This window comes from Neophocaena asiaeorientalis, unplaced genomic scaffold (assembly GCF_003031525.2).
Source record: "Neophocaena asiaeorientalis asiaeorientalis breed wild unplaced genomic scaffold, Neophocaena_asiaeorientalis_V1.1 scaffold648, whole genome shotgun sequence".
Classification (NCBI taxonomy): Eukaryota; Metazoa; Chordata; class Mammalia; order Artiodactyla; family Phocoenidae; genus Neophocaena; species Neophocaena asiaeorientalis.
In genome coordinates this window covers 4,053,421-4,176,196 of record NW_020172781.1, presented here as the reverse complement: position 1 = coordinate 4,176,196, position 122,776 = coordinate 4,053,421, and the positions used below count along the sequence as shown (strand labels likewise).

Sequence of the window (122,776 nt, the reverse complement as noted above, 5' to 3'; positions counted from 1 at the left end):
CGAGAACAAACACCAGTTTCCCTGGCTTGCTCGCTAGCTGGCAGGTGGGGCAAGCCTGTTCCTTATGTGGGGTGAGGGTAGGGATGTGTCCAGAGGTCTAGCTGGAGGGGTGGCTTAGGTATTGTACCTCCCCCTTAGGTGGTGTTGAGTGCAGGGGGCATGCTCAGTATCCTACTTTTGCTCCCAACATGCTGTTTTTGCTCCCGGCTCTTCAGAAATGGCAGTGTTTTGGTGGGTTTTTTTTTTTTTTTTTGTCTTTTTGTATCTTTTGGGTCCAGAATTTGCCCCAACTGCCCATGCACACAGTGATTTTTAGTCGAATATAGTTTCTCTGTATTTTGTAGCTTGAGGCGAGGTGGGTCCAGGTGCAAGCTTTGCAACACTGCAGTAAAGGGTCCCAGGTCCCAGGCATGTCTCGAAAGCAGAAGGCAAGGAGCTGTGTGGTGTTGGTGATGGGCCCTAAAAATGGCCTACAGCGGTGCTTCTCAGAGTGTGGTCCCTGGACCACCAGCAGCAGCATCCCTGGGACCCTGTTAGAAACGCAGATTCTTGGGTCCCTGCCCCAGAGCTGCTGCATCAGAGATGAACAGGAGACTCTTTCACAAGCCCTCCAGGGGCTCTGATGCTGGCTCACTGGAGAACCCCTGCCCTAGGAGCTGCCTCTGGGAGTGAGCTGATGGGTCTGAACTGCGAGGTCCTCGGACGAGCTGGATCACACAGACAGGGTGCTCCGTCTTCCCCGGACTTCTCGCTTAGAAAGGCACCCGTGCTGCCCCATCCCTTCTTCCGTTTGGGAGAAGTGCCCCAAGTCACCCGTGGGGAGGACAGTCGTCGGGGACTGTGGGTATCCTTGTTAAACCCAGTGTGAATCTATCCCACAGCTCTCCCATGTGAACCTGCACAACAGCCTGGCTCTGAAAGTATAAGACTGGGCGCCTCGAGAGACCGAACTGACTTCACCACCCGATCACCTGCCCAGGAGAAGTGAGGGCGCCTGCGCTCGGCTGGCTTTCGCTGAATTTACAAAATTTAACGTGAGGAGTAAATGCATCATGATAAGATACATGGAACTGATTCCCTGATGCAGGACTTCTCGTAAGAAAGCTATCTGCTGAGCAGAGAGGAGGAAAAGGTCATCCTTTCTGAAAACGGACAAAGCCGCCCCAGGGTGAAGGCACATTTGATACCATCTCTCATGGGAAGAACTTTCTAGGAACTTAGACCTAGTATCTGGAAACATCAACTTATTGATGGGAAGCATAGAATTACCACAAAGACACTTACAGAGCCTGTTTATTGCATAACTAGCAGGCACAAATTCCAAAACGATTTTACAACGCTTAAAGGGTTGAACAATAATTACAGGAATAGAATGTACAACAAACAGGAAAAATAAGTACAGAATAATGGGTGACATGGATAAAACACATTGGAATAAAAGGCATTTCATTTTTCCTATGCAGCATTTTCTTTTGTAAAATCAAGGTGACCTTCAACCAGGACGAGGAAAGAAGGAAAACTCTCTGCTTTGGGAGCTCAGGGTGGCTGCGGAGGACACTCATGCTGGTCTCACTCTGGTTCCGCAGCTTAAACCGCTGGAGGAATTGGAGGACAGCTCCTGAGTTGTGCGTTTATAGTTCCAATTGATGAGATGCTGTATTTGGTCTTTGGGCCCGATTCATTGTTCTTTGGCAAGTAAGAACTATTTGCATGCCGAGGCAGAAGATGACTTCAGCTGAAGGAGCTCAGGGGTGGAGCCGTCTCCCCCAGCAAGTGGCAAATGCCGGTTTCCTACCTCCGACCTCTCAGCTCCGAGGGGCTTTTGAGGGGGCAGGGATTTGAGAATCAAGGGTAAGAGAATGACATTACAGAACGCAGACACTAGTGCAAGGCTGTGGAACCCATGTGCAAAAGACGGTGAACAACTGTTCAGACAAGGTGCGAGTTGTCCGCAGGCCCCGGGGACCTCTAACCCTGGCCTCTCAGGGCCGAGGAAACGGGCAGGGCACTTTGATAAGAAGGACGAGCTGTGGCCCTCCTGTCACTCCACCTGGGAACTTCCTTCCCGGGTTTTGGCACTGTGGGTTAACAGAGCAACCTCCTGTGGTGTTCTCACAACGGGAAATGCTTTGGTGGTCCCCACGTTCCTTGACTTTCTCCAGGGGCACGAAACAGCGTCCTCCACTGCAGGTCCTGAGTGTTGGAGTGAAGACACCACTTCACCCACCGCAGGCGACTCATTATGCAGAAGCCCATCCTCTCTGGGAGGCCAAGGGCACTGACTCTGAACTGCCGCTGGGCCTTTCCCGAGGAGCCCACGTAGGCCTGGCAGGAGGGCACGTGTTTGCAAGGAAGAGGAGGGACAGCCCGGTACATGCAGCATGCAGAAAAGGTTCTCAGACAGTGCTTGAACTTAAGGTAGAAGACATTCCTCGAGAAGGCGTCCCCTCAGCATCCAATAAGAGCACGGCACTTAGGTTTGTGCAGACAAGTCTTGGAGATGTGGACCCTTTCCCCACACTACTCAGTGCAGCAAAAGCCGGCGAAAGCACCCACTCACAGTGACTTAGTAAACCAAACACCATTGCGGTTCGCCTCTCCGAAAGCATTCGGTCACACTACAAAGGTGTTTGTGAATCAAACAGTTCTGTGAAAATACAGGCTTATTGAGGATGTTTTTAGGCAACTCTGATTATTTTGACTTTTTCACGTGTGTGAACGAGCGCTACGGGACAGAAAAGATGGGTGAAACAAGGACTAACAGCAACTGATCACAGGGTACGGTGGCCACGCTACAGGTAAGGTTCAGAGGCTAAACCGGGGGAGACCAGGGAAGCCAGGCCCTCACACTACACAGCAGAGCTGTGAGCTGGCAGCCTAGAGGCCGAAGCTCATCCACACGTGTGCCGTGAACACTTTTAGATGAGTTGCGAACATTTACAAGTGGAGAGACGGCACAAAAAATATCTGGTGTCTCCTGACAAATCAAAGCTCCAGCAACCCCAGGCCCACTTTTCCACGTGGCAGCCTGAGTGGAGCCAGGGAGCTGCTGTGACCACTGATGTGCCATGGGCTCCCCCACTGTCCCCTGCCCTGGGCACCTGGCTCGCTTCACTCACCAATGTCAGTACCACCTGGCCCCTCTGGTCTAGGTCAGGGTCTGAGCCACACCCACACAAAACTGCGGGAACAAGCAGGAAGGAATATGCTTTAGCTTTTAGAACAACAAAGCCCTTTTTAGTAACTTGCTCCCCAACCAGGGATCGAACCCACACCCCCTGCATTGGAAGTCCCTTGAAAGGTGATGTCTAATTGTGAAGTACCAGTGAGATAATGGAAGAGAAGCCAACTCAGGTGATTGTACACATCTTACCTCATAAGAAGTCCTTAAAGGTGGCGAGATATGCGAAGCAGATCGTGTGGGAAGGCTTTAGGCGGCTAGAGGAGTAAGGGGAGCAGATCACTGCTCCTGTCACCGTTTATGGCAGTGCTATCTGAATGGGGAGGGACAAAATTAGTTACGGCTCGTGGGACTGAGGCTCCACAGAGTGTACGTGATAACACGGCCAAGGGACACACGACAGGGAGCATGAGTGCTTATCGGATGCCATGGAGACTTGAGAATGATAGTAAAACAGAAATAGAAGATAGGATCGAAAAATCAGATGAGAGAACACCTAATATGATAGAACAGTTAAAAGAAATCGAACACTTCATTGTTTCCTTCCAAGAGAGATTGTTACACTATTTTTAGAAAGTGGCAAAGTCCTTTCTCTAACATGCCTGCTTGGAGATACCCCAAACTTAGAGATTCTGCAGTGGAGGCTGGAAAATCTGCTTATTGCACAATACTTGAGAGGGAACAGACAATGTTGACTTTTTTTTTTTTAACCCAACTCTCTCCAGAGAATGTTTCAGTAAAACTCTCTCTTATAGTTTTAGCCATAGGCAAGGAGTCTGAAGGCATGGAAAAGTTCTAAAATACTCTAAACAGTGAAGATCTGCTTTTGGATATCTATGATCATTAACTCGACGGTCACGGACAGCACAACAGCACGTCAGAAGGTAAACTGGCAAACAGGCACAAGTAAGGCAAATGGGTTAAATTAATAGTTGAAAATTTGTTAGAAAACATGCAAAAATAATACTGAGTTTTCTTTTTAAAAGTTTTAAATTTTCATTAAACGTTTGTTTCTGTAAAAATCGAAAGAGTTCCATGTCTAAATTGGAAACCGGACTTAGAAAAGCCTCAAAAACAGAAGGGCCGGGCCAGCCCTGCCATTCAGTTGTTGTTCTCTTTGGTGGTGATGGTGACCAGCTGTTTGGCGGCCTTGGCGATGTCGTACGCACACTGGATGACCTGCTGCGTGACCAGCTGGATGTCCGTGGGCGGGCCCGGGTCACCTGGGAGGGTCTTCTTGCACTCCGACTGGAGTCGGTAGGCACTGGATGTCAGTAAGCGGAGGGAAGTCCTCACCATGTCGGACCTGGGTTTCTAAACAGAAAAACATAGGCATTCGCCATGAACTGCAGGGTGGATGTATCCGAGAGCACGGACAAGCATTCCTCAGAAAACAACTCAAACTATTCCACAGTGAACAGCAGTTCTGTCCAGCACTTTTTCACTGAGGGTGCTCGGAACATTGCAAGCTTGGCAACCCACAGTGTGGCGGATGCTGAAGGGCTCTGTCTCAAAGGTCAAAGTGCGTGCAGCGTATTTAATAGTATGCATTTAGTAGTGCTATACTGAAGTGGTTTTTGAAAAATATTAATCCACTTGGGTGAAATAGTCCAGATAAAATTTCATTCTATTAATGCTTTACCTTTCAGCATTTGGCTTGTACATTCTTGTCTTATTAAACCCAAATCAATACTCATGTAGCACAAAAAGTATTTCAAAGCTCTATATGGCTATTTGCATATTCAAAACTTCCTGTGCTACAAAAAGATTAATATAATGTAAAGGTCATAAAGAAATTTCTTACGATTCATTAAAAGGGATCTGAACCAAGTTAGTAGGGAGTGACTTACTTTGGGGAATAATGCTGCCATTTCTGTAACAGCTACATGTATCCTCTCTGAGCAGGGAATATAACTGCAAGAATATTGAAGAGGTTATTCAAAGACAGTGAAAATAATTCAGAGACAGAGAATACTCGGCTAAGAATAGGTCCCATTTACATTCCCATAACAAAGGGGTTGAGGCCTTGGCCAACCTGCTGTGGATCCCACATCAACAGGAGGTGCTCTGTGATAAAGCAGGGGCCCCATCCTTTCTTGACAGTTCATTCAATCAGACAAAAACAGTCTCCAGGTATGAATGTAGGCAACGTCCACTACCAGCCAGGTGGAACCACAGAACAGTTAGTCTGTAAAGATATCTACACCTCCTCAAGGTGGTCATTCAAATTAAGACTGCCTACATTTTAATTAAATCATTGCATCTCAAGAAACTGGTTTGAATTATACCAAAATGCCTTCCAATGGGGAATTCCCAACTTTTACCTTTATGAGCAGTTAGAACCATACACCATGTAATAACAAAAACACCAATGCATAGGAGTTATTTAACTTGCAAATGTGAAGGGGCAACAACCCATCTGGTGACAAAGGCCCTCAAAAAAAGGCAATGTCCACAGCAACCACTGTATCAGCCACAAATGTTTCTTGAGCATTAACTGAGATCCACACCTAAGAGTTTTTTATGTTTTGCTGGTTATGGTTTTCATTTTGACCCAGAAATATAATTCACCCTTTCCTCCTGCTACATAGAGGAGACATTTTTCCTAAGGACATCTCTCAAAAACTCACTCATTACAACCTATTTTAGGAAGTCCTGAATAAGCCACGAAAGAAAGCACATGCAGATTAATGACAAAGTCCTCCTCCTTCTCTACCACAGGGAGTCCATGTTCACAACTTGTTATCTTTCCTTGAAAAGGCTTTTGTGCATAATATGCAGTAATCCCTGGACTGTGTAATTGTGTGTAAGAGAGAGAGACAGAAACAGAGACAGGCAGGGAGTGAGGCTGGAGGCTGAGGGGATGGGACCAGGCTGAGGGAAGGTCAGGGGCTGTGGGGAGCTTGCTCAGCCCAGGGGACCAGGACTAAGCCTGACCGTGCCTGCATGGGCTACTGGTCCACTTAGGACAAGCATAAGCAATGGATATCGAGAGGAGAAAACAAGAGAAAAAGGCATGGGTTTAATTCATATAATGCAAGATTATAAATGAAAGTGTCTTGCAGGGGACACGGGTTCGAGCCCTGGTCCGGGAAGATCCCACATGCTGTGGACCAACTAAGCCCGTGTGCCACAACTACTGAGCCTGTGCTCTAGAGCCCGTGCGCCACAACTACTGAAGCCCGTGCACTCTAGGGCCTGTGCTCCACAACAGGAGAAGCCACTGCAATGAGAGGCCCACGCACCTCAACAAAGAGTAGCCCCCGCTCGCCGCAACTAGAGAAAGCCCGCGCGCAGCAACGAAGACCCAATGCAGCCAAAAAAAAGAGAAAGTGTCTCAGATACGCAAGGAACCAGAGATTTTAAGAGAACACCGAACAATTTATAAAATATAAATTCTCTAGACCAATTCTAGTTTAAACCAAAAGAGTGAGTTGATGATTAAAAATCTCTGCACCATTCTCTCATGGTTCTTACAGAAAACAGATCATGACATATATTGAATGGATTTGTACGTCTTAAAAAAAAAAAAGAAACTTCCCAAATTGTACCAAGCACCATATATTGTGATCTTTGAAGCCAGAAACAGCTCCAGGGCAGATATTTATATTTTTGACAACCATCGAAGAGAGAAACTTAATGTAAGCATAGTTTTTGGCTGCTGTTTGAAATACGAGCAAGGCACTTCTGAGCTGGGGGAAATGAGAAGTGAAGCATGTTGTTCAATGGTGGGAGAGCCCCAAGGAAGGAGTTCACCCTGTTATCACGGTACCTTGATACATTTGAGGTGTGAAACGTTTTGCTTTATGTAATGTGGTAATGAAGTTGCCTGTTGCCAACTGTGGTGCTGAGCAGAGGAACTCCACACCTGTAGCGTGTGAGGCAGGAAGGGCGTGTGATAAAGAGGATGTGCGGGGCAGGGGGGAGATAAACAGCTACATAATTTTCGTGGAAGGAGGCTGAGAAATTATGCAGGTTCCTCTTTTTCTCTGAGGAGCCTCCAGCAGTCCATCCATGAAGACTAGCTCTGTTCCTTCAATAAACACTGACCATTCCTCTCCTACTGAGTGGGAAATAATGACACTGGGAGAAGTCTGAGCTGTACAGCAAAACGGAAGACAGTAGAAAATGGGGAGGTGAGCATGGCAGTGCGAGGGACACGGAGAATGCAAAAAACACTGGTGCATCTTTTCATGGAAGAGAACAGGAAAAAGAAGAAGCAGTACTGTGTTCCTTGAACAACTTTTGTTCGTGCAAAGGCATGGAGAGAAGTTCTTCACTGAAGCCCTAAACTTTGCTGACAATGAAAAAAATGAGATTGTTCTTGGGTTTTGATCAAATTTTGCCACTTTCATAAACTCAGTGGGATGATGTTAAACGTGTCATGATTGTGTCTGGAGCAGGCCGGCCGCGTGAGACTAGGATACCACCTGCAACAGCTAACAACTTACCAGAGGACAGAGGGGTGAGTTAGAACGAGAGCTGGACCCTTCTCTGCAGTAAGAAATAACTCCGCAAGATATGGTTCTGCCCAGAGTGAGCAGACTCTTCATTCAGGGGCAGAGAATGATTTGCGTGACAATTAGATCAACTTTTCTAAAAACCACTTGCTTCTTAGACGTGCACATGCATGAGGGAAAAAGGTAAGAAATCAGGTTCATTTCAGGATACCTTCTATGGCAGTAGATTTCTCCCCAGCTAAGGAGACCACAGACAGCAGTATGGCCGGGAGAATGTGTTGCCAGTTTTGAGGTAGCTTCTTTCACCTCAAGAACTGGGAATGTCACTACCCCAAATACGCCGCAATTCTATCTCTAGAGGCAGCTATATTCAGAGCACTTCATAAGAAGATGAAAGATTAAAAATACTACATAAAAAAAAAGACAAATTTGTTTTTAAGCCTGTTACATAAACCTGAAATTTTCAACAACTTTTTTTTTTTTTTTGCCGTACGCGGGCCTCTCACTGTTGTGGCCTCTCCCGTTGCGGAGCACAGGCTCCGGACGCGCAGGCTCAGCGGCCACGGCTCACGGGCCCAGCCGCTCTGCGGCATGTGGGATCTTCCCAGACCGGGGCACGGACCCGTGTCCCCTGCATCGGCAGGCGGACTCTCAACCATTGCGCCACCAGGGAAGCCCTTCAACAACTTTTGAAGTGAGCGTATTAAAAAAAAAATCCCCATCTATAAGGGAGCAACAGCATCTCTTCCAGAGCATGTGCACACGTCCCGCCAGGCCAGATATTCAAGCCTCCTTACCTGTCGTGTTTATTTTCTTGGGCTGCTCTTAAGAGCTCCTGTATGTTTTTAGTGATCTGTTCAGTCTTCCGGATGACGTCTTCGGTGCTGGGGAAGATGGGGCTCGGGGCCGTGTGGGGCTCTGCCGCATCTGGGCCTGAGCCATCACCTTGCCACACTGTATTTCTTTGCCTTCCCTTCCTGCTTGACCTGTGAGCGTTGAAGAAGTGGTTAAATGTGACAGGTAGTTATCAGCTGCCTCTCTGCTTCTAGGAGCCACAGCATGTGCATGTGCCGAAGGCGCGAGTGGGCTGCTTTTGTGGTTTCCTTTACCCTGTCTGGCAGGAGACTCAGGGTAAGGCTGGCTCATCAGCAGGCAGCCACAGCTCATAGGGAGGCTGTTTCACTCTACCATGGGGGTGGACATGATGACCCTAGTAGGAAGGCTAAAGATGGGGAAAAGGAGGGAACAACTGGAACAGGGAGGGTGTGTGGTTATGAAGCCACCCTAATCGAGACAATTCCTTGGGACGCAAATGCAGGCTGTAACCTAACGTTGACTGGAAAATGAAATGGAGAACTGACTTGAAGCGCATTACAGAGACTCAGAGATGAGTCTAACCTGCTGGTAAAAGAACAAAAGGCCCCTGTGGCAATAATGGGAGATGGGAAGAGGTGTGAACTATGAACTTATGCCTTAATATCTGAGGACCTTATGGGTCTGAAAACAGAGAAGCGGGTGCAGGGGGTGAAGTGTGCCTCCTGACCACGCTGCTCGGTCTCTGGTTGAAGAGCCCAGCCCCAGGGCATTCTTCCTGCACATGTACCCCAAGTCATCCGGGTCCCTGTCATTGGGAGTGTTGTCATAGTCACTTTCAGGTGTGCTGTTCTGCTTCTCCAGCCTGGATGCCTACAAGAGAAAAGGCGACCCCATTAGTTGAGAGCACCAGACACTTCTTGGGTGCCTTCTCAGGAATTGTTACCTGTCAGGCTACGTGGCCATCATGCCCCAGATCTCATCTGGGACGGGGGCCGATGCTTTATTAAAAATTTAGGAACAGGGAATTCCCTGGTGGTTCAGTGGTTAGGAGATGGTGCTTTCACTGTCCGGGGCCCGGGTTTGATCTCTGGTCAGGGAACTATGATCCTGCAAGCTGCGTGGCGTGGCCAGAAAATAAAACAAAAAATTTTTTTAAATTTAGTAACAGATGAATAGTGGATCCAGAAATGGTTTCTTTCCTTCTCTGCCCCATTTTCTTCTTTGCTTCTTAGCTGCTCCATACACAGACCCCCGGTACAAACTAACAGACGTGCAAGGCAACGCTCATGTTTAGCTCTCTGAGGAGTATGGAGTTTAACTATAATATAATGGGGCCCATTTAAGAAGCAAATGGGTCCGCACATATATCCACAGATGTCAGCACTGGGAGTTGCCTGCAGATCAGCTAGTCTAATACCAGATGAGAAAAGGAAGGGCCAAAAGAGCTGGGGCTCACCCCCAAGGCCAAAGAGTCAGCAGAAAACCTGGACTAAGAACCTGGGCTTCCTGTCTCCTGCTACCTCCAATACCCCACACACCTGGGGCCCTGAGGACCACCACTGCTCACAACACAGCTCTCCAAGAACTATCCTCAGAGACGGCTTGTGTGAGCCACACAAGGAAACCAGAAACCATTCATTCATTGCCACACGTTGTTTGTGAACCAAAACGGATTAACCTGGTGTGACACTTGGTTTCCAACCCCTTTCATCTGTCTCCCCAAACATCTATCCCTTAAAACATAAAGATATGGTGCAACAAAAATGGGACACAGGAAGCCTACAACTGTTTTGAGCAAATGGCAGCACTGCTAAGTACAGGGCCTTCTGGGGTGACAACATTTGAAGGGGACCACATTCCTTTGAAGGGGACTATGTTAGTTCTGGAGCATTTAATACAAAGGATTTCCCCTCAGTATTTATTTTACCCATAGTGCTTGGGAATTTCTTCATTTGAACAGAAATCAGTGGAAGCTGATTTAAAACCTAAATTGATTACCAATTGCAAAAGAGAAATATGAGCTATTTCTAGCTCTGTAACTTGAATTTAATCCAAGTTAATCAAAACATGTGCCTAAGGAATTTTATTGTTGCTGCAATAAAATGTGGCTAAAGATAAAGCGCCTGTAAACTCAGAGCCCCGTTTAAACACACGGAGACCCTGTAGCTCCACTCAAATGAATGGCTCCCTTAGAGTGAGTCAGTTAAGTAAGTCTCCATAAAGTTTAATTATTTGCTCCTTCCTGATAATGCTGCTTGGCCCTCTGAAGGCCCTATGCGGGCGGTTAGGCAGGTAGGCAGCCAGCCCTGAGATGGGGAAAGGCTCCTTATTCATACCACGTGTTGCTTACTATCCCCATGACCCCTCTCTGCCCTCTCCCAGGGAGAACACTCTTTCTCTGTCTGCTGAGGTCTTTCATGTTTCCCCCAAATGCTCTATTTGGTCCCAGCCACTTAACGTAAGACACTTGCACTGGGCTCCTAAAGTTCAATACGAGTTCATACTGAAACCACTCAAATACATCTGGCAAATGACTGAAAATGTTGGCCTGCAGCTATAAAGAGAGTCTGTAAAGCTAAGTTCTGTAAAAACTACTATAACATTTAAGATCCCTTTGTTTATATCTCCTACCAGCAAGCAGTTCTGCTTCACTAGCTGCTTTCGGTTTGGCTTTATGGATCAATCAGTGAGTTACTGGCTACTGGCTATCTACATGGAAGAACAAAGGCAGGCAGGGAACAGTGAAACCAGGCTCTTGCAGAGATGATCTCAAAAAACAAAACAAAACAAAAAACAAAAGACAAAACAAAACAAAAAAATCTCTTCTTACCTTTCACAGTGAATGTCTGACTAATACATTACTTTTCCTTTAGTTTTTATATATACATACACACACAGAGATGAGTGTGTGTTTGTGTGTGTACAGGCACATACACAGCATAAAATGGAATGTAAAAAATGTGTATTTAAATAATTATTCTGGGACATTTGTCCAGAGCTGCTCCGGTGGAAAAAGCTAGAAAACGGAATTAAACCCAGAAAAACCCCACCTTTTTATAATGGATCTTTTTGCCTTCCTTGATGTAAATTTGACAATTACAAATCAAATGCATTACCTCCACAATGATCAAAAGTACCAAGTTTCATTGAAACATTTTAGAAGAGTAATGATTCATATATCTAATAAAAGTACTCAGGAAATGTTTCTCAAATACAGAAAACAACGTACAACAATAACCGCCCAGGAAATCCATTACTTACATTAAATCCTTCATCGTTATCAACAAAAGCATATTTCAGGATTTCAAATTAGTCAGCATTAATTTTATGAAAATTATTGTAAACATGCAGAACTAAGGTCTACTAGATAAAGTGCTGCTCTCTCAAAGCTGTTAATAGAAAAGTTACCTTATAGCTGGTGCTGGTTCAGTTTATTTAATAGATTGGTAGTTTTCTCTGCGTACAGACATGCCATAAAAGCCTAACCTCACGATGAAGCTGTCAGGAGCAATGAGGATTACCCGTTTAAATGGCCAGTATAAAACACTGTCTCAGTAAGCAGTCCTTGCAATAATTCTCAAAACTACCAAAAAATTTTTAAAAACTTTCACAGTGGACAAAAAGAGGTTTACTTGACTCTTAGCAACAACATTTCAAATAAGATATTCATTTCTATTTAACTGCCCCTTACTTTAACTGAAATACCATAATATAAATAGTGCAGTTCAATTTCAGAACTGCTCAGAAGATAGTAGCATATGTCAAGAGGTTTTTTTTAAAAGATTACCTCAAAAGTGCAGAAAAGAACCCCCAAAGGGCCTCCACATGCCATAAGGCACTGGCAGTGGGCAAGATTCTCCATCGTTCCTGCCGATGTGGAGGGAACGGACAAAGGGCAGTGCAAATCCCCCTGGTCTGTAAAGGTGGTCCCTCACCCACACCCACCCTCCTTCCTCTCACTTTAGCCGCACTGCCCTTCCAGTAAAAAACAAAAGAGCCAGGACCTGAACGCAGGTCTGCAAAGCCTGTGCTCTGTCATGACTTTCTCAGCTTGCTGCCATGTACTCTTCATGCATGAAACTGTTTTTTAAACTGACGGTGCCTTTGGGAGCAGGGAGGTCACCTAAGTCCCCAGGACCCTTTAACTGACTTTCCAAAAGGCTGGGTGTGGACAAGGTGCTTGATAAATACTTGCTGCCTGGCTACTCTAAAAGGAGCTTACCTGTATCATGTGCTGTTACTGGGAATGTAAATTATACGTCAGCAAGCTGGACTTGACCAAAGAACAAAGTGAACAGCTTCATACTAACAGGTGCCTACACCTCCAGTGCTGCCATGTGTTGCAATCTGGATGCAGAATGCAGGGACTGCAAAACCTTGGCTTGTCAAGTAAGGTGCTGAGGTAAAATATGTCAAGAAGTAAAAAAACAATAAAAAATAAAGAGCACGATGTCTTAGTGTTTCCGTTAGTCCAAATACACTAGTTCTCTGAACAAATTTGGACAGATTTGCCCTATTATAATATTTAGCCAGCAGCCAGCTAATTTTCTGATTGTTTAAAAAGACAGAATGCTCAGAATCAGTGTTACAGGGTGAACTGCAGGCTGTGTTAAATGTCACGTGAGACTGAGCAATGTGGAGTTCGAGGAGACGGAGGCCGCCTCCTGCAGACATGCATGCGTGTGTGAGTGCTGAGAGCTGAGACACCAGGAGGGAAGCGCTGCCTCATGCAGGACAGAGAGCAGTTAGCGGAGGGAGGGAGGGCTGGGAGAAGCACAGAGCGCCAGGAGCGCTGCCCCTCCTCCAGAGAGCAGAGCATTCAGAGTGTACTTAACCCTTCGGGCGCTCTCGTCCCTCGACCAGGAAAGTGTGGAGGGGAAGGAAGGCAGAGACGAAGAGGAGGTCACAAGCGCACTCCTCCCAATCTGGAAGGGGAAAAAGAAACACACTCGGGAAAACACAAAACAAACAAAAAACCCCACCTCCTACCCTGGCTTCGGCCCAGGTTTCCCAGAAAAGAATCCTAAAAAGCGACTCACTACACACATGAGATCAGTGCTGAAACTTCCACGCTAGCCAATGACAGATCCCTAGAGATGTTTAATCCCTTAGTGAAATGCCTCTTGGAAATTACTTGGAATTTATAAGGCTACTTTTCTATGAGGGAAAGACAATACCTAGCATAATTTGTCAAATTTGCCAATGTTTCTTTTTTTTTTAATAGATAGCCTTAAACAAATATTTGTTTTTTAACCAGGACAGATGATATGAAATGAAAAACTATACAAATGATTTAAAGTCGGTATACGCTATCAATCTGATCCTTAGTACAGATATAGAACTTTTACAATAATAAGATGTTCTTACATTTTAAATGTTTCTAAAATTAAAAAGTACACTGTGAAAACTAACAAAGTGGCTTTTCCTAAATTTTGTTTTCAGTTATACAAAAATAAGATTCTTAACTTAGTTCAATGGCATTCCCATTACACCCAATGTATCAAATCAATTGCTTTAGAATGTTCAGCCCAAACAACTTAAAAAGTTGAAGTAGTAGACTCCCAATTACAATATAACAACACTGTAATTTTATCACATTAAAGCTTGACAAAATTAAACTAGGGCTTAATTTCCTAGACCATATCCTTTACTTTCTATTTACTCTGAGAATTTTTTTGGAAATTCCTATAAGAGTGGACTGAAGAATAAACTCTGACATTCAAAAAGATAAATATTACTCTTTGAGAAAACATCACATAGGTTCAAAATGCCTGCAACATTTTGTCAAAACATAGGTTTTTTAAAACAAATTAATCCCCAAGAAATATAATATTTGAAACCCTCACAACACAACAGTTATTCCACTGTAGAATAGGAGCATTAGTAGCCTGTTACAGAATACAATCTTTGGAATGTAACGCTTGTAAGGTCGATATAGAATTCTTACACCTCATTCTTATGAGGTGAAAAAGCAACACTTTCTCCATGCAGGGAGGAGGATGCAGCTAAGCAGGCACACTGACCACAGGTGCAGGGGCTGCGGAGGCCCAGAGGCTTCCAGACCTGGCCTGCATGCCCAGGCCACAGACGCCACCCGCTCCACTGGGAGGAGCAGAGGAGGTGCTCTTTGAATTCTCAGGGCTCCTGTGCGTAAGGGGGCACATGCCCATCTACCTCAAAGAAGACGGTACTTACTGCCGCCAGTAACCTTTATAATTTGCTTTTGTTTTTGGAAATAGGGAAGGAAGCTTGTTACCAAGAAAGTTCCAATAGTGGCTGGCTGGGAAAGATATTATGGATACGGGGGAGAAAAAGGGGAGAGGGGCTGAGCAAGAGCCAGAATCCCCAGGGTCGTTGGAAAACTTTCGGCCAGTGGCCCTGAGTGCTTGTGGGAACACCGCAAGCACCTGTCGACATGTTAATACAGCAAACACAAGGACGACTCTTGTAGCCCAATTTGGCAAAGCAGAGACTGGGGATCTGCAGGTTCAGAAGAGGGAAGGCAGGAGTCAGGCTGGACAGAGAGTGAAAAGCAGAAGCGCCAGTGGTGTTACTTACGTGCGCGGGGAAAGGCTGGAGTCTCGTCCTGCTCTCTTCGGGGTGGTTCACTTCTCCCATTGGGAGATAGGGTTTCTGACCTGATCCCGTCTCGTACATGGACATGGGCCTACTGCCCCGGGCAGATGGACGTCTCTTTAAAGAAGAGTGGTTGGAAGTGTCTGTGTACTCAGAATCAGTTTGCACCTGATATATATTGGTTGTGGCCTGTTTCCTGAGGTTCGAATTTTCACTCTGGAGTGTTTGAAGCTGAAAGACATGTTTGGCAGTGGGACTGTGTTTTTCTATAGCAAGCAGAAAAAGCAAACACCAAGTAAACGCATACAACTACCAGCTTTAACAATAAGAACAGTTAATAGCTCGCTGGGTTGAAAGTCAAAGGCAACTACAAACCAAAACTCTTTCTTCTAGAATAAGTGAAACGCAATCAACTCACTTTGTCACTTAAGCAAATTAAATAGCTAATTTCTGAATGGAAAAAGTTGCAGTTTGGACTTTTTAAAAGCGAACTGTCTAACCACGTAAAAATTGGTCACGGTGGGCCTGGGAAACGTTTGCAGGCAAGCTGCACTCTGGATTATTCTAAGGCTGTTTCAAGCAAGAGCTTGAGATCATTAAGACATCACTTAGGTAACTTGCTTTTCAAATGAGACCTGAGCAATTTGCAAATGCCAAAAATGTCAGCAGACACCATGGAAGCAGCACAAAGATAACCAGAGTTGCTTTGCAAAGCAAGAAAGACAGTGAAATTCAGCTTATGAAAAATCAGATGAGCTACTGCTTCCCAAAAAGCCAACAAGAAAAAATAAGATCAACAAGTTTTTATTACATAATACTCTTTAAAATTCCAAACAATTTAGCACTTTTTTAAAAAGAGAGGGAACCAGATCTTGGTTAAGTTTGCTATATTAACATATCACGAAGAAAACTGGAGACCTATTGAACTATCAACATCTTCGTCTGAACGCTCCACGTAGCGCGCGCTGCCCTCTGGTGATCGGTCATCTTTCAGCCAGGGCCGGAATACCTGGCCTCTCTCTCCTTTGGCTCTGCCGCCCAAAAATGCGACCGTGGTGGTGTCAGCTTTAAACATCTAATCTGCCTGGCACCACCCCGTTTTAGTTAGAGGCTGTCACTTGGAGACCCTGAACGCTCCTTCCATTCCTTACATGCAGGCTGCTTCATGGCGCTGGATGAATTAGAGTTAAGGGATCAGCAAGGAACCGAGTTACTCTTTAGCATCTGGCATTTTAAACACAATTAACTGAGTCCAGGCTGCACAACGTCCTTCCCCTCTGGTGCTCCTCCATCTTCCAGGACATTTTATAAGCTGGGTGTGGTGTGAGTTCAGCTGTCTACTCTTTGACAGAGATTGTAAAATGTGACCAAATTCCCCACCAGGGCCAAGGCTTAAGTCCACAAGCAACTGTGTTTGCACCAGGAGATCATTACTTTTTCAATAGCAAGCCCATTCAGTGTTAGGAGTTACTTTCAATTTCTATTTTAGAAAGCACCGATCTGTGAAAAATACACCAATAGTGGCTGCTCCTCTTCATTAATTAGCATCTTTTCCAAGCAACTGTTAAATGTGAAAGATCAGACACAAATCATGCTACTTCGTCAACTATATATATATTAAAAAACTTTACCTAACTTTGAAATAAAATCAATGCATCTTCGCTAAATAAACAAATTCCACATACTTTATATTAGTAGTGCCAAACTTTTGTGAAAGTCTGATTTACTGTCTTTGCAACAGAAATACTCTCATTCTCAGTTTTCTCAAAGCGTGATCCCTAAGAAAGGATAGATTGCTTCTACACCAGAAAGGCTTTCATGGCATAACTTGTATCTGCAACTCCCTTTCCAAAGAAAGAACAGCTGCAAAGTGACAAACAGCTACTGAAAATTCCTACATTCTAGGAAACAGACAGGCATAAAGTGCCTGTCAAAACTACTTATTAGGGAACCCATGTTCTACAATGAAATGGTCAAGGTCCAACCAGTGAGGAGCATAACCGACACATGGTCCTCAGTGTAGGACTGGGGGATCTGGTCACATGCTTGTGTGTCTATGTGAAAACCTCTTAAGAGTATTTTAGACAAGGTCTTGAAATCTTAAACTTTATCTTCACACTTTTCACTCTAAAACATCCAGCCTGGGTTTTGCTTTAATGTGCTTTGATGACCACTAGTTCCTGGTCTCAATTTTTTTAAATTTTAGTACTCTGTACTTAGCGAGATATCCTCAGATAAATCTGAATGGTGCTTATCTTAATAAGAACCAGACTACACTTTTTTTGGCTGGAAGGAGTATAACAGGACATGAAAAGTTATAGATAATAGGTTCATAAATCAAAAGCATTTCTAAGAATTGAGGAGATAATCTATGAACAATGGCAAATAATTCCACTCTGCATTTCTTAAAGAAGCTTGAGACATTTGCTTTCAGAGATTCGAGGTTATCTCTGGTGATTTCTACAAATACTAAAAGGAGAATAATAAGAATAAAAATGGTGATGCTTAGCAGACTGATTTGCAGTGGCAAAGTCAGCATGTTTCAGAAAAAGTCACCTCAAAAAAATGCATTAGTTCAATTAATGAGACAAACTGTGATTCATTAAACAAAAATATTCCAGAAAAGACAGAAAAAGTGCAAGCCCTGTATGCTATGGCAAAAAGGCACTTTGTCTGTCTTGTTCATGGCTGCACACCAGCCGGCGACAGGGCCAGGGTAGCACAGGACAAGTGTTTGATTAAAATCTGATCGATCTTCAGGCATTCTTGTCCCCTTCTATTACAGGTATTGAGGCCATCTATCTCAAAACGTCTCCAAAATCGACCTAGAACTCAAAAGAATCCTGGACCAAGCCGCAGACAAGGGTGCACTGCAGTGTTCTTCCCTGACAAGCAGAGGGGCACGGACCTCTTCTTAGATCTTCAGCCTTCCTTTAGTAAGCACCACTGAAAAGGGCCCAGCCACAAATGAGGTGCACCATGTCCTCTGTTCTTGATAATGATTCTGAAGCATCACTCTTCAAATGATAGTAGGAAGACACAGATATATACTTTGTTTTGTTTCTGTTTAAGGAAGTGTACAGAATCTCATTTTGTAGAGCACTGAATGATGGGAGCAGTACCTACAAAGTCTCGGGCAGAATTTAGAATCTTTCCACTTCTTTTTCTTAGCATTCTTATAAAGAGTTATATACGTAATCCTCTCTGAAGCATATTCCTTGCTACTATTAGCCATACTTTTTTTACAGATAGAGATTAATATATTTATATATTTCTAACTCTCTCAAAAGGCGGCAAACAAGGAAATGCCGAGCAAATGGGATTGTTTCTTACCAGCGTACAGTTCTCGCTGGTGCAAACACAAAGTTTTCTTACATTTACTGAGTACCTATTCTGTGGCTCTGAGGACATCATAAATTAGTGGTAATTACTGGTGAAAAAAAAGCAGGGCTGTGGGACTGGGCTGCCAGGGCAGGGGTGGGTAATATCTTAGACTACAGTGAACAGGGACAGTACCCCTTGTGTGGCATGGGGTTTGGAATGCGGATAAACACATACACCTGTCCTGGGCTTTCGTCTGCCCTGTCTTCATGGCGTGCTTATTCTTTAGAACAAGCAATAAATAGGAAGAATGACATCCATGGAGTGGTGTCTAGCTTCCCAGGAAGCACAGGATAGTGCAAGGGTTTCTACAACTGACACAAACACTTAATAGGCTGTAATGTTTTCCTACCTGGGAAACTTACACTGGATTTATTTCTAATCAAAGCTACTTCACTTAAAATATCCAAAATACATACTGCTTCCAAAAAGACAGCTTGGCCCAAAGATTTTTAGATCTGTGCTTCTTCCCTCTGACCACAAGCATCATGCCTGGGATTCTTCCTTATACTATGGGGTTAAAGAGCAACCGTCCTGGCATTTATTGACATGTTACCTTTTTCTGCATAATTCTCAGCTCGTCACTCAAGTTGTTATTCACCTTCATTAGCTGTTGTATCTTGGCCTCAGAAGCCACTAGAGCGTTTTTGACCTCCATAAATTCCTGCACAGTGACTGGTCCATCTGATAAATCTGAATCTAGGCTCTAAAAATAAATTGGGGAAAATGTTCACAATCTGAGACAATGATAACATTCAAGACCAACTGCTAAAGAATTTCAAATTCTGACCATGCCAGCTGGACCGCAAAGTTAATCAAACCAAATCAAAGCTTCTAAGCGTAATGCAAAAATAAAACATAAAGGTAGGGCTACGAAAGTATTTGAAAAATTTTAAAGTCAATTATTTTCTAATAGATCAGAGAGTGGGGCTACAAATCCTTTCTGACAATGACTATGCACATCTGTCTTGTCTGCCTTTCTCTTGCTCATTCATTTTTTTTATTCATTATTTCATTAATTCACTCATTCCAACTTTTCTGATGCTTTTTTACTAAGCATCAGGCAGTGTTCTAGGGGCTTGGGATACATAAGAAAAGAAAATAGATAAAGATTCCTGCTTCCATGGTGTTTACATCCCAACAGAGTGAGAAAGGGAAAAAATAAAAAACTATATAGTACGGTGAAAGGTGATAAGTGAGATGGAAAATAAATAGAATGGATCAGAGTGAGGGGCTGGGGAGCTGAAGCTGGGGTGAAGGCGGGTGCATTTTAACCTGACACGTGGGTAGGTGGGACATGAGCAACAGCCTGCAGGAGGGGAGGTCATTAGTCAGATGGCTGTCTGGAGGAAGGGTGTTACAGCCAGTGGCAGGGCTCAGCTGGAGGGAATGGGTGTGCAAGGCGGAGAGGAGGCGGAGGCCGGCCAGTCTAGGGACCCCGTCGTGTAGGGTCCTGTCATGACCCGGCTTTCACTCGAGTGAACCCAGCGCTTCTGTGGAGACCGGGCAGAGATGTTTCAGATGGAACAGGTGACTCCTGCTACCCCCTCCACATTCCCTGCATCTGCCAGTGGCACCACTGGTTCTCACAGCTGTGTAAGCTGGAAAACTCTGGACAGAACTCCAGTAAGTCTACCTTCCCACTTCAAATATCCAACTTATTGCCAAGCCCTGCCTTTTTTATCTTCCTCCTGTTCATCCATTCTCAAATGTTTGCTGGGCTCCTCTGTGGGCCAGGTCTTGGACACTCAGCAGTGGGTAGACCAGCCAGGCCCCTGCTGCCCTGTCCTCGGGCTCACACTTTGCTACAGTAACTGTTCTTCCATCCAGACCCTCCCAGCCAAGGCCCTGAGGTAAACGTGTGTAACCTCTTGTTTGGACCTCGTCAGCACCTCCTACTTGGGTTCCCTTCCTCCACTCCCTGGTCCACTGGAACAGTCCTCCCAAAACAGAGGACCCAACATGGCTGACATCACCCTCCTGCCCTGCCTAAAAGCTTCCTGGGCTCTGCACTGTTGGCCAAGGTCCAGGCTCTTTGGTCTGGCGTCATGCCCCTGCATATGGTGTGACCCCTGCCCTCTGCTGCAGCTCTGACTCCCACTCCTTTCAGGCTGACTCCACACGTGACCAGATTCCCCCGCCCCCCCACTCCGCTGTCTCACTTCCTCTCTGTCTAGCCCACCCTCCCCAGCCTCTCCACACGCCCACATCCCAGGCATTCTTTTTTTTTTTCCCAGGCATTCTTCAAGGCACACGTTAAAGCCTCCCCTGATACTCCTCCTCAGTGACAAGTTGTGTCTCTGTTGACCGCCCCACCCCTCTCTTGTGTCTGTGTTTATGACCCTGTACTGCAGTTCTCTCTCCTCCTGGGCGGGCGGTGACGGCCTCATAGAGGAAAGGGACTAGGCCTCACTCAGGAGAATATTATCCAGGGAAGTGTGGATAACTACCCAACGAAAGTAAACATTCGTTTAAAGAATAAAACCCACCAGTCCTTCCTCACAGGTTTTATAAAGTCAAAACTGCAGAAGGGCTGTGAGTCAACAATTGACTCAGGGACAACAGACCCCCTATTTTAAAACTATTTACCTCATTGACCTTTGCTTGGCCCAAGCTAGTAGAAAACCTGACTCTACTTCCAGAGCACTTTTCACAAGCCTAGCCCTCAAGTGATTTACAAAGCAGGCAAATTTCCAGAGGGAAAGATCTGAAAAGAAAACACAGTCTCTTTCTGTGTGCGGTGTGCCACCTCACCTTCTGCCTGTGTGCCTTGCTCGCAGTGGCGTCCAGATCCGTGTCTTCATCTGATGCCACACTGTCATAGTCCGGCTGGTCATTGTCCTGACTCTCACCACTGTGCTGGTTACTGATTGTTCTCAGTATGAGCTCCACATTGTCTATCAATAGAAGCAAAAAACTTTACTTCAGGCTTGCAAAAAACTTTTTTCCTAAAAAACTAGCCATTTAAAAGACTGGAAGAAAATGACAGAAATAGCAGGGTTATATTCACACCAAAAAGGGATAACAGCAAGTTATCAACTGAACAGAAAGTCTACTAAAAACTGCAGAGACAGATTTAAGCATTCCTCTGAGCGACCTGCCAAATGTGGGCAAATTAATTAGATGGTTTAGGAAAAAGCTGCTCAGATAAGGGGACAGGTTCCCAAATTTGTAATCATTCAAGGAAACAGGGTGTAGCTCGAAATCATGAAAATAAAGCTGTAACTAATGTAAGATTAACTGCAATTCGGTTATAATTGTACCTTGTTTACAAGGTAATGTCAAGTCAAAACAGAAAGGAAATTGTTAAAGTGGAGCCTAGAAACCAGGTGATCAAAGAGTAGGCACATCGGCCTTTCGTTAGCTGAATGCCAGTGAGAGAGAAAGAGGAGAATGATCCATTGGACACACGTGGGCACACCAGGAAGGTATGGTCTATAGGGAAGCAGGGATGACTCCATTGGCTCCAAGACATTTTGAATGAAAGATTTCACAAATTATCCAAGTCTCTCCACTTTCTTTCAGGCAACTCAAGCAAACCTCTAATTTCCAATATTGTTTCTGGATATTTCAATGGATAATATCTTGGTGATAAATTATGTTTACTTAAAAGGAATTTTAATTTTTAAAATTAATATTTAAAATATACATGCCGGGGCTTCCCTGGTGGTGCAGTGGTTAAGAATCCGCCTGCCAATGCAGGGGACACGGGTTTGAGCCCTGCTCCAGGAAGATCCCACAAGCCTCGGAGCAACTAAGCCTGTGCACCACAACTACTGAGCCTGTGCTCTAGATCCCGCAAGCCACAACTACTGAAGCCCATGTGCCACAACTACTGAGCCCATGCGCCTAGAGCCCGTGCTCCACAACAAGAGAAGCCACTGCAATAAGAAGCCCGCACACCACAACGAAGAGCAGCCCCTGCTCGCTGCAACCAGAGAAAGACTGTGCGCAGCAACGAAGACCCAACGCAGCCAAAAATAATTAAATAAAATAAATTAAAAATATATATATATACGTGCCATCAGATTATAGAAGTGATAAAGATTCAATATAGAAAAATTGAAACTGATAGAGTAATCATTCATAGCTATTGATACATGTGGTTCTATTTCCTTCCAGTCTTTTTCCTAAGCATATACACATACATACAGTCAATTTCATTATTTGTAGCAGTTACGGTCTATAAAGTTGCTATGAAGAACAAATTAGCAAATACTAAACCATTGTTCTGACTGGAAACACAGGGTTAGGTTCCTGCAAACCTCTGATCACATTTTTGTCAACTGATAAATATATAACCTCATTTTACATGTGATTCTGTTTAAAGACATCTTTAATATATGTTGTTGATCTATTAACATTGAACTCATGGCCAACAGCACTATAACTCACGCCTGAACGAAGCTAGTCTAACACATGTATTTTCTCCACAAGGCACAACACGACCTTCTTGCATTTAGGAATCCTACACAGCTCTTCAGCACTCTACTTGGGGACCACTTCAAATAGTGAAATCATCAACAAAAACGGTAAAAGTGTGAAAACTGTGGCACTAAATAAATCTCAAAAAGGACACCTGTTTACAGTATAAGAGTTGCAATAAGGCAGAGCATGGCCTTGTTCAATCTCAGCTGGGAACGCGCATTTTGGGTGACTCAAATTTCTCAGCATGTTGCATACAGCCACAAATTACCATCAACGTGCTGTCAGTATGATTTTGAGGCAACAAATTTTAATGAATAGGTGAACTGGCAAATACGAGATCCGTGAGTAATGGGGATTAGTGGTATATTTATATTTACATGTGATATATTCACTTGTACATATGTATATAAATGTTTTCCTTACAAAATTTGGATTATACTAAAGCTTTTTAAAAAATTAATTTATTACTTTATATTATGTCATTACATAGTCTCTGAAAAAAAGTGTGCACTATTCAAATATGTAACTAACAATTGCTCTATTATTGCTTATTTGTTTCTAATGTTTCCAGTGCTATATATAACATACATGTAACATCTCTATTTCCTCTCAATTAACACCTAGAAATGGAAACACCAAATCAAAGAATTTGTACATTTTGAGACTTTAAAGGACCCTTATCACTGCACCTTCACCAAAATTTAATAAAGTTTCTTACAACTTGTTTATGTCTGGTTGAATAAGTAAAATCAAGAAGAACAAATCGCTGTCAGTTAACGATTACTATCTCTGGGGAGTGTGATGCTGACTGAAAACTGAATCTTTACAGTATATATTTTTCCTGTTTACATGTTTTTCAATTTAAAAATGTATTATTTCTACAATTAGAAAAAAACAAAAAAGATACAGCATCAGGGCTGGGGAGGAAGTACGTTCCCAAGCATGGAGACAGGACCCTGAGCTACTGAACAAGACTCAAAGGGCACCTCGGAAATAGGTGCTTGGTGCTCTCTTCACAATTTTAAACCCCAATAACTCTTGCTGTAGACATCTAAAGTTTATAGCGACAAATTCTAATTATGGAGAACTCAGTCTTGTAGGTAAACAACAGCAGGTTAGCTGGAATTTCAGTCAAGAGGGTTTAGTTTCTTATGTCCTTTAACAAGATCTAAGTCAGACTTTTGAGTTAATTTCACAATGAAATTTTTTAGGGAAGACAGGTGACCCAAGAGGTAAAAAATCATATATAAGATAAATCTGAATCACAGTTAATAGCGCTGAAATATTTATAATTCACCAGGACTCAAAGAGAGAAACTTGTCGTCACAACATAGCACCAATAAAACTTACAGGGCTTTAACTAAGCTGTGGTGTCAATGACTGCTTTAATTATTTTTATAACTTTAACACTCGTGCGAAGTTTTAAGGCCAAAGAAGCAAACATTTAGAGGTCTGAAACAGTTACCTTTTGAACTAGAGAGAGGACTACCTTGCTGTCTCCTCTTGGCATCACTGAGAATGTCGATAACCAGAGTGGCAAACTCATGGGCGTTAAACCGAGCTAGTTTCTGTCTGCCCTGAGGGTGAGAAAATAATTGGAAAGAGTCCCAGATGTAAAAATATACACATATTCACATAAAACTAGTCAGACTACTGTTAGACTTTGGCAAAGACCTTCCAGCATGCTCAAAGTATCATCAATCACAGCCATAACTGAATCAAATTTAACATTTTCCTTGTGAACAGTTTAAAACCATTTACATAATAGAACAATATAACATTTAAGTTCTCACAATGCGTATCGATTTTTGTGAACCAAAACAAAATGGCTCTCTTAATGCTTTCTTTCTAATATCAATTCAGTTTTGAAGTAGGCCTACTAATCAAAAATTAATTTGAAGGGACAAATTTTAAAATTTCAACATAAAGTTATAGTCTAGATGCCGGGACTCATTATATCATTATATATAACCAGTAATCAATAAAAATGAAAAGAGCTTCATAATTTATTCAGTTTCACTGCTCTTGGTGGATGGTTAGGCTTTTTTCAGTGCTCTGTTATTACATACAGTGCTTCGATGAAAATGTGCATAAAGCTTTGTATTTTTAGTTTATTAGAACATATTCCCAGATGAGGAATTCCTATGTGGAAGGATGCAGTTAATCTTGAGGCCTCTGAAACCAGTTAACAGATTGCTTTTCTGAGGTCTGCAGCAATTTAAACTCTTATCTGTAGCATGAGAAAGCCCATCTTGCCACATCCTTACCAGTCTGGAGTATCCTTTAGTATGTATTGATACTTTATTAAGTTGATTGATAAAACTTGCATTAATGCCTTCAGGTTGCTTTCTTTGATTACTAATGAGATTAAACATTTCTTCACATTTGAAAGCCATTTATTATTTCTTACTTTCTTTCTTTCTTTTTTTGCCCTTGTACTTGTGGAATCTTAGTTCCCCAACCAGGGATTGAACCTGTGCCATCAGCAGTGAAAGTGCGGAGTCCTAACCACTGGACCGTGAGGGAATTCCAGCCATTTGTATTTCTTTTGTGAATTGTTTTATATTCTTTCCCAGTCATCTATTAACTTCTATTGCTTTTCTTATCAACTTGTGAGGGTGTGTGTGTAAAGGATATTAACATTTTAATCAATCAAAAAATCTTACATACCTGTCCTGGGAAAATAAAATGCCATGATATCAGCCATTCCCCAAATATCACTACTAGTGAGTTTTTGGACTTGGCCACTTGCCTGGTTCCGTGTCGATGAATACTCGGGATTGACTGGAAGGAAGGGGACGACGGTTGTCTCGGTCACCAGGGTGCTGTGATTTTGCGTGGCAAGCCAGACTAGCCAGAGGAAAGAGCCAGAGATAGAATCTCATCACCACGGGCACCACTGCTCCTCTAAGAGCCGCGGCTCTCGCATTACTAGGTAGACTAGGGACAGCACACTCCGAAGCCAGCATACACGAGAGTCATTGTTGACACACGTGTTATCAGGACAGTAAAAATTGGGCAAAACACTGAGGCTGGCAGCTTGTTGCTGCCTACTGATAACAGAAGCTTAGTAGATAAAGCCACATGTTAAGTCACCTGCATCAGTCTCTCGCCTGTCAACTTCATCGTACACATCCATGGCAAGTTCTTCAAACAAATGATTACTTAGCTGAAAGTAAAAAAATATCAGGAACACAAGGGACAAGGATTAACACTAGGAAGATGAGTGGGGACTGCGACTTATTCACCCTTCTACCTCCAACGTCTTATCCAAAGCCAGTGCTTACTTAGTAAATGCCCACCATTATTAAACAGACAGTAACATTTCCAAAATAGTACAGATCCTCTAGAAATACCTGCCACCCACAGCAGCCTCCCTCCTGATATGCAGATAGGGCTGTGCCATAAGGGAAGCAAGAGGCATCTAAAGTGCCTATCTCAAAGGCAGGGTCCAGTTCTCCGCTCTTCGTGTGACATCACCTTTTTAAAGTCTCTTCTGCTCTTTTGAGAATGTTTGCCAGTACCCGCTCTGCCCCCAGTATAGGGGATCTGAAACCCTTGGTAGGATAAAGAAGTCAAAACACACCATTTCGAGAGGATAAAAAGTGCCACTGAAGGAAAATACCACCCAGACCTCGGTTAAGTCTCTCTGCTGTCTTCCTCAGTAGAGGTCCCCCAAACCCCTACAAAACTACCTAAGCGTCCCTACCAAGGACAGCCCGTCTAATCAGTACATTGTGCAGTGTCCCAACAAAACAATCCCCACAGACTGGGGTGACCTCCTGGCAGCAACTGGGTCTTCCTCAACCCAGAGGAGGCTAAGCCCCTACCAGGCTGGCTCTAGCTCTTTCTGCACTTTTTGCCTCATGAAACCCTGCCGCTCGGTGGCTGTTACTTCTGAGTTGACTGCTCCCCCACTCTGTGAGGGAAGATGCTGAATTTGTTCCATCCTCTACTGTTCCCTACATCCCCACACAGTACCCAGCACCAAGATGGGACCCAGTAAATATCCATTCATACACTGACCAGAAGGTACTTCATGCAGAATTTAAAGCTGGCTGCACACACCTCACTGAACTCGTTAAAATGGGTACAATACATTGTTAGGTGACAAAAGCAGGATATAAAATTCTATAATTATGCTTCAGTTAAAAAAAAAAAAAGGTAGGCATCGGAAACAAGAATGAGAAAAAATATACCAAAATATTGAGCGTGAACCCATTAAGAATATAGTAAATGAGGATGATTCCCCTTCTCTATTTTCCAAATTTTATCTAGTGTGGTTACATTACATTTATATTTAAAAATAAACTCTGAGAGCCTTTTGCTGGATAAGGTGATGAAGGATTGGGAAACTGAACTTGTACCATAAACACCCAATCTGTTTCCTCTAAGGGGCTACAAGCTAATGTTATTATTACTAATAACTACAGCAGCAACACTGTTGCGGGCTTACATCCCAGGAGCCTTGCTAATACCATCATCATTGTAAATACAACACCTCTCTGAAGACAGGAACTACTATTATACCACTTTACAGAGAAGGATATCAAGGCACAGAAGTTAGCTTACCTAAAGTCACAAAGCCAAGAAGTGATGGACCTGGGATGCAAGTTTCTCTTAAAATGTTAATATTTACTTTACTAATTCAAGGAATACATTAGTGGTCTTATATTTCTCCCAGCTTTTCACTAGGGAGGGAGGAAGGAAAGAGGGAGGGAGGGAGGGAGGGAGAGAGGGAGATATTGTGGGATAAACACTGAATTGGCACTGATAGGAGGCGGAGACCACAGCGTGGGGGCAGCTCACACTCACTGGGCAGCTCTGACTTGCTGCCTCTGCTGGATCACCATCTCCCTTTCTAGGAGAGGACACCGAGGTACACAGAGGTGAAGGAGCTCGTCAGAGCCGAGATCCACACCTGACCAGTCTGACCCACAGCCCAAGTTCTTGAGAACTATGCTCAACTTTGTCCCAGATGTTTATCTAGTGCCTGCCACACGCTAGAGATATTACAGACATAACCCCAGCTTTCAGCCTAGCAAATGTAGAATAGGATAGTCAAGGGGAGCTTGGATTTTATCCATGTTTGAATTATTTAAAATAAAAATTGGCTTACATACTGTTAAGTAATTAAAAGGAAATCACAGAATATTCACTGCTGACTCCAAAGCTTATCATCCTAATCATCTTACTATATGACCTCCTTAATTTAAGAAAGGCAATAAAAACACATACACACAAAACTGCAGATAGAGAACACAGAGACACCAAATTGCATAAAATACATTTATTTCATATTACAGTTAAATGCTAGTAATGAGAAATTCATTTAATATAATATTTAGTACTTAATATTATATGAAATTCTAGTAAAGAGTCTTCTATGAAAAGGGGAATGAAGAGTAAGACATAAATTAGGGGAGTTGCAAGTTCAGAGTTAGGCTTTGGGAAAACTCCTACCTACACTGTGAAGGGGGTCAGATTTCAGCTACTTGAATGATGAAAGGGAGGGTAGCTGGGAAAGCACAGCAGGCAAAAGAGGATTCCTGAAAGAGGACTTGAAGGTGGCCTCCGAGGGTGCTAACCCTTAAAGAAATATTTAAACGCACGCACCCACCCACACCCACACCCACACCCACACCCATACCCACACCGTGGGAACCAGTTGGGAAGCAGGGCAAGAACTGAAGGGTGAGAGTGGGATGACGCCCATAAAGGCTACGAAAAGAAGTTAAGAATCTTGGTTCTGATCTTGAGAGCAATGAGAACAGCTGAGGCGGGTAATCTGGTGGTTAGAACGGCTGGGGAAGCACTGGGCGAGGCTTCATTAGTGGGGACTAAACAGAGAGAAACTGTTCTCAGAGGAGTAGATTTCTCAGGGTCCTGACTAAGGCTGAAATGGGCAGGCTGAAGAGAAACACAGAGACTAAAGTGAGCTTGTGACCTGCAGAACTGGGCAAACTTTGAGCACATAGTTGAGGGAGAACCAGCAGTTAGAAGCCTACATTTACAAAACTCTGATGAATGGCGTGGGACACGCACGACAGTTATCGGTGGCTGGATCCCAAATAGCAGCTAGTCAATCTACAGTACTCACCATTCCAGTTTCAGCTCTTATCATTCTCTAGCATCCTATGAGGCTACAGGAAGTAATCCCAAGAAGTGTGTCCCATTTATTCATGTACATTGAGAGAAACTAGGGAACTCTTACGGGGAGAAACAACTTCCTAATGTCAAAGGCACAGTCTTCACTTTTAAAATGACAGAGAAAAATGCCATTATTTGAAGCCAAGCCAATAAACTGGATATACTAAACTTACTAGTACTTTCATTCTTCTTTGCTACATACTCGATGGTCTGCTTCTGATTTAACATCTGAGAGCATGAAACAAAGTCATTTGATGTACTAGGTAATGGGCTAAGAACAGGTATTAGCAGGACACATGGTTTTCCATACAGGAGTTCACTAGGAAAGAGAGATACTCACAGACTGAAGTTTCTTCTTAGCAGCTTTTGCCAATTCAGACAAATCCAGGCTGCTAAGAAAGTGTACAAAACTAATAAGCAAATAAATAAAACCATTTTCATGAGCTCTGTAGAAGATTAAGATAGCCAAGGGATTAAGATATTAATTACAGTTCATGGACAAGGTCAGAGGCCAAAATTCTACAGCCCAATCGTCAGTGAGGAAACTGAACAGAACTTAGTGAAAGTATCTCCTAGAAATACCATAATCATGCAAAGTGGTAAACCGAAAAATAATCACCTACTAGCCAAAAGGCAAAATTATTGCCAGGTTAGTCCCCAGGCCCTTTATGTGAGAAGTCATAATTTTTAAAGTGTTAAAAAAAGCATGCAGAGGAAAATACAAAAAGGGCAGAATGTTAAAAAACAGAATGGTAAGATTACATATGGAATAGCAATTAACCATTTCATAAACTCTTGCCAGTACTTATGCAAAGTTTATTGGCTAAATCAGGGTTTAAAGTTCATTTCTGCAGCCGTGAACTCATCTGACCTTATAGACCAGGGGCAACAGATTATAACCCACATTTTGTTCGGCCTATGAGCTAAGCATAGTTTTTACATTTTTAAGTGGTTGGAAAAAAAACCCCAACAAATGATACTTCATAATATGTGAAAATTATATGAAATTCAAATTTTAGTAACCAGAAATAAAATTTTATTGGAACAGACATGCCCTTCATTTACATAGTGTCCATGGATGCTTTCATTTACAACTGGTAAAGTTGAGTAGTTGTGGCAGAGGCTGTATGGCCCAAAAAGCCTAAAATACTTACTATCTAGCCCTTAAGAACAACAAAATTTGCTGATCCCTGTCATAGACAAAGGCTACACTCTTATAACATAGAAATATTCTGTGATATATCCAGAGACACAATATACTGTCACAACTAGCTAAAACTGTGACAGTATCTCTAACTCCAATTGGATTAGCAAATTTCTTACTTGTGCTTTTTCAAACTTAAGTTTTATATGGTGGTTTACTTACAGCCATCTTATTTCCAAATTGCATAGCCATAAAAGAGAAAAATGTATGGGCTTTGTTAAACACAAAATATAATACACTTAAACACTATACAACCAAGGAAATACTAGTGACAGATAATATTGATTGGTATTTCAATGGCCTTACCTGTCTGCCATTTGAGGTATTATAAAGTGCTGTCCATTTTTGTGATCTGAAACAGAAACCAAGTCAAAGTTTTGTTCATATAAATATTGATAAGATCTGTAAAGGAATACCATCATTATTTTCTCAATTTATGTTTTGCAATTAGTATCTTCCCATAATTATGATCTATGTGGGAGAAACAGAAGTTGCCAGATTGACTACAACTTCTCAAAATCTGGCCAGTAGCAAGGATCATTTCCTTATTTTCTTCTGGTACAAAGGTCCCAACGTCATTAAGTGGAAAGCCAATGCTCACCCTAATCCTTACGCTGTCTGTCCCCAGTATAACTAATGATCTTCAGCCATGGAAAGGACATTTAGGGAGCTGAAGTAGCTTGGAGCAGGCTTCCATCTGCTCTCCCATGTGGGATGGTGGGGCTTCCTTGAGCTTTAGTGGCTTACCTTCAAATTAATCAATTAGCATAAAACAGTCAGGGCTGGCCCAGGTGGTCTGGGCAGGTCCAGGCACGTGCTCTGTCTCCTATAATGCTGACTGAGTCCTAATCAAGCTTGTGGAGGACACTGATCATGTGTCAATGAGTAAAGCCACTATGAGCATTCACATACAGGTTTTTGTGTAAACATAAGTCTTTACTTCTCTTGCATAAATACGTAGGACTTCTGGGTTATAGGTAAATGCATGTTTAACTTGGTAAGAAACTGCTAGACTTTTTTCCAGGGTAGCTCTATCACTTTTCTAACTGCAACGTATGAGAGTTACCATTGTTCCACACCTTCCCCAGCACTAGTGTTGTTTTGAGTTTTGTTTTATTTTGGTCATTCTAATAGGTACTTAGTGGTATCACACTGGGTTTTTTGTTTTTGTTTTTTTTTTGGCGGTATGTGGGCCTCTCACTGTTGTGGCCTCTCCCATTGCGGAACACAGGCTCTGGATGCGCAGGCTCAGCGGCCATGGCTCACGGGCCCAGCCGCTCCGCAGCATGTGGGATCTTCCCGGACCGGGGCACGAACCCGTGTCCCCTGCATCGGCAGGCGGACTCTCAACCACTACGCCACCAGGAAAGCCCTTAACTATAGTTTTTGCAGAAAAAAAGCTTAAAATTTTGACAAAGGCCAGCTTATCAATATTTTCTTCTACGGATTGTGCTTTTGGTGTTACATTTAAGTACTTTATATAATCCAAGACCACTAAGATTTTCTGTTTTCTTCTAGAAGTATTAAAGTTTTAGGTTTTACATTTACATCTATGATCCATTTTCAGTTAGTTTTTTAAAAAATATTTTATTTGTTTGTTTATTTATTGGCTGCATCGAGTCTTAGTTGCGGCACGCAGGATCTTTGTTAAGACATGCGGGATCTTTTGTTGCAGCATGTGGGCTTCTCTCTAGTTGTGGTGTGCGGGTTTTCTCTTCTCCAGTTGTGGCGCACAGGTTCCAGGGCACATGGGCTCTGTAGTTGTGGTGTGCGGGTTCCAGAGCGTGTGGGCTCTGTAGTTTGTGGCACACGAGCTCTCTAGTTGAGGCATGCGCGCTCAGTAGTTGTGGCATGCGGGCTTAGCTGCCCTGGCATGTAGGAACCTAGTTCCCTGACCAGGGATCGAACCCATGTCCCCTGCATTGGAAGGCGGATTCTTTACCACTGGACTATCAGGAAAGTCCCCTCAGTTTTTATACAAGATGTGAGGTTTAGGTTGAAGCTCATTTTTCTGCACATGGATATTCAGTTGTTCCAACACCATATACTGTACTGTCCTTTCTTAATTGAACTGCCTTTGCAACTTTTGTCAAAAGTCAATTGAATGGGGCTTCCCTGGTGGCGCAGTGGTTGAGAGTCTGCCTGCCGATGCAGGGGACACGGGTTCGTGCCCCGGTTCGGGAAGATCCCACATGCCGCGGAGTGGCTGGGCCCATGAGCCATGGCCGCTAAGGCTGTGCGTCCGGAGCCTGTGCTGCACAACGGGAGAGGCCACAGCAGTGAGAGGCCCGTGTACCGCAAAAAAAAAAGAAAGAAAAAAAAAAAGTCAATTGAATGTATTTGTGTGCGTCTATTTCTGGATTCTCTATACAGTTTCATTGATCTGTATGTCCACCTCTTCACCATAACCACTGTCTTGAGTACAGCAGAGCTTTACAGCAAGTCTTAAAATTGGGTGGTGTGATCCTCCTATGTTACTACTGTTCTTTTGCAAAACTGTCTTGGCTATTCTAGTTCCTTTGTTTTTCCATGTAAAATTTAGAACCAGGATGCCCATGTCAATAAGCAAATCCTTTAATTGCATTAAATTTACAAATTAATTTGTGGAGAATCGTCATGTTAACTATATTGAGTATTTCAATCCATAAACATAGTAGAAACCCTTTTTCAGGCTTTCCTTGATTTCCTTCATCAGCATTTTGTAATTTTTGGCATATAGATTCCACATATATTTTGTTAGATTTATACCTAAGTATTTACTTTGAAGCTATTATAAACGTTATTATTTTTCTAGTTTCAGGTTCTAATTGCCCACTGTTAGTCTACAGAAATATGATTCATTTTGGGTTGTTCATCTTGCATCCTGCAACCTTGCTAAACTCATTCATTAGTTCTAGAAACTTTATTATAGATTCCTTGGGATTTTCTACATGGAAATCATTTCATTATGAATACAGGCAGTTGTATTTCTTCCTTTTTAATCAGTGTGACTTTTATTTGGTTTTCTTGCCTTATGGCACTGATTAGGATTTCCAGTGCAATGTTGAATAGAAGTGGTGACAGTGGACATCCTAGCCTTGTTTCTGATTTTCAGGCAAAAGCATTCAATCTCTCATCATTAAGGATGATGTTAACTGTGGCTTTTCAATAGATAGTCTTTATCGGATTAAGGAAGTCCCTTCTATTCCTAGTTTGCTAAGGTTTTTCTTTTTTCTTTAATCACAAAGGGATGCTGAATTTTATTAAATGCTTTTTCTGCATCAACAGGTAAGATTGTACAGCTTTCTTTTTTTAGTCTGTTAATGTGATGAATCACATTAACTGATTTTCAAATATTTTCAAATATCAGTCATATATCTGGAAACCCCACTTGGTATATTACATTTTCCTTTTTACATATTGTTGGATTCAATCTGCTTATAATTTGTTGAGAATTTTGGTGTCCCTGTTAGTGAGGGATATTTTTTGGTGCCATCTTTGCTGGGTTTGGTATTGGGGTAATGCTGGCCTCATAAAACGACTTGAGAACCATTTCCCCCTACCTTTTTTTTTTTTACTGTTTTTTTTTTTTTAAACATCTTTACTGGAGTATAATTGCTTTACAATGGTGCGCTAGTTTCTGCTTTATAACAAAGTGAATCAGTTATACATATACATATATCCCCGTATCTCCTCCCTCTTGCGTCTCCTCCCACCCTCCCTATCTCACCCCTCTAGGTGGACACAAAGCACCGAGCTGATCTCCCTGTGCTATGTGGCTGCTTCCCGTTAGCTATCTATTTTACATTTGGTAGTGTATATATGTCCATGCCTCTCTCTCACTTCGTCCCAGCTTACCCTTCCCCCTGCCCATGTCCTCAAGTCCCCCCTACCTTTCTATTTTCTAAAAAATATCACATAAAACGGATGTTATTTCTTCTTCGAATGTTTGGTAGGATAGTCTCATTTTATGGGCAAAAATTGAAATGTGAATTCCGAATACTTAAAATACTTAATAATATAATAATATAATATAAAATATAGTATAATAATATAAAATAAAGTATAATAATATAAAATACTTAAAAATATCTGTAAAGAATTATAACTGCAAAGCTAGCAAGCCATGTGAGTCATAAGCCACACTGACTGTATTGCTGTATGGCAATACCACTTCAGCTGGTTCATAGTATTTACTAGTGCCATCATCTGGGCTAGGGTTTTCTTTAATGGAATGTTTTTAAGTACAAATTCAAGTTCTTTAAAATGTAGGATTATATATTTACATTATCTCTTTCTTCTTGGATAGGTGTTGGTAGTTTGTGGCTTTCAAAGAATTGGTTCATTTTATCTAAGTTGTCCAATTTATATGTACAGTTATTTATATTTTGCATTACCCTTTAATGTCTGTGGGGTTTTTTTGTTTGTTTTTTTTTTTTTTTTTGTGGTACACGGGCCTCTTACTGCTGTGGCCTCTCCCGTTGCGGAGCACAGGCTCCAGACACGCAGGCTCAGCAGCCATGGCTGATGGGCCCAGCCACTCTGCGGCATGTGGGATCTTCCCGGACCGGGCCATGAACCCGTGTCTCCTGCATCGGCAGGCGGACCCTCAACCACTGCGCCACCAGGGAAGCCCTGTGGGTTTTTTAGTGACATCCTCCTACGTGTATTCTTTCCTTTTTTCTTTGTCAGTATGTCTAGACATTTACCAATTTCATTAATCTCTACAAAGAATCAGCTTTTGGTTTAATTGATTTCTCTCTACTGTTCTCCTTTCTCAATTTCATTGATTTCTACTTTTTATTATTTCTTAACTTCTGCTTGCTTTGGGTTTATTGTGCTCATCTTTTTCTAGTTTCTTGAGGGTTGGGAAGCTTAAATTAGGATTTGAGACCTTTCTTCTTTTCTAACATAATAATTTAATGCTATAAAATTTCCTGTAAGCCTTGCTTTAGCTCCATCCCACAAATTTTGATTTGCTGTCTTTTCATTTTTGTTCATCCGAAAATATTTTCTAATTTCCCTGAAGACTTCCTCTTAGACCCATGGATTATTTAGAAGTATGCTGTTTAATTTCCAAGCATTTGGGTATTTTCCACTTATATTTTGATTATTTATTTCTAGCTTAATTCCATTATGGTCAGAGAATATACTTTCTAGGATTTTAATTATTTTAGACTTGCTAAGGTTTGTTTTATGACCCAGAATATGGTCTATCTTGGAATGTTTGACTGTGTACTCGAAAGGAACATATGTTCTGATGTTGTTAGGGAGAGGATGCTATAAATGTCAACCAGATGCAGTTGGTTGATGGTTTCAGTTCAATATCCTTGCTGATTTTCTACCTCTAGTTCTATCTATTAACTAAACGAAGACTGTTGAGTCTCCAACAATAATTGTGGATTTGACCTTTTCTCCTTTCAGTTCTATCAAAGTTTGCTTCCTATATTTTGCAGCTCTATTGCTGGGTGTGTACCCATTTAGAATTGTTATGTTTTTTTAGTGAGTTGACCCTTTTATCACGTTGTGTCCCTCTCTATCCCTGCTAATTTCCTTTGCTCTGAAGTCTACTTTGCTTGATATTAATATATGGGCCTCTCACTGTCGTGGCCTCTCCCGTTGCGGAGCACAGGCTCCGGACGCACAGGCTCAGCGGCCATGGCTCACGGGCCCAGCCGCTCTCCGGCATGTGGGATCTTCCCGGACCGGGGCAAGAACTCGTGTCCCCTGCATCAGCAGGCGGACTCTCAACCACTGCGCCACCAGGGAAGCCCCCCTCCAGCTTTCTTTTACTTAGTGTTGGCATGGTATATCTTTTTACCCCTTTTTGCTTTTTAACTTACCTATACCATTATATTTAAAGGGGGTTTCTTGGACACAGCATACAGTTAGGGCTTGTTTTCTTTTTTTTAATCCATTCTGACAATCTCTGCTTTTAATTGGTGTTTAGATCATTAACATTTAATGTAATTATCGTCACATTTGGATTTAAGTCTATGATTTATTATTTAGTTTCTATTTGAACCTCAGTTTTTTGTTCCTCTCTCTCCCCTTTCCTCTCTTTTTTTGAATATTTTGAATCAAAACATCTTTTGATTATTTGGGTAATTTTTAACATTCCATTTTAATTTATCTCTAGAGTTTCTGACCATATATCACTGTATAGTCTTTTTTCAGTGCTAGGGATTAAACTATACATAACTTTTTACAATCTACTTAGAAATAGTATTTTACCATTTTAAGAAGAATGCAAAAATTTACCTCCATATTTCTTTTACCCTCTCCCTTTTATGTTATAATTGTCAAATGCATTACACTGACATGCTGAAAACCCCACTATACAATACTATAACTTTTGCTTTAAACTGTCATACACATTTTAGAAAACTTAAGAAGAAAACACAGCCTATTGTACTTATCCAGATACTTATTATTTCTGTTCTTCTTTCATTTCTAAAGCTCCAAGATTCCCTCTGGTATCAATTCCCTTCAACCCAAAGAACTTTCTTTAGTATTTCTGTTAGAGCAACTAATTCTCTTATTTTCTTTCATCTTAAATCCCGCTCGCCGCAACTACAGAAAAGCCCATGTGCAGCAACAAAGACCCAATACAGCCAAAAATAAAAATAAATAAAATAAATTTATAAAATAAGAAAGTCTTTATTTTTTCTTCATTCCTGAAGGTTATTTTCACTGGAAATAGAGTTGTAGGTTGACAGTTCTTTTCTTTCAGCACTTAAAAAATATTGTTCTGCTGGGGCTTCCCTAGTGGTCCAGTGCTTAAGACTCCCACTTCCACTGCAGGGGGTGCACATTTGATCCCTGGTCGGGGAAGTTCCGCATGCCCCGTGGTGTGGCAAAAAAAAAAAAAAATTGTTCTACTTCCTTTCCATCTCCATGGTTTCTGATGAGAAATCCACAATCATACAAATAATTGTTCCTTTGCATGGTATGTCATTTTTTTCCTCGGCTGCTTTCAAGACATTTTCTTTCTTCGATTTTTAGCAGTTCGATTTTGATGTGTCTGAGTGATGATTTCTTTTGAGTTTATTCATTTGGAGTTCTCGGAGACTCTTGAATTGTAAGCTTACTTCTTTTGCCAAATTTAGAGTTTTTAGCCATATTTCTTCAAGTATTTTTTTCTGCATCACATTTTTTTTTTTTTTTCGCGGTACACGGGCCTCTCCCGTTGTGGAGCACAGGCTCCGGACGCGCAGACTCAGCGGCCATGGCTCACGGGTGCAGCCGCTCTGCGGCACGTGGGATCTTCCCGGACCGGGGCACGAACCCGTGTCCCCTGCATCGGCAGGTGGACTCTGAACCACTGCGCTACCAGGGAAGCCCCTGCATCACATTCTTTATGATCTCCTTCTGGGAGTGTGATGATACAAATGTTTTGATTTTGTCCCATAGGTCCCTAAGGCTCTGCTTGGTTTCTTTTCCTCCTACTCTTTTTTTCTCTCTGTTGCTCAAACTGGATTATTTCTAGTGATCTATTTTCAATGCACTCTTTTCTTTGCCATCTCCATCTGCTATTAAGCCCAACCAGTGAGTTTTAAAATTTTAGTTATTGGATTTTTTAATTCTAACATTTCTCTTCTGTTCTTTTCTATATCTTCTATTTCTCTGTGGAGACTGTCTATATTAGATTTGTTTCAAGAACGTTCACACTTACTTCTTAGAGCATGATGTTACTATCTGTTTTAAAATCTTTATCTGATAATTCCAACATCTGAGTCATCTAGGGTTGGCATCTGTTAACTACCTTTTTCCGTGCAAGTCTTTGGGATTTTCCTGGTTCTTCACATGTGGAGTAATTATGGGTGGTATCCCTGACATTTTGCATATTACGTCGTGGAGACTCTGAATCTTCCTTAAACTCTATGGAGAATGTTAATATTTTGTTCTAGCAGGTACCTGACCAGGTGAGGTTCTGTCTCCGGGGCCAAGTGGTGAGAGAATAAAGAGAAAAACAAAAGCAATCAGGATTCCCTCAGGCTCTTGGTCAGAGATTTAGGCACCTGTGCTGCCACTGCTGTTGCCACTTCTGAAGCCATAGGATTGCCTAGGGACTAGGGTGGGGAAAAAAGGAAGAGAAAAAAAACCCAGGGGAATTCCCCTATTCTTTGTCCTGTAGGAATCCCACTTCCTGCTCCTCAGACCACACAGAGAAGGCTTCTTTGCACCTGCTATGCAGTTCCAGGTTTTAGGCTGTCCTGGATGCCATATCAGAAGCAAAATAAAGGGGACACTCACCACCAGCTTGATGGTACTTTGAGTTCCCTAATCTACCTGCTGCAGTCCTCAGATAGCTACTCCATGTATTTGGTCCATAGTTTATAACTGTGTTCAGCAGGAGAGACAGGGTGGGGGGTGTGCTTATTCCATCTCACTGGGAACTGGAACCACACCAAGGGCTCTTAACTCTGTTGTACAACCAGGGTGGAGAACCACTGTATACACGTATGTGGATATTCTATATCAAGGGTTGGCAAACTTTTTCTGCAAAGGGCCTGATTGTAAATATTCTGGGCTTTGTGGCCGTATGGTCTCTGTTGCAACTACTCAACCTACTTAACTCTGCTGCTGTAGTGTGAAAGCAGCCGTAGATAATATGTAAATGAATGGGCATGGTTATCTTGCAATAAAACTTTATTTGAAAAAAAACAGGTGATAGGCTTATCTGGCCCATGGACCACAGTTTGCTGACCCCAGTTCTACCTCATGAGCAAAGCTGGTTAATGGTAAAGTTCACTCTTACTTTTTCCCATTCCTTAGATAGCAGAATTCTGCAAATAACTACAAAAGTTAATCCTTTGCTCTTCCATTCCTACTCCCATTAATCACAAGAACCGTTGTGCACGTTCAGTTTGGGTTCAATTATGCTCTTTGATTCCTGAAACAGTCACTACTGTAGAGCTAAAATTTTAAAAACTAAAATTCAAGATTTGACCGATGTTACATATTTCACATATAACAAAAAATGCTGTAGCTTTCATTGCAAATAGAAATCCTTATTTGCAATTTTCTCAAGGATACATTAAAGCAGAGATCATAAATGATAGTGTCCCAATTTGTTTTTCCAGAGACTGACTGGCTGGAGGTGTGGAGAGGCTGCTGTCCTTTCAACTCACCTGGTTTCCTGCCACACAGATAGAAGGCTAGTCTGTCAGTCAGCTCATACTGTATTTCTACGAGGCGTTCTGCCAGCTCATGGTGCCCTCCTTGCCTACCAAGAGAAAACAAAGTACCATTTATATTGCTCGCTGGCCACTGGAGCTAGAATAGAAAAGTACAGAGACGTCCCCTGAGATACCTGAGTCATTTATCAAACGTGACTTTTTAGAATAATCAACCTTTTTGTGTGAGGTAAACTGTCAAGTCTACTTCGATTCCCACCTTTATAAAAACTGTTTTCACAATCTCAACTATCGCCTTTCCTTTATTAATTTATAAGACAGAGTACTTAATAAGGAATTCAAGGACTTATGAGAGGGACAAAGAATAACTTCATCTAATGAGGTAGAAAATAAAATTAATAAATGGTCAAGGGTAGAGGTTCTCAAAAATTAACTAGCATGCTTAAAAAAATATACAGATGTCCAGGACCCACCCTTGGAAATTCTGAATCAATAAAAACAGGAGCAGTGTGGACATTAATATTTTGAAAAAGGTCCTTCCCCTAGATGCTTCTCATGCAGCCAGCCTGACTTCTGGATTAGAGTTCAGTAACCACTTCAAGGTCTTTGATTCAGGGAGAGACAGACCAACCTAATGCATAGCTCACACCTCCTTGTCTTTAATTTCCATCACAGAAAATATTAATTTTGCCTTTGAAACAAATATTTAAGCTGCTTGAAATCCTTTAAGTAACAAGGCATATAAATAAATCATTACCCTGAGAGACTATTATGTGCAAGGTACAAGAGGAAATTCCAAGATAAGTGATAATTATCATTTACTGAGGGCTCTGTTCCCCTTAAAATATGAAGTCAGTTTCTGCCAGTTTCTCTTCCCACATACGACGTACTACAAAAATATTCTCCAAGCTACCCACACATCTTTGATTTCTGTGATGCACGTCTTTTTTTCTCATTTTTTAACATCTGTGAAATCAGGAAGTATCCTACAGTTGATAGTACATCATCATTTAATTGGTTGAGTCTTTTCCTTTTTAATGGTATATGAAATAATGATGACCCATATAAACAGTAGAGCGTTAGACCTGATGAAATACTGTATTCCTCAGTACCTTAGCTCTTATTCCCAGACACACTCTGCTCTATCCAATCAGGTCTCCTGCTGTGCCGAACATCCCTGTCCATCCCTTCTTCCTGAACTTGACCCACGCCCTTCTTCTCACCTGGAACACCTTAGCTCATCTTCACACACCCAAATCCAATCTACTCTTCAAAGACCAACTAAAGACATTTCTTAATGATCTGGGCCACAGTGAAGAAATCCTATATATCTATCAATTTTGGTAATGAGTTCTACATTATCTTGCCTCATTTAACTCTTACATGCATTTATGAACCTCCTCCTCCCTGAGAGAGTAAATTCTAAGAGGGCAGAGTCCATTTCACTTGCCATTTTCAAGTTGTCACTTGTCATTTTATCCTCTGCAGAGTATAATTCTTTGCAGTTAATTTGGAAAAAGTTAATTTGGAAAAAGAAGGAAAGATGATCCACCTTCTATCATTTAAATGATATTCAAGCCTAATCTATGGATGTATTTATTTATTTTCCAGCACTTCACAGCCAAAATTTTGAAACAAAAAGTTAAAGAATTTTATAGCAAGCACCCAGATGTCCACTACCTAAATCCTGCAATTAACATTTTACTATACTTGTTTAACCACATATCTATCCATATAGATTTGTTTCTAAGTTCAAGCAATGAATAAAACTATTAAAAAACTGAGGAGTGGGTTCTGCAATTCTTCATACTTGATCTGTACAACTATGGCTCAAATACCACTGCGTTTAAAGGATAAAAAGAAATGAAAGACTGGAAGCTAAGCACAATGGTTAATGGTTCTACCCTCCCTGACTTTAGCTGGCTCTAAGATCATATGCGTTTGAAATACCTTCATCTGCAAAATAATAGCATGCAAACCTCTGAAGGGGTTAAATGTTAATCATACACAATTTAGCCACTTAACAATGAATCATACACAACAGAAATAATCCCAAACAGAGAGAGGTGACAAGAATCTAGCCTCTTACCTTGCATAATCAACAGGCGTTTTCCCACTCGCATCCTGTGTGCCTGGGTCTGCTCCATATACTGCCAATAATTCCGCCTGTAAAATCTGCCCTGCTTTAGAGGCAACATGGAGTGGGGTGTTTCCTTTCTCCTAAGAATCATTAATAAAAAGTATACAAAAAGAAGCAAAATTAAATAAACGAAAGGCTACACGAATGCAACCCATTTCGTTTCAATTTAATATCTGAATCAATTCATGCTTTCTTACAGGGTGAAAAAAGTTGGCTTGTGCTCCTAATGATAATAGCCTCAAACAGGTTTCAAGATTCCCTGTTCTCACGCTTGAATGGAGTTGCTGAAAAATACACACACAAGAAAGAATATTTGTTAAAAATGTAAAGAATGTCGTAGCAGAGCAGCTGGCAGACTATTTTAATACACATTATAGTAGTACTACATCATCTTTATTTAGCTCAGTAAGGTGGATGAAGCAGTCTCTCCCTTGCTGGTCACAACCATCCCCGGGCTCTAAGGCAGGGTCAGGCCCATTTTCCTGACAGGAAACTAGGGCTGGGAAGGCTGACCTGACCAAATGCATGATCTAAGTGGCACAACCAGACCTTGAGTGAGAGGGAGTGTGAAGAGGTGGCTGAGCATGGCTCTGAAGTCTGAATTTCAAACCATACACCCCTCAAGCTGTGTGAACTTGAGGAAGTTCTTTAGCAGTCTGAACCTCAGTTTCCTTATCTCTAAAATGGTGATAATAATGCCACCTATTCACAGGGTTACTATAAGGACTCAATGATATAACAAAGCATGGAGCCTGGTACATAGGAAATGCTCAAAGAATACAGCTGCTATTATTATTGTTGATGTTGTTATTTGTTGTTATTATTGAACCTAGGGCTTTAGAGCTTCATATCCTATACCGTGCAAGTCACAGGATTCTGCCTTATATCACACCCTCTCCTCAACACTGTTCTTGGCCTTGTATACAATGATTTAATGAAGTCTTTCAGGGTGGGAAATAGGCCTGTGCTATACCAAATTCTGTACCACTACAGAAGTGCCCTTATACATTCAGAAGAGCTGCCTTCCTTCAAGTCTAACCTAGAATTGTCCAAAATGCAATAACTCTTATCATAGCAATGGAGAAATCTACACTAACATCTGTATCCAAGTCTTATTTTTTAATTATATTTTTTTAAATTGCGGTAAAAAACACATACCAAGTCTTATTAATAAAGGGAAGTAACAATCATATATATTTCCATGCAAAGTTTAAAATTATGAGTGCCTACGATCTGTGTGAGCATTTGCCGAAAGCAGTGCTTTGAAAATAAGGATATGTATTTTCGTGGCATCTCTCAAAAACATGTAAAGGCCCACATAAAGAAAACCATCTACTCATTTTGCAAGTTTAATAAACCATCCCGTGTACTACAGCTTTGAGTCACACCCTGCTTCCTGAAGATCCCACTCAGCATGCAACCTAGAAGCCTGCAGAAGTCCCACAAACCTTCTAGTCCCCCCTAGAAACAAACTCTGAGATGGCTCTTATTTCAAAGCTAAACAAAAACTTACAGAAATACAATTTTAGAACCATATCTGAAAAACACAAATAGTTTTCTGGATACTTATTTGTTCCTCTGCTCCTTATACCTCCACTAACATGAATGCTTGCCATTTGAAGTAAGATGAAAGAAGAAACCAACTGCAAAAAAAGCTGTTACTAATTATTTAGTGTACAGAAAGGAGCTTTTGTTTTTCTTTTCTTTCTAAGTTTTTTTCAAATCAGCCGATATGCTGCTTCATCCAGCAATTTTAGGGATTTTAAAAGGTGTGACCCACCTTACTAAGATCTTTGGCAGTCACACTATCGTCATCCCGGCAGGGCAAGCGGTGGACAAATGCTAACATCTGATACTTTGCTCTGATGAATTCTGCTTTATTAGGACTGGTTCGAAAACAAAAAAGAAAACAGTTCACTTGCAGTTCAGCTATGACATTCCCCATTCTTCAGACTGTAAAAAGAAGAGGAAGTGACCCACATCCCTCACTCAAGAACAGAATGAACAATACTGAAGTAAGTTTCAGCAGTGTGTTGTCAGGCCTGAAGTCTGAAAACATACATTAGTCATTATAATGGCCAGGACTGCAGAATACCTGCTTTTTATAGCATTTTTCTGCTCTGTGTAATTTTCTTCCTAGCAACCTTGCGAGGAAGCAGCTCTTCATGCCATCTTATAAGTGAGGCATCAGGCAGACTGGAGCCCAGAACCAAGATTTCTGGTCTGGCTGCCTACTGTTTGAGTGCCAAAGCTCAAATGTGATTACATCAAAAGCCACCAAGCCTTAGTCTTAAACCGGAGAAACCACTGAATTGTGCTGGGTAACCATGCAAAAGAGATGGTCCCATGCTTGGCTTTGTTCTGCATTCCTAATAGCAAACAGGTCAATGCAAAACTGGGTGACCACCTCCCGTGCTGCCCCTGTAGGGGCTGGTCAAAAGCAGCTGCACTCCTTTCAGCGGGCCCCAGGGGTTACGAAGAAATAAGAGTATTTATAAACATTTCACTCACTGTACTTTATCCTGTGGATTAGCTTTGCGTCTTCCACTGATAAGAGAGGCAGGGTCCAGCAAAGAATGCTCCCATATAGAATTAGCACCATTATTATACAAGGTTTCAACCATCTAAAACCAAGCAGCATAAAATCATATTTAAATTTCTTTCTGCAAACATCCAGTGGGAATCAGTGACTGAACTGGGAAAACAAAGCCCTATTACAAACACTAGCATGACTGGGATATCACACACGTCATTATCTTCTGTTTTAGAATGAGAAAGATGAACCTGCACGCAGGATTCAGGTTTGACCAGCAGGTACTTAAATGGGTTCGATTACATTTTCTCGTAGATGATGAAGAAAGAGTACTTTGACACTTTAGGACAGTATTTCCCAAGCCTGAGCATCCAAATTCTGTTTTCAAGGTTCTTAACATTTTTCTTTAAATCCACTTACTTTCTAAAACTTTCACTAGCAATTATAATTTGATGTGCTAGTTACAGTTTTAGGCAACCATTTAAATAAATATTTGAGTATTACCTACATCTACCTTGAGTACCACTGGTGGTTCACGTGCCATACTCTGGGAATTGTTTTAGGGTCAAATCTGACATTTTAAACTACTCATCTCTGAACTTTATTCAGATCCTATAATATAATGAGTACTCTGTATAATCTGACAGCAGTAAACATCCATTTTCACATGAGAATGAGCTGTTAGAAACTTCTGAGCAAAAGTTATTAATAAACCATGTCTCCCAATTTCATTTCAAAGCATGACTCCTGACATGGCCCCATCTGTTTTTTACGTCCGTGAAGATATTGTCACATCAAAGATCCACACTCACTTGTTCTGATCCTTTGGTACACATAGGCAAGTTTTAAGGACATGTTGTGCAGCTGGCACAGATTTAGTAAAATATGTACTCAAAACAAATGAAGGCGAAACACATGCGTAAGTCTGAGTTCCAACATAACTCGAAGAATGTGTACCCCGAGAGAGAAGTACCGGTGACATGACAATGGACCCCCAAAGAAAACAAAAGGCCCCCTGAACACTTAGCAGGGTGTTAGGCATTCAATCAAAACAGAACTTAATTGTCTCTAACAGGTTACAAGAACTTTAAGAGAACTTAAATCAGATGTTTCAGAAATTTCTGAGGAATCCCAGTCCATGCTTCTATCAAAGCGGACAACTTCATGAAAAGTTTCTAAGGCAGTCACTTTCAGAAACATTCATCACGGTATGTGGGAAAGACAGACGGTTTAAGAACAATTTCTGGTGACATTCTAGACAGTCAGCAATGAAACATTAGCAGGAAATTCTAATGACTGTCTACCTATAGTTCAGATTTTGGGACAAGATTTACATTAGGAGGGAAAAAAATCTTAAATATGAATTCAATAATTATATATAGCATCAATAAGCATGGCACCTCTGCTCAGTTATGAGTCAAACATTTTTGTAAGATTTAAGAAGTATAATTTTAGTGCTAAAACAGTGAGCCCTAAAAACTTAAATTACAAACCATGAGCAGAATTCTTATTCTTTACCTGAAGCAATGTTGGAGGCCATGGTGTGTGTTTAAGATGCCTTACTTGAGAGATATGGCGCCCTAGACTCCGATGGACACTGCAGCACTCGTCACATATAAAAGTTCCCCTATTTACTGATGCCCAGGAAGGATCTGGAAAGGAGAATGAAATCAGTGGCAAGGATACCAGGTGGTTGCTATTCCGCCAGATGGCAAAAGATGACTGCGGTTTGGTTTTTCAGAAAAACAAGACATTTCTGTTGTTTTAGTATGCTAGGCAACATATCAAGCTGGCGAGTTTGTCTGATACCCTAATGAGATCTACCGTCTCAGATGCGTGCTCTTTCAATCAACGTAAGAGAAGCAAACTGAGAGGATTCACCTGAATCATTTCGAATCCATCTCCACCAGTAGCAAGATAACATAACTGTGCCAGTGAACAATCCACACAGCATTATGTGAAGTGAGTGGTGAAAAGACAGCTACCCTACAACTGCTACACATCTACATGCCACGGGGCTTAGCAGAAAGCTGCAAGTGACACAACTATACAACTGCTCAGCTGCTATGGTTCTGAACACAGACTGGGAAACCTGACCTCCTGTGTGCTAGGAAATGTGCTATCATACCCATTAGGTATTTTAAATAAACTGTTGAGTCCGATCTCGCCACTGATCTCAAAGGACAGAAGCTGTAAAAACAGCGGCTTCACAGAAGCAAAGACGTAAAATACAAGGGAGTAATACTTCTGGTGTATGCACAACACATTTTTTCCTGTGAAGTCCCACAGAGCTTCATCAGACATCCTTTGAAACAAGAATAATTCACACTTGGTAAGCAGTAAGAATAACTCACACTGGGAAAGTAAACTGAATATTTAGAAACTCAAAATAAAGACAGACCTTCTACATTTCGTCAGACTCACAATGGGGTGACAATGGGTGCCGCTCAAGCTGCCTGGCTTAAGGGGTATATTTAAAAATTCTTCAATGCCCACAAAAATCTCTAAAATGCATGTACACCATCTTTACCATTTCTAACAGTTTATTCAAACCCCTTCCAACCATATAATCAAAAGTTATGGGATTTCAATCAAAGACAAACTGGGAGTCAAAGAGTGTAGTGGTTAAGAGGGTTGGCTCTGGAGATAAGCAGTCCAGGGTTTGAACCTCAACTCTGCCACTTCTTGCATAATGATCTCAGGCAAGTTATTTCTCTGAGGGTCCTCATCATGGATCAAATGGGAAGAACACCACATCTTAGGGTGGTGAGGATATAAAGAGTAAGTGAAGTTCCTTGCATATAGTAATATTTCCAAATTATTTTAAGTACCATTCAAATATTTTCAAGAGCCCACTGAAATTCATGGCCACTAGAGAAAGTTTTTGTTTGCTAATACATGAAACATTGAATGTTTCACACGAACACTGTCTTACTACAGTGAAAAATCTCAGTGGAGTTTTCAGGCAGTTGAACTCAGAGTAGGATATGAACTAGATTCACTTTAAAAAAAAAAGGTAAACTATTTATTGAATACTAAGATTTGATCATAGTTAGTCAAATGTTTGCCATGAAATAAAACAGAAACAAAATTATTCAATGAAGTACAACTATGTCAGTACTACTAAGCCATTCTAAAAAGCAAAGTTTGGAAACACCAAGATGAAGGATCCCTGCAAAGATACATAACAACTTTGCTTTTTGCAGTATGGTACTATGACTAATGACACACATACAAAAAGACTGTTCGTTTTGAATATTACCTTTGCTTTTCACGTATCATTCAGAGTATTCACAATCTTCTTGGAGGAAATTTAACAGGAACAAGACAACAAGGATTTAACACACACTAAGCAAGGTTCTATATTAATCACCTTAACATCGTGAATCAGAATCCCATGGAGAGAACATCAGAATGTTAACAACACAGTAAAATCCAAATCGAGTTTGTACGACTGAGAGTGGGTGAATCCCTTCCAGTTTATCTGAACGTTTTATTCCAGGGCTTCTTAACCTGGGTTCTAGGAACACAACCAATGGGCTTCAGAAATGTCTATAACCCCTCTGAGAAATCTTAACATAAATTCTGTATGAAAGAGTTAAGCATGTGTGCATTTTCTGGGAAGAAGGCCTGAGCATTCATCAGAATCTCAAAAGGGTCACTTCCCTGGTGGCACAGAGGTTAAGAATCTACCTGTCAATGCAGGGGACACAGGTTCGATCCCTGGTCTGGGAAGATCCCACATGCCACGGAGGAACTAAGCCTGTGCGCCACAACTACTGAGCCTGCGCTCTAGAGCCCACGAACCACAACTACTGAGCCCACGTGCCGAAACTACTGAAGCCCGCGCCCCTAGGGCCCATGCTCGCACAAGAGAAGCCATTGCAGTGAGAAGCCCGAGCACCGCAATGAAGAGTAGCCCCCGCTCACTGCAACTAGAGAAAGCCCGCATGCAGCAACGAAGACCCAATACAGCCAAAAATAAATAAATTAATTAAAAAAAAAAAAGAATCTCAAAGGGATCCCCAACCCTAAAGGTAACTCTTTTACTAGGGCTTTGCAGAAAAGGCAGCACAAGTTCCCAGCTGCTCAAGTTCAGAACATTTCAAGGTAGCCTAATTATATTCAAAACAGGAAGGAAGTGACTCAAGTCTCTGTAGATGAGGCATGAGACAACAACTAAAAAGATAACAATGGAAGAGAAAATGTTCTGAAATGCACAAAACGCCGGAGAAGTGCAAGACTGCATTTATTATTTAGTTGAGTATTTAGTGTGGCAATGGAGATGCAGTTTTCCTTTGCCCCATACCATCCACTGAGAAGCAAAGAAAATGCATTTCAACAGGAAGTTTGAATCTAAATTCATGTGAATCAAACATCACAGAAAGTTCAACTGAAAACAGGCAAGAAAATAAGGAAGTGGAACAAATAACATTTTTAGAGAATACAATGGAGCTCGTGTAACACACTAACTTGGTTTCTGAAACACTTCTTTTTAAACTCCTCCACCCATCTCCCTATCTTCAAAGGAAACTGGTAACCCCACTCACAGTATACAGGCCGTGAAATAACCACATAAGGTTTGAGTTATCACAATACTATTTAAAATCAGTCTCCACTTCCATATGACAAGATGAAGTTCCGAAAAGTTGCAAAAACACTGGTGCTCATTTCGTTAAGATCGTTTATTGGATGCTATTGTGCCAAAGAAGCCATCTTACAACTTCAAATTCAAAGCAGATAAATCCAAACACTGAAAACAGCATAGAGACCCGTCAACCCAGTTCCAACCGCTAAGATGGATCTGAACTCTAAATCTGAAAACTATGCATGGGAGGAATGGTTTTGGCCTTTCAATGCTCCCATATGCCTATACTGCCTGAAGGCACAAATGGGTACACTTGCCCGTGATTTGGTGTGTGGTTGTTTTGTAAGGTGTAATTAATGTATGATTTAGAAATTCAACTATAGCTTTAAGGGACTGTAAAGGTTCTGTACACAGTACAAAAAAGAAAAAAAGGAAAAAAACCGCCTTAAATGAGATGATTCTAAGAATATTCATGGAATCTTCCCTACCCCTGAGCACTGTACTCCCAATTATCCTCATCGGAAAAATGAGGAAATCAAGACTCGGCCAAATGAAGTCACTAGCCCAAGGTCACCCAGAGGCAAAATCTAGTTTGAACTCAGCTCGTTCAGATCTCACAACTTGAAACCGGCATTGCCTCCTAAGTGCCGGTCGCATTTGCAAGTCGCCGACATCCCGGAGATTCTCCGCGGTGGAGTGGGAGTAGGGATGTCAGGAGCGGGGAACTCATCCATGGGGGTCCTCTGGCGAGTCTCAGTGGAGGGAAGCGGCGAATGTCACCCACTCCGGGCAGGGCCCCAGGGCCCCCTCCTGGGGTTGGGAGTCTGGGTAGCTGTGGGGAGGGGGCTGACACCTGCAGCCTCTGGGGGCCGCAGCCGGGAGGACGCTCGGATTTCACTTCTGTAACTGGCCTTCCTGTAGATTGCCCAAGCCCCTTCCTGTTGGGAAAGCGGGCCGGACCCCGCCGTTTCACCGCCCGGCCTGGGACAGAGGGGACGAGAGGGAAGGAAGGGACGGGAGGGCGGCGACCCCCTGCCCGCTCCGGCTCAGACAGGCCCGGGACGGTCCCGCCCCAAGGCCGCCGAGATTCCTCCTCGTCCCGACCCCAGACATAGCGTGCAGAGCTCGACAGCCGGGACCCGCCCGGCCCGAGGGGGCGGCCCCGGGACAGGAGTCCCGGCCAGGAGAGATGAAGGGAGCGGGCCCGGCTGGTGCGACTCACCCGGCCCGCTGCAGTCAGCGCACACCTCGCTGCTCCGGAGCCGCTTCGACATGGCTCCCGCCTCCCACCTGCCGGGAACCTAGTGGCCGGGGACAGCGAAGGCGGCGGCGGCGGCGGCGCTTCCGCTCTAACGGGTCCCCACGGTGGTGCTGGCTGCGGTGCCTCTCCCCTCAGCGCCTCACAGCCGCGGCGCAGCACGCACGCGCGGGGAGGCGCCCTTCGGCGACGGGCAGGTCATGTGACCGGAAAGGGCACGCTGCCTTGTCGCCATCTTGAGTGAGGGCAGGTGTCTTCTGTCCTACTTCCAAATTTCCTTGATTTGGTGTCTCCCTCTCTGGAAGAGATTCGCTTCTTCCCAGCGCTGATTAATATCAGGGGAAGCAGCAAAATCTAGTGACTAGAGGTATGCAGCCGCAACCTTCCTGAGGCTATCGGTAGTCAAGTCATCTAGCATAACTTTGGCCAAGTTCACTTATTTATGCATTCCTTTATTCAGCAAATATTTATTGAGCATCTACTATGTTCCACACACTGCTCCAGGCACTGGAGAAGGAGCAGTGAGCCAAGAAGACGAAATTTCCTGTCTTTATGGTGCTTACTTTCAGCTGCACTAGATCTACAATAAGTAAAATAGTTTTTTTTTTTTTTTATTTATTTTTGGCTGTGTTGGGTCTTTGTTGCTGTGCGCAGGCTTTCTCTAGTTGCGACGAGCAGGGGCCACTCTTTGTTGTGGTGCGCGGGCTTCTCATTGTGGTGGCTTCTCTTGTTGCAGAGCACGGGCTCTAGGTGCGAGGGCTTCGGTAGCTGTGACTCAAAGTCTCTAGAGCGCAGGCTCGGCAGTTGTGGTGCACGGGCCTAGTTGCTCCACGGCACGCGGGATCCTCCCGGGCCAGGGCTCGAACCCGTGTCTCCTGCACTGGCAGGCGGATCCTTAACCACTGCGCCACCAGGGAAGCCCCCTACGCTGCAGTTTTAATCTCATCTGCAAAATGGAGATAATGTGTATCTACCCGTAGGCCATGATTTGCTTTTGTATAGCCTGTTACTTTAAAATGATTTTTACATTTTTAAAGGGTTGTAAAGAAGAAAAAGGAGAGAAGGGATAGGATGAAGAATATTCAACAAAACATATATGACGTGCAAAGCTAAATATTTACTGTCTGGCTAAGGACAAATGGGATAATTTACAGAAGAGTGTGGTGTGCCTGCCCCATAGTAAGCCCTCAATAATAGTAGCTCCTATTATTATTATAAAAAAGTTTTGTTTTTTGGCTGAGTTGGGTCTTTGTTGCTGCGCACGGGCTTTGTCCAGTTGCGGTGAGCGGGGGCTACTCTTCCTTGCGGTGCACAGGCTTCTCATTACGGTGGCTTCTCTTATTGTGGAGCATGGACTCTAGGCATGCGGGCTTCAGTAGTTGTGGTTTGCAGGCTCAGTAGTTGTGGCTCGCGGGCTCCAGAGCACAGGCTAAGCAGTGTTGGCGCATGGGCTTAGTTGCTCCGCGGCGTGTGGGATCTTCCCAGACCAGGGCTCGAACCCGTGTCCCCTGCATTGGCAGGCGGAATCTTAACCAATGCGCCACCAGGGAAGCCCTGGAATTTGATATTACTATTATTTTCTAATCACAGCTTTTTTTTTTTGTCTTGAGGATAAGAATAGATAATCTAACTCACAGGATGGTGTGAGATAAACACAATGAGATGAGTTTAAGCAGTGGAAGAAGAGCAGAGATGTGATCCTAATGCTAATGAATATTGTATGCATTATATGTAAACACAACCATGATCTCCCTTCAGCAAATATTCCGTGCCTATTGTGGGCCAGGTACTGTTTTAACTTTAGGTACTCTGGTGAGCAGTTAGCGTGGAGTTTTCCGACTAATGAATTAAGAGAAATGTTCAATAAACATAGGATGATGAAGAGAAAGAAAATTAAATTGCACAAGGCTTCTGAAAGGAGAGAAGTCCTGGAAGAGGTCTCAGAAGCACTGGTCTTTGGTTCATCTCTCCATTTTTATAAATGTGTGGTATGGGCATAACCACATAATTCCCACACATTCCACAGTTAGAGCCTCTGGGTTCCATCCTGATGCTCCTGCACCCTGTTTTGGTTTGCAGACTAACAAATCTTCTGGACTCAACACATGTGGAGAATGGATTAGGCCAGGATTCTTGAACAGCTGTTGTTGCAGGCATCTGAAAAGCTGGATGTGCACAAGCAGGGAAGGCAGAGGGTATGCTTCCAAGATGCATTAAATAACTTTGCCCAGTTATGTGGTCTAGTTGTAGACAGCTGTGCAGAAAGCTCAGGCTGGTGAGTAGCTGTAAGTTGACTTGGTTCTTCATTGAGTCAAGGAGTTATAGTGTCTTAGATTGAAACCCAAAGAATGAACTTAATAGTGGCTGACTGTGGTCAAGTCTCAGTATTATCTATTAGTCCTTTTGGCCATAACCCCAAATTCAAATGGCTAGCTTCAAAAATAGATGACATTCATATGTGGAATAAACCACCACCTTAGGTAACTTTGAATCATAACCCAGTATGGGGTTCAGGTAGAACAGTGCTTCTCAGTGGGGGGGTGGGGGATGGATTTTTGTCCTCCAGGGGGCATTTGGCAATGTCTGGAGACATTTTGGGGGTAGTGTTACTGGCATCCAGTGGATAGAATGGCCAGGGATGCTGCTCAACATCCTACAAAGCACAGGACAAGTCCCACGTAAAGAATTATGTGGTTCACATCTTCCTTTCCAATTTGGGTTCCTTTTATTTCTTTTTCTTCTCTGATTGCTGTGGCTAGGACTTCCAAAACTATGTTGTATAAAAGTGGTGAGAGTGGGCATCCTTATCTTGTTCCTGATTTCAGAGGAAATGCTTTCAGCTTTTCACCATTGAGTATGATGTTAGCTGTAGGTTTGTCATATATGGCCTTTATTATGTTGAGGTATGTTCCCTTTATGTAGTATTCAACAATGGAATACCACTCAGGCATTAAAAAAAAGAATGAAATTTTGCCATTTGCAGCAACATGGATGGACTTGGAGGTCATTATGCTAAGTGAAATAAGTCAGACAGAGAAAGATAAATACTGTATGATATCACTTATACGTGGAATCTAAAAAATACAACAAAGTTGTAAATATAACAAAAAAGAAGCAGATTCACAGATATAGAGAGCAAACTAGTGGTTAACACTGGGGAGAGGGGTAATATAAGGGTAGGGGAGGAGGCACAAACTATTGGGTGTAAGATAGACTCAAGGATGTATTGTACAACACTGGGAATATAGCCAATATTTAGTAAAAACTGTAAATGGAAAGCAACTTTAAAAATATATATATTTATTTATTTTTGGCTGTGTTGGGTCTTCGCTGCTGCGTGCAGGCTTTCTCTAGTTGTGGCGAGTGGGGGCTACTCTTCGTTGCAGTGTGCAGGCTTCTCATTGCAGTGGCTTCTCATTGTGGAGCACGGGCTCTAGGCGTGCGGGCTTCAGTAGTTGTGGCACGCGGGCTCAGTAGTTGTGGCTCGCGGGCTCTAGAGCACAGGCTCAGTAGTTGTGGCACACGGGCTTAGTTGCTCCGCGGCATGTGGGATCTTCCCAGACCAGGGATTGAACCCGTGTCCTCTGCATTGGCAGGTGGATTCTTAACCACTGTGCCACCAGGGAAGCCCCGGAAAGCAACTTTTTAAAATTGTATAAAAAAATCAAAATAAATAAAAGTAAAAAATAAATAAATTAAAAAGAATCAGAGCTACCAGAATAGCAAAAAAAAAAAAAAATTACGTGGTTCAAAATGTGCCGAAGTTGAGAAATCCTGAGATAGAACCATCCTCTTATTGTGCAACTATTTGATGCCACTTCTCTAGAGTTTATAATTCCCCCGTGAAAATTGTTTGGTGCTGCCCACTTCCAAAATGGCTCCTGACCAATCGTGGAAGCATATGCCCAGGTCCAAAAAGGCTAGGGAGTCAGTAACTAGAATGGTTTGGTCCAGGCGTCTGTTGTCACCCCGTGACCACAGAGCCGGTGGAAGAGGCCCAGTTGTGGACCGAACCATATGAGAAAGCTGGAGCAGGGGGAAAGGGGGTGATGAAGGGTAGACCGAGTTTTCCATGTAGAGATTCTGGGCTAAAGAAGAGAGTTTTAGCTCTGTTTTGGGCATTACTGTGTTTCCAGATGTGGACTTCAGGTGGGTGGGGTTAGGCGGACCCCGGACCAGGTGGTTGTCCTCTCCTCCCCCCCGCCACGGCGCGCGGTGGTTCGCTCCCCGCACTTCCCTGTTTGGGGCAGTTCTGCCCGCAGAAGTCGGTTCGGGAGCTGTCAGCGCAGGCGGGAGCGCGGCGGGGCGCGGGGTGGGCGCGGCCGACCCCGTCCCCGACCCGGCCCGCGACCGCCGACCTCCCGCGCGTGCCCCTCACCTGGCTAGCTAGTCCCCCTTGCCTCGTACCGCGCCCCTCGCTCGCTCCCCTGGTTCTCTCGCTCGCCGGCCGCCGGGCGGGCGCCGGAGACCCTGCCGGTGCTGAGACTTGGCAAGCGGGCGGTGAGGGCCCGGCTGCGGCCTCCTCGCCATGTCCTCTGCCTGCGACGCTAGCGGCCACTTCCCTTTACACGTCCTGGTCTGGAACAACGACTACCGGCAGCTGGAGAAGGAGCTGCAGGGCCAGGTGAGGGGCGAGGCGGGGGTCCGCCCCTGGCGAGAGGAGGGGGGAGTCGGGGGTCGCATCGCCTCCCTGAGCCCATCTCCAGCCCTCTGCCCTCGGGGCCCTGCAGACCCCTTCCACTCTGCAGTCGTGGGACAATAATAATAATAATAATAACATGTATTGAGTGTTTAATGTGTTCCGGGCCCTGTGTCGAGGTTTTATATATATTCTCTCTCTCAGCCTTTCCAACCCTAGGAGGTAGGTACTATCGTTAAATTTGACAGAGAAGGAAACTGAGGCTCTCAGAGGTTATGTGCCTTACACAAGGTCCCTCACCTAATAAATACCAAATCAGGATTTTTAACTCTGGCCAGCTGGCTCCAGAGCGCACCGTCTTAACCAATTAGGCCTGCCTCTCCCCAAAATGTATGAGCAACACACACCTCTCACCCCACCCATACGTTTTGTAAGGAAGGGCTTGGTTGGGTTTGGAGTCCAGGTTCTAACTTGCCCTGTGACCTTGGGCAAGGCATTTTCCTTTTCTGGCCCACGTCCACTTATTTGTAGAATGAGGGTGTTGATACCCCTGTGGGCAAATCTTGTACTTGACTATTATCAATAGGTCAAGTTTGAGAATCACTGGTGCACAGCATCCTTAAAATCACTTCCTATTTTAAAGTGCTTTGATTCCTTACCTTTTATTTATTCCCATCTGTATAAAGCAGTGGTTCTCAGTTGGAAGTGATTTCATCCTTCATCCCACACATCAAGTAATTAATGGGGACATTTTTGGTTGTTACAAGTGGGGAGTGGGTGTTACTGGAATCTAATGGGTAGAGGCCAGGGAAGCTGCTCAATACCCTATAATGCACAAATGCGTAAGACACCCCCCTCCCCAACTAAGATTTATCTGTCCCAAAATGTCAGTAGCATTTTGCTTGAGAAACCCTGCCTTAAAGGCATCCCAGCAATTCTGGGAGGTATTGGTATCCTCAAGTTACAAACTAACAGACTTAGCAGTTAGGATGAGGATTTGTAATTATTTGGTATAATTGTTCTGGTTGACTTCATTTTATACAGTGTGCTAAAGTTCTGGTGTTTGAATGGCTCCAATTTGATGCTGTAATTGTCAAGAAATTTTAGAGGAAAAGGGGCATTGGTTTTCTTATGGTTGGCAATAATTGAGCAAGGTCAGCATCCCCCCATGTGATGAACGGTTACTGCTAAGTGTGTTCTTGTACCTTGACATCTCCCTTTTAAGTCTGTTGAGCACCCACTGGAAGTCAAAAGTTGCTCTTTTTTCATTTAAATTCTCTGTCCCGACAGAATAAACTTTCGTTGTAAGAGTCATTGCTGTTAATTAGATCATGCCCCAAGAGTAAATGATTCACCATTAGGCATTGCGGTATACCTGAAGATTTAATTCCGTTTTTTTTACTAAACGTGGCTCAGAGAGAATCCTCCATGATTTTGCTCTCAGATTTCAGTCTCACCTTGGACACTTTAAAAATGACCAGACAGTCTTGTTTTTAGTTCTGCTACGTCTTGCTTCTGCACTTCCTTGGTATCGGGGCCGCCCAGCTTCTTACGAAATATTGAGATAAAGTACAAGGAAAGTCACAAAACTAAAATCCTATTTGATATAGAGGTTCATCATTGTCCTTAAACCACACACATGTTCAATACTGATTTCTGAAAGCAGCAGGCTTTCTGTTCATTGGAGTGAGGAAAAGAGTTTAAATGAAGCGCAGTCTTTCTTTATAGAAAAACTTGTTCGATAAGACCAAGTCTTGGTTTATAATCTACAATGTGGCATGGTTGAATTATTTCTTTTTCCTGCAAGCTGTGATAGACATGTTCATCGAAAGTTCGCTGTGCCTCTTACCTTGAAAAACGTTAAGGACATTCGCGATTAGAGAATTATAAATTTGCAGCAGGTTGTCCCGGAGTAAATTGATCCTTAATGCCTTTGACTGGCAAGGAGGTCGGGAGAGAATATTCATCTTTGCTAATTATTTGGTTTTGGCTTTGTTATTGGTTATCACTGTAGATCATTCCACAGTATCCTGTTTTCTCTGGGGAAGGGATAGTTGAAGTGTATTCAGAAAGAACATCTTGACCGTGGAAGCTTGATTGTCATGAGCATGCAATCCAGTTTCGATCCTGAAACTTGGCCGTTGAAGGGGTGGACATGGGGCTGGCTTCAAGGGTGTGCGACCTGGCAGTTGCACAGGGCCTTGTGCTCAGAAGTGGCTGGTGCTTGGTGGTTTTTTTTTTTTTTTTTTTTTTGGCTGTGCTGTGCGGCATGCGGGATCTTAGTTCTCCGACCAGGGAGCGAACCCGTGCCCCCTGCAGTGGAAGCGTGGAGTCTTAACCACTGGACCACCAGGCAGGGAAGTCCCTCGTGCTTGGTTTAATGCTCTGCAGTTATCGTCTTGAAGGTCTAAATTTTTTTTTTTGATTAAGGGGCCTTGCATTTTGATTTTTCTCTGGGTCCTGCAAATTATGTAACTGCTTCAGGGTCAAGAAGTTGATAATTGATGTCTTTAAAGTACAAGGCAGGGAATATTTTGCTGCTTTCATATTTATGGAGATGATCTGTTAATTACGAAACAGTTGCCTACACCTGTGCCTTGGAGGCAGTTAGGTTAATGGCCAGTGCTATCGCAGGTTAGATTGTGAGCTTGGGTGCTTAATTTACCCTTGCCGAATTGGTTCATCACCTGTCAAAACGCGGTATTTTGCTGTTTTGCCAGGCACCGTGCTGAAATGTTTTATGTGAAATTTTAGATTTAATTCTCACATCAGTCCCCTGGGGTGAGTGCTATTGTGATTCCCATTTCACAGATGAGGAAACGGAGGTGGAGAGGTTCAGTCACCTGCTTACCCAGTAGTCGAACCCAGGATGTCAACCCAGAAAGTCACAGTCTGTTTTAATCCTGTATTCTTAACCCTTCCGCTTTACTTCTTTCAGTGAAAGTGCCTCCATTTCAGGATTCTGGAGAATGAAGCAGAGAACAGATCAGAAAGCAAAGGCACTTAGTAAATGGGAGCAGTACATTTACCATACTTGCTGCTGCTATTATTATAATCATCCTGGGAATGTAGCTTCTTTTATGTATGTTCCAATTTTTCTACAAAGAACACGTATTGGTTGCATAATTAAAAACAAAAAAATTCTTATCACCGCAGCAATAAAACCAGCTGTTTCACTTGAGGCTTTGTTTGCCAGTAATTTTCTGCTGTCTGTTCCTTCATTCCTTCCATCCCACGAGTGAGACGTGAAGCAGGCACACTGGTAGCTATAAGAATTTTATTTTGTTCTAGGAACAGTGGCACAGAAAGAATCGAGTTTATCCAGATGAAGAGGATAAGCACGTTTTTCTGAGTGTGAGTGAGTCAGCCCCAGTGCCACCGTCTTGCTAATGGCTGGAGTTCACTGCTTGTGTAACTTTGCCAGTGATGAGATTGTTTCACGCTTTCAACGTTTACTCAGCAGAGGCACTTTATTAAGTGCCTCTTAACCCATCAGCTCTACTGCCTTTAATATTCAGCGGGGCCTTGAAGTTGATTGGTACAGTTGAAATGATTTGTGTTATGGCTATGTCATTTGTCACTTAGCCAAAGAGGTCTGTTAAACATCTTTTGGCCTTCCTGCTGATGCTGGAAGAATGAAGGAAAATTTACGGGGACAAATGCAAAGGTCAGTCAGTGCACCTTAGCAGGGGAGAGAAAGCCCTGGGATCGAGTGGAGAGGAGGGTGGCAGATGATGCCTGACTCCAGGGCCAGCCCCCTGTTAGGGAGCCAGCAGTGAAAGCTCAAAATCTGGGCAAGAGGAAGAGGATGTTCTAGCAGCAGCAGTGCCCAGAGCCTGACCAGGGAACCACCCTGGGGTTCTCATCCCAGCCAGGGGCTAGGCTGGGTGAGGCCACTGGGCACACGTTCAAGCCAGTGCCTGTTGGCTAGAGGCCCGCTGTGAGCCAGAGCCTTGCATCCAAGGGGAAGAGCCTGGAGCCTCCTCTCAGCTGCTCCTCCTCAGCCCTCAGAGGCTCAGGCTCACCTTAGGAACCAGGCTTGTATGGCTTCCTGACCCCGACCCCCGACTAGGAGTGGGAGAACCAGCTCAGGCCATAGCTGCAGAGGACCAAGGCGGTCTGAGAGTGCACAGGAATGAGGGTGGTTGACTCTCTCAAGCGAATGGAGGGCTGCTTAGCAGCCTCTTACCTGAGGCCTCCCCAGGAGGCCCCTGTGAGAGTTTCGGAAGCTCTGGCTGTGCGCTAGGGACCAAGGCTCAGAGGGGTTGAGTCATCCACCCAAGGCTAGTGAGGGGTCCGGAAGTGGGCCCGGTTGTCTGGCTCTGCAGCCCGCACTCAGCTGCGCCTTGACTGCGGCTGGAGAACAGCGGGCTGGCAAAGAGGGCTTGGACAAGAAAAGTCGGTGGGCTTACATTATCACATAAGGAGACGTGTAGAAATCTCATTCCTTTTCTTCTTTTGGGGCACGATGATAGTTAAGAGGGTGGGGATTTTTAATTTGGTACGGCTCATGACTGAAGAAACTTAAAGGAAAAACTTACATGCTCAGCTTCGACAGTGAATTCCAGTTAAATTCTGAAAGGTCTTGCTCACTAAGCTAACATTATTAGTTGAAGACCCTAAGCTCCACTATTAACTAAGGAAATTTGAACAAATCCCTTTTAGGGAGAAAGTGACGGCTTATATGAAACTACGTAATGTAGGTGTATGATAATAAGTGCTGGCTCTTCGAAGTGCTTTCTGTGTGGGTTAGGCTTGTGCCTTTGCCCTTGTAAGAACTTTGTAAGGTAGGTGGGGTTTTATTGGTTTTTTTTTAATCCTGTTTTACAAGGGAGCAAACTGAAGCTCAAGAGAAATTAAGCAACTCGTCAAACAGCATATAGATAGAGGGTAGATTAGTTTTATGTCTTACATAAAACACATACATATGTTGGTTTTCAAACATCTTTATTGAGATATAATTCACTTATGCAATTCACCCATTAAAGTATATTATTCACTGTTTTTTAGTATATTCAGAGTTGTGTGACTGTCACCACTATCACATTCCAGAACATTTTCATCACCCCAAAAAGAAACCCCACGCCCATTAGCTGTCATTTCCTATTTCCCCCCAACACCTTCAGCCCCAGACAACCATTAAGCTGCTTGCTATCTGTACAGATTTGCTTATTCTGGACATTTCATGTAAGTGCAGTCATACAATATGTGGCCTTTTGTGTTTGGCTTCTTTAACCTAACATGATGTTTTCAAGGTTCATCCATGTTGTGGAGGTATTAGTACTTCATTCCTTTTAATGGCTGAATAATATTCCATTGTATGTATAGAGTACATTTTGTTTATTCATTTGTCAGTTGATAGACATTTGTTTTTTCCCACCTTTGGGCCATTATGAATAATGCTGCTATGCATATCTGTGTGCAAGTTTTTGTGTGGTTGTATGTTTTTATTTTTTTTGGGTAAACACCTGCAAGTGGAATTGCTGGGTCTTATAGTAATTCTATGTTTAACTTTTGGAGGAACTGCCAACTCCTTTTCAAATTGACTGCACCATTTTACATTGCCACCAGCAGTGTATGAGTGTTCTAGTTTCTCCACATCCTTGTCAACACTTGTTATTGTCTGTCTTTTTGATTGTAGCCATCCTAATGGGGGTGAGGTATTATCACTTTGTGGTCTTGTGTTGCATTACCCTAATGATTAGTTATGTTGAGCATCTTTCATGTGCTTATTGGGCATTGGCATATCTTCTTTGAAGAAATGTCTATTTAAATCCTTTGCCCATTTTAAAACTGGATTATTTGTCTTTTTATTCTTGAGTAGTTAGAGTTCTTCATATTTTCCGGATACTAGCCCCTTATTAAGCATATGACTTGCAAATATTTTCTTCCATTCTTTAGGTTGTCTTTTTACTTTCTTTATGTCATTTGAAGTACAGCAGTTTTCAGTTTAGATGGAGTGTAGTTTATCTGCATTTTCTTTTGTCTCTTATGCATTTGGTGTTGTATCTGAGAAGGTTTTGGTTAACACAAGTTCGCAAAGATATAATCCTATGTTTTCTCCTAAGAGTTTTAGTGTTTTAGCTCTTACATTTAGGTTTTTGATCAACTTTGAGCTAATTTTTGCATATGGTATATACAGTACTTCATTCTTTTGCATGTGGATATCTAGTTGTTCAAGTACCATTTGTTGAAAAGATTATTCTTTCCCCGTTGAGTTATTTTGGTGCCCTTGTTGAAAATCAATTGACCATAAATGTATAAGTTTATTTCTGGACTCTAGATTGTATTCCATTGATTTATATGTCTGTCCTTTGGCCAGTACCACACTGTCTTGATTGCTGTAGCTTTGTGTAGTAAGTTTTGAAATTGGGAAGTGTGAATCCTCAAATTTTACTCTTTGTTTCAAGATGGTTTTGGCTATTCTGGGTTCCTTGCATTTCCTATGAATGTTAGTATAAGCTTGTTCGTTTCTGCAGAAAGTCAGCTGGAATTTTGATAGAGATTGCATTGACTCTGTAGCTCAGTTTAGGGAGTTTTGACATGTTAAAATATTAAGTCTTCTGAACCATGAACATGGGATGCTTTTCCATTTATTTAGATCTTAATTTCTTTCAACAATGCTTTATGGTTTTCGGAGTGTAAGGTTTATACTTCTTTTGTTGCTTATTCCCAAATGTTTTATTCTTTTCAATGCTGTTGTAAAAGGAATTTTAAAAAAGTAATTCATTCATTCATTCATTTTTGGCTGCAATTGGTCTTCGTTGCTGCATGCAGGCTTTCTCTAGTTGCAGCGAGTGGGGGCTACTCTTTGTTGCAGTGTGCGGGCTTCTCATTGCAGTGGCTTCTCTTGTTGCAGAGCATGGGCTCTAAGCACGCAGGCTCAGTAGTTGTGGCCCACAGGGTTAGTTGCTCTGAGGCATGTGGGATCTTCCTGGATGAGGGCTCGAACCCGTGTCTCCTGCATTGGCAGGGGGGGTCTTTTTTTTTTTTTTTTGGCAGGCGGATTCTTTTTTTTTTTTTTTTGGCAGGCGGATTCTTAATCACTGCACCACCAGGGAAGCCCTGTAAAAGGAATTTTTAAAGTTTCATTTTTGAGTTGCTACGAGTGTATAGATATACAATTGATTTTTCTGTATTGCTCTCATATCCTGCAGCCTTGCAGAAATCATTAGTTCTAATAGTTTTTAAGTAGATTTCTTAGGATTTTCTATATATGAGATCATGTTGTCTGTGAGTAGAGATAGTTTTATGTCTTCCTTTCCAATTTGGATGCCTTTTATTTATTTTTCTTGCCTTATTGCCTTGGTTAGAACCTCTAGTACAATGCTGAATAGAAGTGATGAAAGAGAACTTTCTTGTCTTGTTCCTATCTTAGGAGGAAAGCATCCAGTCTTTCACCATTAAATATGATATTAGCTGTGGGGTTTTCACAGGTGGATGCTGTTTGAGGAAGTTCCCTTCCATTCCTAGTTTGTTGAGTGTTTTTTTATCATGAAGGGGTGTGGGATTTTGTGAAATGCTTTTTCTGCATTGTCTTAGTCCATTTGAGCTGCGGTAACAAATATCATAGAGAGGATAGTTTATAAACAATAGAAATTTATTTCTTATAGTTCTGGAGCCTTGAAGTCCAAGATCATGGTGCCAGCAGGTTTGGTGTGGTGGCTGCTGAGGGCTCTCCTCCTGGTTCATAGCAGGTGCATTCTCACTGTGTCCTAACATGGTAGAAGGTGGTTAGCAAGCTCTCTGGAGCCTCTTTTATAAAGGCACTAATTCCATTCATGAGGGCTTCACTCTCATGATCTAAGCACTTCCCAAAGGCCCCACTTCCTAATACCATCATCTTTAGAGGTTAGGATTTCAACATACAAAGTTTGGGTGGACACTTCACCTTCAGACCACAGCACTCATGTATCGAGATGGTCATGTGTTTTTTATTTTATTTTATTCTATTGATATGCTGTGTTACATTAATTGATCGTCAGATGTTAAGCCACCCTTGGCATTTGTGGGATAAACTCACTTGGTCATGGTGTACAATAGCCCTTTTTATATGTTGCTGAATTTACTTTGCTAGAATATTGTTGAGGATTTTTGTACCTATATTCACAAGAGATACTGGTCTGTGGTTTTCTTTTTGGTGACGTGTTCATCATCAGGATAATACTGGGCTTATAAAATGAATTGGGAAGTTTTCCTTCCTCTTCTGTTTTTTTGGGTTTGTGAAGAATTGGTATTAATTTATTGAACATTTGGTAGAATTCACTAGTGAAGCCATCTAGGCCTGAGGTTTTTTTCCTGGGAAGTTTTAAAATTACTGATTCAATCTCTTTTCTTGTTATAAATTTTTTTCAGGTTTTCTATTTTTTCCTAAGTCAGTTTTGCTAGTTTGTGGCTGTCTAGGAGTATGTGCATTTCATCTAAATTCTAATTTGTTGGCATACGGTTGTTCATAGCATTCATTTATAATACTTCTAATTTCTGTAGAGTTAGTAATATCCCCTTTTACATTCCTGATTTTGGTAACTTTAGTCTTCTCTCTTTTTTTTTCCTTCGTCAGTCTAGCTGAAATTTTGTCAATTTTGTTGATATTTTCCAAGAGCCAACTTTTGGTTTTGTTGATTTTTCTCTATTGATTTTCTATCCTTTTTTTCCACTCTAATTGTTATTCATCCATTGTTTTAAATCACACTGTCACCGTAATATATTATATTATTCTTCCTTCCTTCTCTCCTTTCAAATGAGGAGAGGCACAGGAGGCTCTGAACAGTTAGCCATGCAAAGTGTGCAGCTATGTGGCTCCGACATACAGTTTTCCCTGTGGTCCAAAACAGAAGAATGTCAACAAAATATATTTGGCTTTCATTTTATACGTTGTATCTTAATGGTTGCCCAGGAGCTTAGTCCGAGATGTTAGTTTTGTTCTGGGGTATGAATTAAAGTAAGTAGAGATTCCCCTTTTGTGTGGTAAATATTGTTAAGCATCTCCTGTGTCGGGCAGTATGCTAACCCTAGCACCTTTCATGTAGTACACTGAACTTGTTGAGTAAGAAAACAGTATCTGGGGCTTCCCTGGTGGCGCAGTGGTTGAGAGTCCGCCTGCCGATGCCAGGGACACAGGTTCATGCCCCGGTCCGGGAAGATCCCACATGCCGCGGAGCAGCTAGGCCCGTGAGCTGATCCCAAAAAAAAAAAAAAAAAAAAAAAAAAAAAAGAAAACAGTATCTGTAAGAGACATGAAAGAAAATGATGAATTTGCCAATTATTTCTTTCCTAGTAAACTTCAGCTTAGTTAATAGTTTAAAGCCATATTACTTTTTTTAAAGAACGATGATTTAATGCAAATTAGAGTCTACGGTGGCAGAAGCTAAGAAATAGGAGACTCGGATCCTGCCCTTTGGACGCTTTGGTGAGATAGACAGGCCGTCCCCTTGGGAAAAGTCAGGGAATCCCAGGAGGTGGTGTGGGCCCCGTTCCAGGATACTTGTTGGCATTTCAGCACCTGAGAGAACGCTGAGGCCTGGGGTTGGTCCAGGAGGACGCATGTTCACTTAGCAGAATGTCTTCGACCACTTCTGTTTTTCCTCAGTAGCAGTTCCTGTCTTCACTCCACAATAGCCACGATACAATTAGCAAAACAGGGAAGCTCAGTAGCTGTTGGATAGTAGCTGCTTACCCACAGTCCGGCTTACCTTCCTTTCCTGTGGCTAATAGTGGCTTGTTCTGGATACCTCTGGAGGCTGCACAACAACTAGCATCTCAAATCAACATAAAGCACATTTTCTCAGCAGTATCATGGCACGTAAAAGTTTTTATATTCCAAAGGCCCCATGGCAGTTTCTTGTGTCCTTGGAAGAACATCCAGAGCCGTCTTTGGAAGGCAGCACCCAGTTGTTCAGACTGAGCTCTGGAGACCCAGCGCAGGTGCCAGGAGGAGGGCCAAAATAGGAATGAAGAGTCAAAGCCAAATGGACATTTATCTGCAAATATGTCCACACACATGCCTGGTGGATCATGCTGGTTGTCTGTGGAACCCGTGGGTGCTGCTACTTCAGGGCACTCGACACACAATAATGAGAGTGGTGTTTTGGTGGGAATCCGGCTAGAGAATGTAATTTTATTCTAACTCAAATTATCTTTTGTACTTTCGGTTTTTTTTTTTTTTTTTTTTGCGGTACGCGGGCCTCTCACTGTTGTGGCCTCTCCCGTTGCGGAGCACAGGCTCCGGACACGCAGGCTCAGCGGCCATGGCTCACGGGCCCAGCCGCGCTGCGGCATGTGGGATCTTCCCAGACCAGGGCACGAACCCGTGTCCCCTGTATCGGCAGGCGGACTCTCAACCACTGCGCCACCAGGGAAGCCCTGTACTTTCAGTTTTGATTAAAGTCCTGCACTTCCTGTTCTTGACTTGAATGCTGAGATGTGCTGGAGAAATCCCCCATGTTCCACATCATAGAGTGGTTGCATTTCCGTGAAAGCCCTTAGCCTTATTTAGACTTAATTTGAGTGCTGTTGTGTTCAATGCCATTCGTGCTTAAGGTTGTGTTCAGTGATCTGAGGCCTATAGCCAGTGTTTATGAGGCACTTAACTTTATAGAAAAAGGAACTTAGTAACTGTCATCTTTATGTATAGCTCCCAGAGTCATGTTTCAGTCTTGCACTTGCAAGCATTCATTTTCCCATATAGTGCTGTCATGATGTGCAAATACTATTTTTAATTTTTTTTGAATTTTATTTTTTCATATAGCAGATTCTTATTATCTATTTTATACATATTAGTGTATATATGGCAGTCCCAATCTCCCAATTCATCCCACCACCACCACCATCCCCCTGCCATTTTCTCTCCTTGGTGTCCATACGTTTGTTCTCTACATCTGTGTCACTATTTCTGCCCTGCAAACTGGTTCATCTGTACCATTCTTCTAGGTTCCACATATATGCATTAATATACGATATTTGTTTTTCTCTTTCTGACTTACTTCACTCTGTATGACAGTCTCTAGATCCATCCATGTCTCTACAAATGACCCAGTTTCGTTCCTTTTTTATGGCTGAGTAATATTCCATTGTATATATGTACCACATCTTCTTTATTCATTCTTTGGTCGATGGGCATTTAGGTTGCTTCTGCGACCTGGCTATTGTAAATAGTGCCGCAGTGAACATTGGGGTGCATGTGTCTTTCTGAATTATGGTTTTCTCTGGGTATATGCCCAGTAGTGGGATTGCTGGATCATATGGTAATTCTATTTTTAGTTTTCTAAGGAACCTCCATACTCTTCTCCATAGTGGCTGTATCAATTTACATTCTCACCAACAGTGCAAGAGGGTTCCCTTTTCTCCACACCCTCTCCAGCATTTGTTGTTTGTAGATTTTCTGATGATGCCCATTCTAACTGGTGTGACTTGATACCTCATTGTAGTTTTGATTTGCATTTCTCTAATAATTAGTGATGTTGAGCAGCTTTTCATATGCTTCTTGACCATCTCTATGTCTTCTTTGGAGAGATGTCTATTTTGGTCTTCTGCCCATTTTTTTCCCTAATTATTATTTACTTTATTTATTTATTTTTGGCTGCGTTGGGTCTTTGTTGCTGTGCACAGTCTTTCTCTAGTTGCAGTGAGCGGGGGCTACTCTTCGTTGCGGTGTGCGGGCTTCTCATTACGATGGCTTCTCTTGTTGCAGAGCATGGGCTCCGGGTGCCCAAGCTTCAGGAGTCGTGGCTCACTGGCTCTGGAGCACAGGCTCAGTAGTTGTGGTACGTGGGCTTAGTTACTCCATGGCATATGGGATCTTCCTGGACCAGGGCTTGAACCCGTGTCCCCTGCATTGGCAGGCACATTCTTAACCACTGTGCCACCAAGGAAGCTTCCCTTGCCCATTTTTGATTGGGTTATTTTTTTTAATATTGAGCTGCATGAGCTGTTTATATATTTTGGAAATTAATCCTTTGTTGATTCATTGGCAAATATTTTCTCCCATTTTGAGAGTTGTCTTTTTGTCTTGTTTGTAGTTTCCTTTGCTTTGCAAAAGCTTTTAAATTTCTTTAGGTCCCATTTGTTTATTTTTGTTTTTATTTCCATTACTCTAGGAGGTGGATCAAAAAAAATCTTGCTGTAGTTTATGTCAAAGAGTGTTCTTCCTATGTTTTCCTCTAAGAGTTTTATAGTGTCTGGTCTTACATTTAGGTCTCTAATCCATTTTGTTTATGGATTTTGTGTGTATTTTTGTGTATGGTGTTAGGGAGTGTTCTAATTTCATTCTTTTACATGTAGCTGTCTAGTTTTCCCAGCACCACTTACTGAAGAGACTGTCTTTTCTCCATTGTATATCCTTGTCTCCTTTGTCATAGATTAGTTGACCATAGGTGCGTGGGTTTATCTCGGCTTTCTATCCTGTTCCATTGATCTGTATTTCTGTTTTTGTGCCAGTACCATATTGTCTTGATTACTGTAGCTTTGTAGTATAGTCTGAGGTCAGGGAGTCTGATTCCTCCAGCTCCATTTTTTTCCATCAAGACTGCTTTGGCTATTCGGGGTCTTTTGTGTCTCCATACAAATTTTAAGATTTTTTGTTCTAGGTCTGTAAAAAATGCCATTGGTAATTTGATAGGGATTGCATTGAATCTGTAGATTGCTTTGGGTAGTTTAGTCATTTTCACAATATTGATTCTTGAAATCCAAGAACATGGTATATCTCTCCATCTGTTTGTGTCATCTTTGATTTCTTTCATCAGTGTTTTATAGTTTTCTGAGTAAAGATTTTCTTATTTATTTATTTATTTATGGCCACGTTGGGTCTTCATTGCTGTGCGTGGGCTTTCTTTAGTTGCGTCGAGCAGGGGCTACTCTTCGTTGTGGTTGGCTAAAGGTTTATCAGTTTTGTTTATCTTCTCAAAGAACCAGCTTTTAGTTTTATTGATATTTGCTGTTGTTTTCTTTGTTTGTATTTCATTTATTTCTGCTGTGATCTTTATGATTTCTTTCCTTCTGCTAACTTTGTGTTTTGTTTGTTCTTCTTTCTCTAGTTCCTTTAGGTGTAAGTTTAGATTGTTTATTTGAGGTTTTTCTTGTTTCTTCAGGTAGGCTTGTATTGCTATAAACTTCCCTCTTAGAACTGCTTTTGTTGCATCCCACAGGTTTTGGATCATGGTGTTTTTGTTGTAATTTGTCTCTAGGTATTTTTTTATTTCCTCTTTGATTTCTTCAGTGATCTCTTGGTTATTTAGTAACGTATTGTTTAGCCTCCATGTGTTTGTGTTTTTACATTTTTTTCCCTGTGATGCATTTTAATCTCATAGCATTGTGGTCGGAAAAGATGCTTGATATGCTTTCAATTTTCTTAAATTTACCGAGGCTTGATTTGTGACCCGAAATGTGATCAATCCTGGAGAATGTTCTGTGCGCACTTGAGAAGAAAGTGTAATTTGTTGTTTTTGGGTGGAATTTCCTATAAATATCAATTAAATCTATCTGGTCTGTTGTGTCATTTAAAGCTTGTGTTTCTTTATTAATTTTCTGTCTGTATGTCCCCTATAATGCGAATGTTGTTGCGTTTAATGTTATCACAGCGGTCTCTTAGGCTGTCTTCATTTCTTTTCAGTCTTTTTTCTCCATTCTGTTCTGCAGCAGTGAATTCCACCATTCTGTCTTCCAGGTCACTTATCCGTTCTTCTGCCTCATTTATTCTGCTATTGATTCCTTCTGGTGTATTTTTCATTTCAGTTATTGGATTGTTCATCTCTGTTTGTTTGTTCTTTAGTGTTTGTTCTTTAATTCTTCTAGGTCTTTGTTAAACATTTCTTGCATCTTCTCTTTGCTCACAAAAATGAATACTGTGGATTTGGTGTATTTCATCTTTCTCATATTTAATTCTGAACTGTCTTAGGATTAAATGACATTTACCATCCACAGCACATTGAGGGTACTGTCTCAAGCCTCCTGGGCTTACTTTTGCAGGAGAATGGGGAGTCCTGTCTCAGTAGCCCAGATGCTTTTTGGCCCAGATGTGTCAGAGAGATTCTACTGCCACCACTGTGAACACACCAAATCCCTTCTGTGTGACGCTATGTCAACAGGGTTCTCCCAGACCCTCCTATTTTATTTATTTATTTATTTGTTTGTTTGTTTGTTTTTTTGCGGTACGCGCGCCTCTCACTGCTGTGGCCTCTCCCATTGCGGAGCACAGGCTCCGGACGCGCAGGCCCAGTGGCCATGGCTCACGGGCCCAGCCGCTCCGCGGCATGTGGGATCTTCCCGGACCGGCCTACGAACCCATATCCCCTGCATCGGCAGGTGGACTGTCAACCACTGCTCCACCAGGGAAGCCCCGACCCTCCTATTTTAAATTTTTATACTGAATATTATCTCTCAAACTCCTTTCCACGTTTTTATGTAATATATCCAATTATATAAATGCCAGTGTTTACTTTACAGAATGTGGAGGCTCTGGATCCGCGAGGTCGAACCTTATTGCATCTTGCTGTTTCTTTGGGACATTTGGAATCTGCTAGAGTCTTGCTCCGACATAAAGCAGACGTTACAAAAGAAAATCGCGAGGGATGGACAGGCAAGTATACTTGTAAAATAATTTAAAGCCTTTCATTTTGTTTTCTCTTTCTGAACAAAGGCCAGTTTCAATCCTTATTGTCCCAAGTCATCTTTATCTTAAGACTCTTTCTCTCTTGGAACTTGGGGCTGGGCGAGAAGATGAGAGCCTCGGATGCTGCTGGCTTGTCTGCAGCACAGTGGTCCGAATTATGTCCTGGGCCAAGAGCCCTGGGTAGAGGGTGACTCCTTATCCAGAAAGCGGCTCTATGTGCATCGGACATGAGTGTAGAGGCCGGATTTCCCCTGAGGAATGTGGTGGTAACTCTAGCGAGTCCATGAGGATAGACAAAATCAAAAAAATTATAGCTGAAAGTAGTAGTATTTTCCAGTGAAATCCTGGCACTTCACTTGTTTTGCACACTCTCATACTCTCAAAATTACTCTCAGAGTAATTTTGAGTTGACTGAGCAAGGATATACACAACACAAACCCTACCTGCCCATCTCCACAGTTATGTGATCACACAGTGAAAGCCAGCTCTGAAGACACTGTCAGTATTTCAGAGCCAGTGGTAAGAAAGCGGGGAAAGGGAACGATGGTAGGGTTTGCTCAAGAGGCTAAGAGTGCTATGTTCTCTTCTCTTCTCAGTCAGGTAAGGGCTAGAAGTAAGTAGTCATGGTCATAACGATCAGGGGGGGCTGCAGCCTGGGTCCCACTTTGAAGAGAATATTGGCCTTTGATCCAGTTAGATACTTTTCATAGTGGCTTTGGAATTTGTCAGAAAGTGAGAATACAGGGGGGTCAAATTTCACTTTTGTGCCTTCCAGTTTTGCACGAGGCTGTGAGCACTGGTGATCCCGAGATGGTGTACACAGTCCTTCAGCATCGGGACTTCCACAACACATCCATGGCCCTCGAGGGAGTTCCCGAGCTGCTCCAGAAAATTCTCGAGGTAGCCATAAAAATTGACAGTGCCATCATTGGAGTTAAATGCTGACACAGCAGTTGCTGACACAGTTTGACATCCTTGTGTGCCTTCCTAAAGAGTTTTATGAGTCATGAATACGATGTATTGAATACCAAATGCATTATTCCTTGCTTTTCCAACTTGTTAAATGTATGAAGTCTTTCACAAATTACGTTTCCGGGTCATTAAGACTTACTCTTTTAAGTGTTACTTAAAAATTAGAACTAAAGACAAATGGACATCAAGCAATTAATTTGTCTAGCTGCCTGTTTTCTTACAAGTAGCATCCCGAGCTCAGGTCATCTTGGGGAAATTGTAATGAACATTGTGACTTTATGGGGATTTTCAGGGCCTGCTGAGGCTCAGAAGTCTGTGTGCAGCTCTTCTTGACACCCCTGTCACTTTTAGCCATTTGTATTTTGTGACTTCTAATCCATTCCCTTAATTTATTTATAGTTATTGGCTTTGGGGCAGTTTCTCTCTCTTGTGAATGATGTATGGGCTCTGTGACAGAGAATTTTCTTAAAAGACTTTACTTCTAGGTTCTTGGATTGTTTTGGATGGTGGTTACCATTCTTCATATAACCTTTGTCACTTGCAATAACTGTCTTATTGGTTAACTATATGCAATATTCCCGAGGCAGCAGGAGACGAGAAAGTACCAGCGGTTCAATTTTCATGTTGTTTATTCTCAGTTTAAACACAGAAGTGAGCTCCCCAAGTATTTCCAAAGATATTTGCTAGATAAATCGGCTTTCCACATTTCTTGAGAAAAATTAACAATTCTGTTGAGAAAAGGAATAACTTTGCTGTGAGACAATCACTGCTTGTTATCTGAGCACTCTTCTTAAAAATTGCTGTGACACAAGCTAAATCCTGCCTAAGACATTCATTTTACACATACTACAAAAAAACCGTCCATGAAGTATGAAATTGTTGTATCCATTGTTTTTAAAATAGATGTGTGTTTGAGTGCATAAAGATCACATAGATTTGTTTTCTTATCTAACTCACTGTAGGAGGAACTAAAAACATCATTTGTCCATTTGACAAAGCAGAAAATGACTTATTTAACATGGGGTCACCCACACTTAAAAAATTCAGTATAAAAGACTTTCTGTTTTTTACCCGTATTGATCCATAGCAGTGAACTGCACTGAGTGGTATTCTCTGCTGGAGGTTATAGACAGCCCACAAATAACATGGTGCTTGGTGGCACCAGAGGCCATGCATGACGGCTTGTCTTTCAACAGTGTCTCCTTGTTACGTGTCCACATTTCTTATCCATTGCCCCTCGGAGTGTCTTCACCCATCATTGGAATCTGGTTTTTCTTGAGCAGAAAAACACCTGGAATTTCTGGCATTTTTCTTCCTTCATGCTAACTGTTGGATTTCTTAAGTAGCTCTCCAAGAACCTTCTGTAGGAATTCATGGTAGGTCAGAAAATCATCCTAAACAGGCCTGCTGTGGTGGTGTGAAACCTCAAAAAGCCAAATCCTAAAACTTTAAGAGGAAAGTGGGGCAAAAGTCTTCTGGAGGGAAAACTCAACTTTCTGGGGGCAGTGATGTCTTGCAGCCTCTTGGTTTCAGAGTGGTCCGATAAACACCAAGCACTTCCCAGCACACAAAGCCTTTCACAGTCAAGTTCCCCGTAGAACAGATGGGGTCCGTGCTTCCTCTTCTCTGCTTAGACCAGCCTGTGACCCATATCGTGTGGTGGTGCTTGAGCCCATCCTCCTGGCTCATGGGCCATTACTGTTAGGAACACGGTTGAGCCCCTAAATCAACTTTGACTTTATCTCCCTCCAACCTTGTCACTTGCAGTTAACTTTATTAACTGTCTAGACATATTTTATATTAAGATAAAATAACAGCCTGAACATAAAATAAGGATTTAGTGTGATGGGTTTGCGATTTATGTTTCTTCTTCTCTGTTCTTTCTCGCTCTCCCTTTTAAACACCCCTAGTAAACCTTACTGTGTTTGTGTTTAGTTAATGGTACCAAGGGTAATTTATTTCATTTTTTATTTTATTTTTTAAAAATTAATTTTAATTGGAGTATAGTTGATTTACAATGTTGTGTTAGTTTCCGCTGTAAGGGGTAATTTATTTTAAACCTTTGTCCTTCAGGCTCCAGATTTCTACGTGCAGATGAAGTGGGAATTCACCAGCTGGGGTGAGTGGCTGTGGGCTTGAAATTTATTTAGCTTGAATATAGGCTTATATAACTTTTTATAAAAGTTATATGTATTTTTTTTAATCTAGAAAATGAATAGATGAGAGTAAGGGAAGACAGTCACCCACAGTCCCACATAAACACAACTGTTGTTGATGCTTTAGGTGTGTTCCTTCCAAACTTTTACCACGTGCATAAGGCTTTTTCTCCCAAGCATTCATCAGTACAATATATAGACAATTTTGTCTCTTCCTTTTATCAGTTATCGCTGACATTTATCTATATTATTCGTTTTTTAATATCTCACTTTAAATGGCTAAAATCTTAGTAAGGTTTATCATAAATCAGTTACTCATTTCCTTGTGGAGTTCAACGCGATCCTTTTAAACTTGTTTCTCTTTTCTTTTTTTAAAAAATTAATTATTTATTTATTTTTGGCTGCGTTGGGTCTTCGTTGCTGCGCACGGGCTTTCTCTAGTTGCGGCGAGTGGGGGCTGCTCTTCGTTGTGGTGCACGGGCTTCTCATTGCGGTGGCTTTTCTTGTTGTGGAGCATGGACTCTAGGCACGCGGGCTTCAGTAGTTGTGGCTCGTGGGCTCTAGAGCACAGGCTCAGTAGTTGTGGTGCACAGGCTTAGTTGCTCTGCAGCATGTGGGATCGTCCCGGACCAGGGCTCGAACCCGTGTCCCCTGCACTGGCAGGCAGATTCTTAACCAGTGCGCCACCAGGGAAGTCCTAAACTTGTTTTTCTAAGGAAGAAGATGAGATGAATATTGGAATAGCTTGTTTTTAACAAAATGGATGTATTTCTCCAAAATCTTATGTAAGGCAAATTGACTGACAGTAATTTTCCTAGATGTTCTACTTCTGTTTCTTGTAGATCAGTTAATGACAGTTTCTAACTCCCAGATTTTCAGCTGTTTTCACTTCCAGACTTCCCTTTCAGGCAAGAAGTCATATTTATAATAAAACATTTAAATGAAGTAAAAAGTATGTGAAAGAACAGAACTTCAGCTTCTTCTGTGAAACTGAGTTCTTTTTAATGCAAATAACCACTCTGATCTCAGTTTTTGTTAAAAAAGTAGCATATTTTAGACATTTGATATCTTGAATGGTGGGCCTGACAGTATAGGGGGGCCTCAGCCAGATGGCGAGTGTAGCATATGTGGATAAGGACAGCCAGATGGATGCACTCTAGCCCTGATGGTAGTCAGTGAGAGGGGTTCATTCGGGATTGAGAATACTCTTGGGAAATTGATTTAGCGTTTTCTCTGGACAAGACATAGATCTGCAGTTTTATAAACAGCTGTAGAACAGAAAGTCCATTTTTATTTTTTAAGAATGACTCCTTGTATTGTAAGTGTGGGAGTCAAGCCCAGTTCTGTATGACCGACGCCATCTTGCCACTCCTGTCCTTTCATTAAAGTCAGAATCCTGATTTCTGGGGCCTGGCTGTTCTGCTTGGCCCTCGGGCTTTTCTCAGTAGTACACTTCTCTTCTCCAGTGCCCTTGGTTTCCAGAATATGCCCGAATGATGTCTGTCGCATTTGGAAAAGTGGTGCCAAACTGCGTGTGGATATCACATTGCTGGGATTTGAGAACATGAGCTGGATAAGAGGGAGGCGGAGTTTTATCTTTAAGGGAGAAGGTGAGTGGTTCTGTTTTAGTAATCACTGCTCTTCCTAAGTTCTGAGTGATTTTTTAACCATCAAAATGTATTCACACTTATGTGCCTTTTCCGTGCCTGTCTCTGGGGCATGTTTTGTTGTTGTTGCCGTTATTCTTATTAGTTATTCAACTCTCAATTCCTGTATCTTATTTCTTATCTGGATAGTTCTCTTGCACATACCATTTACCACCCAACACTGTTACCCTCTTGACGTATGATGTTCCTAAACCTCTGAGTGCAAGACTCTGTCTTGTGTCTCTTTATATTGCCTCCATAATCAGGCATGGTCCCCTAATGGAGGGTGAGAAATGGTGTGGCTAACCCAGTATTGTGCATAAATAATTTATATTAATTAGGTAATCATATACTTAAAGAAGTAGTACACAGATGAAATGTGTTGCTAACAAAAAATACAAGTTATTTAAAAAGTCTGCATCTTTGGGGAAGATGGCCCAGAGCCTCCTCTGAGTTATGGAAAGTTGGCCAGATCATTCCTGGGCAAATAGGTAATCGATAATCAATAGTCTTTAGGTTTTATCAGATAGCACCAGGGGGTGGGGGGGGATGGGGTGTGTGTGAAAGATGATGCAGTTTAACATACAGAGCTTCTTGGGTTTTGCATCTTACTTACGCTGTGCTTAGTTATGCCCTTCTTTCCGTGAGCAGACAACTGGGCAGAGTTAATGGAAGTCAACCACGATGACAAAGTGGTCACCACCGAACACTTTGACCTTTCCCAGGAAATGGAGCGCCTCACTCTGGACTTGATGAAGCCAAAAGGCAGGGAGGTTGAGAGGCGGCTCACAAGCCCAGTCATTAACACCAGCCTTGATACTAAAAACATTGCTTTTGAAAGGTATGGATTTAGGTTCTGCATTTTCACGTCTAATCCCTTTACTGCTATCTTTAGTGCCACGTATATATTAATTGGAAAGTATGGGTGGATTGGGATTTTTCTAATATGGTGTAAGAAACACTAGTGGGTTTTAAAGTTGATCTCTGCTCTAACCAAACAAACCACAGCTGACATCCTCCACCGTGTATCATTTTTATGGCACATTGGTTAAGTCTTGGAGAAATGTCTTCATGTTCTTTTATGGGCCCTTTTCTGATGGATTTTACTTGAATTTTATTTCTGTGTTTGGCAATCCACAAGACTCCCTAGTCCCAAATCATGGAGCTTTGAGTTTCCGAGGTAGAATGGGTCCAGTACTGAGTGTGGTTATACTGATATTAGTCAGTCAAATACACACTTATCATACAATTCAATGTGGTTCTCCCCCTCATCCACCTCCTGCTTCCCCATGAGGCCTAATAGTTTAGAGCAAAAGTCTGGAGGGGTTTCAGTTTTATTCCAGACTTTATCTGGAGAAACCTCTGGGGAGGTCTGTGCCTCGGTTAACCCAGGTGAGAACACCATTTCTGGGCCTCTGCCTGTGGGCAGAGCCGAGGCGGGGAGGGCCTTTGTAAGGGGGTGGAGGCTGTCATAGCTGTTGGCCTGAGTGCTTCTACCGTAGAACACACCGAACTGAGGGATTCTGTAAGAGCCCTGAGTGTTTGCCTAGGATGTCACATCCAGCTCTCTGTAAACCAAAGCAGCGGACGTAGCCTGAGCTGACATGGACACTATTCTTCTGGATTTAGGCTTTCTTTTCTCTTAATGAATATACTGACTGTTCTATCTTTTCTTTTTCTTCTTTGTTTCCAGTATAAAATTTATTAATAAAACTGAGAGTCTTCGGTTTAATCAAACATAAGGTTTAAGTGCCCCTTTCCCCTAATTTAGATCAAGCTGTGGAATTAGGGTATTTGTTGGTAGCAGAAGAGAAAATGCCAGGTATGCTGCTGCTTTGGGAGTGACACCCCCTGAGGCAGGGTCAGTCCCCTGTCGCCAGCCTCCTCGAGCCGGCCTCACCAGGTGACAGCCGCTGTCTTCCAGGGACAGCAAGGTTTAGGGACTGACCGTGGCTCTACCTGGAAGGGTCTCGGGAAAACATCTCCAGGCTTCAGCATTTGCCTCTGCAGGCCGGGAGGGCACGCCAGCCTAGGGCTCTGCTCATAAAGCTGGAAGACGGGGGAGCCGAGGGCTGGAGGAACCTGGCACCCTCGGCAGGGCTGCTAACTGTGCAGCTCTGAGCAAGCGGCCTCATCTTCAGGTTCCTGTTTTCCTCAGCTGAAAAGAAAAAAGGAGGCAATCTCGAGATGAAATCTCAGATGTCATGAGAGGAGCCACCGTTCCCCCTAGTTTAGCAGCAGAGTTGTAGCGTCATTGTTTGCTCTGAAGTGTAATTTACAGAGAATTGTGATGGTTACTGGCTGTTACCCAGCGGAGGGTAGACAGCCCCCCTTCCATTTGTACTGAGTTACATTTTGTATTCCTGTGGTCCCGGGGTTTTCAGATGGTTCAGGCTAACCCTCATTTTGCAAGCATCAGAGAGTTGCTGAGAGAGAATTTCTAGAAGGCACCTGCTGGTTTCGGTGGTGCTTGGAATGAAATAGGTGCTCAGTGAGCTTCTCGTGGTTCAAGCAAGGGCTTGGGCCCCTCTTGAGGGTGAGGTTTGCTGCTAGAAAAAGTGTGCTTGCCTGGTTCTTACCCGAGGTGTGAGCTGGTGTTCAGCTGATTAAATTTGGAAGATGTGGGCCTGTTAGGACAGTCTTCTTCACCCCTTTCTTTCTCCTAATCTTACTCTGAGCTTGATGTTTGCAAAGTAATACTTTTGTCCGAGTGAATTTTGAGCCTGCGGATATATACCCTCTGGTTGCAGTTTGGATTTGTCTCTCCTCTGAAAGGTTCTGCTCTGCCCACCTTAAACAGAGCATTCCCTGCCACCCTCAGAGCCTTTCTCCACATTGTGTGGCAGCCTCCGAGTCCCAGCATGTGCTAAGTGGCCTTTGGCATGGTGGTCTCAGTGGAGACGGGCAGAGGTGAAAATGGCAAAAGAGGAAGCTGGGTTTTCTCCTATCATTATCAGATGCCTCTGCATGTACAGTTAATCAAGGAGCCAAGGATTTATTAGAATCTTGGTTTTAAAATAGGATGTAGATGTTGAGTTTAATAACTAAGCTGTCAGAGAGTGGATGTGGGGAAGGAAATGGAGCAGCCAGGATTGCAGGTAGAGCAGATGTGGCTGAGTGAGGAGTGTGGCAGTTCCCAGGGAGAAAGTGCGGCTCTGATTTCTCAGCATCCACGAAGGACGAAGTGGAGCAGACCTAGTCATCCTTCAGTCCGAGTGCCAGAAAGCGATGATTTCCTGTGCCAAGATACCAAGTTCTTAGTGAAAGACAGGAACTGAGGATTGAACTGTTCACCCAAAGGAATATCTTGATTTTCATTGATCGCCGACTAAAAGGGGACTAAGGTTCATTAATGAGGCAGGTGCGGTCCCTAAATTTGTTTCTGGAATGTAAATTGGAGATAGCTAGCATGTGGTATCATCCTTTTAGGCGTCCTCTCTTTCCCTCCATCGGTCACATTGTGCCAACTGTGGATAACGAATAGTAAAGTAAGCTCTGGTCCCTCCTTTCTCTGATGGACTGTAATGCACACATAAAACTCCGCATACCCTGTCTGGACTAATTGCATTTACCAAATCTCATTAGAAGAAAAGCAAACTGTTTGGAAACACAACATGTAGATAACCGCCTCCCGGCCACCGTTCTGGAGCTTCCTGCACAGTGTCCTGCTTCACCCCGGGGTTGGAGCAGGAGGCAGGCAGTTGCCCGACACAGGCCCAAGTGCAGCAGTCACAGCGGAGCTGGGATGTGACGTCCTAGACAAAGGGGCAGTCTGGGCAGGGCTCCCCCGGGAGTGGGAGCATTTCCCAGGGTGAGCTGCTTTGAAAAAGAATCAGAGCCTCTTGGCCGCATTTGGCTCCTAAATGCATTTTTTTTCCAGGAGTATATTGAGTTGAGTAACTGGGTGTTTGGGCACTTTACCAATGCTACAGCTGCTGCTGAAGTGCTGGGCTGCTTTAAAAGCAGTTCCACAGAGCTGGACTCAATGGCTGGGCTGAAAAACTGCTTTTGATATTCTTTTCCCCCGCTGCACCAAACCTGATAACGCGCGCGAACTCCCAAGCCTTTCCGCAGGCACTAATGGCTTCTGCAAGCAGCTCTCCACAGTGATGAGTTCCTGCCTCACCCATGTTCTCCCAGGAGCAGGATGGTCTGTGCCTCACTGTTCTAAGAATTCCTGGATTGAGATACTGCTGCTTATGGGGATAGAGCCACTGACTCTATCGGTGCCCACGGCTGGGATGACTCAGATGAATGCTCTGGCCCAGAGTGGCGAGCCCTTGGACGCTGGTCATCTGCACTCACTTCTTGGGGACAGCTGTCCAATAAATGTCACCACCTTTGTTGCCTCTGCCGGCAGCTTTCGTAAAGAAGCCAAGAATGGAGGCTTTCTCTTGCCGGGGGTGAGGCAAATTGATTAATAACTGTGGGAGGGGGTGGGGGATGCTTGAGCCATCTGTCGTTAATAACATCCTTCTGTGGACAGTAGGACCCTAATTTCCAAGTGTCCTTCACTAACTTAAGCTGGGGGAAGAAACCTATAAAGGCTGCAGGGATAAATCTGAATGGCATATTGTACATGTGGAAATTTGTGGTGTTCACTTTTTATCAGAACTAAATCCGGATTCTGGGGCTGGAGGACAGATAAAGCAGAAGTTGTTAATGGTTACGAAGCAAAGGTAAAAGGAAACTCTTAAAATAAGATTTAACATAGCTATTTAGCTTCTATGCAAATGAGGAGTCTGTTCAGATTTTGTCATGCATCTGTGCCATGGAGGTGCTCTGGGGAATAAGTTCTGTCTAATGTGTCTCCTCCTTGGATTTATCTTATTTGACTTTCAGAAAATGGAATAGCATGTCCCAAGGAGGTCTCTAGTTATGGCAAAGAGAAACTATGTTGTAGAGAAATGAGTCCAGGTACCAGTTGTCCTGGTGGGAGTGACAATTCCTTTAATTCTTTAAAAAAAAAAAGAAAAAGAAAGGACTAGATTTAACATGCTTGTTCATCTTATTTTAATCACCTGAGTGGGTTTAAAAAATATATATTGTAAAGTAGCTTTCATGACTCTCCCAATATTTTTAGTCAGCCTAATTGTAACCAGTAGGCTTCCAGCCCACTTACCTGATGTCAGTGAATTTAGAAGATAGTTGTCATAGTGGAGACGACAGTTGCTCGAGTCATCTGGCACTGTGTCAGCTGGAAAGCTGTTTCCTGGCCTCTCGTTAGCCCTGCAGTGCAGCGGGGATTGATGGCTCACAATGGTGCTGCCAGCAGCTGCAGGGTCCTCTGGTGACCTCTGAGCAAAGAAAGCTTACATCACGCTCAGTGAGATGTACTTAGAAATAGTCCTTCCAGTGCTGGGTGTGTTTCCTGAATCTTTAGACGTTGGGAATCCACGTTTTGGCGTATAGTTAATTCTCTGTGAACTGTGATGTTTGATTTTCCGGACCCCAGTATTCTTCAATCAACCTTGAAAACAGAGCATTGACCCTGGCAGTTAAAATAATTTGAGGTCAATATACGGAATACCTTTTAAATAGTGGCTTGCTGGTTTTCTCTAAATCTTACCAGTGTAGAGAACCTTGTGTTCCTTCCTTTTTCCTTCTGTCCGATGGCTGTCTAAGTCGGTCTGAGTATAAGATTACCACAAATCAGTCCAAGTACACGATGCAGGTTTGGGCCCCTTAGTAGAAATCCAGCTGGGAGGCCTAAATTGCAGGGCCTTCTTTGAGAGTGTTTAGCAACGAGAAGGGCAAGTTGGAAAGTGCAGCCTGTCACCGTTAACTACTCAGGGGTAATTAAAAATGTCAGAGATGCAAAGTAGCTGCTGATGCATTTCTAAGTTGGTAGCTGTGTATTTTCTCTGAAGGGTTCTGATGAATGTTAACCATTTCTCATTTTTATTTTGCTGGGTTTTGTTTTGTTTTGGCTTCAGCATTCTTGCTCTTGCTATGCTTATTTGTTGAGTTTTGATTCCCCGTGTCACTGTTTCCTTTCACACATCTCTCTCAAGGTTTATACAGTGAACAATGTGAGTGTGATAACCAAAATACGGACAGAACATCTGACTGAGGAAGAAAAAAAGAGATACAAAGGTAATCTCTTCCCTTCTCTCTTTCTTTTAAAAATAAATTTATTTATTTTACTTATTTATTTGGCTGCGTTGGGTCTTTGTCGCTGTGTGCAGGCTTTCTCTAGTTGCAGTGAGCGGGGGGTTACTCTTCATTGCTGCGCGCGGGCTTCTCATTGCAGTGGCTTCTCTTGTTGCAGAGCACGGGCTCTAGGCGCGCGGGCTTCAGTAGTTGTGGCACATGGGCTCAGTAGCCGTGGCTCGTGGGCTCTAGAGAGCAGGCTCAGTAGTTGTGGCGCACGGGCTTAGTTGCTCCGCGGCATGTGGGATCTTCCCGGACCAGGGCTCAAACCCGTGTCCCCTGCATTGGCAGGTGGATTCTTAACCACTGCGCCACCAAGGACGTCCCCCTTCTCCCCCCTCTTTTTTTTTTTTTTAGTCTAGAGGAAGTCTTTGTTGCCTCTTTTAAATTTGGGGGTTAATGTGATTAGGTCATGCCAATCCAAATTTCCTTTTTATAAAATTTTCCTTAGTCTGACTCATTCTTGGAGGTCCTCCCCTGTGGTTGGCTCCACAGGGCTGTAATTAAAGCCATTCACAGGGCTTGTTTATGTGTTATGCAGGACAATTGTTGGATTCGGTTGAAAAAGTAGATAAGGATATTGGAGAATATTTATCACTGGAATGAGTGATTTAGTCCAAACTATCACGATGAAAGATTTGGACAGAACTTGGGCTCTGAGCCAAAACATAGCCAATACATGGCTGCCATATCCCAGCTGGCGCGAGGCCGGTTCGGGGCCGTGTGAAGTACCTACCTGCTGTGCCTTGGTCTCCTCAGCAGTGAAATGAGTGCTGCCAGACCTGCCTTAGAGTCATCGGGAGGATCAGATGAGCTATTACACGTAAACCTAGAGACTGGGGCTTGCAGCGTGCGGTGAGCATGTGGCCATTGTTAACTCACACCGCCTCTACCGTTCCCATTCGTCCAGTTTGACAGTTAAGGAAGCTGAGGCCTCCGACCAGCCAAGGTGCAGTTAGAATCCAGATCTGGCTCGTTCCTAAATCCAAACTTTTTCTACTATTCTGATTGAATTCTTATAACTATTGTTCATCTAGCTTAGAGATCCTAATAAAAAGTGTCCTAGAAAAAGTAAGTTAGGGGCTTCCCTGGTGGCGCAGTGATTAAGAATCTGCCTGCCAATGCAGGGGACACGGGTTTGATCCCTGGTCTGGGAAGATCCCACATGCCGCGGAGGAACTAAGCCCGTGTGCCACAACTACTGAGCCTGTGCTCTGAAGCCTGCGAGCCACAACTGCTGAGCCAGCATGCCACAACTACTGAAGCCTGTGTGCCTAGAGCCCAAGGTCCACAACAAGAGAAGCCACCCCAATGAGAAGCCCGTGCACTGCAATGGAGAGGAGCCCCCGCTCACCACAACTCGAGAAAGCCTGCACGCAGCAACAAAGACTCAACGCAGCCATAAATAAATAAATAAATATTTTTTAAAAAACGAAAACAAAAAAGGATAAGTTAGCTGATGGCTATTGGGGATGATTTTATTGGCCTGTCCATAGATGGATTTCCTAATGCATGATGGAGAAACATGAAGGTAGGATGAGAATCTTTTTCTGTAATCATAATTAAGGTATAATATTCGACATTCAACTTTTCCCTCCTCTGTAGCGGACAGGAACCCACTGGAGTCTTTGCTGGGGACTGTGGAACACCAATTTGGTGCTCAAGGGGTAAGTCGAAGTGTGAGCTTCCAGCACGGTTTAACAGGAGATGACTTTTCTCCGCTTGTGGTGGCATTTACTGAATCCTGAGCAGACCACTTGATTTGAACAGGCTAAAAAGTACTCCCCATCTGGAATCTGAGATATTCTTTTGGAAGAGAATAAGATGAGTGAGTCTTTGAAAATAAAGATTTTAGAGGCAGGTAGTGATTATAGAAATCAGGTGCTTTCTCTCCTGTTTTAAACTAGGCCCGCTCTGTAAAATGGAACTGAAAAAAGGATTCAGGACTTTATATTTTAATAGAGCACCTGAACAAACACTTTCTTTCTCAGTCCTCACAATAACCATATGCAATTGCTGCCGTGGAGGTCACTGTGGGTCAGAAAAGTGAAATTACCTTTCCAACGCCACAGGCTAAAGAAGGACAGAGCTGGAACCTGAACTCCAAATCTTCCAGATCCCATGTGCTTTCAGATATTTCTGTCTGTCGCTCTTTTTCCTTTCTATAATCAGGAGATAAAAGGAGAGTGGAGAAATGATTTGAAATGGAGAAATCCATTAGACTTGGTCATGTAGTTTGGTAATCTGTTTGTCAATTTTCTTGTTCTGTGCAGTTAACTTAATAAAAAAAAGTTAATGACTAGAACTTCCTGCTCTGTAGCTGGTTAACATGTCCACCTCAGAGGCTAGGTGCCCTAGGCCTCCACTTGTCAGCATCATTTGGCATTTCTGACTCCCCTGAGTTCTGGCTCGGCAGGACCTCACCACAGAGTGTGCCACCGCCAACAACCCCACAGCCATCACACCTGATGAGTACTTCAACGAAGAGTTTGATCTGAAGGACAGAGACATCGGAAGGCCGAAAGAGCTGACGATTAGAACACAAAAGTAAGAGAGACTCAGCAGCCGTTGTCAACGGATTCTTGATTGTTTCAGAAGTCGTGCTGTTTTCCAGTGTCATGTTCGGTCCTTCCTCTGTTCCCTTCCTTTAAAAATAATTTCAAATTACTGGAACTTCCCTGGCGGTCCTGTGGTTAAGACCCTTCCACTGCAGGGGGCACAGGTTTGATCCCTGGTCTGGGAACTAAGGTCCTACATCCTGCAAAAAAAAAAAAACAAAAAACCCCAAAACAAAAATTACTTTATCTGATGAAAGGTAACAGTAGATTGCCCATCTTATTATTCGACCTTCTCCAGATGGAATATAGATTGGATATAAGAATTCCTTATTTATTTTTTTAACTGCCAACAAGCTTCAGCTGATCAAATGAAATGGTTTCTACCAGCTACCAATTCTTCCTGCTTGCTATCGATTAAGGCTGTAGCGCAGGTCATTTCTCCTGTTTGCCCGATTTCAGGGTGATGCGAGTTCTTTGTGGCTCTAATCCCTTCCCAGCTTAGACGTAGGGGAGGTAAGGTGACTGGGAAGGCTGGGGCGTGGGGCATAAGGAAGCTGACGTTGTCTAGCCTACTGCGTAGAAGTAACGCATTCTCCCTGTCTGAGGGAGATGGCCTCAGTCTTTTCTCATCCAATCCGGCAGGTTTAAAGCAATGCTGTGGATGTGTGAGGAGTTTCCTCTGTCTCTCGTGGAGCAGGTCATCCCCATCATTGACCTGATGGCCCGAACTAGTGCGCATTTTGCCCGACTGAGAGACTTCATCAAACTGGAATTCCCACCTGGATTTCCTGTCAAAATAGGTACCGTTCAACAAACCACAGGAGCGCCCATAGGTTCTGCCCGTTTTTGTGGGAGACAGAGTGTGCTTCAGGGAATTGGAGCATCTGAGGCAAAAGAAGCAGACAGTAGACTTAATGGAGGAGGGCAGAGTTATCCTCTAGTTTAATTTGGTTTAAAGAAGTGTCATGATTCTTAGTTCATTTTGCATATTAACATTAGGCGATCCCTCCCCAGCCATCAGTTCTATTTACAGATGGTGCAAAAGGCATAAAAATGTGACACATTCATTGTTTTAATATGAAGCCTTACTTAAGTGAAACTTCAAATTAAACTTATTATTTGAGGAAGACAATTGACACTAAGATCCTTTGATACGTTAATATGTTTCTGGGCTTGAATTAGTCTGCGTGATACCACATATAATACATATTACTTGTGAGGAATTTACATTTTGGATAGTTGTATCCTGGCTCCTGTATCCTGTATCCACTTGAATCCTGGCTCGATCACTTACTGTGATCTAGGAGAAGTCGCTTAACCTCTCTGAATCTCAGTTTTCCCATCTGTATATTGGGAAGGGTGGTTATGATGATTAAATGAAATCATACTTATAAAAAGTACTTGGCATGGTACCAGCATAGTAAGCACTCAGTAAATGCTGGCTGTTATTCTTCTCAGTAAAGTTTATTTATAAAAGCTTTTATTTTATTAGAAATTCCCTTGTTTCATGTCTTAAATGCACGGATTACATTTGGAAATGTTAATGGCTGTAGCACTGCTGAAGAAACTGTATCTCAAAATGTGGAAGGGACCCCATCTGATTCAGGTAAAAAAAAAAAAAAGTGGGATTATGTGATTAAAAAAAACTCATACATTTAGTCATTATAGTAATTATTCAGTTTGAAATTAGAGTATCTTATGAGTAGATCTCTGTCTTGAATGAAAGAAAATTTTAGGTTTAGTTTCAATTAAGTGAAAAAAAGCTTGCAGAATATGTATGACCCCACTCGAATTAAAAAGACAGCCTGTTCTTAAAAAACAACTTTATTGAGGTGTAACGTGTATGTAATAAAATACTCCCATTTTAAATGTAACGGTTCAGTGCCTTTTGGCAAATGTATACACCCACGTAACCCCTACCACAGGCAAGATACAGAACATTTCCATCACCCCCCAAAATTTCCTCAGGCTCCTTTGCCATCAATCCAATTCAGATTTTGGATGCTATTGTAAATGGACTTACTTCTTAATTTTATTTTCCAGTTAACTCATTACTAGTATATCGAAATGTAATTGATTTTTTAAAAAAATTTTTATTGTGGTAAAATAGTGTTCTGTGTCTTAGGCCAGTTGAGGGATATATAGGCCTTTGTTTTATTATTTTTATTTTAAGTTTACGATATATCTTCTTTCATATATTTACTATATTTCATAGTAAAAAAGGAAAAAAACCCACATTGGTGTGATTGTGTGATATATACACATCACATTCCTCAAAGGACCCACAAGTAAACACTGGTTACCTCTGGAATTTGGAAATAGGAGACAGGGTGTAGGGAGGGAGATCTTCACTTTTCATTTTACAGTCTTCTGTATATTTTTTGTGTGACTATGCATTTTATTACTAAAAAAAAGTGAAGGCAAAAAGAAAAAAACAGTATTCCAGTACTTTCTCTGTCAAGATTATTCTTCCTTGAAATCTCTCTTACATAGTAGCCAACCTTGATTTTAATCATTTTAATTTTTTCATTTTTTAATTAAAAAAAAGTTTTATAAAAAGTTGAAGTGGAAATTTATTTTACTCACTCAGGCACTGTACTGTCACCTTTTGTGTCTCAGCTTCCACTCTCACAAACTTTGAGGTTGATCAATCTGTGTTTGAAATTCCTGAATCTTACCACGTTCAAGACAACGGCAGAAACGTGTATTTGCAGGATGAAGATTACGAGATAATGCAGTTTGCCATCCAGCAGAGCTTACTGGAGTCCAGAAGAAGCCAGGTGCATTTATCAGAATAAATGGTGGGGCTTGGAAGCTTGGCCTCGGTTTGGCCTCAGTCTTTGGCTAACCTGACAGACTTACTCTAAATGACAAGTTTGGCATATTCATGGTATTTACATGGGTTATTTTATATTTTATGTACCTGGTCTTTTATAAAAGCTTATGAGACCATCTGTATAGCCCCAGTCAGCATCATTCACAGGATAGAGCCTGACAGACTTGTCTTTTTCTTATACTCACTGATGTAGCTAATAATCTTCTATCTTTCGGAGCGTGCTCTATAACTTCTCAGTGGTGAAACAGTAAATTCTTGCTAGTTTATGCCATCATATTTTCCCTAGAATGTTATCTATGTGTCAGTAGTCTCATACAAAGGTATGTGGATTTTAATCCCAACTTCCTCCCCAATGAAGACCAGTCATTGCGTTGTGGTTGCTCAATAAGTGTGTGATGAAAAGGATGGTTGATTCGTTGTTAAAATTGTTTTTTACTCAGATGTTTCATTCTGTGGTAAGGGGCATAATCTCAAACTCTTGAGCACTAAGGAGAGAACAGACCAGCCTGAGAACAGTTGCCTCTTGTCTTCCTATGTGGTTCTTCCTCAAGGCCTCACTTTCCTGGGACCATCCAGGGCTTGAGGATAGTAACTCCTCTGTCCCCTCCCTCTGTGGCTTCCTGCTCTACTAGAGTGGGATCTGCTTCTCCCTCCACTGCCCTTTGGTGTGGTCCTGGGCTCCTGTTGTCCATTTGTTTGTTCATTGGTTTCTTCTGTCCTTCCATCGTTCATTCGGCAGATGTTTGCACAGTGCCTGCTTTGTGCCAGACTCTGTGCCAGGTGCTGGGAGTTCTTTAATGAAACAGCCCCAGCGCCTTGCCGTCATGGGGCCGCTAAGCTTTGAGAACGGTACCCACACTCCAGTGTCCCCCCAGCTGAGGTTTTTGGCATCCTGTGTTTTTCTGAAGTCTCAGCTTGGGTAACATGAGCCCCGCCTCCCATGGACCCGTTTTTAGAGCCATTCTGTTTTCTGAGGCTGCTGGGCCAAGGGCCAGACCCCAGGGCTGGCATGTTCCCCTTGAGAGAGGCTTCCCTCTCCTAGCCGTCACTGTCAATCCAGTATGCGTTTCCTTTTCCTGTTATAAGTGAGCTTATTTTTTTCCCCAATAGCTACTTAAACCTTGTCGGCCATAAATTTTGAGAAGAGGAGTAGCCAAAGATGACAAATAATGAGTTATGTATTCCAGTCTTGCTCTAGAAGAATTATCTGCTTTATTCATTGAAACTTTGCCTGAGGTTGAGTTGTTTTTAATAGATTGACAGCTACCACCTTCTCATACTTGATATCAAATCAAGCAGGGTAGTGGACCATATACTAGCTGACATTTGGGTGTCATTTTAGAGATAACCCCAGTCTCTATTAATTTTTCACACAGCTTTGTGGATAATGGACTTGTAAATATTCTTAATCTTGTTCTTGCTGCTTTCCTTTTGTTATCAGTACAACAGTTTATTCCTTCTAAGGGGTATTTGTGTCTGTCACATGTCTTTCCTAGGAGCTTTCAGGACCAGCTTCTAGTGGAGGGACTGGCCAGGCGCATACCTGTGACGCCCAGGATGAGAGGTGACTGATGTGACTCTTGATGATTGACCCGAGGTTGGCACAGGCGCTTAGGACACTCGACAGCGGGCCTGGCAAGAGAGACTTGATACAATGTCGGCTTTCTTGCTTCCTCTTGGGTCAATTCCTCATAAAAGCAGCTCTGAACTCTTGGGGGCTGAGCTTCCAGGAACTGGTGATAGAATTGCTGACCAGTTCACTAACCATTGCCGTGGGCAGAAAGGCACCCAGTAAATGTTTTCTGATCGGTCTGATCTTCTGCGAAGAACGTATGATCACAGAGGGTCTAGGTGCTGTCAGTGGGAAGTTTATACAATGTTAAGGATGGTGCCACTTTGGGGAAGGGCTACAGAGATGATTAGATTATTATTATTCTTTTTTTTTTGGCTGCACCACGTGGCTTGTGGGACCTTACTTCCCAGACCAAGGATCAAACCTGTGCCCTCAGCAATGAAAGCTTGGAGTCCTAACCACTGGACTGCCAGGGAATTCCCAGATTATCCGTTTTAAAAGGGGTTAAACTGGAAAGATTCATTTTACAAAGCATTTTCCTGTAGTCTGGGCACATATGAAAACCTGTTGAAGTTGGGTTTTGCTTTAAAATAGATCCAGGTTCAATTCCTAGCCCCATCACTTAGTGGCTGGGTGATCTCGGGCAGGTATGTACCTGCATCCAGCACCTACACCACCAGAGTTACATGGGATCGATGGCATCATATACAAGAGGGGATAGGAAGCGCCGGGCTCGGCGCACACTGGGTCCGCAGTTAAGAAATATGGCTGCTGCTGCTGCTGCTGCCACGATGACGATGTTAAAAGTTTCTCTGCCCCATGTCGTTCTCACGCAGGGCTGTCCAGGAGAGCCTCCCCTCCGGCTCTGAAGGCCTGTGCCCCGGCGCCTCCCGTGAGACCAGCCGTTTTGACAGCGACCTGCAGCTGGCCATGGAGCTCTCCGCCAAAGAGCTGGAGGAGCACGAGCTGCGGCTGCGGGAGGAGGAGGCGGAGCTGCAGCAGGTCTTACAGCTGTCGCTCACCGAGAAGTAGTCCTTCCTGCCTCCCGCCCGGAGGCTCTGTCCGCACACGGGCCCAGGGACTGCGCCTCACACGATGCAGCATCGGACCCTGCTTTCCACAGAGGTGCGGGGCCAGGGCCCCCCGGGGCCACCCGCGACGCTCCCCGGTGAACGGGCTGGCGGCCAGCGGCCCCATCTCCAGGCTTGAGGGGAGGAGAGCGTCCTCACTTTCCATAGCTGTACTGGCTTGCAGGTCATGTTTTTACTACCAGCTTTAGATAAAAACCCAATCCCTAATCCCACCCCGCAGGTTTGTACATTAATTTTTATCAAGGAGTGATAACAAAACAAGTTCTTGCGGAGTCAGGGTGCTTTTATATACGAGAGCAGCAGCCTTTGCAGAGTGTGGTGTATGAGAACTTGGGAGACACTTCTGTACAGTTCACCAAAGAAATGGATTATTTGTGCCCTTCTGCTTTTCTATTTTTACCTTTCTACAGGGTTTCTAGGGCACTGTCACTGTTCTACTCCGTCCCCACCTTATTCCACTCCTTCCACACCCAGCTAGAGAGGAGATAAGTACAGGATCTATTTTATTTTAGGGTTAACTATTTGCATCAAATTAAGATATACAGATGCCAACAGATGTTGCCTTAGCCTTAAAAATTACTAATGGTTTCAAACCACCTCACTCCACTTTGAGGGATCTGATTTGAATTTGTAAAGGCAGTTCCTTTGAGAGCAGGATCCTCCAGGCTAAATCCAAGGCAGCTAATCCTGGCCCTGAAGGAGCTGCTAGGAGAGCCCGAGGCTTGTTACTGAAGTGGGCAGGCTGACCAAAGGATCACCAAACCAGGGGTGTGTTCCAGGCCTTCTCTGGTGAAGGGTCTCCATGCAGAGGCCTAGGAAGACCTCACTACGTGCCCTGGGCGCACCTGAGAGGAAGGGGTGGGCTTGAAACTAGAAAGGGAGCTACAAACGGAACTCAGTGGCTCTGTATTCAAAAGGGAAAATGATGATTCTACGTTACTTTTTAGAGTTCAAATCAACATCTTTCTGGATGAATGTATTTTTTAACAGAATCTTTTTATTATTTTTAAAAGATATAAAAACGACTGCTCCCATCAGTAGCAATACAAGGTTATACATTTTAACCAGATTTTCTCAGGCCTTTTTTGGATACCCTTAGTAGTTAACTATTTTGTCTAACTCTTCTGTAAATAACCACCGCACAACATAGAGAACCTGGGGAATACGGCCGAGGGCACCCTCACTCCAGCCCGGCCCATGGATTCATTCCTACAGGCTGCACTGAAATCACCTAGTAACAATATCCTCCTCCTCTGTTTTGCGTCCATTTCCTGTCTGTTGCGCTGCTTTGGGGACCGGAAGGGAAACGGGAACTACCGCTCCATTTAACGGCTGTATATACAGTTAGCGTTGCCAATGAAACGTTCCCAAAGAATTGTGCTTTTGATTCCATATGACCATCTGCCTTTCCTTTCATGGTCTGACCAAAATTCCTTCTCTGCACACGAGGCCAGTATATGCAGCATCATGTTTGTTTCAGATACACAGTTAGCATTTTGTTTACTTGGCGTTTACCTTGAGCCAAGATACGTCTTGGGAATGGCTGCAGTTAGGCCCCATCGTTTACTCACTAAGGTGAACAGAGGTAATCTCTGTTTGCATTCCATTGTTCTGCTTCCCCATGTCTTTGACTTTCTCCCCAGGAGGTCAGTTAACAAGGGACTGAACTTTGTGTCACTGTCACAGCAGTTTTCGATATGTGTTCACTCTTAAAATACAAATAAAGACTGCTTCCTTAGAGGGTGCAGGGTGCTCGTACAATATTCTAGACAGCCTTTGAGTCTTTTTTCTCTTCACGTTTTTCTAGTCCCTTCCTGTTATGTATGTCACTGGAACATTAGAATTCCTCCCAGTCCTCGCTTGTGCGTGACAAAGGTGGCACTGTCCTCTCAGCGTCCTGCCCAAGTCACACGGTCCACACACGCCCGCACGCTAGTCCTTTCAAATGGAAACTCCAAAGCCAGCATTGGGCCGCTCTGAGTACCTCTGCAGCCCTGGAGAGGGACTGTCTCTTGTGGAGTGCTGGAAGCCAAGCCAACATTAGATCTCTCTAATCTCAGTAAATCTGCTCTCTCCTTTCTTGGAAGTTCAGGTGATGATTCAGCCTCCTGGACTTGCCGTACACCTGAATATGTTGGTAATAAAACAAAAAAGGCAGTGACCAGTAAAAAAGGTTTGGGTTCCGGAAATGAGGCCTTGGTATTTCCAGAAGTGGTGAAGGATCTGCTTTGCTTTTTGGGGTGGGGTGGGGTGGGCGGAAAGTAAGCAATATTTTGAGCATTGTGAAAACTGCTAACTCTTCTTAGGTCAAGACAAGCCATACCTACGGCTTATTTCATTAAACTAACAGTTTCTAACTTTATCTTCAGGGTTTATTAAAGCTTGGGTGGACCATTACCAGCAGTAAACTTTCATCGAGCAACTTCCACACGTAAGACAGTGCTGGGAATTAAGTACAGTCCTCCCTCACTGTCTGCAGAGGCGTGTTTCCGGGATGCCCCATGGATACCAAAACCCTGTGGATGCTCAAGTCCCTTATAAAGTGGCATGGTATTTGCATATAACTTACTGTATCCTCCTGAATATTTTAAATCATCTCTAGATCACATACCTGATACAATGTAAATTATATAAATAGACATAAATACAATGTAAATGCTAATGTAAATAGTTGCTGGTGTGAGGCAAATTCAAGTTTTGCTTTTCAGAACCTTCTGGAATGTTTTTTCCCCCAATATTTTTAATCTGTGGTTGGGTGAATCCACGGATGTGGTATACAGAGGGCTGACTGGGTAACAAAGTTCCGAAGATACACAAACAAGCTCATCACACCATGCTGGATAAGAGGCGTCAGGGCAAAGTCTGCTCTAAATAATGACAGGAAAGAGACCATAACCACCAGCTTGGTCCCAGTTTCCTCCTGAACACAGATGACGTCAAAGATGATGAGTTGGACTATAGCAACTTCAAATGGCTGCAGTGCCATGAATGATGGAGTTCAAAGTCCAAGCTAGGCCCATGTCTAGAAATGAGTGTGGCTATAAGATTGAGATCCTGTGGGAAAAACTGTAATCCACTAATAAGACTCCAAGCCCCTACTCTCAAGCAGCACCTGCAGACTTCTTAATCTCAACTTAAAAGAAAGTTAAGATAGTGTTTGCTAAAATAACTTGTTTTTATGATTGGTGTAAATTAGTCAGATGTGTTTGTTAGGGGACTTGTTACAGTTCAGTTTAGGAAAACTAGGGTTCAGCCACTGCCCCTCTGCACTCCTGAAGATGAAGATCAGGAGAATAATTCCACTTGAAAATAGCAATTGGTCAACCTCTGGTGCATAAAAGTTTTCAGTTTATTGCTCTCTCGCTCCTGGAATTGATGTTGTCATCTTTACTCATTTCTCTGAAATAAGCCTTTTTCTACAAAGGTTATTCTTTGTCCTACTTTTGACTGAAATCTCATACTTAACAGACGGTAACACGGGGATGATGATGCAGGCTGGGTTTTGGATCTGTATGTGGAATAACTATTGTTTCAGAAAACTGAACATGATCCAGTTACCTGGCTGGTGATTACTGGGCAAACGGCAGGTCACAAGGTTTATGGGCCTGACAAGTTTTTACCGTTTCCTTTTAAAATTCTAAAAATGGCAGTAAGTTTTTAGGCAGATATCAAAACATGGCATCCCAGATGAGGCGGGGATGTGGGCTCCTGGGACTTAACTCTGTCCGTGCCAGAGTCTCAGAATCCCAGTCATTCCTCCCTCCAGTCAATAAACACGGGCTTCCAAGGCACAGGCCAACTGTGGTGACCCCACCTCCATCTGAGTTACTTTTCACATCATTTGATCCTCACTATAATAAAGAAAGATAAAGTGTGTATATCACTGTTTCACAGATGAGAAAACTGAAGCTCTAGAGAAGTTAAGCCTGTTTATAACTGGAGCTGGGACAAGAATCCAGGTCTTCTGGCCCCTGGCCCAGCCTGAGAGATTACTTACAGTCAGTTTTCTGAAATAATCAATAGTTTGCCTTGGGGCAGTAGTGTTATTTCACATATTAATTTAAAATTCCACTTCAGTGCCTCAAGAGATTAAATCAGATTCAAGTGTGTGCACACACGCACACACACCCCTACCTGCATTTTAAATGCTTGGAAAATAATTACTAGGAATAAAACAGCACATAAGATTTTACTTTAGTTTTAATGGACATTTTGCTCAAAAGCACGTTTCAGTGACTCAGTGTTAGGGTTACAAACAAAATCCTTGTCAGTTACTGTATCCCACATCAGTTATTTCACATTAAGTGCCGGTTGTTAAAAAAAAAATCAGTGCTGTGCTTGAATGGAGCACAAACAAGATAAACATTTTAATTTAACAACAAAGTTAAACCCAGCACCCTTAAAATAAAATAAATACTGTATGTACGAAAGTATTTCCATGGGGGAAAATTCCAGTTCACCAACAGTGCAAGTGAATAGCAGCATTTTCAAAGTTGAAATTAAACTATGTAAACACACACCCACCCGCCACGGTGAACACGCACTTCTGTAGCCCCTCCCCACCCAGGGCGGAAAAGAGGTCCTGCTGAGTCTCTTTTAGATTCTGAATCAGAAAAGCTGCCCTGACTTCTAGGCCAAGGGCTGGGAAGACTTTTAAGTGCAGGACAAGGAGATAAACGTGTTTGAATGGGACCAATTCTTTTTCAGATGCGCCAAGTGCTAACACTTCCAGCCACCCCCAGTGCCTCCCAGCCCAAGGGTGCCCGTGGTCACAGGCCTAGCTGGTGTGACCCCAACTTCAGTGGGGGCGTCTGAGTGCAGAGCTCCGTGCAGAGTGAGGAGTGGCAGCCTGTGTTCCCCACAGCTGACATTGCTTTGCAAACGGGGCATCTAGGCCAACTCGGGATAATTAAAAACATTTGGGATTCTTAACCCATTGTGACCAAATGGTTCTTAAGCAGGGAATGTCTACATGTTAAGTCTTACTCTTCTTAATATTTTCAAGCATTAATGATTATTCCTTTCCAGTGTGGATTTTACATCACTCACAAAGTCATGTTTTCTTTCTCGTGAACATTCCAACTTTACACTGAACCTTGGAGCTTCAGGTCTTACTTTCAACAGGTACAGCCAGATATAAAAAGAAACACTGAGAAGCAGGCTTAAGTGGCCAAATACTTGCATTACAGTGTTAGGATAAGATAATGGCTAGATGTTTTTTCTAAAGCATTTACCAACTGTCCAGACCGATGATCGTTTCCAAGCAGTTAAGTTCTGATTCCACCTTCTCCACTGACCCATGTGCAACGCGACTTATTCTGCTCCCAAAGGCTCGTGGGAGGGCTGGCTTGGCCATCACCGGCGCCGAATGGGCTTGTAGACGCAAAATGCCATAAGGATCACGGTCACCAGCAGGATGCTGAAAATAGTTCCCATCAACACTGCAAAAGGAAAACAGGTTACCTCCTAACGGCAGCTTCAGGTTCTGTAAGTTGTCCACTGACAACGATTTGCCAAATGCCACTTGGTGCCAGGCACTGTGCCAGGTGTGGGGGAAGCAGCCATGACAGACCCTCTCTGGGCGTGTCGCCATGCACGTGAGGAGAGAACGTAAATGACAGCATTTCACACAGCTTTTAAGTGCCATGAGGAAGACGGTAATGTGAGAGTGCTGGGAGTGGTGATGGAGGAAGCAAGTGAGGAGGGGACAAACCGGGGCCTTAATGGGAGGAAGGAGCCGGCCATGTGGAGATCTGCATGTCCAAGGATCAGCTAATGAAAGCACCTGAGGCCAGAACAAGCCAGAAAGTCAATGAACAGGAAGGAGGCGAGTGTGGCTGTGAGGAAGGAGTGAAGGAAGAAAGGCGGGGAATGAAGCCAGAGAGGAAGGCTGGAGCCAGTTCATGCAGAGCCTTGTAGACCATGAAGGAAACATGGATTTTATTCTAAGTTTAAAGACAGGGTTGTAGGCAAAGAGTGACATGATCTGATTTAGTCGGGAAATAAGATCCCTCTGGGACTTCCCTGGTGGTCCAGTGGTTAAGAATCCGCCTTCCAATGCAGGGGACGCGAGTTCAATCCCCGGTCAGGGAACTAAGATCTCATGTGCCGCAAGGCAACTAAGCCAGTGCACTCTAGGGCCTGCATGCCACAACTACTGAGCCTATGTGCTGCAACTACTGAAGCCCACGTGCCTAGAGCCTCCTCAACAAGAGAAGCCACCACGATGAGAAGCCCACGCACCGAAATGAAGAGTAGCCCCTGCCCGCCACAACTAGAGAAAACCTGCACGCAGCAACGAAGACCCGATGGAGCCAAAAATAAAATAAAAAGGTCTCTGTTAAACATGACTTACATGAGTTAGATGTCATATCTCAAAATAGCCCTTGTTACCTAAATACCTGCCCTAATTTTTTTTTAACAAACTTATTTATTTTAATAAATAAGTTGCTTTGCATCGGCAGGCGGACTCTCAACCACTATGCCACGAGGGAAGCCCCTGCCCGAATTTTTAAAGTTCAGAATTCCATGAGTTTCTATGGCTCTGACTACAATTGGACCTAAAGCTGTCTTATTCCATTTAAACCAATTTTTTTGCGTTTTGGAAAGGCTCTAAAAAAAACAAAACAAAAACAAAAACCTCCAAAGCAGGAATGCAGGGGACTAGAATTGGAGAATGGAAGTCTTCTTAAAAAATACAAAAAATGAGCTTAAAACCAAGAGTTGTTAGGTACACGATATCCACTGGAATAGCTATACTTTTGGGCCTTGATCTCCCACTCTTTATCATTATCTTTTCTCCCTCCCTTTAGTTGCCTGAATGGCAGGCCCTGGCAGAACGGTTAAGACTACTTAGGTCCTTCCTTATGGTCACTTCCCCTTTTCGAGCCTCATTCTCTACCCTATAACATGGGGCAAATGAAACCCATCTCACAAGGCCTAAATATCAATGTCATTAAAATAGTGAATTTCAAGTGAAATGTTTTTGTAGTGTTTTGGAACTATTCTAATACTGCATTTTTTTTAAAGATTGAGTTAACACTGTCACATGGAATCTATTGTTTTAAGTATAATAATTAAAGTGGCCAGCGTATTCTAAAAGAATCCGAAAATCTTAGCCTTGGAAGGGTCCCAAAAGACATTTGATCCAGCTTTTCACTGCATGTGAACATTTTTTCTACAATATTCCTGGCAGTTCCAACTCTTACTTGGAATACTTCTGTGACATTTGTTTGTCAACCAACCAAAATATTGGAAAATTAGAAAAGCATATCCACATCATTACTGTTTTATCTGTCAACTGTATCTTATTCAAATAAATCTCATTTTAGAGCTCAAAAAATTTTTCATATTTTATATGAAAAGCGCTCAACACAGTGCCGGACAGATAATAAGTGCATGATAAATGAAAGCCATTATTACCACCAAGACAGGCAGTGCAGTACAGTGGTCAAGAACGCAGGGTTTGGGGTTAGACTGTCTGGGTTCCTGTCTACACTTATAGGCTACGTGACCTTACAGAAGTTACAGTCTCTCTGTGTCTGTTTCCTCTTCTTCAAAAATGGAGATAAAAATACCCACTGCACAGAATGGTCTAGGGCAGTGTTTCTCAAACAAAGCTGTGGTAAAGGACTAGTTTTTGTAACTTTTAGTCTGTCCCAGGCCACTACCTAGCCCTACTGTGTATGACTAATTAGCAGCTCCCTCTACCTAGAAAGCATTCCAGGTTAGGGACCTAGAAGTGGTTTCGAGTTGCTTGGATGTTGCAACAATGTCAAACCGTTAAATTTCTAAACAATCTCAATTGCTGTAAGACATCTCTTTGCAGATAACAAATAGTTTGCAGACTTCACTGCTCTGCCACCACACTTTGAATAGTACTGTTTTCAACCAGCGGGATTTTGCCCCAGTGGCAAAATCCATTTGGCAAATGTCGAGAGACATTTTGATTATCTGGACCGGGAGTGGGGTGTGCTACTGGCATCTAGTGGGTAAAGGCTGGGGACACTGTTAAACATCTTACAGTGCTCACAACAGTGTGTGCTCACAATAGTATGTTCCCCACCCCCTAACAAAGAATCATCTGGTCCAGTATATCAGTAGTACCTAGGCTGAGAAATCCTGTTCTGAAGGATTAAGCAGGATAATGTATAGAAACCACTTAGCAGAGTGCTACGGACACAGTAAGTGGTCAATACATGACAGACAATGAGTTCATGGAGAGTCAAGGTAATCCAGAAACAATACTATGTAGCAGCTTTGCAGATATACAGACATACCAATGACGTTCAGCGCAAAGAAAGGACTTTGGCAGAACAAGATTCAGAGTTATTGTGAAGTTTGCCAAGCTTTAAGCTCCAGGGCCCCTTCCAAAGCCATGTACGCCCATATGTACGTATGTATGTGTGTATATATATGTGCATGCTGATGACATCCTCCCAAAAGGTATGCTTCAAGCCCCACAAAACTTAGGTTCTCCTACTGGCCTCCACCACTTCCTAGCTGTGTAACCTTGGACAAAGAACTTCACCTCTCTGAGTTTCACTTCCCTTATCTGTAAACAGGGCTGAAAACCGTACCTTTCTGATTAACTTACTGTGAGGCTGAAATAAACTCACGTACACAAAATGCTTAGTACAACACGGTATACAGGAAATGCTCGACAAATGCCAGTTATCATTATGACTATGACTATTAGTTCCATTAGAAAAGAAGAGGGGATGGGGTACATATCATACGCCGTATTGCCTAGCTTGGGCCCACACAGCCATAGAGGAGGGGACCCAGATTGTGACCCCGGTCATTCATGCAACCAGCATGTATCAAGCCCACCAAGGACCAGGCCTTCCGCTGAACCGCAGCTCAGGCCTCTGTCCCAGGCCTTCGGAGAGAGAGGGTCGCACCTGCACCGCCTGCCCCCACACGGCCCCCGCCGTCCACCCGCGCGTGCGAAGCTCCGGCTGCCTGGAACTGCAAAAGCGCAGACCCGACCCCGCCGCCCGCTCGCCCACGGCCGCTCACCCAGGTTCTGCCCACGCAGCACCGCATACGGCCGGCTCCGCTCTGGCGGCTCCACGGGGCTCGGGGCCTCCGCCTGACCCAGCAGGAGGCTGCACAGACCGAGGCAAATCCACCGCCAACCCGGACGCAACATCTTCTCTACCCAGCAGTGGAGAGCGACCCACTTCCGTCGGAAGCCCCGCCCCGGTTACCTCTCGCGCACCGCCTTCCGTCGCACCGGGCGCGCGTCGTTGCCAGGGTAACTGTACGTCCCGGCCAGAGTTAGGCCCTCACCAAGCTTCCTCCCGGATCCACGTTCCTCCAAGACCAACGTTTCCGCCCGGGCCAATTTTCAGGGGGATCACCGTTCCGTCCCGGCAACGTCCACCTCGATCCCAGTTCCGTCCTGAACAAAGTTTCCCTCTTTCTTAGAGTTCTAGGCGGGCCTCTTTCCAGAGAGGTTTCTTAGGTCCATTTTGGACCTATCGAAGGTATTTTACAAATCCGTGTATTTTCTTACTAAATCTTCACCACAGGCCTGAGAAATAGACACTGTATTCCTATCTTACGAATGCCACCTTCTCAGGGAGTGTTTACCTGGACATCTTTTTCTGAAATTGCAGCCCTTCCGCTCCCTCGATATATGCACTCCCTACTCTTTTGCCTCTTTTATCCCCTCTTAACTTCTCCCCATTTACCCTACATACCCATTTAACCTACATTTTGTTATTTTGTGATGTTGACTGGAGAAAAAAGAAATCACAAGGTGAGAGTTGTGAGTTAAGTTTTATTTGTGGCAAAATGAGGACCAGCTCTGAAGAGGTGGGGGAGGGCAGGTTGCTATATATATGATTTTAGTGAAGGGGGATAGGTGCAATCAAGCACACGTTTTGGCAGAAGGTTGCTGCTAGTCACGAGGAGCAGATGTCTCTGTCAATGATTTTAGTGCTTTCCTAGATTTAAGATGCAAGAAACTGGGCTCATAAAGTCTTCTCCTGAAAAAGATCTAACTACCTGAAGGCCTGTTCTGCCAGTTTTTCCCAGAGCACAGAGTGCCACATTCCTGATCTCTTCCCTGAACTCCTTTCAGGGTGTGTTGAAGGTCATTGACTGCAGTGGCTAGTGACGTCATCCTCGTAGAGGCAGATGGCGAGAGACAATTTTTAGTTGGCACTGGGTACCTGCTATCATCCTAGAATGTAAGGTCCATGAGGGCAGAGATTTGTTCTTGCTCGCTGTTGTTTCATAGCCTAGAAGAGTAGCATATTATGTTCCATGAATGTTGGCTAAATAAATGAGGAAACAGCTTAGTTAAGTGTTTGGCCCAATGCTGCACAGAATAATACCTGGGTCAAGGTATTGTTGACCTAGGTATTGTTCTGCGTATTTTACCATTCGCTGAGACGATGAAACCAACACAGAAGAAAGGAGCTCTGAGATGACTGCAGAGATGGAAATGAAGTCTGATGACATTGAGCATCTAGCCCCAGACACCTGGGCTAGACTTTGCAGTCACTTGACCCAATAAGTTTCTTTCTTCTTTCTTCCTTCTTCCCTTCCTTCCTTCCCTCCTTTCTTTCTTTTTTTGCTTTAGTTTCTTTGTTGAGTCAGGTGGCTGTGATTTTCACCCCAAAGGATCCTGACATGGTAGACCTGCAGAAACCTGAGTTGAACAAGAAGTATCCCAATTATTTTAGAAAAGGGAGTGACTGTCTCAATTGTTGACCTGTCCTTTAGCTGAAGTAGGACCCAGCCATCTTTGCTCTCACCTCCTCCCTCTCATGTCCTTAATTCATTTCAGTGCATGTTGACATGAAACAGGAATTCCACATATGACCTTCATGTCCTTTTAGACCATTTTTCTTACTTGGGCACTTGAGATTGCATTTTCAAAATGGTAAAACCCCAGCAGAAGTAGAGTGTCAAATAATGACAAGAGACTGGCTTCCAAGAAAGTTATATATTTAAAATACAGCTGCAAAATGTATATTTTCACCTACATTTAGAGCAGGGAAGCAGCTGTCCTCTCCTGTACCATTTGTCCTTTTTATTGTTAATCAAGGTTGCCTTTTTCATTTTTCTCAAACAGAATCATCTTTATGCTCCTGTGTCCTGAGACAAGATGAAATTTAGCTTCATCAGCATTCTAATTTTAAAGCCATCGACTTGGCAACTTTTGCCCTCCATCATTTTGAGTACATCTGCTTCAAGCACTTTGAAAGTTGCATCTATTTTTGTTTGTTTGATGACACTGAGTCACAATTCTATTCCAGAGAACTATGTCCCTGGCTAGGACATAAAGGAACATAAATGACCTTCCAAAGTTTGTGTTAAGACTCAGGAACTAACTCCTAAAACTAATAAACCATTTGGAATCTGGGACTAAACACTTTTTTTTTTTAATTTATTTTAATTTTTTTTTTTTTGGCTGCGTTGGGTCTTCGTTGCTGTGCGTGAGCTTTCTCTAGTTGCAGAGAGCAGGGACTGCTCTTTGTTGTGCTGCGGGCTTCTCATTGCGGTGGCTTCTCTTGTTGCAGAGCATGGGCTCTAGGCACGCGGGCTTCAGTAGTTGAGGGCTTAAGGAGTTGCGGGCTTCAGTAGTTGCGGGGCGCGGGCTTAGTTGCTACGCGGCATGTAGGATCTTCCCGGACCAGGCCTTGAACCCGTGTCCCCTGCATTGGCAGGTGGATTCTTAACCACTGCGCCACCAGGGAAGCCCATGTCACTAAACACTTTCAATCAACAAGAAACATTCTCTTCTCTCCCTAGCTCCAGGCAACCACTAATCTATGTTCTGTGTCTATGGATTTGCCTAATCTGGACATTTCATATAAATGGAATCATACGATATGTTATATATTTTTTTGACTGGTTTCTCTCCCTCAGACACATGAAGGAGACATGCTTATGTCCACCTGGAGGCCTGTACAGAATCATTCATCCTGCATCATTCTGAGTAACCACCATGAGAAACGACACAGGGTATGTAAGACGTAGAGGAAGTAAACTATTGTGCTTATACGTACAATGTTATATACTGAGACAGCAATTCAGAATAAATTCTTGCTTCTCATAACAACATCGATGAATTACAGTACTATTCAGACATAATATTCAGCCAGATACAAAGGTGTTCATACTTGTGTTTCCATTTATTGGATGTTGAAAGCAAAGAAACATAAAATATAGTGGTCATAGTCAGAACATTGGGTTCCTTTTGGGGGTTGCTGACTGGGAAATAGCAAAAACAATGCTGTCTAGGTGTTTCAGAAATTCTTTATATTGATTTGGATGTTGGCAGTACACACATTTATATTTATAAGAAGTCATCAAGCTGTATACTTAATATCTGTGCACCATATAATATGTAAAGCAGCCATCAAATTAAAAAAAATACCGAGAATATTTTTCTCACAAAGCAAACTTCTGGCCCTGGTGTCTTCCTCTGAATTCTTCCGAATATTTAAGATAGGAATAATGCCAGTCTTGAACACAATCTTCCAGAGAAGAGATTTAGAGGAACCACACCCATACTGTTTTTATCAAATCAGGAGAATTTTGATACCATCTTAGCAATAGACATTGCAGGAAAGGGGAATTACAGGCCAAACTCTTCTGAATGGTGATGCCAAAATCCAATACCAATTATTAGCAGTCTAGATTCAGAGATTTTTAGAAAGGAAAGAAACTGGGATTTCGTGGCAGGATTTCCACAAGGATCACTGGGTATTTGGATGCTTCCTGGGAGAGTGGAGAGAAGAGACAATCACGCCATCAGGTTAGTGGAATGAACATTTGGTGACTGAGGTTAGGAGGGCCTGGGTCATCCTCAGAGAAAGTCCTGGGGTAGGGTCTCTAGGGTGGGGCTATGGAGGGGTCCCTTTAGGAGGAGATGGGAGCCTGTCCTCTGCTACTGCAGGATCTAGGGACGATGAGAAGCTTGTAGGGCCTGGATTCTGGTGAGGAAGGATGGGCAGAAAAGATGTGCACTCAGAGCCAGTGCAGCCGGGGCTCCTCCCCAGCCACGCTGCTCAGACAGTTGCTCACATCAGTAGTCAGTGAAACACTGAGGGTCACAGACTCAATTCATTAAATTACCAATGCACCAGCCTAGATGCCCACTTTCCCAGTTAAGTCACATGAACTGCTCATCCAGGGTTGGTCCGTTGAAAGGAAGTTAATTCTTGGCAGAGCTGTCATGTGACAGTTGGTTTGGAATGTCCTGAGTTCCGAGCCAGCTTGGGGGCCAAACAGACCACTGGTCATTCAGGGTAGTCCACACTGGTCATCAGGAAGGCTCAATGTGAGACAGCTGACAGAGGGAAGATGCTAGGGGAGGATGGACACATGGTTGTAATACTTCCCCTTGTCCTTCAGAGGGGCTCTGTTTGGAGGAATCTGCCATGTTTGGGGTCAGGAGTTGAAACTTAGAGGCAGGAGGCTGGGTCAGGGTTTAAGCCCTTCCTGTAGCTCAGGATCTCCTCCAGGGCATCAACTCTCTCCCACAGAAACCCTGGGTCAGGGTATTTTGAAAAAAAAGAGGGAGAGGAGCCCTTGATTTGTGTATAGGGTGCAATCTAGAAGTCTTAGGGGTTCAGGGATCTCTGTCCTCAAGGAACCAAATACATTCCTGTCCCAATTCCATCGTGCATCATGTGACTGGACGAGGCACTTAAAATCTCTAAATTTCAGTGCTGTGAACTACAGAATGTGGGTTTTACAGCTCCTGCACTGCCCATTCCACAGGGCTGACCTGGGGATCATAGGAGATGATAACAGATATTCTCCATGAGCGGTAAAGTACCCTTCCCACGTAAAGGATGAAAAGTAAACATCCACCCTTCCCTGTCCCATAGCCATCCAAGTCCTCTCTCTGGAGGCAACCCTACCTAGATTCTAACTTATTCTTCCAGACATTTAATGATCAAACACTTAAAGAGGACTTCTGAAGTACTCTTTCTTAATCTTTCCTTGTATTTAATCATTTTACGCCTCATACTATGATGCTATAGGTTCTGTTTAAGGACAGTGCAGAGAACTCAGGCACAGAAGGGTACATAATCTTCCTAGGTTCGTGCAGCTTCTAGTGGGATTTGAACCCAGGTGATCAGGCACCAGCACCCATGCTCTCAGTCCATACTGTGTTGCCTTCCTATGTTGCCCCATCTAAATAAACGTATTTGCCCATGCAGTCTGTCTAAGTGCACGGCAAACTGCAAGATCTTCCTAAAGCCCAACTTTGATTCAGGAGGCTCTGCTAAGCAGCTGGTGAATAATGGGATCAAAAGTTTGAACTGTGAGTAAGTTATCACTAATTTTCCTGTGCTCTTCTGCTAGCAACATGTCAGCCGCTCTCTTTGTTGTGAATGCATTTCCCAGAATCTGGCCTGATGGATACAAAAAGAAAATTTGATCCTCATTCAAGAAGATATGCACTTCACCCCCAGAAGTGGGTCAGAAAAATGGGCATCCTGCCATACCCCAAAGTGCACCCTACAAATGAGTCAATTGAAGGTACTTTGGAAATTAAGTCATTAAGTAGATTGAAGAATAATGATTGAAGTTTATTCGGTGTACTATATGTAAAGAAAAGTATAGAAATGCTAAGCCATATTCTTTTTTTTTTCCCATGTGTGAAAATTTAGATATACTAAGTCAGTAATTTGTGCTATGACCAGAGAAGTAAAGATGCATTTACAACTCAGGTTTGGTTTACATTTAATAGTAAACAAGTTCTTAGCTAATGTTTGGGTATTAGCTGATTGCTGAACATTAGCAGAAGTAGGTCTTTCCATGAAACAGTGCAGCCAGATTTTTTTTTTCAGATTATTTTTTTAATTAATAGATTTTAGTATTTAGGACAGTTTTAGATTAACATAGAAAATGAGCAGATAATAGAGAAAGTTCTCATATACTCCCATCCCCCACCCTAGTTTCTCCTATTATCAACATCTTACATTAGTGTGGTGTATCTGTTACTATTAATGAACCAGTATTGCTATATAATTATTAACTGAAGTCCATAGTTTACATTAAGGTTTACTCTTTGTGTTATATGTTTCTATAGTTTTTGACAAATGCATAATGTCTTTATTCACCACTACAGTGTCATACAGAATAGTTTCACTGTCCCTGTGTTTCAGCTATTAATCCCTCTCCCCTTTCCAATACTGTCTCTATATTTTTGCCTTTTCCAGAATAGTCGGAATCACAGAGCATGTAGATTTTTCAGACTGACTTCCTTCATTTTGTAATATACATTTAAGTTTCTTCCATGTTTTTCCACGGCTTGATAGCTCTTCTTCTCTTTTTAAAATTATTGAATAATAACTCATTGCGTGGTTGTATCAAAATTATTTAAAATAAAAAACCTATCCACCCATTGAAGGTATCTTGTTTTAGCAATCATGAATAAAGCTTCCATGAAATGTCCCATGCAGGTTTTTGTGTGCACATAATTTTTCAGCTTAATTGGATTAATACATAAGAGTGTGATTTCTGGAACATATAGTAAAAGCATGGTTTGCTTTGTAAGAATTTGGTAGAATTCACCAGTGAAATCATCGGGGCCTGGTGTTTTCTTATTTTGGGGAGATAACTCATTATTGATTTAATTTCTTTAGTAGAAATAGGTCTATTCAGATTATCTATTTCTCCTTGTGTGGGTTTTGGTAGTTTATGTCTTTCAAGGAATTAGTTCAGTTCATTTAAGCTGCCAAATTTGTGGGCATAGAGTTGTTCAAAATATTCCTTTGTTAACCTTTAAATGTCCGTAGGCTCAGTAATGATCACTCCCTCTTTCATTTCTCATATTTGTGTCTTCTTTTTTCTTTTTTTAAAAATTTTATGGCTAGCCCAGCTAGAGGTTCATGAATTTTATTGTTCTTTGCAAAGAGCCAGCTTTGGTTTCATTGATTTGATTTTTTGTTTTCAATTTCAGTGATTTTTGCAAGGTTTTTTATTATTTCTTTGCTCACTTTATATTATATTTCTTTGTCTAGCTTTCTAAGATGGAAGCTTAATGATTAATTTTATATCTTATTTTCCATTATGTTGCATTTAATTCTATAAATTTCCCTCTTAGGGCAGTGTTTCCATACATTTTGACAAACTGTATTTTGCATTTCATTTGGTTCAAAATATTTTACAATTTTCTCTTGAGACTTTTTTTTTGGGTGTGTCGGGTCTTCATTTCTGTGCGAGGGCTTTCTCTAGTTGCGGCGAGCGAGGGCCACTCTTCACGGCGGTGCGCGGGCCTCTCAGTGTTGCGGCCTCTCCTGTTGCAGAGCGCAGGCTCCAGACGCACAGGCTCAGTAGTTTGTGGCTTACGGTCCCAGTTGCTCCGCGGCATGTGGGATCCTCCCAGACCAGGGCTCGAACCCGTGTCCCCTGCATTGGCAGGCAGATTCTCAACCACTGCACCACCAGGGAAGCCCCTTGAGACTTTTTTTGACCCATGTTTTATTTAGAAGTGTATTGTTCAATCTACAAGTATTTGGGGATTTTCCTACTATATTTTTTGTTGTGATATCTAGTTTAATTGCATAATCAATTTCCTGACTTTGCCCATGCCTCCGTTCAGCTTTTTGAATATCTCAAGATAGTGTGTAGTAAATCTGCCATATTGTATTCCTTGAGGATGGTTTTTGTCGGGTTTTTTTTAGACAAATACTTTCTTGTTGGGCTTCCCTGGTGGCGCAGTGGTTGAGAGTCCGCCTGCCGATGCAGGGACACAGGTTCGTGCCCCGGTCCGGGAAGACCCACATGCCGCGGAGCGGCTAGGCCCGTGAGCCCTGGCCGCTGAGCCTGCGCGTCCAGAGCCTGTGCTCCGTTGCGGACCGCTCCCTTGCGGACCGCTCCGTTGCGGGAGAGGCCGCAACAGTGAGAGGCCCGCGTACTGCAAAAACAAAAAAAACCAAAAACGCTTTGTTTCTTTTTATGCCTTGTACTTTTTTTGTTGAATACTGGACATTTGAATCTTATAATATGGTATCTATGGAAATCTGATTCTTTCTCTTCTGCAGTGTTGGCTGTTTTGTGTGTGTGTGTTTTAATTGTTATAGGTTGTTTCTGTGCTGGAATCACTCTGTGGTATAAGCTTAAGGTTTTCTCAGGTCTTTTCTGAGGCTGTGTCTTTCTCTGGGAATGTGCAGTCACTTTCTAAATTCTCCCATACATACGATTACTTTTGAATATCCTAATCTTTAAATATCTGGCTTCCCCAAAAAGGGAAAGGAAAAAATGAAAGGAAAAAAAAAAAAAAAGATGCTTTCCCTTTAAATACCCTGGAAGCCACTCAGCTGGTGGGGTTTGAAACAATAGTGGCCTGCCTTTATGTCTGCACCTCCATTAAAGAAAGCAGTAATCCACAATCAGAACGCAGATCCTCAGCATTTAGAGTGCAAGGTTCTTATTGCCCATTGTAGCTCCCACAAGCTGATCTAGGAATGCTGGTATGGCTGCCTGCTGTGGGGGTTGTGTTGGAGGATGAACTCATTAGTAAACTCTCCCACAGTTGTCTGACTAGTATGAGTATGGACAGCCACTAACCAATGAATACACATAAATGGTACAGAACAGGAAGAGTGGAAGCAAAAATATCATCTATTATTTGTGGTCATTTTTAAATAGTAGGATATCAGTATTTTCAAAACTTCTATAACTGATTGTATTTATGACAAAATGTTAGTGAATGAATGTAATAGAATATTTTGTTTGGAATTAAATCCAGTCCCCCAATAAATGTTTGCTTTTCATCACTTGCAAAATTCTATACAACAGATGATAAATGTGGTAATAGCATATGTGATCCATGGAGGCTGAAATGGTTTTTGGAAGATGTTAAAAATGTAGCAGTAATTTAACTGGACTTCAAAATGGGCAGGATGAGTGATGGGACGCTGTCATGAATGATAGCATATAGTTTTGTAAATTGAATATTTCACAGTGATACAGGTTTCCTTCTGCTGAAAAGCCAAGGGCTGTGTCTTTCCCATCTTCTCTGCTCCTCTCCTTTGCCTTCCTTTGTCCACCAGGCAGGTGGCCCTGCGGCAGCTCTGTCCATGCTTGTTTACCAACCACATCCATGCAGCCTGTCTCCTTGCCCAAGTCAGCCAAACCTCCCTGAGGGCCTATTGGAGGAGCTCCCTCACGACAGAGCAGAGGAAGAAACCCTATCTAACACCAAGGTAGGGTTGCTTGATTTTGTCTGAGATCATTACATTGCTTTGTTCATTTATTTCACGTTCAATTGAATTCATGTATTAAAATCTGACAATGAAGATTATAGATGGTATATACAGTTTCCATGCTGGGGAGAGTGTCACTTAGGAGTCTTTTACCAACTGACACATGATTCAGGAGGGCATTCAAAGATGGTAGCGTCAATTACAGAACTGTGGTAGCAAGCATTTCCACCAGCAGCAATTTCTCCCCCTTGGACAAGAATTATGTAATTGCCAACTAAAATGGACTTTAGTGACATGTTCTCCAGGAAAAGCCGGTGCCTTTTGGCGTGAGGAGGTTTGGTCTGTTTTGCTTTGGTTTCCCTTGAGTCAACTGCTGTTTCCCATTTGGTTTTCTAGACTCACCAAGAGAACAAAAGAACTATGCAGGCAGTATACAGCATGATCTGACCCTCATAGCGTCGTCTTTTCTGTATTTGCAGTTGGCCTCAAGAACCAGTGAAAAGGGTACGTGTTTTTTTTTGTTGTTGTTTTTTAATTAATTAATTAATTAACTTTTGGCTGTGTTGGGTCTTTGTTGCTGCACGTGGGCTTTCTTTAGTTGGAGCAAGCAGGGGCTACTCTTTGTTGCTGTGTGCGGGCTTCTCATTGCGGTGGCTTCTCTTGTTGCGGAGCACAGGCTCTAGGCAAATGGGCTTCAGTAGTTGTGGGACGTGGGCTCAGTAATTCTGGCTCACGTGCTCTAGAGCGCAGGCTCAGTAGTTGTGGCACATGGGTTTAGTTGCTCTGCGGCATGTGGGATCTTCCCGGACCAGGGCTCGAACCCGTGTCCCCTGCATTGGCAGGCAGATTCTTAATCACTGTGCCACCAGGGAAGCCCAAGGGTACATATTTTAGAATCACTCACTTGCTGAGGAAAAATCTAGAAGGAAAGGGAGGTGGGGCTTTCTTGCTGGTTTTAGTCTAGAAAGTCACCCTATTTCCAGCTTCCTGGGATGAGGATTACGGGTATGGGGTAAGGACCGAGTTTCCAGGTAGAGAACTATGGCCATGGTCTGCAGCCCCTGGGAGGAGCTGTGTTCCCTTGAGGTGGTGTGGGTCAGTGCCCATGGGGCTTTAGGGTTGTCTGTGTGTGGGTCTGTGTGATGTGATTGTGATTGTGTAGGCAATACGTACGGTTAAAAATACGTGTTTCCCCAGTAGATATGTCCCACTTAACACATCACAATCACAAGCGTCACCTTTCTCAAAGAAAGTCCTAGCACCACTGGGCACTTTATGTACATTGTCTCATTCAGCCCTCCCCACAGCTGTGCCTGGGCATTGGTTTACTATCTCCACTCCCCTGGGAGAGAAACTGAGGTGCAGAGACGATTGACCCAAGCTCAGGAGCTCCTACGTGGAAGAGCCAGCGTGGGAGCCCGGGCATGTGGCTGGTGCCCTAGACCGCTAACCTGCACTTGTCACTCAGCCACGGGGTCGTTCATCTCAGGGCAGGAGCTTCGCAGCATCCGTGTACATCTACGGGGTCCCAGACACTGCCCACCATCAGGAGGTGTTCTCAGTGGGCACGGAGCCCAGGGCACTCTAGGTGCATTTAACAGCCGGCTTGGGCACAGTCCTGAGTGTGAACGCACATTAGGAGCCTGGCGCTCCTGGTCAGTGCACAGCTTCTGAGAGGTGTGAGGCTCCATGTAGACGATGCAGGTCGGCATCTGTCAGTGCTGGGGTCACTCCTCAGCCTCTGGCCCCAAGCATATAAGAATCAGGGGGGTATTTTAGTGTATTCAATAATATTATCACCACAAGCTCTGCAGGTGTCAGATGGTGTGAGCTTCATACCCTGGAACAGCGACAAATAAGAACTCAGTATATGGCTTTGTTATTAGCCTGGACCCTGCTTCTCATTTCTTTCCTGCTCCTCTCCTTTGCCTTCCTTCATCCACCAAGGAGGGTGGCCCTTAATGCCCAGTCCTTGCTTGTTAACCAGTCGCTGCCGTAGACTCTGGCCCTGGGTCCACATCAAGCAAACCTCCCTGAGTGATTCCTGAGCAGCATCACCAATGACTGACAGTCACTCTGCGTCCTTCCAGCTCTCCCCGAGGGCCTGGTGGAGGAGCTGCCCAGGGACAGGGCAGAGGAAGAGAGTCCATTTAATGCCAAGGTAAGCTCACCCTTCTTCATCTGAGATAGAAGTGCTGCTTTCTTGGTTTCTTTCTTTCTTTTTTAATTCGGTTGAATTCACTTATGAAAATCTGACCATGTGCATTAAAGGTGGGATTTATAGTTGCCTTGTCGGGGAGCGTTGAGTCTCTCCCCAGTGACCCCTGATTTAAGAAGCCATTCAGTAATGCAGCATCAGCTTATAGATCACGCAGGGACCTTTCTTCATCAGAAATGTTTCCTCAGGGGACTTCCCTGTGGTCTAGTGGTAAAGAATCTGCCTTCCAAAGCAGGGGACACAGGTTTGATCCCTGGTCCCCTGGTCAGGGAGCTAAGATCCCTCATGCCGTGGGGCAACTAAGCCTGTGTGCCACAACTACTGAGCTTGCACGCCTCAACTAGAAGAGCCTGCCTGCCACAGTGAAAAATCCCTCATGCCTCAGCAAAGATCCAGGGTGCAGCAACGAAGACCGGACACAGCCAAAAAAAAGAAAAAAAAAGATGTTTCCTCAGTGGATTAAGAATTTTGCAAGGGGCAGCCAATATGCACTTGAAAGATTCATGGTGCAGGAAAAGCTTGTGCCATTTTCACCAGTGTCTCCTATACTATCTTTTGGGACATTTGACTGGACAGTTTCCCATCTGTTTTTCTAAAGTCACCAATTGGATAAAAGGTCCATGTCAACAACACACAGCGTAATCTCATACTCATAGTGTTTTCTTTTCTGTAATTGCAGGTGGCCTCAGGGGTAACGGAAAATGGTACGTATTCTGGAATCAGTCATTTGCTTGGGGAAAAAATGCTGATGATAAGGAAGGTGGGCTTTGTTTGCTGGCTTTCATCTGGAGAGCCACCCTGATTCTGAATTCCTGCTGGGAACAAGGGCTGAGGGTGTGATGGAAGAAGCTGATTTCCCAGGCAAAGAACCAAGGCCGTCTTTCAAGAAGCAGTTTCATTGCCTTTAGGTGGTGACAGGTTGTGTGCACAGCAGTGGGCTGTTGTCCGTGTGATCTGGGCGGTGTGATTCTGAGTGTGCACGTGCGCATGTGTGTGTCTGTGTGTGTGTTTCCCGAGATTGCCTCCAGCAAGACAACTGCCAGTGTCAGCTTCTAAACGAAAAATCCCATCGCTACTGTTTCATGTGATTATATGTGTTTCAAAATGTATCAAATTGTACACTTAAAATGTGTGCAGTTCTTGTATGGCAGGAATACCTCAATAAGCTCAGGGGGAAAATCCCATCACCAGCTAGGCAAATGTTCATAGGGTTCCAAGTGGACAAAAGTGTGTTTCAGAATCACTGTGATTGAGTCAATAACAACTTCTATTAATAATTCTCACCTCTGTCGAGCCCTTTTTAGTGTCTTCAGGCAGTTTGATTGGTGGTGAATGAAAAGCAGCCATGATTGTCCTTATTTCACATAAGAGAAAACAGAGGCTGGAGAAGGTGGATGAATTATGGGGGGGTCGCACAGCCCATGGGTGGGGAACTGGGTGAGGCAGTCTGGAGCCTTTGATCCAGAGCCTCTGCACTTTCTCCCACACATCTGCTGCCTGGGAGAGACTGAAATTCTCCTTTGAGTTTGGCATCAATTATGATTTTAATCCTTGTTCCTAAGCCTCTTTGTGTGGGATGCTTGCTGGACCTGAGATGCAGTAACCCCAGCCCTTGATCCCTCAGATACTTTAGTATTAAATGGATATTTCCCCCAATGATGTTTCATTCCTGCTTCTTCCCTTCTTCCCCCAAACCTTTAGATTACAGGCGGTCTCAGCATTAAACTTCCCCCATCTCAGCTATGGTGCTGGGGCAGGGTTCCTTGCTTTTGCAGGAGCCCCGGGGGGAACCCACATGTCACTCCCGGTTCTGAAGGAATCTGAGAAGGGAGCCTCCAGGAAGAGATTCACCCCAACTTTCACCAACTGAGATCTCATATTTTGCTTCAGAAAATGTTGCCAGGAGTAGCAAGTGCCATTGTCATGTGGAAAATCAGAACCGTCACTAATGCCAGGCCTAGTTTCTGTGTTCTGGGCATGAAATACTGGACAGAGATCTCCTTCAGGGACCGAGCGTCAGGAGCTCCCTTCCTGGGAGGATGAAGGGGAGGTTATGCGTTGCGAGGTGGGGAAAGAGGAACTCAGCAGTGGGATAGGAACTTCACCACTCACGTCCCTGTCAAACCTGCCAGAGGAAATAGGGTCTGGGTTTCTTCCGAAGCCTTAACAAGTCAAGGGAGTTGTTTCAAGTCAATATAAAATGAGACAAAGTAGGGTTTGAGTTTCCTTTTGGATCATGAATCTTGTGTGGAATAGATTGTATTTTAATAGAATTTGATAGTCCTGTAGGCATCAGTATTTTTCCCTACAAAACAAAAAGATGAAACTGCTAGACTGAAAGATGTCACTGGTCAGATCAGCGGTGGAAAGGCTAGTAAACTACTCTGCAAGGAGCAAGCAGGGGACAGGTGGTCACATCTTCCCCCTCTTTGGATTCTAGAGCTGCACTGCCCAGTCTGGTAGCCACCAGCCAGATGTACCTGTTCATATTTAAATTAATTAAATTAAATCAAATTAAACATTTGTTCCTTCATCACACTAGACACGTTTCAAGTGCCCAAGAGCCCTATGTTCATACAAATGAACTTATTTACAAAACAGAAACAGACTCGAAGACTTAGAGAATGAACTTACCATTATGGGGAGAAGGGTGGGATGGAGGGATAGTTAGGGAATTTGGGATCAACATGCACACGCTGCTATATTTAAAACGGATAACCAGCAAGGACCTACCATATAGCACAGGGAAATCTGCTCAATGTTACGTGGCAGGCTGGATGGAAGGGGCGTCTGGGGGAGAATGGATACATGTATATGTATGGTTGAGCCACTTTGCTGTGCACCTGAAACTATCACAACATTGTTAGTCGGCTATACTCCACCATAAAATAAAAAGTTAAAAAAAAGTTTTTAAAAAAAGCTAGAGAGGGCTTCCCTGGTGGTGCAGTGGTTGCAGTAGTTAGGACAGATGCCTCACCTTGGAGCTTTAGCATCCTTGGGTTAAACTGTAGAACATTACTCAGGTGGGGCTCTCACCAGGTTCCTCAACTGACCATTTGTCTTGGTCTCATTCTTCTCAGCGACCACAAAGCAGAACGGGCACAATGAACGCTTCCAATGGGGCTTCCTCTGTGTTGAATTGATGCACCAGAGGCAGCAGACATATCTGCATTTTAGGTACGTAGGCTTTTCAAGATAACCTAGGCAGATGAGACATCTACTTTCTTCTTTAAAATGTTTAGCCATAGTCACTGTCTGTGGAAAAATGAGCAAGTTGTTAGAGTTTCCATGAGTTGCATGACCATTAGTGCTTGGGGCTCTATCCTTTTTACTTGTATAGATACATCAGGTTCCTAATATGTGCCATCCATTGTGCTAGGTAATGACATAAAATGTAAATATAAGTATAAATATAACTGACCTTTGCCCCAGAACTTCTGATATTTGGAGTGCTAGTTAGAATGAAAGACAATCCAGGGACTTCCCTGGTGGCACAGTAGTGAAGAATCCACCTGCCAATGAAGGGGACGCGGGTTGGAACCCTGGTCAGGGAAGGTCCCACATGCCCCGGAGCAACTAAGCCCATGCGCCACAACTACTGAGCCTGCTCTCTAGATCCTGTGAGCCACCTCTACTGAGCCAGCATGCCACAACTATAGAAGCCTGCGCGCCTAGAGCCCGTGCTCCGCAATGAGAGAAGCCACGGCAATGAGAGGCCCGCGCACTACAACCAAGAGTAGCCCCCGCTCTCCGCAACTAGAGAAAGCCTGCGTGCAGCAACGAAGACCCAACACAGCCAAAAATAAATAAATGAATTGATTTTTTAAAAAAAGTTAAGTGCATTGATGGAGAGATGCATTACATTAAAGAAAAAAAAAGGAAAGGAAAGAAAGACTCAATCCATCATTTAGCTTTGACTTGAGTTAGTGAATGGACTAGACATGGGATGTCCAGTACTGTAGCCGCCAACCACAGGTTGAAATTCGGCTTATTTGAACTGAGATGTGCTCTGAGTGTAAAAATGCACAATGGATTCTGAAGACGGAATAAGAAAAAGCAAATTTCAACTATCTCATTGAGATCTTTTAAACAATGTGTCGTCAGTGTAAATACCTGTTGAAGTGATAACGTTTTGCTGACTAAAATTATTTTGACTTGTTTCCTTTTATTTTATTTAATGTGGCTACTAGAAAATTTATAATTAGATATGTGGGTTACATTCTACTGGATATCCTGGTCTAGACTCAGAGATCCTCCAACTCCCGCCAGCTGGTCTGACTCGGCTGTGGCTCAGATCCCCAGCAGCAGGTGAGAGGTTGAATCAGTCAGTGGGGGAAACTCGATTCACCATGTGGTAGAGGACTCCATCCAGGATCTGATTAAGGAAAAAGAGAATCATCTCTCCAGCCTGGGTGTTGAAACCTAGTCCTGCCTACAGCTCCTGGAGCAGAGGGCCCAAGGGTCCCTAAGTGTACACACTAGGTCTGGGATTGAGCTGGCCTCGGCAACACTTACTGTATTAATAAGTTACTCCAGGGACTTCCCTGGCTGTCCAGTGGTTAGGACTCCGCACTTTCACTGCCAAGGGCACAGGTTCAATCCCTGTCTGGGGAACTAAGATCCACGAGCCATGCAGTGCGGCCGAAAAAAAAAAATTACTCCATTCCCCAAAATTTGGCTGTCATATTTGCCTTTTGTAGAAAACTGAGAGGTAAAAAAGAAATTATGTAAGATTAGACTCACCTCTCCTCTACTAGATTCTCCTTCTTAAAGTCACTTAAAGTGACTCAGTTCTGGAGTGAGAGTCACCTACAAGGGGCTTTTTTATATTGAAGCATCCTCTTCCCACCCTATTCACAACAGGCCTCACCTCTTTAATCTGATCGTATTTTGATTTATGATTTACTAATGACTAAGAGGTCACCACGAATGTTTTTATTCAACATTGAACCAAAATGAATTGCATTTTCAGAAATTTTGTATTTGAGTATTTATAAATCTCAAGAACATTGCCTATGGCCAACAATTATAATTTTTTCTTGGCTTTTAGATAAAATCAGACCTTTACATTTAATTTCATTAATATTAAATATTATTATTAAATTCAATAATATTACTATTAATATTTCATTAATATACACATGTATATATGTGCATATGTATGTATATTAGTAAAAAATTCATGCTTAATCTCTCTTCAGTGGTAGGTAAAACTCATTTTAATTTCACTAATATTTTCTTAAGACCTAAAACCCTCAGCTTTACTGATTAATATTCGCACCTCACTAATACCTGATTAAACTCTCACTGGCTTTACCTCAACTATTTAGAATATGTGGGTCCAGGTTGATGGACACACAACCTATTTACTAAGGAATCATGTAGTAAGAAGGGAAGGTGAGATGGGATTTGGCCGAGCTTAATTCCCATCCTATGAGATAGACTAGCCACTTTCATTTTATTGCCAATGAATAACTAGAAAGAAGAAATCTGTTATTACTGTCATCGTGTTTTACTGCACAGTGAAATTTCAAAATGTAGGTGGATCAAAAATCATGACTCATTTTCGATGTTTTTGAGATTCAAAATATGGAAAGGTCCTAAATTGTACGTTTAAAAAATATCCTTGCTACCGAACCCTCAATGAAATCTGAGAGTTTGTTGTTGTTTTTAAACATTTTCCCACAGGGACTTCCCTCGTGGTCCAATGGGTGAGACTACATGGTCCAATGGGTGAGACTACATGCTCCCAATTCAGGGGGCCCAGGTTTGATCCCTGGTGGGGGAACTAGATCCCGCGTGCATGCCGCAACTAAGACGCCTTCGTGCCTCAACTGAAGATCCCACGTGCCGCAGCTAAGACCCGGTGCAGCAAAAATGAATAAGTATAAAACTTTTTTTCCCACATATTTTGGCTTTTTCCCTTCAAATATAAAAAGCCTGGAGAGGCTTTAGTTCTTGAGTGACAGTTGCAGACATATTTAACATTTGATTAATGAGGTAACCATAAAAGGCTCCAGCCATCTCCCAGCTACCCGCTAGGTGGCGCTATGTCGAAGTCTATGAAAGGATTTGTCTCTTCCGTGCTCTGATCCAGGTTTCCTGCCTCCTAGATTCTACTTTCTGAAATGCTCACCAGAAAGCAAGGACCCATCTGAACCTGTGACGGCTCAGTTTTGTAGACACTTCTGTCTCTTGATAAATAGGATATCCTGACAATCTGCTCCTCGCAAGATTATTAAAAATTACAGCAGTTTAGGGCTTCCCTGGTGGCGCAGTGGTTGGGAGTCCACCTGCCGATGCAGGGAACACGGGTTCGTGCCCTGGTCCGAGAAGATCCCGCATGCGGCTAGGCCCGTGAGCCATGGCCGCTGAGCCTGCGCGTCCGGAGCCTGTGCTCCGCGGCGGGAGAGGCCACAGCAGTGGGAGGGCCACGTACCGTAAAAAAAAAAAAAAAAAAAAATTACAGCAGTTTAAATTCGTAGGTAAATGTTCAGCCTTCCTTCTTCCTGGAGACCTTTCACCCTGAGTGACATGGCAAAACTCCGCCGCACCCAATGCCTGGATCAGCTGTTCCTTCTTCTAGGAACCGTTCCTTTTGTCCCAAGACAAAATATTGCTTTATATTGCTCTCCCACGATAATTTATAAACATTTCTAGTAGAATATGTTACCATTTTTATTTGGATTGGTATGGTCTTAAAAATTCTTTAATGAGACAAACTTAGTAGAAACTGAGTGTGTGGTCTTGATTTTGGATATGAAATACGAAGATATCCAGCAAAAAGTAGACAACAAACAATTACCGTTGGATTGACAGACAGTTGTATGTAATAATTTGAAATCAATCTGACTTACTTTATATTTTCTCCTGATTTTCATCCTCCCCACACTCTCCTGGCCCTCTAGGTGTCATTTAAAGCAATAAAAGAACTCAGCTGGCCTCATACTGCCAGACCCTGAGTAAGGAACCCAGGTTAGCCAGAACAGACTTCTGACTTACAGAACTGTGTGATAATAAATGACTATTGTGAAAGAGAAAAACAAATATTGTATATTAACGCATATATGTGGAATCTAGAAAAATGGCTCTGATGAACCGGTTTGTAGGGCAGAAATAGAGACACAGATGTAGAGAACAAACGTATGGACACCAAGGGGGAAGCGGGAGGGGGGGTGGGGGGATGGTGGTGGTGGTGCTGGGATGAACTGGGAGACTGGGATTGGCATATATACACTAATATGTATAAAATAGATAGCTAATAGGAACCTGCTGTATAAAAGATAAATAAATAATCTATAAAAATTGGCTATTGTTTTAAGCTGAAAAAAAATTTGTGAATTAATAATGTAATTTTATTCATTGATTAAATGAGTGGTATTTATCTACTCACATTTATTTTATAACCCAGACAGACGTACTGTATGTTACTTTGTCCATTGTTTAATTCATCAAAGACGCCTAGAGAAGACAAGGCTTGTTTTCAAAGCTTGACCATGGTGTAAAAAATTAATAAAGGGAAACCTCAATTACATAGAGCTGGGAGACCAGAGGGGGAGCTGTCTTGCCCTGTGACCATAGCAGAGCCCAATAGGAAGAAGAAAGACTCCTCTTCTTTCCTGGCAAGACTCAGCCAGTGAAAAGCCATGAACTCTTGACTAGAGCCCTCCCAACTTCTTTGTCCCCTCTATAAAAGCATTCTCCTTCCCTTGCCGCTTGGGGGTAGTCTATTTGTTTCAAGTCAACACTTTCAGAATATATAAATGCCAAGGTTTTCTGATTTAGAAAGTACCCGTTTTGGCCAATTAGTTTCTATTTATTGTCTCCTCTGATCCTCATTTTAAAAAATCTGATTATTTTTTGCTAAAGACGAGTTTATCTTTAAAACACATGTGGGGTTTCTTTGTACCTAGAGATTTTACCGTGGGATGGACTTTTAAAAATTGCAATAATAAACAAGTGCAGAGTTTTAAAAAATCATGAAACTGTAGCAAGCAAACTTGACTGTACATCATACAAAGAGTAAAATGAAGGAAACTGATATGAGTTGTGGTACAACAATGAGAAGGGGAAATATTAAGATTATATATGAATTATTTGTGATTTCCTGAGAAGTAAAGCCCACACTTATCATTATTCTTGTGTATCTTCAAACATTTCCAAACTTCAAATGAACAAAAGAAAGCAAGTACAAAACACATAAAATGCCAACATTGAGAAACAGTGGTTACATTTGACTTTTACGTTCATTCTACCATATATATTTCCCAGTCTCTGTTGGAGAGTAGGAGCCTAACTTTGATGGGTACAAAATAGCACACAGAGATGTCCTAATCACAGAGAAAAACAATTGCAAACTCAGGAATAACTCAATGCTCTGGAAGCACCCCATAGATCAACCCCACCTCAGCACTGAGAAACTCTCCTGCCTTTTGTTTCAGTGAAGCTGAGCCCAGACTGAGTCCTGACCTTTCTCCCTTATTACTGTAGTCTTCAATATCATCTTCCTTCCCTATTTAACTTATTTGGGTGCAATTTTTTAGATTAATTAATTAACTTATTTATTTTTGGCTGCACTGAGTCTTCATTGCTGTGCCTGGGCTTTCTCTAGTTGTGGAGAGCAGGGGCTACTCTTCCTTGCAGTACGCAGGCTTCTCACCACAGTGGCTTCTATCCTTGCAGAGCACAGGCTTCTAGGGACGTGGACTTCAGCAGTTGGGAGATGCGGGCTCTGTAGTTGTGGCGCACAGGCTTAGTTGCTCTGCGGCATGTGGGATCTTCCCGGACCAGGGCTTGAACCCGTGTCCCCTGCACTAGCAGGCAGATTCTTAACCACTGAGCCACCAGGGAAGTCCTTGGGTGCAATTTTTGCTTTGACGAATGTAAAATGTATTACAGAATTCTTAGAGCAATATAGATTTCCTTACCCTTTGTTCTTTATGTTATAGTTGTCATATTAATACCTCAGCATGAATTGAACTTCACCTTCTGAGATTGTGGTATAATTTTTTCCTTCAAAATTCATACTTATAGTAAAAGAATTTAAGAGGAGAAAACTAAGCTATCTCATTTATCCAGATGCTACCCCTTCTGTGCCTCTTTCTTTCTTCCTGAAGATGTTCCAACTTTAGGAACTCTTGTGTCACTTCACTTCAGCCTGAAGAAGTTCTTTTCCCATCATTTTATATCTAGCTACCTGATAATTAACTCTTTTGTCTTCTTTCATCTTCATCAGCCTTTGTTTTATTTTCATTTTTGTTTTGCCTTCAATCTTTAAGGGTATCTTGGCTACATCAGTATTCTGAGTTGATAGTTCTTTTCTTTCAGTAGTTTATTTATTTATTTAATTTTTTTTGTGGTACGCAGACCTCTCACTGTTGTGGCCTCTCCCGTTGCGGAGCACAGGCTCCGGACGCGCAGGCTCAGGGGCCATGGCTCGCGGGCCTAGCCGCTCCGCGGCATGTGGGATCTTCCCGGACTGGGGCACGAACCCGTGTCCCCTGCGTCGGCAGGCGGACTCTCAACCACTGCGCCATCAGGGAAGCCCTGAATAACTTTTATATTGCCTTGAAGCTCATTATCTGTCATTATAAACATAGGACAAATGTTTGGAATCTCACTTTATTGTTGACTTTGGTTTGCGAAATTGCCACTGCTCTTTAAACTGTTATAATATAGGACTGTTTAAGGACCAGGCACTACCAAACTTAGAAAATATGGAGACTTTCAGAATTTATGTAATTAAAAATATGATTCTTTCCGTTTGGGGTTAGCCAGTTGGAAAGTTTAAGTTGAAACGTGTCATGATTGAGGGGTGTTTTTTTTTCCCCCAAATGATATTTAAGACAACAAACACCCTCCACCCCACCACTTCCTCAGCTAACACCTGGTCTCTCTCCTCCCTTTCACGACAAAGTTCTTGTAAGTGTTATCTACACTCCTGGTCTCCATCCTCCTCACCCAACTTACTCTTCAACCCCGCACCTAAGATCTGGCTTCTTCTCCCAGCTGTCCCTTACATTTCACCCGCAATGATCACCAGTAGCCTCTTGAGTGCCTCTCAGACCTATATTCCTGAACTTATCGGAAGCATTAGGCAATGTGGACAACTTTTTTAAGCTCTCTGGCTTAAGCAGCTACCCTTCTAGACCTCCCCACTTCCCACTCCTCCTTGTATCTTCCTCCCTTTGTTAATAGTACCCTCCATCCATTACCCAGGTACCCAAGCCGGAGAGCTGATAGCCATCCTGTCTTTTCCCTCACCTCATACCTATAGTCACCAACTCCTGTTCACCCTTCCCCCAAGGTAGACCTAGAATCCCATCCCTTCTCCAGCTCAGTCCGGGTCACCTTCCCTCTCACCTGGATCACTGTACAGTGTCCTGACACCTCTCCCTACATATCTACCCCTGCCCCCTGCAATCCATCCTCCCCACAGAAGCAGCCAGACCAGTCTTTCCAGAATGGTCATTTCACCTCTGGTCGCTCCTCTGATTTGCCACCTGCCCTCAGGACAAAGTCAGCGCAGATTCACCTGATATGTGACCCAGTGGATCACTTTCTCTTTCCTAGAACAATGTTTCCACTTGGCTATCAAAACACATGCCTGATTTTTCTTCCACCTCCCTGGCTACTCCTTCTCAGTCTTGTTTGCCGGATGCTTGCCTCTCCCCAATCACTTAATACTATTAAGTGCTTCAGGGCCCAGTCGTTGGTCCTTTTCTTGTCTTGCTCTATACTCACTCCCTTGGTGATCTCATCCAGCCTCATGGCTTTAAATATGTCTATGCTGGTCATTTGTATCTCAACCCCAGACTTCGTCCCTGAAATCCAGACTCAAATATGCAACCCCCTAGCCAACTTGGATCTCACTAGACACTCAAGTTTGCTTCCAAAGCTGAGCTCCCGACCTTCATGCTACACTGTGCCCTGGCCCAGTCTTCCCCTTCTCAGTTAAGGACAATTCCATCCTTCCAGTTGCTAAGGCCAAAAACCTTAGAGTGGTCCTTGACTCTAACTGTTCTCTCACATCACACTCTATCCATTAGCAAGACCTGTTTATACTCAAAATATAGCCAGTGAAATGATATGAGGTCTGGGATTCACTTCCAAATAATACAGGAGGGGAGATGTGGATGGAGATATCATTGAAACAAGATTCTCTGTAGGTCAGGACTTCCCTGGTGGTCCAGTGGTTAGGACTCTGTGCTTCTACTGCAGGGGGCATGGGTTCAATCCCTGGTTGGGGAACTAAGATCCCGCGTGCTGGGCGGCCAATAAAAATAAAAATGGGCAGAAGACCTGAATAAACATTTAAAAAACTGTCTACAGGTTGATAATTGTTGAAGATGGGGGATGGTACGTGGAGGTTCATTGTATTATTCTACTTTTGTTCACGTTTGAACTTTTCCATAATAAGAAGATTGAATCATACCACTTCTCCCTACCTTTCACTGCTACCATTCTGATCCAAGGCGCCACATCTGTTGCCTGGACTGTTGTAGTAGCTTCTGAACTGAATTCCTGCTTCTGCTCTCACCTCCACTCCCCACCTTCTGCTTTTAATCCAATCTTCCCATGAACAGCCAGTGTGATACTCTTAAAATGAAAGTCCATCCATGTCCCTCTTCTGCTTGGAACTCCCCAGTGGCTCCCCATTTCAATCAGAGTAAAAGCCAAAGTCTTAGTGGTCTTCAAGATCCTACACAATTTACCCCCTACCCTTGTACTCAAACCTCATCCCCTCCCACTCTCCCCCCTTGATCATTCCATTCCAGTCACACTGCTATTCCTCAATCCCACCAGGCATACTGCCACCACAGGGCCTTTGCACTTGCTGTTCCTTCTCCCATTCCTTTTTAATTTATTTTTATTTTTTTAATTTTTTAAAATGTTTTTTTATTTTTGGCTGAGCCAGGTCTTAGTTGCGGCACACAGGATCTTTCATTGGGGCGTGTGAACTTCTTAGTTGCCGCATACAGACTCTTAGTTGTGGCATGCATGTGGGATCTAGTTCCCCGATCAGGGATCGAACCTGGACCCCCTGCATTGGGAGAGTGGAGTCTCACCCACTGGACCACCAGGGAAGTCCTACCTTCTCTCATTCTTCCCTCTGACATACATACAGCTCACTCTTTGCCTTCTTCATGTCTTTGCTCAAATGTCTCCTTTTCAGACCTTCCCTAACCACCTTTTTTGAGACTGAACCCCTAAACGTTGCCACTTCTCATCCCCCACACGTAGTCAGTACCTTTTAACCTCTTTCCCTGCTTTATTTTCCTGATTAGCACTTATCACCGTCTTAATTATTATAATGTTACTTATTTATCCTGTTTATTATCTGTCTCCACCATTAGAGTGTAAGCCCTCTGCAGTCCGAGGATTTTGCCTATTCACTGCTGTATCCCCAGGACACCTGCGTGGCACATAGTGGGCACTCAACAAATGTTTGTTGAATGAATGGCATTCCGAGTTTCAATCCCTGCCCACCTGTCCAGGCACAGCTCTCCCCTCTCCCCTCCCTGCCCTCCAAGCCAACGTGGACCTGACAGCCGAGTCCTGGCACATACCAGGATGATTCACACTTCTCAGCCTTATCCTGTCTTGTGCCCTTTGTCCCCTGGCCACATTCCCAGTCTTTTAAGAGTCATCTCAAGCAGGTGTTCACTGACACCACAGGTGACCCCAAAGAAACTCTTCTGCCTGAATTTCCACCAGGTTTCTGTGCCCTCTTTTCTCCTAGTACACAGGACACTGGACTCTCTGTGTCTCCTCTGTCTCCCCCACTGCTCTGGGAGCCCCTGGGGCAGGAACCACATCTTACCTTGTCTTCTTAGCACAATGTCTGGCACCCAGCCAGCACTCACTAGATGTACAGTGAAGGAATAACAATACTTGCATTTACTTAATGTTTTCTCTGCTAAATGTTCTCACGCTTAATCCACACAACCTATGGGGTAGGTATTATTCTTAAACCCATTTTAAGGATTATTTATGTGAGGGTCAGAGAGGTTACGAGTCTGGCAAAGGGCAGACTGGAATTCCAGAGTTCGTTCTGCGGAACCCTAGAATTCCCACTGTTCAGCCCAACCTCGAGTGAGTAACTACTCTTGCTGAGCCTGTTTCGGGTGACAAGGTTGTGGGGATGGGATTGGTGGATACCATCCAACTCCCATCTCCTGGGGGAGTTGCCTTTCCCAGGGCCATCCTCAAGCCAGTTTCAGTTTCCAAGTTGTAAAAGGGAAACTAAGAGGTGAGAAACGAAACCTACAGCAGAAAGGGTGACTAAAAGCCCCGCCTGTGAGGGTGGTTTCACCCAGTGTCCCTCAGTACCCCAGCTGCAGTGAACGGCCTCCAGGAAGAGGATCCCCTGGTCAGCCAGACACCCTTGTTTCCTCTCCACTCTGGTCCTTTATTCCACAGGGTGCTGGAGGTCAGCTGAGGAGGAGTCCCCTTAAAGAAGAGTGTGTGTGCCAGGAGCTGGGTAGGTGTGTGGGTATATATCTAGCCACCAGTGGTACTCTCAAGACAGAGATGGCAGTGCCCCCGGAGCTGTTTGTCACCCCAGCTTCCAGGCTGAACTCCTTCGTGGCTGACTGCCTGCATCCCAGCCAGAAGTGGAAAAAAGAGGTGCTGGAGACTGTGCAGACCGTGGAGCAGTTCCTGAGGGAGCAGAGCTTCCAAGGGGAGCATGGGCTGGACCAGGAATTGGGGGTGCTGAAGGTGGTCAAGGTGAGACTGGTTCCCTCCATCCCCAGGCCAGGGCTGGGCAAAATGCAGCTTGTGGGTCTACATCCCTGAGGATGCTGGGACCTGTTGCCTCATTATCTCTAGCCCATGCTACTGACCTCTCAAGACACTCCGTCCCAATGCACTGCTGCCTTGAGCAGAGCAAGTCCAGTAAGGAAGCTAATAATAATAGTGTACTTGTTTGGATGCACGAGCCTAAGCCCTTAACATGTATTATGTCTAATTTGTGTACCCTGTGAGGTATGTATTATTCTTTTCCCATTTTACAGATGAGCAGAATGGAAACTCAGTGATTTAAGATCCACAATGACCAAATGCAATGCAAGGTCTCTGATTGGATCTTGGTGTGAATGGACCATCTGTAAAATATAATTTGGGAACAATTGGGGAAATTTCAATATGGCCAGAATGTTAAATAATATATATAAGGGAATTTTTTTTTAATATTTATTTATTTTATTTATTTATTTTCTTGGCTGCGTCAGGTCTTAGTTGTGGCAATGCGGGATCTTTTGTTGCAGTGTGCGGGCTCGGGCTTCTCTCTAGTTGTGGCGTGCG

At 43.1% G+C, this 122,776-nt stretch overlaps 3 protein-coding genes and 3 long non-coding RNA genes across 19 annotated transcripts in view; 4 read left to right on the top strand and 2 right to left on the bottom strand.

The window, feature by feature from the left end:
- Positions 1-1,265: 1,265 nt before the first annotated feature.
- On the bottom strand, positions 1,266-49,998 carry GIT2 (GIT ArfGAP 2). 14 transcript variants are annotated; one of them, XM_024741408.1, is made up of 20 exons: positions 49,799-49,979; positions 45,507-45,640; positions 43,967-44,079; positions 43,236-43,341; positions 41,653-41,739; positions 41,405-41,535; positions 39,310-39,404; positions 30,503-30,548; positions 29,333-29,384; positions 25,939-26,011; positions 25,595-25,692; positions 24,308-24,419; positions 21,169-21,311; positions 18,971-19,120; positions 15,016-15,264; positions 13,293-13,382; positions 9,245-9,327; positions 8,439-8,627; positions 5,032-5,095; positions 1,266-4,495 (listed from the first exon to the last, which is right to left on the bottom strand). In XM_024741408.1, exons 1-20 carry the CDS (start codon positions 49,848-49,850, stop codon positions 4,283-4,285), a joined length of 2,280 nt encoding a protein of 759 aa, XP_024597176.1. In that variant the 5' UTR covers positions 49,851-49,979; the 3' UTR covers positions 1,266-4,282. The 14 variants fall into 14 exon arrangements, with proteins under 14 accessions (XP_024597176.1, XP_024597178.1, XP_024597177.1 ...); XM_024741410.1 differs by having other exon boundaries at positions 19,016-19,120; XM_024741409.1 differs by having other exon boundaries at positions 29,333-29,381.
- Positions 49,999-54,099: 4,101 nt separating this feature from the next.
- Positions 54,100-89,826, top strand: ANKRD13A (ankyrin repeat domain 13A). The gene is made up of 15 exons (XM_024741447.1): positions 54,100-54,458; positions 68,913-69,045; positions 69,854-69,978; positions 72,124-72,169; positions 73,673-73,816; positions 74,504-74,693; positions 78,465-78,531; positions 79,867-79,948; positions 81,611-81,672; positions 82,422-82,552; positions 83,206-83,363; positions 84,056-84,169; positions 85,183-85,343; positions 86,896-86,963; positions 87,809-89,826. The coding sequence occupies exons 1-15, from the start codon at positions 54,363-54,365 to the stop codon at positions 88,002-88,004; spliced, it is 1,773 nt and encodes a 590-aa protein (XP_024597215.1). The 5' UTR covers positions 54,100-54,362; the 3' UTR covers positions 88,005-89,826.
- A 2,419-nt stretch (positions 89,827-92,245) lies between these two features.
- On the bottom strand, positions 92,246-97,232 carry LOC112397374 (uncharacterized). Its single transcript, XR_003002791.1, has 2 exons — positions 97,085-97,232; positions 92,246-93,504 (listed from the first exon to the last, which is right to left on the bottom strand). It is a non-coding gene; the product is annotated as an uncharacterized LOC112397374 (long non-coding RNA).
- A 5,149-nt stretch (positions 97,233-102,381) lies between these two features.
- Positions 102,382-106,743, top strand: LOC112397365 (uncharacterized). The gene is made up of 3 exons (XR_003002788.1): positions 102,382-102,577; positions 106,099-106,251; positions 106,648-106,743. It is a non-coding gene; the product is annotated as an uncharacterized LOC112397365 (long non-coding RNA).
- A 1,538-nt stretch (positions 106,744-108,281) lies between these two features.
- On the top strand, positions 108,282-114,227 carry LOC112397366 (uncharacterized). The gene is made up of 4 exons (XR_003002789.1): positions 108,282-108,412; positions 109,149-109,173; positions 111,550-111,646; positions 114,158-114,227. It is a non-coding gene; the product is annotated as an uncharacterized LOC112397366 (long non-coding RNA).
- A 6,354-nt stretch (positions 114,228-120,581) lies between these two features.
- Positions 120,582-122,776, top strand: part of OASL (2'-5'-oligoadenylate synthetase like) — a 22,574-nt gene continuing 20,379 nt past the window's right edge. The window contains exon 1 of the mRNA XM_024741568.1: positions 120,582-122,200. Coding sequence (XP_024597336.1) covers positions 122,003-122,200 — 198 coding nt within the window. The 5' untranslated portion in view covers positions 120,582-122,002. The remainder of the gene's footprint in view (positions 122,201-122,776) is intronic.

What these genes read in the sequence shown, in the direction of transcription:
- GIT2 (XM_024741408.1), bottom strand. Translation starts at nt 49,850, where the DNA reads ATGTCGAAGCGGCTCCGGAGCAGCGAGGTGTGCGCTGACTGCAGCGGG. An exon ending in GGGACGAGAGCGCCCGAAGG is followed by an intron (nt 9,328 to 13,292) that starts GTTAAGTACACT and finishes TTTCTCTTGTAG; the next exon opens with GCATCCAGGCTGGAGAAGCA. An exon ending in TGGCAGCATTATTCCCCAAA is followed by an intron (nt 4,496 to 5,031) that starts GTAAGTCACTCC and finishes TTTTCTGTTTAG; the next exon opens with AAACCCAGGTCCGACATGGT.
- ANKRD13A (XM_024741447.1), top strand. Translation starts at nt 54,363, where the DNA reads ATGTCCTCTGCCTGCGACGCTAGCGGCCACTTCCCTTTACACGTCCTG. An exon ending in ACCAATTTGGTGCTCAAGGG is followed by an intron (nt 81,673 to 82,421) that starts GTAAGTCGAAGT and finishes CTGGCTCGGCAG; the next exon opens with GACCTCACCACAGAGTGTGC. An exon ending in AGGGACCCCATCTGATTCAG is followed by an intron (nt 84,170 to 85,182) that starts GTAAAAAAAAAA and finishes TTTGTGTCTCAG; the next exon opens with CTTCCACTCTCACAAACTTT.